The sequence below is a fragment of the Pezoporus occidentalis genome, unplaced genomic scaffold, assembly GCF_034315485.1.
Source record: "Pezoporus occidentalis ecotype Australia unplaced genomic scaffold, CSIRO_AGI_Poc_V1 ctg147, whole genome shotgun sequence".
NCBI classification, from domain to species: domain Eukaryota; kingdom Metazoa; phylum Chordata; class Aves; order Psittaciformes; family Psittacidae; genus Pezoporus; species Pezoporus occidentalis.
In genome coordinates, this window is record NW_026913284.1 from 116284 (window position 1) to 243821 (window position 127538).

The following is a 127538-nucleotide window of genomic DNA, read 5'->3' on the forward strand; positions in this document are numbered from 1 at the left end:
TGAAAATATTCTTTAGGGCCAAAGAACCCATCCCAAAATGACTTCTATTAAATTTCTTTTACAGTGCAGGACACAAGAGAAATAAGAGATGTCAGTTTGAACAAGGAATTAAAAATATGCTTGTGTTTAATGGATCCCTATGACAAGGACACACACTCTCAAAAGGCAGCAACAGCCCTCCTTGGTCTCTCTTTAAACTGCGTAAAAAGTCTGGCTTTTAAACTTTGTTGCAACTTTAAGATGTAACAAGGTTTCTGGGAAAAAAAGTTAGCTGAATCAGTTAAATTGTTCATGAGTTAGTTTAAGCCTTTTCCTTTGGAAACGTAAATCTTTCTACTCTTTGCCTTTGATTATTGAATGCTATTTCGTAAGTGGAGAGAGGCTTTCCCTTTCAGTGATCTCTTCATTCACAATTCCTCTTTATAGTCTATCTCTGTTATGGACGTTTGTCCCTTATTTTTGGCCACAGTACATTTGTATTTTCTACTTCTCATATGCCTTCATACTCTTTGGCAATCTTACTTTCAGTGATCTTCCACGTGCATTGAAACTTGGCCCAAATGTGAAGAGTACACTACTACTAACAAGCTCAGTTTATCCCTCGAAGCAGCAATTCGTATTTGATACTTTAACAACGCAAGAATTTAATTGTAGTGATTTTCAGCTCTTGTTTTGAGCCTGTGAAAACCCATGAACCAATGTAATCCATGTGTAATGTTCTGAACGCTTTAATTGCTGCCATCTTTCACAGATAGCCCTGCATGTTGCATCTATGCAGCTCATCAGTTTCAGGACCACAACCCCCTAGGCGAGGACCTATGTTCTACGATGGGCCATCAGCTACCCCTGACAGCGCCATTAATGGCCATTGGAGCACACGCACCGGGGGGCGGTGGAAGCACAAACCCATTGAAAGTCATCGATGGCGGATGCGGCGACGCTGTACCTGTGGCCCTGCCATGTGGCCCCGGCCCGGCGGAAGGCTCTTCGCCGGGCAATAGGCCTTAGCCAGCGTCAGGCCGTGGCAGCCCCGGGGAAGGGGGGCGGGAGGCCTCGGCCCAGCATCGTGCCCTCCTCCCACCCGCAGCCCCGCGACCACATCCAAGTGGCGCAAGGAGGAGAAGGAGAAAAAGAACCGAGGCGGCTGCGGAGTCTTCCACGCACCGCCGCCTCGCTACCCCTGGGCCGGGCCGGGCCGGGCCGGGCCCGCCCTGCCCTCCTCCCAACCCGAGCACTCCCCTGCCCTGGACCTCGTCGGCCGCCGTCCGTCTCCCCAGGTGAAGGCATATCCCTCCGCCGCGGCCGCCCTGCTGCTGGGCTCGCAGCCCCACAGTCCCCGGATGGGAGCTGTTATGGCCGCCAACAGCGACTCGACGGCCTGTGGCGAGGGGCGAGGTAACTCTGCCAAGCGGCGCCGGCTGGGGAAGGGGGATTTCCGCGGGGTGCGGGAGCGGGGGGCCCGAAGCCAGCTGCGGCCAAGAGGAGCGGCAAGAAGAGCCACCCGCGGCGGGGCAGGAAGTCGCCCCGTGGTAGCGCTGAGCTGTTAAGTAGTCCGTGCCCGCCGCGTCGCAAGTTCGTGGGGCGGCTGGGTCCGGCGGGGCGGCGGCCGGGGACGGCGGGCAGCGCCCGGCCGCGGCGGGGAGTGGGTGACAGTGCCTCGTGCCCGGCGCCGGGCTGCCTGTGGTGCCGTATTTCTCCGCCGGGCTACGGGCGGACGGGCGAGGTGTTGCGGCCCCCCCGGCGCCCTGTGGGCGACCCGCGACGGGCAGCCGCTGCCCGAGGAGCCGGGTGCATTCTGCGGAGCAGTTGGGGAGGGCAGGCGCCCCGCTCGCCCCCACCCTAAATTTTGGGGAGTGCCTGGTGCTGCCGGCGAGGTCGGCTGGAGCCTGCGACACCGCCCTGAGGCGGTGGCAGCCCCGGGGGCTCCCCGCCGTTCAGGCGTCACCGGCCGTTTCGCTTTTTGTCCCTGCTCTTCCCTGCTTCCACATCGCGGGGGACGGGGGCACAGGCCGCTCTCTGGTCCGGCCCCTCGGCAAGACCCGGCAGCGCCTGTGGGACGGGGCTCGTTAGCGGCGGGGCCGGGAGCCCCCTTTGGGTAGCCGGCCAGCGCGCTCGGCATCGCAGGTGTGGGCTTGAGGAAGCGGCTGTCTGTAGGTAGGTTGTAGCAGTGACCGTGAGTCACTGAAGCCTTGAGCTGCCGTCCTTGTAAATGGCAAGTTGTCTGTATGGCACGGGTGCCTGTGTTCGTTAGCTTTGAGAGGGATCTGGTACTTTGTTTTTACTTTATGTTTTATTTTTACAAAAGCAGCGTTTTGCTGCGTCAGATATTCTATCTGAGCGCCAGAAGCGCCGGCTCTGTGGGTTTCTGACAATCGAGTTCTGTAAGTTCCTGCATGTGTCCGTGGCTTTGTAGAGATGCAAACCACTCTAGATTTGCAGACACGTAGGATGAGACGAGCATGGGTAATAATTTAGCATAGTTTGGTTTGGCTTGTTTGCTTTTTTTTAGTAAAAATTAAATAAGTGTAGACAATTTTTATAGAAATTTCCAAAATGCTGCCTGCCTGGGCATGTCTATGGAATTAATTTTTTTTTTGTTTGTTTTGTTTTGTTTTTTTTCCCCTGTTCTAAGTGAGGAAAAAAAAAAGAAGTAAAAGGTAACTAACTTAAGAGTGTCTTACTCCTATCTATCATTTCTCACTAAAGTATATAGCAAAACCTTTTTCCTCCATGTGTACTTTTTTTAAACATATTGGACATACTGGAGCACTTTTGGGGAAGAAAATTAAGGCTTAGAGCCTCGAGTGGTTATGTATGCTTGTGCTTAGTGTTTTGGTCTGTCTTTTGTGTTTTATTTTTTTGTTGTTTTTTGTGTGTGTTAACTCTTTTGAGTTTTAACTGTGGTGCATGCTTGTGTATTTCCAGGGTTTGTATTCACCTTGTCTGCTTTGTAATCTGCTTACTCTTTTCAAATATTTATTTTGATGTAACATTCTATCTCCCAAATTTCTGCAGAACTTTCTAGAAAATTATAATTAGGTCTTTGCTATAGAAGTTATTACAATTTTTAGTTAAGTGTTACTTTGAGTCCAAGTACCATTTTGAGGTACCAGTTACTACTTTCTGTCTTGGTTTTAAGTTATCATATGTTTATGCCTACCAGTTATGAATGCCTGAGATGTAGTGACAAAGCTAAGGTTAAAATAGGAGTTTTCTAGTGATTTTTAATCCTACCCATTAATTTAGACTCTTTATTGTTTTTGGTGGAGTCCTCTGGGAGAGAACATAACATGTATTTACAGTTTTTCTGTCTTCAGTGTATTAAAAATGTGCATACTATAAAAATGCAAAGGATTTCTATTTTTCAGCTTATTATTTCCTTTTGTTTCCAGACCTTTTTTCAGTATTTCTCCCGACTGTGGCCTTTTCTGAGCCTTACATATTTACCTCTTCTATGTATGTGGAAAAATGTTAAAAAGGCTGAAGAATTGAAGTCTTTTCTTAATGTGTAAGTTTGGTTTCTTCTTTGATAATGTACATTTAAAGATTCCTATGATTTTTTTTTTTTTGCTAGTTGTTTGTTTCTATTAACTATTTTAATTTATTGTGCTGCAGGTGCTTGTTGATAGTTGCAAGCTACCCAGTAATAATAGAGATATATTGCGTGGTTAAAGGAGATCTCTAATCAGATTTGAATATACCCAACTGAGACTCGTTGCCAAACATAAATGGTTTAGTGAAATATTGTCCAGTTGGACCACATTGGCCTCATGTTAAAAGTCTGAGGCTTGTTCACTCTAACACTTGATCCACTTCTGTTTTTTATAGTGTTAACTGCATACATATTTTAGGTTTCAGTATTTAACATTATGACATTTTAACCTGCATGATAGACAGCTACCTTAAATTCTATGGTTCTGTGATGTATTGCATCATGCAACCTGTAATATTCATGCGTTGCATCTGTATTGAAGAAGTTCTTCAAGCAAACAGATTCTAGTTACTTATTCTGTTATGTGGGGATTCAGCTTGCTCCTGTTCAAATAAGAGATTTGCTGTTGACAAGAGAACGTGTTACAATATAGTATTTTTGGTGAAAATGGAATATAACATAGAGTTGTGCCCTTCTGAAGTGTTTTAGCTTGGAAAGATTCCCAAGGAGTGAGTGTGTGCGTTTATGTGTCTGTGGTTTGTGGTGGTGTTGGTTTGTTTTGATTGCTTAGTTTTCTGGGGCCAGGGTTGAATGTCAGATGTCTTGCATGTCTCATAGCTGGAGCACACAGTTCATAGAATCATCATCGAATCAGAGAATACTAGATTGGAAGGGACCTTAGGAATCATGTGGTCCAACCTTTCTTGGCAAAGCATGGTACAAACTAGATGGCCCAGCACCCTGCCCAGCTGAATCCAGTGCTGGGGAGTCCACCATTTTGCTGAAGGAGTTAACTGAATGTATTTGATATTGGAGTCTGTATAAAATGTCAAAATCTGTTTTGACTTGTGCAGAAATGCTAATATATTTTCCAAAGGAATGCAGTAAAGCATAAAAGGAACATGCTTTTCTTGCTGTGTGACACATGAACAAGGCCTATTCAGTCTCCATTTTCTTTGTCCGGTGTTTACATGTCTAGTGTTAGATACTTCCTTCTCACAGGACTATGTGAAAATATTTGGAAGACTTTAGTGGTGGTGCTTATGATGGCCTGGAGCTCCAGAAGCAACTCTTGCACCTCATCACAATGAGGGAGAGGATATGGTAATTTTTTCAGTTTGAATGTCAATAGGATGATCTAATGAGTTCCCAGTCTGTGTTGCTTCAGGGTGGGCAGGAGGATAGTAGACAGCTGCTGATCAGATTTCAGCTAATACTTTACTAACTTGCTATAAAGGAGAAAGTGACACTGATTTCTACTATGGAAAAGCTTTTTAGTGTAAAGTGTTATGTAGTAGTATAGAAAGAGTTCTTCCTTTTCAGTGTCACTTTTCAAAATCCAAGTTATTTTCACTGCTATTCCATTTCTGTTGATTTTATGTTGACATGTGGGAGTGTTGTTTAAGCATAGACTTGAGCTGCTATAAATTATTAGTGTAGCCTGTTATGGAAGCACTGACATTAAGTCTGTAGCAAGACAGTAATACTGACCATACTTACTTGAGCCTCTTAATCCGTAGAGGAGTACTGTTGTCAGCCATGCGCTTGTTCTGAAAAGATTAACCTATACCCAGGAACATATGGTGAGAAACAAGAGTTAACGTGTATCTGGTTACCACCTCAGACTCATGTGATACTAAAGGTAGGCATGTGGAAAATTTATTGTAGAAGAGTGTGGTGGGTTTCCTGGTGTTGATAATGTCACATTAGTGAAGTAGATATTTTGTCAGATTGTTTTTTTTTCTTATTAAACACAATAAAATAGCAAACATGAGTAATAAAAATATCAGCTCCTGCTGAATTTGGCTTGTTTTTAGTATTTCATCTAGGTTCAGTTAGTGGTCCATGTCGCAGAGGAGGTACAGTATTTATATTTGCTTGAGATCCTGAATAAGTAATAAATGCTAGCTTAATTTTTAAAAAGCAGCTTTTGTGATTTCTTAAGCTTACAGGATGTCGTGGTGTGGGAGAAACCCCAAATTTGATGACCTACAATTTCAGTGTTTTAATCTTTCAGTAGATGTTGTTCTTTAAAGCTTGTTTTTTCAAGATTTATGTATATTTTGTGGACACTCTCCAAGCAACAAACCAATAAACAACCCCACTCCAAACACAAACGTAGGTTACAGTGTAATGTCTCTTTTTTGCCTCATCCTTTTTTATCTCAAATGCTATTACAAAAATCAACAACTTCCAAGATTGGCATGTATTTACTAATGAATTGTAATGGGCATTCTAATTGCATTAGTTTAAAAAGTAATACTTTGTTTTCTAATTTCAGGAGAATGAAATGGGGAAGTTCTAGAACCTTGAGAGTAACTCGGCACAGTAGTCTTTTTTGCTGCAGGAACTAAGTCTAATCTCAAGAAATCATTTAAAGAAAAGGAAAACCTAAAATCATGCCATCTGAAAAGGAACAGTTTCTTTGTGATAAAAAGCAAATTATTTTGTTAAAACCTAATGCTGCGAAGAATTTTTCTACAGATACTACTTTGGGAAAAACAGATCCTTTGAAAAAAAAGGATCATTTGGTGAATGATCCTTTAAGTATGGTAACTCAACCAGCAATTTTAGATGTCAGTGTTGCTTATGAACTAAAAAATGTGAAAATTGATTTACCCAAGGTGAACATTCCAAATGAAGTATTACTGAAACATGAAGTTGATAGATTTAGAAGACTCTTTCAGTGTAAGCAGCAAACTGCAAGAAAGTCCCTAAGTCTAGAGAAAATAAATGGAAGCAGTCCCAGTTGTTCAGAGGGAAACCACTTGCAAAATAAACCAGAAGTGCCATTTGAAGAAGGATTGAAAACTGCAGCAAAAATACTGAATTTCACTTGTACGAAGTGCAAGGATAACATCAGATACAGCCCAAATGATCTGCACAAACATTTTCAGCTGTTACACTATGGCGAGTTGCCTTTGTATCCTTGTGAGATGTGTAACTTCTCGGCCAATGACTTCCAGTCACTTAAACAGCATAGGCTCACCCATCGTAGCACTTTAGTAAAATGTGAGCTCTGTAATGATGAGCGTATTTACACTTTGTTAGATTTGACAAAACACTTCAAATCAAAGCATTGTGCAAATGGTCACTTCCAATGTGAAAAATGTGGGTTTTCTACCCGGGATGTGGGCACATTTGTTCAGCACATTCATAGACATAATGAGATTCCATATAAATGTGGAGAATGTCATCACATAAGCTTTACAAAAGAGGAGTTCCAGGAACATCATCTTGGTCATACCAGAATGTTTCCATTTGGTTGTCAATATTGCAGTTACAGGACACCTCGGAAAGATTGTCTTTTAAAACACATCATAGCTTTGCACAGAGACCACTTATATGCAAAAGAAAAACTGGAAAAGGAGAAATGTGAAAAAAAAATAGTGAAGACTCCAGAAGGACTGAAGCTTGTGTTAAGAAGGTATAAAATGGGAGCATCAAAAAAACCACTCTGGAGACGGAAAGAAATAAACAGTGAAAGTGACAAAATTGGAGAAAACAATGCACAAGTGCTAACAAGTGTGAATAAAACACAAACAAAAGATGAGGAGCTGAACCAATGTATGAGAAGTGTGGAAACAAATGAACAAAAAGATCAAATTATGTATACAGGAAAGCATAATTTCACGGGTGGAATGCTCTCTGCTACTACTGCACAACATAATAAAGCAGGTGATGGAACAAGTTACGGCCTGGGATTATTGAAAAATGCTGTTCATGGGCCAACAGTACTGATGGTAAAAAACAATAAAATATCTGTTCCAGCAAATTACAGTGCTAAATTTATGGGATTTAAAATGGTAGATGGAAAACAACATATTGTTATAAAGTTGTTACCTACGAATAAGCAAAATGTACATTTGTTGGGTCAGAAAGCTGATCCTGTTAAAGATGGATCTACAACTCCTTTGCTACAGACTGCTGATCCCTGTGGCTTGTCTTCAGGTGCTGTACCACATGTAACTGATCAGTCAACCTTAAAGAACAGTTCTCTTCACCCAGTAGCCCCCCCTCCATTTTCTTGTTCTACTTCTCATTCGGGAAAAGCAAAAGTGGGAAAACAAAGTAACTCCTTATTGTATGATAGGAGTGTTTCTGAAGCTGTAGCACCTTCTAATGTAGCTGTAGGAAAAAGTATGAATTATTTGCCAATGAAGCTGGGCTCAACTGTACCTCCATGTGGTGAGGTGACAAAAGTTGGAACTCGAAGTAATATCTCATGGGGAAGCTATAATCCTCCAAATCACCCTCAGGTATTGCCACCCCCTATTACAAATATGCTTCACTATGACCCTATGAAAATGCCCTTCTTTCCTAACCTGAAAATACAAAATGGTGGCCTGAATAATAGTAATGGAACTAACAATCTCTATTACTCAAATTCAGTGGATTCTTCTAATGAAAGATTGCTATCTTTTCACAACTATTCCAAAATGGACACTTCAGATGATCCATGTAGCATTTGGATGTCAGCAGAAGACAGGTACAAAGAATTTATATATAGCAAAACGCTTCCTTTTCAGGAGAGTAGAAGTAAATCTGCGTCTTCATATTCAGAGTCAGTGAGCGTCTTAAAACCAGAGAAAGCTGTATCAATCCAATCAAATATTAATAAAACTTATGGGCACATAAACACTAAGAATAACTCTGTGTCTTCTAAAAACCAGTCTAAATGTGTTGTTGACAGCGAGTGTTTTATGGAGAGCGAACATAATGGCCAGCAGTATTTGGACGCTAGCAACCATCAAGGCTTTGAGAATGTAGCTGAAAAATTCCAAGAAAATGCCTCTGATTGTGTTAACTCGGTCTTAATGCCTAAAATCACATCTGTTTTCTCACTGCAGAGTGAACAGGCAGCTAATTATTTATCGCCTGAAATAAACCAGTTACTTCAAGATGTTTTAAAAGTGAAAGCAACTACTCAGCAAGAATCCCACAGCAAATCAAATAACTGCATAAAACTTCATTCTGACAAGCTGCTTTCTGGTCATGAGACAGGGAATAAAACCTTTATGCATTTAAAAAGCTCTGCAACTTCATGTGTTTTTCAGAGGCCCCCTCCTAATGTAGACTTTCATTTATGTAAGAGAGAGTTGAACACAAGATGTAGCACAAATGAAGGTACCCATTGTGGGAGAGAAAAACAGACACCCAGGACATCATATGCTTCACAGGGAATGGATAAATTACCCAGAACTCCAGGTGCTGGTACATTGCTAAAGACTCCTACAGATACAGTTGTAACACAGCAATTAGGAAAAGATAAAATACTGTCTACAACCCCAAATCCTCGCAGCTTGTCACCAGTTCTTCAGGAGCAGAAGAAACCCCTTTTAGTTCAGTCCCCTTCATCAAGATTTTTTGTTCCTTTGCACCTTGCTAACCAGCCTGGACTACGGGTGGTTTCAGGAAAATCTCTTCCATCAACCAGTCCGTCAGATGGGCATGTGACTAAAGGTGTTCCAGCATCTTTTGTTTTAAATAAGGGACCTGGAATGATTTTGACTTTTAGCAGGGCAATTGGAACAGTTGCAAATGTACCTAGTGATAGTTCTCAGGTTTTAGGGAGAGTTGCATCTGGAGAATATGGTAAAATAACCATGCCAGCTTCAAAAGTGGAGGCGAAAAATGACAGTTTCAGAAGCATGAGAAGCTCCTGTAATGGGAGAGCATGTAGTACAGCAAATGACTCGTTCAGTAGCATGCCATTCAAAGGACCTCTTGTAATTACAGACTCATCAGAGTCGACTCTGAGAGGAATTTCTTCTGTGAAGGTGTTACCAGAGCATCAGGATGCTGTCAACTGTTCCTTGGAGTCAGTAAACCAACAGGAAATTAAACAGAAACAACATGTTTATGCACTTTTGCCTGATGTACAGCAGGCAGTTCTTCTGAAATGTGTGACACCAAACAAGCCTGTAGTTCATAAACATAGTGTTTTTCAGGACAATGCTCATTATCAAAATTGTCAACCAAAGAAAACTGGAGCCATGCAACAAAAGCTTTTTCTGAAAATTAAGACTTCAGATACACTGGCTGGTACAACTCAGTCAGTTAGCAACTCAGTGCCCTCACTGCCTTTGGATAACTTGCAGTCCCTTACTCCTGCACTAGCACAGAAACAAACTAATCTTACTTCTAATGATGCCTTAATCTTACCGGGTAGGTTAATGCCAGCAGATGCCTATTTGGCAAGCTGTAATCCAGCATGTTGTGTACCTCCTGTAGAACCTGTTTGTTCTACTAAGTCTGCAGGGACATGGTTGCAAAATGGTTCTATTGAGAGTACTGCTAACAACAGGAATAACTTTGGTAGTCAGAAGTCCACATGGAGCACCCGAAACAGAACTGCAAAAGTAAAACCTCATTTAAAACAAACTGGGTCTAAAAGTTCCAAAACTGTGGGTGTGCAAAGAAAAAAGAATTTCAAACGGAAAAGTAAGGATAATTGCCCAGAACCTCCAAGAAAGAAAATAATGTTGCACAGAAAGCGTAAAGAAAAGAATCAGGCGGAAGTTATTAGTGAATCAGGTGTCCCTTACAAACTGAGGGCATCAAAAGAAACTGTGAGGACTTTGAAATTACTTCCTTTTAACTCTAAACAGCTTGTAAAATGCCCCCGGAGAAATCAACCAGTTGTTGTGCTTAACCATCCTGATGCAGATGTTCCTGAAGTTGTAAATGTAATGAAAACCGTTGCTAAATTTAAGGGACATGTTCTTAAGGTTTCATTGTCAAAAAGAACTATTGAAGCGCTTTTGCAGCCAGCTTTCTGCAATCCTTTGGACAGAACTACTGATGATCTTTCTCAAAAGAGGCACAGGACAATAAAACCTATTAGCCCTGTAAAAGAAAGGTTTGTCTTAAAATTGACACTGAAAAAGACTAGCAAAAACAATTACCAGATTGTAAAAACTACCTCTGATAATACCTTGAAAGCTAAGTTTAGCTGCTGGTTTTGTGGTAGAATATTTGACAATCAGGATAATTGGGTAGGACATGGACAGAGGCATTTGATGGAGGCTACTCGAGACTGGAATTCATTAATGTAATGATGACCAGTGAAGAAAATCTAAATATCATACATTACAGATTTTTTTTCAAAGAGAATCAACTGAACTAGGATACATAAGTAATTTTGTTTTGTATTTCAGTATTGTAACTGAGGTTTAGAAAAGATGCAGAGTGCTTGTTTTTTAAAAGGAAGAGCAGATTCTCTGTAGCCATCAAGCTTTGAGACAGATCAAGGAGATTTGTGGTTTAGATAACTTGTAACTAACTGCAAATACAATTCCATAAAAATATATTATTTTTTGTTACTACTATCATGTCCTATATTTTTATTCTATAGAATGAGTTTTCAGGGCTTTTATTCTGTATATATTTAAAAAAATCTAAACATGTAAATATTTTTATACCTTTCAGTTATTTGTTATAATTCTTGCACAGAAATTGCCCCTCCCCCCAGTTTTTCAATTCTGTGCATGCACTACTAAAAACAATTTTTAAAATCTTCTCAACTACACACAGCTGTTATCCTGGGATTTTTGTTATTTTCACTTGTTAACTTTTGATTTTGCTTTTCAGGGATTGAACACTATTGTTAGCAAGTGCCTAAAAGATGTGAAGCAGTTTACATTATGTCAGTTGTGTAACCATAGGTCTATATAGGCCCATTTCCCCAATAGTTTCATTTAAACAAAGCCATATGTGAATGCTTTAAGCTATGCACATGACACTTGTACTATTTCTGTGCAGTTTGTCTACTTTCTTAGTGAAGTATTTTTCATATAAATTAATAAAATGTTACGATTGTGGTAATATGGTGAGCCTGAGAATGGATTCAGTTGAAAAGATACAGTATATATATTCATAATGTATATGGTGTTTAAGAATGGTGAACATTCCTAATCTGTATTGACTCTGTCACTATTAAATTTGTTATAACTTGTGTTTACAGATTATGACTGTGAGCATTTGTAGAAAATACCTTTGTACCATGTCTGCCACAAACTACAGGAAGGCCAGGATATGGTGAAGTGCAAAGCACCATTTTAGACCTCTAACTGCATTGCAGTTTTATTCTAGCTGGTTGTAATTTGTTCCCATAATGACTAAATAGTATTTTCTGCTATTTAAATCTCTGAGGTTTAGGTTGTGTGCAAGCCTAGGGATAGTTCCCTGTGACTGTTTCTACAAGATGAAAGTGAAGATTGACTTACTACCAATGAAACAATTGGAAGTCTTTCATGGATGTCACAGGGATATCACCAATAACAGAATTTGACTTATGTTACATTTTAAAGGGTGTTACAATGAAAATGATTTAAAAAAAAATCTTAAGTATCTTCAGTACCTACCTATGTTTTTCTTTCTTGATGTGTCTGTTGGCAAGAAGATGCACACTAGCCTTGTAGCTGGTGAGTTATGCATGGGAGCCAGCTGAAGTACCTGAGACAATCAAGGCAGCATAGTTTGGATGAATTAATATACAGTTGGTGTGTGTTCTGTATCAAAATAATATAATTTTGTGCTGTACAGTGGGCTTGAGTTCTGACATTACTTTGGCTAGGAGCTTTGAAGAAGACAGTGTGGTGGTGAGGAAGTGTGTTGGAATGAAACAGCAATAGGAAAGCACAAAAATGTTTTAAGCTTTTTGACTAGAGGGATTTGTTGCCTCATCTTGCTCTCTAAACCCTGACATTATTCTGGACATTGCCATTGTCTTCTTTGGCATAAATACCTGTGAAGTTTGTTGATAAAAACTACTTGATGCAACTACAGCAAAAATGACCAATTTTTGTTCAGTTTACTTAGACCTGAGGTGGAAGTTCTGTGTAGGACTAGGGGGTTTCTCTGTATTAGTGAATCGTGAGAGTGACAGCTGTCACTGGAATTTTTTTCCCCTCCAGCTTGTTTTCCAATGAATTGGGTAACCTTAAACAATACTGTGAAAATGATCATTTTAAAGCTAGGAAATTTTGAAATAAGGTTGCTTTATATAATCTTAATGCATTCTCATGTGTCACTTTTCTGTGACCATCCATATCATTCAGTGCAGAGAATTGTTGTTCCCTTCTGACCAGTGATTTGAGTATTTTGTTTCCCCACCCTTCATTATGTCCTTGCATTATTTACCACATATTGTTCAAGCACTGTTCTGAATATATAATACCTTTTTTCTTACGAGTTTTTCCAGAATGCTTTGTTTGAGATCCTAAGAGTTTGGCACTTAATACAGATCAGATTTCAAAGAATTTTAAGTGACACTGCAATGAAATTGAGATCACAATTAATGATTGTCAGGAGAAAGTCTGATTTCAGCAGTCTGACCAGCATTGCAGTGGGTGGTACAGGGACAATATACAGTTCTTCAATAAAATGTTCAACTGCTTTAACAATATGAGGCTACCTTTTCACATTCTGACTCCTGCAATATTTGTTTGCACATTTCTCGGCATCTTTTATGAATGGGAAAGGTGTATCTTACAAAATACCATACAAACCATTCTTTCATTACACAGCTGTCATTTATCCCTGAAGTATCGTGTCAACCAAGTGAAATACATAAACCCATATTGAAAAAGTCAATGATCATATGTTTAATACTTGTATTATAATGAATATATTTGATGTGACAAATTAAGTTTGCACAGGTAACCTGATTTGAAGAGTGTTTTGAATGCTTGACTTTGCAACCATTGACATTTTAAGATTGCTTGTAACATTGTGTGTATAGCAAGAAAACCTTAACTTGGTTATAGACCTTAACTTGGTTATCATATTTGGGGACAGACAGAAATAGGTGCAAGTGGAGGGTCAAAAAGTGTTTGTTTGTGCAGTATTCATGTGTTTGTGTAAAGTGGCCTTAAAGGGACCTGAAACCTAGTCCACTGTATATTCTTTGCAAGATGCGTAGTCATCAGTAAGTCATGGTTTCTCTTCCTGAGCAACTCCAGTGTTTTAACAAAAAACTTGTGTTCAGTATTTGTTCCAGAGCTGTTGTCATGAGACATGTTTTTTTTACATTTCCTAAGAATCTCTGCCTGCTGCTGGTGGTTTAGATTGAAGGAGGAATGTAGTTTTGTAACTTGGACGTGTGAACGCTTGGTCTTTGAGAATGCAAGTTCTTGCGCCTTTCATGGAGTAACATTGTCAGGAATGATGTGCAGTATTCATTGTACTCTCCTTTCTGCATCAGGTAGGCCGGCAACACTCCTCCTTTGTACATTAGTAAATACGATACTTTGCCCTGTGTTCTCAGGCAAAAAATACACTTCATTTTAAAGCTAACTTTTTAGTTCTGTTTCCCCTTCCTCCCCCATTCAGTTACTGACAATTATATGGAAGAGACATTAGCTGACAATATCAAAGAAATGTGGAAGGAGAGATGGGTTGCTGTGTCTGTCAGAGGTCAGATTTGCTACCTGGTGGGAACACTGGACAGCACTAACTGGTGGCAGCTGCTGGAACTGCAACAGTTGTAAGATAAAGTTTCAGGGATAGGATTGCACCGAGTTACCATTTCCTAGATTCTGTGGTGGCTGCTGAATCAATAGTGTTAGGATTTTTAATGCTTTCAACAATTCATTTTATATCCTTGCAAAATGCAAAATTAGCACTTGGGGATGGAGCATGCTGTGTTAAAAGTGGTAACTTGGTGCAGTCCTATACCTGAAGCTTGCTCAAGCCTTTCTCCAGCTTAAACTGTGTTTCAAAGTATGTCTACACCACAGCCTGTCCAAGCTATAAAAAAATCTATCTTAGGTATGGAAAGCAGTGTAACTAGTCTGCTTCTTTTCTTCCTGTATAAAACTGAGAATAGGAAAATAGGTGATCACATACTGGTGGGCTTGGTGTCATCCCCCTGAACTTTGTGTCTAGAATGTTCTCAGGATGAATGGATTATTTTGTGAAAGGTGGTGTTGCCTATCAAATCCCTGCCTTATTCTGTCAAAACTATGAGGTACCCCTGTAATGATGTAGAATGTGGCTAAAAAGAAGGATTTGAGGATGAAAGTGGCTGAATGTTTATATAGAGCGTATTTGTAAATCAGCCACAAATTTACACGTGGTGCTGAGCACATAGTGCTGAGGGGCAGGAGCAGCAGTGAATGCTTTGAGTAGAGAAAGGGCTCAATATTGCTAACTACCTTAAATACCTGATACTTTGACTGTCATCTGGAAGTCTATAGGTACACTTTTTCATGCTTTTCCCCCCCCACAGCTTTAGAGTGATGTTGATATTACACATTTAACTCTGAAAGCAGTGCTTTAAGAATCTAGACACTTTTGTGAGGAGCAACATACAAAGGTTAACAAGAAACAGTTTTGTTAAGAAAGTTTAAATATGATGCAGCATGTCAGTGAATAAGGTGAGGACTACATGAATGCAAAAAAAAAAGCTAAATATTGAGTGGCTGCTTTTTCATGGGAGTATTATTTTCTACTGTATTGCTCAAGTCAGTAACCTAAAATGATGTTTCATGTAACTAAATATCAAGAGTACACATAGAGAAGTAAATTAACCTTGCAGAGACCAAGAACTTGTGTTAATTTTGAGGCCTTGATTTGACAATCTTGATGGTCTAAACATTAGTACTGAAGTGTAGGATTAGTATAATACCAGTTAATTCTAACTGACCAATATACTAAACACAGCATTTATATAGTCCTGTGAGCAGCCTGTCACAGGCAGGCTTGTGTAAAGTGTGTATACATTGTTTCTGACTTGCCAGTGTCTCATTTGCTTCACCTCTGGGGTATTACCTGTGTTGTAGAGGGAAGAAACTGAGATGCAGCAAGGTAGGTAGCATTTGCTGAACATTATCATCATATCAGTAAGCAGCTCCTTCTAGAAGACAGGGGCATTATGTGTAGAAGTAACTAATCAAAACCGCAAAGAAGTAGTGGCAGAATACAGCTACACCATAGTTCTAAGTGACTGGCTGAGACTTCTCAAGGCTTGGCTCAATTTTGCCTTAAATGCCTTGCAGATAGTCTTAGAGAACACTGCCTAATCTGGAACAGAACAAAGCAGGTGTCTTTGGAGACAGAAAAATACCTTTAAGACAGATGAATTTTCAGGTCCAGGGAAATCAAACACCTCTAGAACTAACTAACAGTTGTTCTCATAAGTTTTTCATTGCTGCCATTTATATATTCAAATTTAATTTTAGCCACTTCAACCTTTGTGAAAATTTGTTTACAGTAATACAATAAGTAAACCACTGTGATAGAACAGGCTTGTGTGTCTGTAAACCCATTCTGCAAGAACTGGGTGGGTACATTGGTTTATCAACTGGTCACCAGCAGTAGGCAAGCTGAAGACAAAAGCTTTGAGAGCTGTTAAGCTAAGTATATGTGCTAAAGCTGTAAAAAGTGATAAGTTTTCATAACAACAGCTTGCAAAGGAGCACATACAAATATATAGGTTAAAACCACAATGGCAGTAAAGCAATGCTTTCTTACTGGAAGAATGCTGAGAAATGTCAGCAATGCCTCTTACTTTTATTTAGACATTTGAAAATACAAATATTAATGAAACAGATTAAAGCTGAGAAAAAGGACAACACATGTCAATCTAAAACATTCAGACAGCTTTATTGCCACTAATCACTTGAAGTACAGTCCTATTTTCAGTTTTTACACAGTAGTACATTAGGCTGAGTTGCTCTTCTGGGGCTGTGCACTTTACAAAGTCATTGCTACAAGCAGTGATCTGTGGTAAACACAATGAAGAGCAGATCACTGTGGATATTCTTACTTTTAAAGTGAAAATGTCCTAGATGAAATCTATCTTTAAATAGCAGTCAAAGGCTGTGGTATACAGTTGTTCACAGATGGAAATCACAGATGAGAGCATATCTGCTTTGGCTTCTTGTGTTAAATGTGAGTACTTTTCCAATAGAAGTGACACGGGGTTGAACTTTATGAACTCCATCTCTTATTCAGTAGGTGATCTTAAAGAGTATTTCCATCAGTTTTGATTTTCTTCTTTTAATACCCAATCCATATGTTTTCGGTTGTTGAAGTAAATGATTACAAGTCTTCGTTTTAGCAGTTCAGTTTGATTAAGAAACTCTTACAATGTGTTTCAGTTTCGTACGGTCTTTTGTGTTGTTTTGGCTGTCAATTAGAACCAGGGAGGTGTGCTGATGATTCTCTACTATTTCAGCAACACTGTCAAAGCGCTGGATAGAGAAAACAAAAATTAGTGCTGGCTTCCTTTAATGCTCTAGTACTAACAGTGATCCCTGCATCACTTTTTGCTTCTCCCAACACTGAAGAGAGTGGAGCTGTAACTGTTACCAAGTGAGATGCTCTGCCTTTTAGTAAGAGCACTGATCCTGCTCTTACTAGTCCTGATTCTAGTAATAAACAGATTAAATTTGGACAATGGAAGATAACTAGCTATCTCTCATCTCATGCTCCTTTCCATTTGTGATTGCTACCTGTACAAACTGAAGCACAGAGGTTGTTACATGGCATATTGAACTGCCATAACTTTTAGTTTACCTTAATATATATTAGGCTGCAAACTGCCAGTTTGGAAGCTGTTTCATCTGCTGTCCAGCTATCTCAGAGGGAAGGTCATCTCCAGGAGTAATATGGTAAGGCCAGCCATCAATGAGAACTTTAGTTATGCAGTTTTAATGTAAATTAATATCGAGAATATGCTACATCTGTTGTTTTTCCTTTTGTTCTTCGGTCAAATACAGATTTTGGACTTCCTTTCCCTTTTTCTCTGGAGGTCATTTTTTGACCACTTGTTGAAGGCCAGATGAGTTATTATTAATTCTGTAACCTCAAAAGCATTGCAGGGGAAACAGATAATTAGGCTAAAGCAAGCCTACTGTCAGTCCCTGAAAAGCCTACTCTGCAGCGATAACAGTTTTTTATTGGTATTTAGGTTCAAAGTTTCTGTTTTGCTGTATATGATAATAGCCAATCAGTGATTTCTGCACTCTAGAACTTGAGTTCTGCAGTGTTTTCTTTATGTGAAAATGGGATTAGAAGTATTCATTTTATAGATATTTTGTTGTTGTTGTCTGGTTGGGTTCTTTTTTGAACATGGCTCTTCCTTCATGGTTTTCCAAGAAACTTTAAACTAGAGTCTTAGGTAGAAGACTGTAAACAGCTGGAGAATTTATCTAGCCACTGCAGCTCTGGTTCTGACAACTTTTCAAAAGTTCTATGAGTATGTTTTAAACGTGATCTTATTACTCACAGTTCTTATTACAGTATGCAGGAGCTGGTATTACACTGGGTTCTCTAGATTGACAGATCAGTCATTATACAGGGTGTACTTTTATCTTGATATAAGAAGAATCCTCTTGGCCATAGTGTAATACAGTTAATCCTTGCTTATTAAAATTATATAGCTGAAAACTGTTTGGAACTGCCCCTCCCCATCCTCTCACCTCTTCACCACTTTTTTCTCTGCCCAGTGCATATTGTCTTGTTGATTCAATAAATCTTATAGGGATGTTGTACACTCTTCTGTTGTAAAACACCACCAGTGTGTATGGTTGCCGTGAATCCTGTCCAGAACTCTTTCTTACTAAAAAAGATCCATCCTAAAGAGAAGAGTAGTAAGTGTATTCAGCTTATTTTTTTCCAACAACTTCACTTCATTTTTAGCTTAACATTTTCATCTCTATCAATATTAAACCCTTTTCTCGCGTCAGAAAAACTGTACAGCAGATGAGAAATAGAATACATTCCTGCTGTCCAGGAGTAGCTTACAAAGGTGTCATTTAAGAGTTAGCTTTTCTGCTACCTGGTTTCTCTCAATCAGAGAAAGAATAAATGAAGATACAGTGGTAGCAGTTGGGGTCTACAGATATTAGGAAATTAAGTTATTCAGTGGCAATAGGTAGGCAAGGAAGCAGTGAGAGGTGGAGATACTGTTTGTCCAGATCTGTAAAATGCAGTCCGATAAAGTCTACACCTACAGCTGACACTGTAGCCCAGTACGCTGCTGCTAACCCCAATGCTCTGCCCCTTTATCCTGCTGTGTGGAGTTAGGCAAAAGTGGAAATGTACCTGATGCTGAGGATGCAACTCTGCATGTTACTATTCCCTTCTGTGACACTAGTTTTTGTACACAGAATAGTTGAGGCAACTCAAATTCTCCAAATACCTAAATGCGCAGTGTTGCTCTTTCAAAATACATAGCAGCATCAGCCTTTCAGAATAGTAGCTGATTTTACATGAGCCACTGGACAGTGGTGGAGACCATGTAAAAGTTGCAGGGCTTTGCGTTTGTTAATGGATGCATGTGAGCTGTCACATCTTCCTCAGCTTTCTAGTCTGTAACAGCTTTCTCTGCAGTGCACCAGTCCAAGTTACACTAATGCAACTTTGGCTTGGGATGGAAACCATAGTTAGTTTGACCACAGTAATTTCATGCTTGACAGTATTTGCATGGCACAGTATTCTGACCTGTTCAGAATACAGCTGGTGTTCTTAGAATATTTCTGGTTGTCTTTTATTTTTTTTTATTTGAAGTTGGGTTGTTGTTGTTTTTTTCCCCCATAAAATACTATAAAGTGACCTACCTTATTCGATTGGTACAGTGCATCTTCTGCAGTTTTCCTATCACATGTAGCAGCATACCATGCTTTACTATGAACACCAGCATCCTAGAAAGAGAGAAACAGTGTTTCACCAGTCAAAAATGATAATAAAGAATATGGCCTGTATGGGAGTTATTTAAAAATAATGATAGCTGTGAAAAACTCAAATGCAGAACACTTTAGAAAACAAAATTCTTAGAAAATTTTTACTGAGAGCTCATGGGTTTTGCTGGACAGAAAACCAATCTAGTGTGTCAAAACTGGTAACACGTGTGATAGAAGACTGATACTTGACAGACGAGAGAAAGATACTTTAAGGAGAGTAGTCAGATTCAACTGGAGGATAGTTTGGTATTTTTAAAGCAGGAAGCTGTGCTAGTATAACTTGAAGAGGGTATCCAGGAAATACTAAGGAATAAATTGACCATTAACAGTAAGTGCTGCTCAGCTGTGCGCTAGTCAATGGAGTGTCTAGGTAGGCGTCTAAACTTCGTGAATGAAGTTTCCTGTATATGTCATTCTCTTTGTGAACATGATCGTGACTGCTTCCATCTGGATAACATGGAGGTTGGGTTAAGTACATCTTTTGCTCTTTTTGTTGTTGTTAAATAAAGACAACTGGATAGAATCCTACAAGACAGGAATAATTAATTTATTTTCTCTATTAATACAGCAGTTCAGCTCTCAGTGCTTTTAACCAAGATGCGAGACACGGTTTCATTTCCACTATTCTGTTGGATTGAGTCTGTATATATCCTTATGTTTGAAACAGTGCTCTTATCTAAAGGCATAAAATCATGTTTACTATGGAGAAGGATTACATCAGTAAGAGAATACAAGAGTGGGTTGTATTTTATATTGTATCTCCTGGGTGCCTCATTTCTGCCTGTTATCTCTGGTGAACACCTCACCAAGGTCATCCTTCTCTCCATGTCATTAAATGCTGGCAGTGTTCTGTACAGTAAATGAACTTAACCTGGTCTTCCAGTGGAAAACATAGGGCAAAGTGCTTTATGGATGGGGAAGTACATAGTAGATACAGGGTAGAAGGATTGGCACCCTAAAGATAGGTGGATTCTGTTTAAAAGATGAAAGATCTCATAACACAGGAAGTGCAACGATAAAAAGCTGTAAGGAGGTGATAGCAGTTGGGAGTGAGTGGCAAGAGATGATCATTTGAGTAAGACAAGTAGTGGTAGAAAAATCGCAGGACTGAGTGGACATTAAGGAACAGGAGTGGAGTTTAGGGGAAGGGAATGGGTGATTTTAGAGAAGTATGAAAAGATACTCAAGGGAAGGACAGGATGAGCGATTGGAAGCAGCATATCCAAATGAATACTTCTGGGTGTTAACCTTCCTGGTCATTTGAACAGTTTTGCTCCAACTCTATAGTAACAAGCTTAATAATAAAATTCATTGGTCCTTTCCAACCCTAACCATTCTATGATTCTATGAGCTTTGTCACCTCTGTACAAAACAGATTAAAAATGAAGTTGTTCATTTTGGTTGGGCTTGTCTAGCTGGCTTATTTCTCACTGCCAAAAAGGGAATGTCTTGGCTTCCCCCTTGCATTCATTTTGTTGCTAATCTGATCCTACCATGAGATAATTCACTTTAGTAATCTCACAGAAAAAAAGAAATAATTATATCCTTTTTTTGTTTATCTTGTTTTGTGTTTGCCTTCTAGGTTGTTTTTTTTTGTCAATTTAATGAGTTGGCTCAGCCCATTGCAGGATCAGAGAAACACCAGAAAAGCCTATGGCAGGGAAGGGAGTTTACAGTGAGAAAAGAGCAAAGCCTCCATTTTGGGGGGCATTACCCTAAATTCTTAAATTGGCTCAAGCCATAACATGTAACTTTACTTCCAAAGTTCTTCCATTTATTTCTCCAGTCACACTATTCATTGGAAAAAGGATGGGAGGAATTGCAGGTATGCAGATATTTGGCCACTATGAGAATGAGTCCAGTAAACCAATCCTTGTTCAACAGAACAAGGAATCAACTACCTCCAAACTTTTATTCTAGCATTATCTGTGGTTTATAATCTGGAAGCAGAGAGCTGCTGCCAAAGTTTGGATGGGAACCAAGCAAATAATGAACCTTATGGGTATGAATCATGTCTGCAATCACCAATATTGTGCAAGAATTTGCAGCAAATGATACCACTGTATGTAATAGGTGGGAAAATGACACTAACAGTGAATGTATTTTCTTTCCTTAAAAAAAAAAAAACAAAACAGAAAACCAACATCATCAACACTTCCCCCCCCCCCCCAACAACCAACCAAAAAAGGCCCCAAACAAAACAAAATGGACGTTTTATTAAGTTCTGGTTTTGCCCATGGCTGTTACATAAAAGCTGCAAATGTAATTGCTACAAGCTGTTTGTTTAGTGTCTGCTGGATTGTTTATTTGAAAGCAATTTTTATAATAAATATCCAGTATGACATACTGTTAAATTTTTTCCAGAACTTCAAGTTCTTTGTGTTCTTTATGTTGTATTATCTTTGTCATGTCAGGCTTTAGAACATTCAGTGTTATTGGCTATGTATAACAGCCTTTGTTTTGCACTCAACAGAACTATTTTTACCTTGTTTGTGACTACTAGGCTTATAAGAATGGCTTCCTGTATTTTGTAGTCTCCATCCAAAATTTAAGGGGAATAGCACTGAAATGAAAATAACTTTGCATTTCAAAGCTTCATGTTGCAATGAAACACAAAAAAGAACTGGCCGTAAAACTGACAGTATTAACCGTAATGAGGTCTGTTTAAAGGAACAGAAAGGAGTAAGACTAAAACATATAAAGGGAGGCATCACAGCGTCCTCTGAGAGGGGCAGCAGTGACTTTCTTTGCTGGCACCCCAAACCACAATAAATAGGGAAATGTTCATAAAAGTGATTCTACCCTCTGCATCCTGCTGTGTTGGGCTAATGAGCAGAGCATCCCTGTTTCCTTCTACAAATTTCTGGAATTTATCATATCACATCAGTGCAGGCTAATGCTAATAGCTGCAGATGGCTTCATTGTGTCTGCATGGTGCATACTATCTTTTTTTCAGGACACAGTGTGTACAGCTATAAGTTAGAAAAAAGGCAATTAAAAAACTCTACAGCCATCTATATCGAAGACTAGATTTCCTTGTTCAAATCATGTTGAGGTATTATGAACTGGGGAGTCGGGAGGACCTGAAACTAAGAAGCTTTTCTAGCTTTTGTTTAAAGTGACTGGTAGAATGCCAAGGTTTGGTATAATGCTATCTACATCTTTTTCTACAGCTTGTTAAAGCTCCTGTGCTTTATGTTCCAAGCATATTTTTTGTATGAAAGTTAACATTCAGATTAATTGTGCAAAAGGGGACATGCATGTTCTCTACAAAGGGAGAATGTTTTTTATTTAGAAAGGGGTAAAGGTGAAAAACTAGACTAAGGGGTAAGATTTCTGTAATGCAAATTTACGAATGTTATACCTGATCTGCAGTACTTGAAATAGATGAAATACTGCTGTGAGAGGGAGTACCCAGAGAACGGTTTGCAGCTTCTGGCACTTCTAGAAAAGAGAAAGAACAACATGTAGAAGTTTTCAGTTATATTATGCTGTAAGAAAATGATTTATTACTGAAAGATCTGGAAATGCTTGACCTTTGGTGTGACTCAGGAAAGTTATCTACTGTAAATGGGATGGGCTGTATATAAGTGCCTCAGACACTTGCCTGCACAAAAGAGGAGTCTTGCTTATAAAAGAAAGAAATGGTTTGGTTAATAACAGTTTGAGTAACAACTTGGTTAATAGCCAGAGCTAGACTTCAAATGCAACACACACACCCCCCTCCACACCACCCCCAAGTGAATCAGTGTAGCAATGGATAAGGAAAATGCAGGAACACGATGCAAAAAGCACTCAGTCCAGTGTGAGTAGCTGTCATAAGTGAGGGTGTCAGGAGAATTTATCTAGCTCAGAGATATTTTTTCACTAATTTAGTCCAATTGAAATGTTTCTATGTGTGTGCAAGAAGTCTAGGTAGCTCAATGGAGAAACAGAAACAGTAGGAAAGATTTATGAAGCTTAAAGTTATAATTGTTACAACAATGCACAGTAGAAAATACCTATTAGCGCAGAAATACAGATGTCAAAATAAGAAATTAGAAGGGAAATGGTTGAGTAGCATTGCATAATAATGATATGGTAGAAATATGGGAAATAAGTATAGATAATTGTTTTCTGGTAAAAAAGAATCTTGGTCAAAGGTAGTACAGCTGCCTGCCATAAGTACTTGTGATCAGAGTTGGATAAAGATCAGTATCATTATGCTAAAGAAGATAACTGTATGAAGCTGAGAGGAGACATTGTAAGGGGCAGTTTCAGCTCTCAATGAATAAATAATCATGAAGAAGGCTACTCAATATGAAGAATTTTGTTGTTTTTTTCCTATCAAATTTTGACTGATGAGCTGCCAAAGCTACAGCTGAGAAGAATGTTGTATAAATAAAGAATTATCAGAAGTCAGATGAAATTAGACTTCACAAAAGGAAATTAAAATAAGGAATAAGAGATTCCTTAGCTTTGTAGAAAGAGAAATTTGGCTGTCTGCAGAAAGACTTTTATAGATTTTAAAGATAATCTAGGTAACTAAACCAATAGTAGTTCTGGTACAGAAATGGAAATTTCCACAACCAAAGTGGAAGCAAAACTCATATAGCTTGGTACAGTTGAACTGCTGGGCCCAGATAATCCTTAGCACAAATTTTAAAACTGGGCACATAAAATTACAGAGCTGGCAACAATTATTTTAAATAGATTTCAAGTCAGGGTGGTACCATGTGATTAAAGCATACCAAACAATTGCTATAATTAGAGTGGAAAGAGTGACCTGAGCAACTACAGGCCTTTTTGTCCTGCTCCACAGAACACAAGGCCCTAGGAGATAACTCGGGAAGAATATGAAGGTTTGGAGGTAAAGGTACAACTAGCAAGAGAAGAATCTAAAATTTAAAAATGTTATAGCTCTTTCATAAAACAACAGAGTTCTACAAAGAGAATACTGTACTTACTCTACTTTAGTAGAGCATTTGATACTGTGCCATATTGGAGATTAGTATTTTTTATGAAGAAGATGAAAGTTATCACTATGCTTGCATGGTGACAAGGAAGAAATGGCAGGTTATGTTGAAGCGACATTACTGATAGGGACCAACTGTATATGTGATGAAGTTGTTATTGCACCTGGCACAGAGTAAAAGTGTGTTAACAAATTACTAATCAGAGCATGATTTAGCACCCAATGACCTTAAGGAATAGTTAATACTGTAGGGTAAGAATTTATGCTACAAGTTAAAGCACATCTGTTGTGTCACAGAAGCAGACAAATGTTAAGAGCGTCAGCCTATTGCATGAATATGAACCGTTATACTTCCACACCATAGGAGATACAATTGCAACATAAATCAAGCAAACATTTCCAGGGAATAGAGATAAGTACTAGTAACAGCATGTAAGTTTAAGCTACACCACATGCAGATTTCTAAATGAAATTCTCATAATCCATCTACAGTGTGAAAGGTAGGTTCAGACTGAAGTATGTGTAGAAAAGGGCTGGTAGGAAGGTCAGGCAAATGTCTGTTTACGAGAGAACAGAAAAATACTAGATCTGATTTAGACTTCTTTGCAAAGAGAGTTCATATACGTATCACCTAATCTGTCTTGAACTGTAAACTGAAACAAAGACCCTCTTTAAAAATATTACTTACAGAAGAGCTTTGGCATTTGCAATTATGAAAATACCTTCTTCCCCACCCCCTCTCCAGAAAGAAAGAATAAATTTCTGGATGCAATAATGATCTGTCTGGCTTCTAGGCAACAGAAGCCTGGAACAGCCCAGAAATGTCATATTTAGTGTTCTTCTGGGGCAAGGAAGATTGATGGAATCTTTATTATTATGGCAACTGACCCAAACTGTCTTTGGTAGCAATTTCCAATGGTCACAAATAGGAATGAAGTATCCAATTTCCATCAATTTATCCAATAACCCAGACATACTCCATTTTACTAGCTGAGCTAAGCCCTGGGATACTTGATCTCCTCTTTGTGTGCCTTAAGAGAGACAAATGTTAATTCCAAGCTAATGAATATGCACGGTATTTTGAAATAGTCTTAATTCAGAGATTAATTTGAAATTACAAGTTTATCACATTTTAACTCAAAATCTAAATTATACTTACTTGGCAGAATTGAGGACTTTGGGAGCAAAGGCCTGAAATAAATTTGAAGAGATTACAGAAAGGTCTGAGGAGCTCTACCCAGTTCTGAAAACATTAAATTTGTGTATTTGAAGCATGCAGCGGTAGGATGTGTTCCATCTCACCCATCTGTTCATTGAGAAATAAGGGCCATATACAGGTATTAAAAAAAAATCATATCCCACTAGTGACAATTAGGAATTTAAACATATGGTTTAAATCTCCATCACCTAATTAAAGGTTATATCCTCCCATGCTTTTTGGTGGTGTTCATAGTATTTGGATACATTTGCCATGTTTTATATTTTTTACTGTGAGGCTTCAAGAAACATGAATTTCAAAAAACAACAGAAAGCTACAGAGAAAATAGTGCTCCCCTTTGAACTGCTCACAGCTGTGTTCACACTGAGCAGTAGGAGCTGGTGCATTGAAATATTCAAAAGATAATGAAAAGGGATTTTACTTTTGGACACCACTTGGAAAAGGTGGAAGCAGAAGCTCTTGGCTGGAACCTCGTCGTTGTTCTGCTGCTGTGGGTCTTTCTGTAGTTTGGGAAACAAATTGTAGAGTCAAGATTTCCTCAGAAATATATTGTCCCAGATAAGACTGTCCGAGTAGCTGAAAGAGGTTTTCTTTTATTACTGTAACTTTTGGGGTTTTCCCTTACATGGCAGCTTGCCACCCTGCTGCTTGCTTTATTAACTAGTGGTATACCACCAAATTTCTAGGCAAATAGCTGCGCTGTGAATGCCTGCAGGAGGTCAGTGGGAGATGTGCCTTCCGCGAGGCGAGCTGCATGACATAGTGGAGGATGCTGGGGCAGGCTGTCTGCAAGAGCTCAGCCAGAGGAGGTGCAGCTGGCTGCCTGCATCTTACCCTTGTGTTAGACGGCAGCTCCTGCTGAGCTTGTGCCTGGAGGAACTGCCGACTTGCACAGAGGCGAGATGCATTTTCTGCCTGTGCAAGGGACTGGCTTTTGCCAGGAGTTGGCTCTGTGTGAGCTGGTTCTGGCTGAATTTAGAATGATGTGCTCAAACCTCGCCTACCTTTCCCCTACTTTAAGGACTGTATGGCATATTGCTGGTCCATTATGTCCTACATTACCCTGCCAGTAACCTCAACTGTTTTACTGTGACTGCTTTTAGAGGACAGTGATATTCAGTGCAACTAAGGCTGGCCAGATCCAGTTTGAGACTGCTAAAACCAAACCTCACTCAAAAACCTTGACTAAATTTAATGTGGTGGTGTTTCATGTTTTTAATAAAAAGAAAACAAAATTCTGATAAACAGCTTTTTTTTTTGCAGTAGTGGAGATAATTTACCTTCATTTGCAGTTAAGGTGTCTCTGGGAGGTAGACATGGTTTCTGCAATAAACCAGAAGAAAACCAAATATTAAATGGCACGTCGCTTGTACAGCAAATATTTATTTTTTTTATACTTGATGTGAACTAGTTTACATTTAGAATTGACAGCATCCTGGAGGGATTAGGAGGCAGGGACATGGCCATTTTGTGAAGAGCCTCTAATTCTATGACCTTGAAGTTTGGGATTTTATAAAGTGGATTTGGAAAGAATCCCAGTTTGTATATATAAATAGATGGGCAGAATTAAAATCTAGAGATGCATGCCTTTTCTTTTCAATGTAAGCTTATGGTGTAACAAATGGCTCATTCTTCTCTCAAAATATCAAAAATGAAGTCTATCCTAAATACTTGAGATTCAAAATTATAGTATTTTAATCTTTGTCAAGCTATTTTGACAAATGTCTGAACAAACTTCTTTTTACTGAGAATTAAACTTTTTTTTTAAGTTTTCAGTAAAAACTTGCCCAATTTTCCAATTTCTTTTTTCTCCCCCCCCATCTTGAAACACCGATAGTAAGATGTCAGGTTCAAAGCATTTTCCAAATTAATTTGACAATTTCAACCAGTTCTCTCACTTTCTCCCACAAGAAGTTTTGGAGTATTTTTCTAATGATGAAATACTTACTGAAAATACTCTGACAAATTCTGGTAAAATCCTGCATCTTCCTTGAGCTATCATTCTTACAGTAAATCCATGTTCCCCATATGCAGCCCTGTATATTTCAGGGAATACTTCCGAATGGTCTGTGTTCCCAGTTGTTTCTCATTCTATTCATCTCTTGCACTGTTTTTATTGTTACATCCTAGAGTACTGAATCCAAACATCCCTTTAATCAAAATATTTTTCTACTTGAGCTTTCTCACTGCTGCAGTGTTCATATAACAGTACCCAAATATTTCCTTTCCCTATAGCTCTGTTTCCCCTATTGTCTTTATGCATTTATGTCATACCCAAACTCATGATAAAATTAAGTTTTATAGTAAATTAAAAATCACCTGTAAAATTATTGTTTGATTACACAACTACAAGTCAACTTACTGGTGAATTTATTACATTAGAAGTTTTCTTTCTGCAGATTGAAGGAAAAAGAGTATGGTTACTTAGCAGATACATCAATTCATTTAGCGAGTAAACATCAGGTTCATTGATTCCCAAGATATTTCTGGCCAAGATGGGATGCATCTCCATAATGCATAGCTGTAGCACATGGGGAATGTGGGAGAAAAATAAAAAAATAATAAGGGTGCCAGCTGTAATGTAGGTACTTATGATACCAGTACTTAAGATGACAACTTGGCTGGGGCAGAAGAGTTTTAATGAAAAACACACCTTCCCACATTTATAGGCATGCATGTGCTATTGCTGCACTGTGGGACTAAATTAAGCAAGCCAGCCAGCATCTGCCATCAGTGGCAGAGAGTGGAGGACAGTGCAACTGGCATAGAAATGCTGTTCTTCCAGAAATAACAAAATTAATAGCTTGCCTTTACCTACTCAGGCTATCTTTAATGAAAGGCAATGAAAATTACTCCTAAATTCTGACTGACATAGGCAAGGGGAGAATTTAGCTCCTAATACACCTACTAACCCACCCCCGTCAAAGAAGTATTTATTATTTTTTACTCACAGGCCCCTTGGCAACGGAGATGGAGCTGGTCCAGTGGGAAATCTGGATTCCCGTGTGTTATTGAAGCTATGATCTAGAGATGCAAATGACATATTTAGTATGCAGTATTAGCTGCAACTGGATAGTGGATTTTCCTCACTGCCATTTCAGTGTTCATGTAATAAAAGTAAAAAATATCCATTAGTTTAATTTTTGTCTTAACATGTTTTCACACTCATTATACTTGAAAACAGTTCAGCAATATTTCTTGCTTATTGCTGACATTACAGATAAAATTTACACTGACACACTCCGCTACATGCTATAATTAAGGTCACCAGTGACATATTGAAAACAAATCCCACTCATATTGCCATGTTTTCAGTGCAGAATACTTACTTTCATGATTATTGTTTGCTTCATGTTCCTGTAATGGAAAAATGTGTTAGATTTGGTAAGAAACTATTAAAAAGGGAATTATTAAATGGGAAGTGCATAAATAAATAATCTGGTCCTGGTAATCTGCAGTGATAGTTAAAGAAATATTTGCATAGAATATATAGAATACCCCAAATACTTTTCACTGACTTTTATGATGACATTTGAAAAATTTTAGCAAAGGTCAATCTAATTTTGAACATTCTAATAACCTTGAGATTGCCTGTAGTATTGAGAAAACTTTACCCTGAAATTCACAGCAAGACCTTTTGGTTCATGTTTCATGACTGGGCTGGAAAGCAGAAATTTTGCAGCAGATTTGAATATACTAAGAACGTATATGACAGTGAATAAATGATACAGAGGAAACTTTTCGCCATGCTAGAACCAAAGTGATCCAGCTCATTCCCTGCCTTCTTTTGAGATGCTTTCTTTTGACTCCCACTTCTTGTATTTTAGGGAATCGGACTCCCATTTGATAAGTACCTTTCAAAGATGCACCAGTTATTAATTTGTCCCTCTTCATCCACCAGGCTAATGGCTTTTCACTAACACTGGTCACAAATGCATCCATTCTCTGGTTGGAGAGGTATAATCCATCATCCAATAGTTGAAAGAGTGAGATGGAGAAATTTTTCTCCCAGTCAGCCCTGGCCTTTGAGATGAACAAGGGTTACAGTTCTGTTAACATGATCATTGCTGGTTACTGTTGAGAATGGATTGAATGGGAACAGTTAACAGATGTTTTGGTTATTGTTCTGTTTTGTCAGTATGCATAGTCAGGGATGGAAAGGCATTGCATTGAAAAATGTTACATTCATTTGCATGTTTTTGTTTAAAACTGTAAGGGCTGGCCATTTACACAACAAGCAAAGACCCAAATTTTGTACTACACTGGGTAATTCCTTCCAAGGCTGACTCTTGTGCCAAACTGGGTAACTGCAAGTACCCAGGAGCTGAATACACCCACTGTATGGATGAGTGTTTGTTTGGGAGATCCATGCTTGGTGCTGTAACTAACTCAGTCTGTGGCCCACGCAAAACAATAGTGTCTCTTGATTGTCTGCAAAGCTAAGATGATACCATATCCATGACAGCCATCCACCAGGTAAGCTCTGAGAATGTTAATGGAGAGGTTCCAGCTGCAATATGGCACTTGAGCCTGTTCTGAAGCAGTATTCTTTTTTTAGTTCTGATCACAGAGTAGAACTTCTGTCCAACATTCTTCCTTCAGAAGGATCTCCTCCCCCTCCCTATCCTCGTTGTGATGTGATGAGGTGAAAGGGAAACTAAAATGCTGCTCTAGTTGTATGCAGACCCCCATCCCCCCATATACTTGGTATAATTGGAAATTTAAGGACTGAAAGCAGACTATAAGATGTTCTTACACCACCTGCATTATGTTACCATAATGTCTAATGCTATGATATGACCCCGATTTCCTGATTTTAAGTGTCTAATTTCTCTATGTAGTTAGTAGTAGACTGTTTATTTCTTAAGGACAATTCATAGCATTGGGCTGGGATAGAGTTTAAGGCACACAGCTTTTGGCACAGATACTGATGAAGCTACTGTCACCCTATTTCTTGGTAGGTAGCTCCTCATGCACACCTGCCCTTGTGGTGGCACTACTATTAGCAGAGCTCTGGTGCAGAACAATTTATGGAATTAATCTGGCTGATAAAAGAACCTTCTATGCATTTGCTTTTGCCCTTTTGCTGTGGATTAGCAAGTTTCCAAGTAGTTTGCTTCAGAAAACCTTTTTGCCAGCACAGTGGACAGACTGGGGACAAAAGTAGAGGAAGAAGAATGACTCAAACACAGCCTTAGGAGCCCAGATCTTGTAATTACTCCGTGGACTGCATTTTCTACTGATACTGGTTACTCAGACTACACATTCTAAAAGGATTTCATTTTCAGAAAGTATTAATCATTCATCATTCGAGAGGAATGAAGCTCAAGGAAGATGCTTCAGAGTGGACAAAATCACCCATTGCTACTGAAAGTATGGTTCCTGGAGTTCAACTGGTGGTTTTTAGTACAAGAAATTATTTTTGTGGACTGAAACATACATCCCTTAAAATATTTGAATTTTTTCTTGGATCAGTACAGATATTCAGTGCTTTTTAGTCCAATAGATCAATACCCACAGTTACAATATTGGATCAATCTGATATTCAGTCATCTGTTTCTGTTACTTAATCCAGATAATAAAAAGCATCCATCTGTTTATATACATAAAACACAGAACAGCCTAAATTTAATACATTCTTTTAAAGTAGCACATTAATTACTCACTGGTTTTGGATGAAGACGATTTCTGGGAAGAGGCAAAATATTTCTGGAAAATATAGTAAAAAAAAAAAACAGTAAGTTGAGTAGGATTTACTTATTTAATTGCTTGGCTTAGATATGTGTTTCAAGATCTTTAGAGGAATTCTGCAGTGAATGGATTTACCTGCAGCTATCCACCACTGTAGTGGCTGTGGTGATGTTGTGTCATTAGTGTGGAACTACTCTAGAAGAGCTTTGGTTCTGGACCTCAGGTCCCCTGCAGCTGTGCACAGGACCTCAAACACTGTAACACACACAGTGTTCTGGATGCCACCTGCTCTTCCTGGGGTATATGGCCTGTTTTGTAAAATGATGTTCTAGAGATGAAGCAGTGGTTATGAAGCAGCTCCCTGTGCTTCTGAGGACTTCTGGAATGAAACAGGCTGCATACTCAAGTTTCCTTTACCTCTTTTCCTCCAGAGGCTTGGAATATAAATTATTGATTTACTTTACCCAGTTTCTTTACAAGCAAACCTCTGCCCCATCCTCTGCAACACATTTCATTTGCAAGAGTGCAAAGATGGATAATAGGACTTTAAAGAGGTTTGCAGGGATATTTTATGCCTGCACTGGCTCCCTAAAGGGATATGCAAGAAGATGGAACCCATTTGGCAATCTGGCTTGAATACAGAATTTTACAAGGAAATGAGAACTTTCAATTCTTACCTTGTTCCTACATCCCTAGATATTTGTATGTCCTGACAATTACTTATTGTCTGAGGACTACACAATAGAGAGGAAAAAATTTTGTTTCCTATTGATAGAAGCTGCTGTTGATTCACCTGGAAGTATCCAGCTTAGGTGACTCTCTGTGCATGTGGGAGTGCTCCGTATTCTGAGCAGGCACTGATGGAAGTGGCTTAGCAAACCTAGTAAAATATGAATTAAGAAAGAAAATTGTATATAACAGCAGTGAAAATAAAAGTAACCTCTCTTTCTCCTCCCCTTCCCTCTCAAAATTCTGTAAAGTACCTTTAAGAACTATTTCTCTTTAATATGTGTTACTTTTGGGTTATTGAAATTAACACAGAAATAGATTATAATCTTTGTGTAGATAATCTAAAGAGAGAATTACTGTATCTTCTAGAGAGAATTATCAAACTTACAGTATCTAGATGAGAAAATCTATTTTCTGACAAGTTTTAAATAATGCACAAACATTCACAGCAGTTAGGTTACCTGGCTACCGGTGGTGGTACTGGTTTTTCCTGTAAGAGGAAATGCACTGAATTATTTGTTGCTTTCTGATTTCATAAAACACATTATTCTATTTATGTTACTTGTATCTTATTTTCACATTGTGGTATAGATCTCTACTAGAACTCTGGTAATCTGCACTAGGATGGGAGATGCAAGAAGTCACCACCAGTAAATCTGTGAAGCCCTGATCCTGTGTTGGCCATATGTTATGTCAGTACTAGCAAGCAGGAAGAAAATGACTGTGTCAGAACTGTCGTTGCTACTTTGCTCCAGTTCTGCTTCTGGAAAGCATTGCCTTAGGCTGCTGCTTCCCAGACTGGATCACTGTCACACAGGACTGGGACACTTCAGCCCCTTCCCATTTACTCTGTTCTGCAGACCTTTTGAACTGGTTTGCCAGCTTTTCTGTGAATTATGTGTCAGAAAGTTTTAAGTGGAGACAGAGATTAATTCCCATTTTTTCCCCTTTGAAAGACTGACTTTTTATATTTTTCTTTTTTTACAGTCGTATTTGTGCCCTGCCTGAGGGCAATGTGAGTCATAAACTATCAAAAGGCCTTACCTCTTCTTCAGGGACCTCATAGACTTCTATAGGACAGAGAGAAAAAAAACAAACATGTTCTTTGGTTAACAAAAGCACACTGCTTGTTACCAAAAAAAAGAATAAAAAAATAATCAGAATTTGTATCACTTCTTCTGCCTCTGGAAAAATATCTTGGAGAATCCGCTCAGAGCATGATTCCGTCTCCAATACTCTGGGGTAGTCTCACCCCTGGCCTTATAGTGGAGATTTCAGCAAAAGTCCCAGGAAGCCTGATAAAGTTACCTGTGTATGAATCTTCACCACACCCCACAACTTTTTTTTTTCTCCCTCTCCCCCAGCAAGGTGAATGCTTTTGTTCTGCAAACCTGGGACAGTTTGGAAAAGATGTGTTATTGCACACGTGGTAGCATTCAGCCTTTTCGTGACTCTCTGGGAGGAAGAGCACTGGTGAATCTTAAATACAAGCTGGCTCATTTGCATGGCCAGCAACCATCCCTGCGCTGTCCCACGTGTGTATTTTAATTCACAGATATCGAAAACCAAAACCACCAGCATCCTTATCTATGTCCATTGTTTTCAACGAAAATTGAACCGTATTTCAACACTTATGTCCCGCTTCACCGCTTTTATTGGGCTGAAAAGTATCCGAGTTCCCACCAGGGGGAGATGTTTCATTTTGTACTAACATCGGTGAGGAGCCGGTTGTTGCTCGACACTGGTTTACAGAAGGGCTAAGACGGAAAAAGGTATTTTAAAATGTCTGAAAAGTAACACAAATCTTACGTCATCCAGAAAAAAAAGAAACACTTCTGTAGTTTACGACTTGAAAGCTAAGCACACTGCTAATGAATATACAGAGACTTTTAAAGAACTGTGTGATCAGGCTGTAAAGGTTACTTTCCAAGCAACTAATGAGTGACGAGGATATGCAAAACAACCTGGAGTTAGCACAGCTAAGGGAGATGAACAAAGTATATCTGCGCTTACAAAAGGAAATACGATTCCCCTTATTCTGCTTTTGTTTCATTTTCCAAATAAATTGGTCTTTATAGAACATAAATGGGAACATCTATCACAGGACATGGAAAACATCAGCCTAGACAGTATTTCTTCAAAGTTGAATCCTGATATGGTTTTAAGGTATTGAGTCTTGATTCCTACTGTGAAATGGGATTACTAACATACAAAGTCCTGTAACTGTCTTTGCTGTATTGATCCATTTGCATTCCATTTGATAGAGCAAAAGACTAAAAATAAATTACTTAGGGGCAAATGACTTTTTCTAGCTTTATTCATTCTTAAAACAGATTTACCATTCAAGCTAGGCAAAACAACTACTACAACACAGAAAAACCTAAAGGGGAACATATTTTTGTTTTACTGAAGATGTCATGGTTTGTGTTGTGAATACATCAAGTATAATTTAGTAATCCTCAGTCTCCAATTGTTTTAACAGTGATACAAACTCCACATACCTTGCATATCAGAAGCAAGAGGCGGCTTTGGAGAAGTAGGGGGGGCTGACTTTGTTGTCTTCATAAATGCCTTCACAGGAGCTAAAAGATTTTATTCATATACATATATACTTATGCATGTGTGTATAAATATGTATATATAAAAATACACATATGTACTAAGAACTAACAAGGCAACATTTATAAAATAAGAGTAAATATTAAGTAGGTCTAAGTGACAGCCTTTTCGTGGGACCCTGAAAAAATCAACTGGGGCAAAAAGCAACTCTCATTTTAAAAGGGAAACATTATTTAGTGTTCATGCCTTGCTGAACAGATTTGATATTGTCAGTAATGTCAGAGAGCAGGACTACACACTCGCTGTTTACTTTTCACCTTTGGTCTGTAGTAGTTTCACTCTCCAGCTGAATATACTTCAAATAGTGAGGTAAAAAAGTAATGAATCAAAGTCTGTCTTTATCTACTGAAAATCTGAAAACGCTTGTTCTTCTCTTGAGGCAAACAGAGAATTTTAATGCTGTGGCTCCCTTGGATGAGGAGGGAGATAACATAACATGAAAATCTTCCTTGTTGTACAAGGGCTGGACTATGAAACAGCTGAGCAAGAGAGGCAGGAATTAAACAGGGCTTCCAATAAAGTTAAAAATACATTTTGTTGGCTTTGTCATGGACCAAAGGAGCCAAATGCCTTTTTTGCAGGCTGCATTCTCTTTAATAGCTGCACCTCCACTCTTTGAACTGTAGAAATAGACATTAATTTGACCCTGATCAATATTTTCCACTGTTGCCCCTAAAAAGGCGGTAACCATTAGCTTAAATGACTACAACTCACATTTTGTAGGTAGTGACATGCTGCTTTCTGTGGGTTCAATATAGTTATCGTCATCATTGTCCACTGGCACAATGTAATTATCCTATGAGAAATGCATGACAAAAATCTACCAGTTAAACCTCCATTGTATCAACAAACTGTTGGGATTGAAGCCCTGGCAGCATTTTACAATAGTTGCCATTTCACAGTGACTGCCATTTCAGGCATTTATCATCCTGCGTGGATGGGATTCCCCAAGACTGAAACCCCTTTACCAAAGTACTTCAATTCTAGACTAGTGGGTAAAAACCCTCTCTTCCCTTTGGTCCTTGGGTAACCTTTGAGGTTGCTCTCTCCCCATTGCCTGCATCTTGTTATGTCTAAAGAGCCTTCTTCATATTTGATATCCCCTAGATATGAATCTAGTATGAATTATCATTTGATATTCATGCTAGATATCCCCTAGGAATCAGCATGGTACTTGCAGGTCACTGTTTGTGATGTACAAAATTATTTGCACCCCAGAAGCTAAGAAAGAGACCAGGCCACAACATTGCTGTGTAGTCTATCTTATGACTGGTGACATTTAAACTGTCAGAACAAGTTTATAGATAAACATTACCTCATCATCACTACACTCCTTAGGCTTTGGTGGTACTTTTGGTTTTGCAGCAGGAGACGGCACTGGCAGGGATGGCACAGATGGTTTCTTTGGTCTAGATGTGGCTGGACTGGGTGTACTTGGGAGAGCTTTGCTGATGGGAGGGAGCTGTTGGTGACTGGTGCGATTGTCTTTTAATACGGAAGAAAACAACAATTTCAGTTAAAATTATGGATTAGCCTCTGGACTATCTGCTACTACCTGCAAACAAGTCTTCACTGCTGCTACAGATCAGGTCAAAAGGCAGACATGAGCATGTGCTGGTCCTAATGTTGAGACTTGTGTGAAAAACAACTGTTACACAGCACAACGGGGGGGGACTGAAACACAAATTATGCCAGATCCTCTGGGGTGTCATTTTAAAAATTACTCCCCTTCTCAAAGAACACATAGGTGAAGTGCTGATAAACTTTTACGTGTACATATGTGTCATTTTAGCACTTCGATGTCCCTGCCCATGGCAAGATGATCTTAAGGTCCTTTCCAACCCTAACTATTCTATGATTATATAACCAGTAACAGTCTTGTGTCACATCAAAATGGAAGCAGGCATCAAGCCTATGTTTCTTTTCCCCATGGCTCAAATCTTCATCTAACTGAAGCTAACTTTTGTTCACTTCAGTGCTGTCTGCCCATGGCTGAAAAGAATAAAAACAGGAAAACCCCACATCTTTATGCTGAACTGATGTAAATAAAATACTGATCCTGTCCTGTTTTTCTGGATATTTATCCTCCTCAGTACCAATCTCAGAGGACAACATGAAGTGAATATTTAGGTTCCTTTGTCCTCTCTTTTACTGCTTTTGGAATAATGATCTGAGATACAGAAAACATTAAGAAGGGACCTGTCCAGTCTTACGTGCTTGATCTTCAATATGAATTACTACATTAAAATATGCAGATGAATCTGGAGCCAGGGTAGTGATACCTCCTACACTGCTGCTGGAATTCTGTAGGTAGTAGATGTCTAGGACACATATCAAAATTCTAAACATTGCTACTAGCAATACCAACTCTTGTTTCATTCTGTAATAACAAATCATACCCCTGAAAACTGAAGGCCTGTCAGAATTAAAAGCAAACTCTTGAGAAAAGGACATTTAGTCTATTTGAGGCCAATTTTCTTCTGGTACTGATAAATAAGCAATTATGAAGCTGACATAGCTGAATATTTTATAACTACCTGCATATTCACCCCTAGAAATAGGGAATGCAGACGGAATCTTCTTTTTCTCCTGCTCACTTGGAGGCGGCTCATAGCTGTCATCAGGATTCTCTTCACTGGGGACTACATACATCTCAGAGTCAGAGTGGTCATCTGGATTTTCATAATCACTGTCCTAGAAAGACAGAACTTCCCATTTCTCTTCTCATCACATACTTACAGCTTCATAGCAGTGTATGACAGAGAGTCTTGCAGGATTAACTAAAAGGACATGTTACACTCCTTTTTAGTGCTCCCTCTCTAAATAGTCAATTCCACCCGGCTTCCCTTCGGCTCATCCCAGAACGTTCCTCCTCCTGTGTCCTTGCTATCTCCAAGGACTCTTTTTACACCAAGAGCTCAGCCTTCAAATTACAGACCAACAGCTCTTCTCCCTTCACAGAACAGTTTCTTCCTAGTTCCAGATGTGACTCTTGATGTGTCCTGTTACTTCTTCTCCCTTTCCTAATTAATAGGATACTCAGCATCTAACTTCCAAAGGAAACTAGCCACTTCAGGCTGATGGTTGTATCATTATGTTATGTGGCTTATGACCATGACTTGTTTCCTTCTAATGTTCTCTAAAATCTTACCAGAAGTTCTTCATTTTTACGAAAAAGTGGCTTTTCCCTCCTCAGCCCTCCCACCCTCTCTCCCCAAAGTAGAACATCTTATTAGTTTCTGAAATCATTATTTAGTTTGAGAAGTCCCTCAAACTGATGCCATGGGCTTACTTATGCCAAAAGCTTAGCATCCTTAGCTACCACTAACAGTGTTTCACAGTATACTTCCAAGTTGCATGTAAAAAAAAAAATGGAGGTAGCTAAAAATCAGTGGCTACCTCTGAATAATGCTGATTTAAGAAATAACATTTCAGTAGTATTAAGGTCAACCACAAGTAAATGATTTAAAAATAGACTTTTATTATTATTGCTTGGCCTAACTTGTTGCTACAGTAACCTCCTACTACCCCAAAATATGTACTTACAAAATCATCTGACCATTGTTCATCTTCATTGTCTGCATGTTCTAAACCAAACATCAGAGTTATTTAAGGAGACAGAATAGTGAACATAAAAGTTTATCGTTCTTTCAATCTATACTTATCATATTCAGTTAAAAAAGAATAGTCAAAATCTCTTAAACAGTTCGGGGCAATACACCTGGTTTGGATTGAACAGTAAATTAAATGCCTGTTTGCTTGTTTTTGTAAATTGTTTCAGAGCTGTTGGAAAAGCATTAGAAAATGGCAAACTGCACATGGTCTGAACATGGTCTGAATAGCAGAGCATGTGCTTTATATAGAGCATCCCGCTAATGAATCTCATTTTCAAGTAGGAATAACATTTGCTACATAATGGAACTATTGGTGACCTCTGGGCCTTGCACTTTCTTGTTTCTGAGTTAAAGCTCCAAGACAGCACACTAATTACAAGTATTTACGTTAAACATGGAACTAACTTCCAAACTCTGTTCTCTGCTTCAGTTTTTGTATCACTGTTTCCTTGACAAGACAGTAAAAATGGGCATTAACTAGCTTGTCAGAAATGCTGTATGATAAGCAAATATATAAGCAAACTCCACCTCTAAGATGATGATAATAATAATATTAATATTAATGCCGTTTAAGTTTATGTTAATGCAGCCTTACCTGCAGCATAATCCCTTCGTGGAAGACTTGGTGGCGGTTTTTTTTTTAGCCTGTAAGCAATAATTACATTTATGATATAAGTAACATTCAGTAGAAGGCAGCATTAGTCAGACACATAAAAAAAGCTGATAACAAAAGGTACCTGCAGCTGAAGAAATATAGATTACCATCACAGATGCTTAGCAAATAGCTGAAGGAGAAAAGCTAGAAACGTAAGAAATTAGAATCTAACCTGAGATTTTAATTTCTGTTTTCCTTAGAACATATTTTGAAGGAACAGCTTCCTTGACCACCCACCTTCCTCTTAATTTTCAGTGCAGAAACAGATAAGATAGAGAGCAAAGATAAATGCACGCCTATCTGAACATGAAAATCTGTCCAGGCTCACAGAGGCTTTGCTAAGATTATGGCATAAGAAAGTGATGCAGCACTCTCCCATTGTATTTTTATAACTGTCATTTTGCATGCACTTTCTCAGGGCCAGATTCCGTTTCCACTTACTATTATTTTATGGCATTATGCCCCTTCTTTGGTAAATGCTGTTGTAATGACATTTGTTGTACCAAGTGAATTGAAAGGTAGTTTTTTTAAATACTGAAAGGATCTTTGTGGCTTTGATAAATATCTATACATATATATATATTTAGCAAACAGGAGACACTGAATTACAGTCAGTTGGTATTTATTTATGTAAAAAAAAAAAAAACTGTGTTTGAACTCAAAATTTAAGGTGCATGTGTCCATCAGAGACCTTTGCTTTTTGTAGCCATATAAAACATTAGCACAATTTTCATTAAAATTATTCTTCAAAGTGACTCTTGAACATTAAAAATTTCTTTACTGTGAGAGTGACAGAGCACTGGAACAGGTTGCCCAGGGGGGTTGTGGAGTCTCCTACATTGGAGATATTCAAAGCCCGCCTGGACAAGTGCCTGTGTGATGTACTCTAGGTCACCCTGCTCTTGCAGGAGGGTTGGACTAGATGATCTTTTGAGGTCCCTTCCAACCCTTAGGATTCTGTGATTGTCTGACACCTTCTCTGCATCACTGATGGGACCTCACCATGGACCTGAACCTTTATCCACTGAATTGATGACTTCATTCATTCTTCTATCAGGTTCTAACAAAGTAATTTGCAAAAATAAGCAAATTATTTACAAAAAAAATTGTCCAGAAAAAATGAAAATATTTTCTTGTGATCTCTAAGAGAGAGACACTCAGTATTTAGGTCCCGAGATGTTGCTTAAATATCATTGTTCAGGTACCAACGTAACTCAGGGTGGTGGCATGCTGGCACTAACATATCAATTGACAAACTTTTTCTGTCTGTTTTGAGAAATACTTCGGCTACTTTTGAGTTGAATTAATACAATTCTGTTGCTCAGACAGTCACACACAAATTGCATGTTCATGAATCAACGAATAAATGGTGCAGGCATTTTTAAAGCTCAAGACTCCCTTCCCCCACCAATCTAGGCACATAATTTTTGAAGTGCTTACCTGCTTTGTTCGTTATTAACAACACTAACAAATAGATAGCTGCCTCCTCCAAGTCTTAAACTTCCTGCAGCACAACATAACTTAGTGTGCAAACAGTAAATTAAAAGGCATTCTCAACAGCCCTGCAGTTATCTTATGTCCAGGTTAGCACAGGCATGTTAGAAAGAGAAATTCAGGGCCACTGCCAGGGCAGATCTCAGGTCTTGGGGAGGCTAGACCAAAATCTGTTCATGCACTTTGCAGCATGGCTATCATGAGTTGTTCAGAGACAGTGAATAGTGAAACTGAGGAAATAGTAAGTGGCTATCTGGGTCACAGGGTAAAGTATGTGGCTTTAGCCACACTTACATTTGCAAGCTGCTAAGCAGAAGACTTCAACACTTTGTCCCAGGCCCTGTAAATCCTGGCAATGGCCCCGACAGAAAATGTAAATATGTTATAATGAAAGCATATGAAGCACAGAACAGAGGTCTGTGTCTAAGGAGCCTATCATGCCATTGTGCAGCTCTGAAATAGCATACCGATCCCAAGTATCTTTCCCAGTTTTGCAAATTAAGGCCACTTGTTCATTTTGGAACCTGAATATCAATAGAAAAGAAATAATATTTCTGTCACAGACCTGAAACAATTCACAGCCACATCTGTATTTGCTAGAATCTCTTCAAATATGTTACTGATGCTAAAATTCAAATCTCCTTTAAAAAAACATATTTCTTACTGTACTGGTGTGACTTACTTGGTGCCACAACTGAAATAGGAGCTATTCTGAAGTGAACTAGAGCTTCACTCTGCAAGAGCCAGAACTTTACCCAATGTGCAAATCACAGTGCTTGCTCAAAAGACATAATCCCTATGCCAAGGCGTGGTTACCTAGCTATTTCAGATTTTGACATCCACATAGATGCTTAGAGAGTGACAGTGGACTCCATCCTGTTCCCCTGAAGTTAGTAAGAAAGGACTGAGAGAATCAAATGCCATCCAAATGAGCAAGTAATTTGCAAGTAAAATATTCTAGTGCTACTCCGATCTAGACTCAGGTTACAGGTGGCAGGAACTCTTTCTATGATAGAACACAATCAAATATTTAAAGTTTCCAGCTATTTTAAAGGGATTAGTATTTTTCTAAATTTTAATGCAAAATAAGTAATTTTCTGGAGATTTTGAAATATCCCTGAAAAATTTCAGCTCTAAAGGACTCCATAAAATCCAAGCACACTTTTGAGAGTACGTTTACAGGTTTTAAAAGTGACATAACACATCCTACTATGTACAGAGCAGAATGCACTGTAAAGAAATTCATAATAAATTTTAGGAAAGCCAGCTATTTCAATTTAAAATACAATGTATTCCAAGATTCCTCTTCTACAGGATGCTGAGGCTGATCCAACAGAACATTTAGGCTACTAAAATACTAATTTACCTACTAACATATCTTTACTGAGTTGAGTATTTATAGTTTCTATTAGTCCTAAGGTCACTAGATCATTACACTTGTGATTAAAAGATAAATTGAACTTTGCAATAAACTTTTTCAGGGGTCCAAACAGGTGCAATCCAGATGACAGATAAAACTCTTCCTGAGCTGTATTCTCATGACCTAGCGGAATAGTTCGTTACAGCTTTGGCAGTATCTGGCAGGTATTCAAAATAAAATTAATCTGAAGCTTTTAAAAAACCCTGTCATTACTACTCTTTCACAGATTTTCTTTGCAATGTGCTGTGGCAGTGAAATGGCATATAGCTGTCATTTATTTATCGTCACTTTGATAAAATATTGCTACATTAATAAAAATCCTGGCGCTCAAAGTATTTATTCAGCTACATACTGAAATTTGTGTTTCTTAAGCGCACAGTTAAAATTAGGTATACTTTTCCCTGGCTTCTTTTTCTGAATGTGATACATCTTGATTTTAGTACTTTTCTCTCATTGTTTGGTCCATAAAACACCACTTTTCCCTTTGCCAAGGGTTTGATCATGGATGTCTTCAAGTTGAAGCTATGCAGATTGAAGGGACATTTAGTGACATAACTCCATTTTTCTGTCTGAAGTTATAAATGGTTTAGAAAAATGGACCAGACAACTCTGAAGTAAAAACTTACCCAACTCAAAAGCTGAATATAAAGCAGATGAGATGGAGATGGACTTACTAGCATTTTTCAGGTCAGGTGACAAATGTGATTCAAGAAATGGACATATTTGGATTGTGTTCAGTTAGATAAATACTTGCAAGTGTATGATTTAACTTCTAGTTTCTTACTCAACACAGCAGGGCAACATTTAGGGTGATATCCTGACTTTGCTAAAAGTCCTACTGCATATACAGCATTGACTTCAATACAGCTAGGATTCCACTGAATCAAGCCTAGAGGTTTAAAGGTTATGAATGCTATGTCTGTATTTCCAGTGTGTTTCAAGCATATGCAACTGTCCTGCAGTGTGAAACTTCCGATTTCCCTCTTACCTCCCTGTTCTGTATTATCAATACAGAAAAAAAATGCCCCCAGCTCTCGCTGTTTATACAACTTTGGCTATACCTATTGCCTCTACACCTGTGCAATGTCCTCTTTGACATCATGATGTGCACAGCAGCTGGGATTACAGTACTATAAACAGTTTTGCATGTGATTAAGAGCAAGCAGATGAATGCTTTCCAGCACTGGGCAGTATTTTTAGTGTCAGAAAATTTTGAGTCAGGATGGGGCATAAACAACAGGGACTTTTAAAGCAATGAAGGCACAATCTGCGGTTTTCTGTTACCACCACTGTTCAGGCTGCCTTCCTTAGACTTACAAGACAGATATATATAGTAGATTTATCCCTCCCCACCTGCACATGAATTAAATTGGAGAGCAAGACACCTGATCCAAGAGCTTAGTTTTCTGCAATCAAGAGCCAATACAGGTTAGAGAAGCATTTTAAGAAATATTGGTGACAAGTCAGATGTATTTCATGAGTATTTGATCACTTTCAATTTCAGTAGCAGAAGCTTACAGTATACATCTGTGTGATGACTTTAGGTTTGGGATAAGCATGTACATTATTTGACTTCTCTGAAATGGTTTCTATTTATACCCAAGTTTGAACTTGAGTCAAAATGATGTTTTTCCATCATACAGATAAATTCAAAATCTGTGCTACATAATGCCAATTTTTTTATACATTTTTTCTTGTTTCACTCATGTTTACATTGTTGATATTTAATAAAATAATCTTGTAACTGAAATGGAGGAAGTCATCAACTGGAAAACAGTCTTTTTTAGAAAAGCATCTAAAAATCAAAGAAAAAAAAATACAAAACAAACCAAAAGGCACATTCAGAGGAACACAGCTAGCTCTAACTCTGCAAAGCCTGGCATCTCTTGTACATATCCTTATCAGTGTTGTCAACTCCGGCTTTTATTGTAAGTCCTATTATGTGCTGGGTTCAAGATCAGAGTTCTGAAGCCATGTGCAAATGTGAGAATTTTTTCTTCATTTTTTAAAAAACTTTCTGATCTTCATAACTGCAGAAGAGATGAATATAACCGAGATGAACCATACAAGTATCAGAAAGTTAATTATATATACATTTATTTTTTTTACATCTCCATTTGTATTCTTATCTCTGGGGGAGCTGAAATGTGAGCTTTGTGCTGCAGTGATATTATGAGAGTTTTTATGAGCCTGCTCTTTTTTGTAGATTTTCTTTTTAATCTTTAGAGAATCAAAGAATTGCAGTGTTATAGCAGCAATCTTGTATGTGACATTTAATGATGGCACCTCTGACCTTTCCAGCTTTAGCTACATTTAGTTCTTGTTATTTCTCCCTTGTCTGTCCTTCCCCTCTCACTCTCAGGAAAGGACACACAGTCACAGCAATACCGATTAATAGCAGAATTCAAGTCCACACAATTATGTGAGACAATGTGTTGCCTTAAATTACACATTTCAGATGCTTCTATTGTTTCTGCCATCTGCTTTCCCCTCTGAGGCATTTGAACTGGACACACTGCAGCATTATCAACACTAACTACACTTAAACTACTACTGTGAAGTAGGAAGCCACCTTTTATTAAAAGGCAGTAACAAAAAAATCCAACCCTCCCTCCTCTCCAAAACCCCACCAAAAGTATTGAAGGCCCAGAAGGTCTTCCCTGTGAGCAGGTCCCAGGTGAAACTATGAGATTTTGCAGATGGATCTCTGACCATAGTGGTCTGTTTACATACACACTGTGTTAAATACAAAACCACACTTAGATTTAATTTATAAGATGCAAATAGTTGAAAGAAGGTAATTTTAATTTAAATTTTGCTTTTGTGCTTGTGTGGAAATAACACATACATATACCATGTGACTATGATTTACTGCAACTTGCAGTAGTGCTAGAATGAAAGAGAATGAGTAAAGGAAAAGAAGTGATCTCAACATTATAATACATCAGCTGTCACCATCAGAGCCTGCTCAAGGTTTGTGGACAGAAACACAGCTGTGATAAAGGGGCCACAAAAGAGGGCTTGTAAGCTCAGGTTACTACTCCTGCATAGGGAATAGGAGAACCAGGTGATTGCTGCTGCTCCTAGAAGTGTGTCCCCCTCCTCTGCCAAGAATAGGGGCCTGGGCTGGCAGCAGGGGCAGTAGCTGAGCCAGCACGACTTTCCAGAGCTCCTGAATAGCCAAGCCAGGCAGGGCCCTACTGCTTTTCCCACCAACCTACTGGTCACTTCGTATATACCTAGAATTGGCTCTTAAAATTATGTTTTCTTTGCCTTGAACTGAGCCTATCATGGTCACTCTTAAAGAGCAATTTTAAACAGTATTTGTTTGTGCCTTTTATGTACTACAGCTCTTATCTCTGGATTTTAATATGGTGAGCCTAGAAACACTGCAGATACAACTGTACTAATTAACTTGCAAAGTACTCAGTACTTTTGTCGTCAATGACCCATGTAAAGACAGACATCTGAATGACAAAATAGCACCCAAATGGAAGTTCAATGCAAATGAGCTATTACATTAAGAAAAAGTGTAGTAAATAGCTAATTGGTTTAAATAGATGTTTGACTGGAAACAGTGAATAGTGTATTCATTTGACAAGGACGCAGAATTACAGGGATTTCTTTCCATGTATAAATACACATGAATATTTTATGATACTCATATGCACGTGACATCAATATGCATGCTCTGCAGCACTTCTTACTGGAATAAGGATATTAGGTAATGCTGGGACTGAAACACAGGAGGACTTAACGTTTTTATGGGAATTCTAACTATGATGTCCGACCAGTTTGTTCAAGGTGGAGCTCAAATGAGTTTAGTTGCAGCAAGCAGCCTCAGCAGTGGCCTGAGGAGAAAGGCACACACCCAAACAAGTGATGATCATTCCCAAAGAATAAAAATGCATTTTACCCAAATGCTGTTTTTCAGGGCTCCTAACAACCTCCCAGTTGAGGCCAGTTCTGCACCTACTTTGTGAAAATCTTAATGATGACAATTCTGTATGTTGCAGTCTGGACTGAAGCTCTTCACAAATGCTGAACTACATTCCCCTAGAATAACATGGTCCCATCACTAAAGTACTATACACTATACTAGCAATCTGAACTTCCTCTAGCAAACTAGGATTGGCATTTCAAAACTTACTTTTTGAACTTGTTTATTATCCCACTTTCATTTTTCTTCATGTCATGCACCATCTTTTGAAGCTTCCTGTAAGACAGTAAAGAAAACAAGCATTAAAATTAGCATGTGGTTGAACACATTTATATAAATTAAGATAAATATAGAATCATAGAATAGTTAGGGTTGGAAAGGACCTTAAGATCATCTAGTTCCAACCCCCCTGCCATGGGCAGGGACGCCTCACACTAAACCATATCACCCAGGGCCTCGTCCAACCTCGTCTTGAACACAGCCAGGAATGGAGCATTCACAGCTTCCCCGGGCAACCTATTCCAGTGCCTCACCACCCTAACAGGAAAGAATTTCCTCCTTATATCCAATCTAAACTTCCCCTGTTTACGTTTTAACCCGTTACGCCTTGTCCTATCACTACAGTCCTTAATGAAGAGTCCCTCCCTGGCATCCCTATAGGCCCCCTGCACATACTGGAAGGCTGCTATGAGGTCTCCACGCAGCCTTCTCTTCTCCAGGCTGAACAGCCCCAACTTCCTCAATCTGTCTTCATACAGGAGGTGCTCCAGTCCCCTGATCATCCTCATGGCCCTCCTCTGGACTTGTTCCAACAGTTCCATGTCCTTTTTATGTTGAGGACACCAGAACTGCACACAATACTCCAGGTGAGGTCTCACAAGAGCAGAGTAGAGGGGCAGGATCACATCCTTCAACCTGCTGGTCACACTCCTTTTGATGCAGCCCAGGATACGGTTGGCTTTCTGGGCTGTGAGAACACACTGCTGGCTCATGTTCATTTTCTCATCAACCAACACCCCCAAGTCCTTCTCTGCAGGGCTGCTCTGAATCTCTTCTCTGCCCAACCTGTCGCTGTGACTGGGATTGCTCTGACCCAGGTGTAGGACCTTGCACTTGGCATGGTTAAACTTCATGAGGTTGGCATCAGCCCACCTCACAAGCGTGTCAAGGTCCCTCTGGATGGCATTCCTTCCCTCCAGGGTATCAACCGAACCACACAGCTTGGTGTCATCGGCAAACCTGCTGAGGGTGCACTGAGTCCCACTGTCCATGTCAGTGACAAAGATGTTGAACAAGACCGGTCCCAACACTGATCCCTGAGGGACGCCACTCGTTATTGGTCTCCAGCTGGGCATTGAGCCATTGACCACAACCCTTTGCGTGTGGCCATCCAGCCAGTTCTTTATCCACCGAGTGGTCCATCCATCAAATTGATGTCTCTCCAATTCAGAGACAAGGATGTCGTGCGGGACAGTGTCAAACACTTTGCACAAGTCCAGGTAGATGACATCAACTGCTCTACCCCTGTCCATCAGTTCCACAGCCCCATCATAGAAGGCCACCAAATTGGTCAGGCAGGATTTCCCCTTAGTGAAGCCATGCTGGCTGTCACCAAGCACCTTGTTGACTTTCATATGCCTTAGCATGCCTTCCAGGAGAATCTGCTCCAAGATTTTGCCAGACACAGAGGTGAGACTGACTGGTCTGTAATTCCCTGGGTCATCCATTTTCCCCTTCTTGAAAATGGGGGTTATATTTCCCTTTTTCCAGTCATCGGGAACTTCACCTGACTGCCATGATTTCTCAAATATGATAGCCAGTGGTTTAGCAACTTCCTTTGCCAGCTCCTTCAGGATCCACGGATGGATTTCATCAGGACCCATGGACTTGTGCATGTTCAGATTTTTAAGATGGCCTTGAACCAGATCCTCTCCTACAGTGGGCCCAAGGTCTTCATTCTCACAGTCCCTGCATCTGCCTTGCAAGACTTGCCAGTGAAGACCGAGGCAAAGAAGTCATTCAGAACCTCAGCGTTCTCCAAATCCTGTGTAGCCAGTTCTCCTGAGAGCTTCCTGAGGGGGCCTGCGTTCTCCCTAGTCTGTTTTTTATTTGCTATGTACCTGTAGAATCCCTTCCTGTTATCCTTAATACCCCTAGGCAAGTTTAATTCTAACTGGGCCTTAGCTTTCCTAACCTAAGCTGAATGTATGTTCAGTAAGTAGTTTACTTGCTAAATTCTTTCTATATGAAGTTTTCCTTCCTTTTTAACAGAGCTCCTTGGCATGATTTGTTATCCTTCTTGATACAATTAAGCACAGTTTAAACACTCGAGTAAGTGCATCAAGAAATAACATCATTGGCCGAATTAATAGCTTAGCGTATTTCACAGCTATAATAGGAATACTCTCTGATTTCTCACTGTACGCGAGTCATTTTATCAGTAGTCGGTTTACCTCATTCTCCTAGTGTTTGTAGTTATAATAGGAGGGGGGAACTGGTACATTCCCAGGCCCAGGCCATCTGAGAAACCGTTAGAGTACCTGTAACTCTGAGCTGTGAAAATTCGCTATCTTAAGATTCCAGCTACATGGACTGATATCCGGAATCACAGATTGTTTTCATTCATCGCCTGCACTGACCTCATTGCATTTTTACTTGTAATCAAGGCAGTGAATCTCATTTTTCACTCAGTAAGTATAATTTAGAATCCCACCTCCCTTTTCATTTAAAACCCCACACCACTAAAATCATGTCAATGTCAGGAACACAGACATAACTTTCTGCAAAAGACTGATTTTACATTGAAACATGTTGGAAGTCTGGCTATACTAGAAAATGCCACAGAATGCATACTTTTTTAAGTTTTTTTTTCACACAGGATATGTTCTTCCCATTCACCCAAACTAATAATTTTTTTTATTAGACCTGAGCTGAAGATTTTATCATAATAAAAGAAAGCAATCATTTTCTTCAAAAAGGGTTTAAAAGAATTTTTGCTATCCATTCTTCATAACAAGTTGTCTATGTCATTCCACATTTTAGTCTTGACTACCTCATCTCTGATGCACAATAAGGCTACCAAATGACTTGGAAGCTTGGCTTACAAAGAGAAGTACAAGCATCAAAGTAGTCTTTCTCTTTTTTAAAGCTTGCTTTAAACTTGAAACCTTATTATTCAGAAAGCTGAGTAATGCATACAGCTGCGCTAAAAAAAAGCTATCTTGCAGCTTCATCATTAGTAATTATGGTTGTCTCTTAAAAAAAAGTAAAATAGCTTTTTCAAAGGAAATGGGAATTAGATAGGAATTAGCTAAACAAAACTGGGAAATAACTGAACTAATGTGATTATCTGTCTGCAGTCCCTGGTTCAGGCTGAATAGACATGTAGCCAACAAAGGCATCAGGTAGCAGTTGAGTATTAGGCTTAGGCTGAAAGGAACCTTCCTACCTCTGCTACTGATTTTAGGGCAATTGTGGTAGTTAGTCACGTTTAATCTCACTTTATGAGATTTGCTTAAAAAGAACAGTTAAATAACTGAGTACTTGTAAGTTGTTGGAGTCCTGAATTAAATAATAAAGCTTAATTTTAGTCTTAATACAGTTTATTAACACAACAAACTGCTCCTTTCATTATGTTGGCTGGATTGAAAACTATTCCACATTTTCAGCAGCCCTGTAATACAACATGGAATATCCTGCTCTGACAGGCTATGTCAAAAGTCTGATATTTAAAGACTATTCCTAGAGCCTAAATCGCTGCTCAATTTTACTTAAAAAAACCAATGTCAACCTATTCTTTTGTCAACTCAAAAAAATCAAATTATAAGTGACAAATAACTCACAAGCATGTCTTTAGCTCAAAACTCCCACTATTAGTTTACAGCAAAAGGATATAGTGTTACCTGCTAATATAGGGGAAAAAAATACTGATACTTATAGGTATCAGAAACAGCTGCATAGCAAAATGTTTTGAGATTTCCTGCAACAATGCACTACCTCCGTAAGAAGCTAGGATTATTATCTACACTAAACAGATACATTAAATATGCAAATCTGGGGTGAAGATCTCAGAAGTACTTGTTTTCCATGGGGTTTGGTTGTTTGGGTTTGGTTGTTGTTTTTTTTTTTCCCTAAATAGAGCCAACTTCTGGTTATGCTTGAAACATCACAAATACCCACCCTTCTGCAGTTTGCTCTTTCTGTCTCGTACACCAGTTGGTGCCTGGCAATGTCTATAAATGCAAAGTAATCAGTAATGAAAAGAATAAGAGGAGGTTTAAATGGTTTAGTTCTAGTTTGTGGAGAACGGTTGTCTGCAAGTGTTTGTGTCCTTTTCAGAAAAGCTTGCCAGCCTTAAACTAGAAATGCATGCAAGTGTAAGTCATTTTTCTTCCTGTGTTTGTTGTTTGTTAGAGATAGGACCCAAGGTGTTTGATTTTTCACGTGACTGATTTTATTTTACATTTGCACTTTGGTCTCTAAGAAAATCCACACACACACAAATAAAATCCACCCCCAAATTTACAACTACAAGTACCCAGAACAGTTTTCATTTCATCATATTTAGGTGAATTGATCAGACTATCGTGGGTGTCCCCTATGTACTGAATAAAGCTATAGTCTAAAAGAACATTTTAATACTTATTTCTATTAAAAAAAAAAGCAGCATTTAAATTAAAGGTAATTGCACATCCTGCTGGACTGAAATCAAAACATTCTCATTTTTGCATAATGAGATTTCCTCAAAGTCTCTGCCTTGTATTTCTCATTCTTTTTCTGGAGCCATTTAATTTTCTAATTACATGTTGCAATAAATTAGGGAGTACCTAACATGTATTTGTGTGAATTTTTTCAATTTTTTAAGTTATGTAGCGCTTGTAGGAGTTGCTAGAATACTTAGCTTGTTACCTCTGGACAACTTAACCTGTGAGAGTAAGCAGATAACCAGGGCACTTTAGAGCTGTAAGTGTAGGAAGTCATCATGAATGGATGATCTCCAGTTCAAGTGGAATCTCCTTTGACCCATGAAGTTGAACAAGCTGCAAAACCAGTCTGTGCAGTTATCCAGAGGCTGAGATTTCTTGAGGTGCCAGCTGGTACAATAGGCTAAAACTGACAAGTTTTACAAAGAGCTGTCTGACTTGTGATTTCAGACAGTAGAAATGAGAGGCAGACAGCAAACCCTGTAGCAAAAGGAGTCTCCAAATCTTACGGGTCTCAAACCCAAGCCCAAAGGCCATTCCAGAGAAATGAGGAAAGTGAAGCACAGCAGGGAATTTACTTACTTAACACTTTGCCTGGATCTGCATATCTGATTAGCTCTCAAATACTTCTCTTTACTTAAGACAATGCTCCAAGGAAAGAGGTTCATTGTGGGAAGAATTTATCAGAGCAGCAGCACTGAGAGTACCTAGGAAATGGAGGCTACTGTGGCCCAATGTAGACATCCCTTGCTTCAGATACATAACCACAACCTTTTTTTTTTTCCACAACACATCTGAGTCAGGACCTCATTTACCAACTAATGTTTATTCTCTAGTTGTTCTCTTGGGATGAACAGATACTAGAGATATTCAAGAACCTCAACTGGCTAGTACCGTAAATGAAAATAATAAGTAATGCTAGTTTTACCATACATTATGTGTAATTAAAGATAATTAAAGAGGTCAAACTCGAGTTTTTTCTTAACTACAAGCACTAACTTCATTCAGCTTGGTTGAGAGCTTTTTCTGTAAAATCACACTTGCAGATAAAGGTCTGGTATGTGTCACTGCTGATCTCTGAAAGCACGTTTCAGCAATAGATAGCTATTCTGAGATCTAGTTTAATTGTGACATGTATAGACTGAATGGACCATTTAATCAGGAACTCACTGCACACAGAACGGATTTTCAAACTTCTGCAGATAAGAAAATCGGAAGTCTTGACTCTAGGGGCTTCTAAAAACTTTTAGGTTTCTAATAAATACATTAGAAATTCTGTATGTTGGAGGGAATCACAAAAAAAGACTTTCCAATGACTCTTAAAAGGAAGCACTTTTTCGCCCTGTGTTGCTATTTTTCATATCTTAACCAATTTTGACCTCCAGCAATTCAGGACCATCAGATGTACTGACAAAGGGATCACTAGCTGTGATACATATGTAAATGCAGGTGGAAAAGTTTACCATTGCAGATACAACATACCCTGAAAGAATGATTTGCTGTGTCACAAAATGCCTAGCTGTGCTCAAGGACTGGCAGAGATGCCCTGAGATAAAACAAAATGAAACAAAACCACCTTCTCTTTGATCTGGTCACAGCTCAGCGTATGAGGAATGTATGTCAAGTGAAGGGCAATGGGTGGGCCTGGCCTCTGACACATCCCCACTTTCAAACATTAGCTGGAAGCTTTTGCCTTTTTTGCGTAGCAGCTATCCTACAAAAGCTTTCCAAAGTCAAAATAATAATTAAAAAAAAAAAGAAAAGAAAAAGAGAGAGAGAAATATAAGTAACACAAACAATAACGTGTAGTAAGCTTTCAACTCAGATCTGAGATGAAGTACAGAATTCCCAGACTTGAGAAATAGGAGCCTGTCTTCAGACAGATCTGTGTAACAAGGAATTCTCCTACAATTTAGGCAATTTTTTGAGAAATTGTATTTATCAGTATTACAAATCTATGAAGACATTTAAAAATATATATTATGCACATATGTACAGTATGGCTCAGAGCAGTCAGCACGAACGGCTCCTCAGTGGCCGTGCCATTCCCCTGTTTCTGGGAACAGAGAGGGATCCCTGGTGTGCATGAACTGCTTGGTTCACCTACTTGTGCTAAATGAAAGTACATTGGACCTTCAGGACACACACACTGGTTGTCAGTATTTTAGCTGTGCATCTGCCTACGTCACTTCGTGAGTGACAGCCCATAGCAACTAATACCCCTCTGCTCTAGGAATACATTACATGGTCTGGGGTGGGAATACTGGGCACAGTTGTTTCAGTGCATCTGGCTGTGAGCACAGCTGTGTGTGCTTGCAGTTGGGAGTGGTCCTGATCATGTTTTTGGAAACAGGGCGGACTGCAACATCAGTAGGGAGTGGTGGCAAAACAAAAACCAGTTTCAAATGAATCACAGGAAGTTCTGGGTATTACAAGTATGCTTATTTCTGTTTATCTGGAGGTTCAGAATTATACCTTCAGTTTCTGGTGCTTACAGGGATGTCTGAATTATCTGGTTTGCCTGTTGGAAAATCTCCATCTGCACCCACAGACCTGCTTCTTTGGTTAAAAAGGGGCAGAATTTTGAATAGCATCTATTCAGACAGGTATACAAGGGGAGCTTTGTAAGCAATATTGATACATTCAGTACTAAGTGACCTGCATATTCCTTCTCCTCATTCTAACATCAGTTAGGTCTTTAACTGATGAAGTTGAATTGCTTTCATAATCATAATTAAAAAAAAATTTAAAAAATCACACTGTAAATCAGTCACTTTGCACCCCAGTTTTAGTTCTTACACCTTTTGGGTACATCTCTTTCTTACTGATAGGGTACCCCTACAGTTCTGTCTCTAGAAAGTCCCATTTTCTGAAAATCATTACTACCTGCATTCAGTTAGACTGTAGGTAGGTGTACCCCTCATTTTTCGCTTGAGAAAAGCATCGTAATAAATGATGTAAAAACATGAAGTAGTTATTTCTTGGTTTTCAGGCAAATTCAAATGCTTCTCATTGGAAACCTAGAATGGGATTTAGTAAGTGCAAATCTAGACTTAAAACCAAAACAATCCCCCAAGACCCCACCTATGTCAGCTACAGAATTTTAGAGAAAATAACCACAAAAAAAGAAAACAGAAAGCAACGAAGTGTATAGTGGAATTTGGAGAATAAAAGCTAAGTTTCTAGAAGACAAAAAAAAAATTAAAGAGCAGAAAATTAAAAATGAGTACAGCTACCTCTGTTATTTAAAAAAACCCACATTAAAACATGAAACTAAAGAAGGAACAGCATGCCCAGCCCCCTCCTTTACTGTTTATCACAGCACAGTAATTCCACCACCTGGTCTTTATTTTGTGTTTCTATTAGCCTTCAGTTTTATATACAGGTGTGCAGGTGACCAAATTAAGAAAGTAATTGTTTCTGGACAAAGGGGAAGACTCCTGCTTGGTGGGGTAGGGGATGGACAGATGGACATGGTCAGGCCTGGTCACCTAGAAGGGGATTTGTGAAAGTACCAAAGAAAGAAACCAAATTAACGAACAGGAAAAGACTACCTTTGCTTCCAATTGGCTTCTGTTAACATAATGCTCCTGACAAAATCCTCGTGGAAGAAAACTTATCACAGTGAACTGGGTGAGTGTCTCCATAAGATGTATTTTCATATTACTTGCCAATTTTGCTTTATGTAATTAATTGGGTTGCTTCAGATGCAAAACTCCATCCCCTTCCATTCCACCTTCCAATTGCTCAGTAGAAAGGAAAAGGATGTTCCCAAATATAGAATGCAACTAATTCCTCTTAATAGGTCTCCTTCATGCGCTTCAGACCTCCATATACATGCATGCACTCCTATATCATATGCTAACTGGAACAACAAGAGCGGAATTCCTTTGCGAGGAAATAAATGAGGCTGGCATCAGCTGGCTGGGTTGAAGCTAGTGTTTTCAATGGCTATTACATGTGTATGATGCATAAAGACACAGCTGAATTCTTGAGGTGCAATCAGATAAACTGCTTCAGTTGCTGCTGGTCTAAGATAGAGGTTATTGCCCACCATCCACTCTGGGGCTTTTCACAGCTCTCTCCCTGCAATGCCTTTTGTGGCTGGAGAGGAGGAAGTTTGGAGCTGGAGGTGGTAACCTGTGACATCAAATCATCAGTTCAAGGCACCCAGCCTTTGATCTTTATCTATAAGGCTATCTCAAAGCTCTGAATAAAAGCTGAAAGAGGTTTGCTTATGGGGAAAAGTCAGTTGCAGACACCTATATGAGAGGAAGAAGGAGCAATAGTCTTCTGCTGTGTTCATGAGAGGCACAAGAGGAAATGACTATAAATAGTTTAGCTGTGTTTGAGTAACATCCTATTCTGCTTGCTTTTCAATCATCCACTATTTTGTCAAAAGGCAAACCCCATAATTAGAGCAGGTGTGTGTTTAAATGCTACACACAGAAGGGCAGAAAGGCTAAATATTGGCTTTTAAATATAAATAAATAAAGGCTAAATATTATACTATTCATCCACATATGCCCTCTATGATATCTTCACAAAGAAGCTGTTAACCTCTCTTGTAGCAGCAAGTACTAACATAAACTGAGTAAATGAAAATATGTAGCATGTAAAGGCATAATACATCTTTGGCACAAATCAGTCCTAAAATGAAATTAAATAGTGTAATTACTTTGAGGTGATTGAGAATTCTGTGGTGAAATAAAAAACCTATGCAGATTTACTGGTGGGACCGAGACAAGTGGGACAAGAAAAGACCATGCTCCCCTCTCCCATCCTCCACCCCCCCAGAAGCTACACTCAACAAGGCCTACTCCATTTTTCTGAAACATTTGCAAGTAGCAGAAGGAAGCTAAATGCATTAAGTTACTCTAAAATGAAGTTCCCATTAAAACTGAGTGCTGTACCTCCCCAGAGGACTAGTACCCTACAGCCTGGTAGGTGAAGTTTAAGAGCATAAAGAGGTTTTTATATTTCACCAAAAAGAGGAAGCACAAAGACAGGATTTGGTACGGACCCAGAAAATTACCACCTGTCAATGGTAACATTAATTACAGCCACAATTCTACAAGCATTTTTAAAAGGCAAGACAACATTTCTGTCATTTCTGCAGGCATGGAGATTTAGACTACTACAGGGACATGGAAGACATGAAAATGTAAGAAAACGGAGTGAATTGAACACAGAAAAATAAAGGCTTAACTTTGATTTGGTGTTCCAACAGAGTGAGTTCCTCAGTTTTTCCTCCTCTTTCACCTCTTCCACAAATTTCAAATCTGCCATTTTTAGTCTTGATTACCAACTGAAAGACATCTAAAAAGTCTGTCTAACTACATAAAGGCTTGACAAAGATTTAGCCAGATGTTTAAGCACATGTCTAACTTCAACTACCTTCAAGTTAGGCAAGCACTTAGGTTTTGTGTTAAGGTCTTGCTAATGTGGGCACATAAGCGCTGACACAAGATGAATGAATTTAATTCATGATCTGCGTGTTCAGTGTCTTTGTGTCATTTAAGATTGCCAGTAAAATACATTCCTTATGTGATTCTAATCCAGTAAATTCACAGACTGTGGAAGGGTAAGAAAAATGGCGTGCTTTTTCAGTGGGCTGAAAAACTTCATGGACTTAGTAGTTTGATGGCAAGGTGCTGTGTGCACTAGAGAAAAGAAGGGCTTTTCTAAACAACCTTTTAACTCCTCCCTAAACCAAAAGTGCATTTATATGTATAATGGTCTGCATTTGCTCTACCAAATAGTGTTCTGACCACCAAATAAAACAGGGCAGAGCTTCTTAATATTCCATTAAACTTTGAACACTCCCTTAGGCTACTCCTAGAGACAGAATAACCACAGATATCTTAATGCTCCCCAGTATTCACAAGTCACTAAGACTGGTTCCAAGACAGTATTTCTGTATATAGTTGGTCAATGAGAAATTGAACATGAGCTGGCAGTGTGCGCTCATGTTTATGGCCTAGTACTTCCTTTTCCATTCTCTGGTAAGATTTCTCCATCTCCCAGGCAGTTCATCCAGAGGAATGCCCGATTTGGAGGGAGACAAGAACTTTCTCTTGTTCCTCTCTAATGCATACCTTTTTTTTTACTTCCATTTTTTTCTCACCCATTGGCAACTGAAGCATAGCAACTTCCTGTGTGTATTTTTCCTAAGGTCATATAATGCTTAAAGCAACAATTGTGGTTGTTGTATTTTATGCCTTTAGCATTGTTATTATTATACTGAATGCCTTTAGCATTAAACCCCCTTTAGCTGAAGTGATTTTACCACCTCACCAGAATCCAACTGACAGGAGCGCAGGATAATGGATACATTTTTAACACATCTGATGAAGACTAACAAACACTGCTGTAACTGGGCTGAAAGTGTTTTTGCTCAGGCTTACAGAAGCATTGTATCCACCAGAGGTGTGGGGTGGTGCTGGCAGGGATCTCCTAGAGGCTCCTGATGGATCTGTTTGCTTTTTTGTGGTTTGGGGTTTTTTGTTTGTTTGTTTGTTGGTGTTTTTTTTTTTTTAATTTTGCACTAAGATCTATCAAATTTTATCTGAACTTTGGAGAAGTATTTTAGCCCCTAGGGTTATACAGTCACTTTAATGGAGCCCACGTGGTTTGTCATTGAAAGGGGAAATTCTGTTCTTTTCTGCCCTCGGTGCTTACCCAGCTATGATGAATCATGGAACTTCCAGCTGGGAACTAACTTCTTTTTTCTTTTGCCAGTGTAGCTTGCAGCAGGATCCAGCCTCATCACATGATCATGGGAACTAGGGTGAGCCAGGGTGAGGGTGGAGATAGGTGGCAGGGAGAGCAGGGCATTGGGAGGGTGGAAGAAAGGGACCTACTCTTTTGGCCGCAGCTCAGACTTATCCCAAGTTAAATTGGCCACATAACTACAGTTCCAGTGACACTTAGCTGCCTATGTGCTTCTTGCAGAGATGCCTATAGCGTTTGTATTTTAAGACATGAACGAATCATTTAGCCACATAGTGTAGCCTCTTGTATGAATATCCTCCTTCACCTAGTTGCCCTTGCATTAGGCTTGAAAAATATATACTCATGTTTTCCATATTATTGCCTCAGGATGCGTTATTTTAATTCATTCTAAAGTATTTACTGTGTAGTACATAACTTATGTTCAGGTCATAAACCTGTAGCATTAGACATCTGCTCTGCTTACATCTGGAAAATTAACCTGTCCAAAATATATATACTAACAGATTAGGATACAGATCCTAAGAAAATCTCCAAGCTTTTTACCCCTCAAGTCATTTGCTATAGCTGCCATGATCCAAACTTATTTACACAGTATGTAAAGTCCTTTTACAGTCTACCAAAAATCTAAGATGGTTCCCTACAGCGAAATGAGCAAATACTGTCACTTTCAGCCACTGTTTTCCATCAGTTTTCCGATTCTTTTGACTGCTGAGCACATAAAACCAGTGATATTTGCTTTTTAAAAGAAATATTTGCTTATCTATCATCTTGTAACATGCTTTAGGGTACTTAGGCTATAGAAGATGTTATATAAACTAAACTCAGTCTTCTGATGCAGCAATCATTTTTAAAACCACATAAAACATAAGAAAAAAAAATACCAGCAGATGTGTTCTTTCTTTTCTAATGATCAGGGATATATAAATTATCCGCAATAGGCAATTTAGCCATCTGAAGATGCGTTTCTGTTAAATACATCAAAGAGAACAGGTCACAGATTTTCATTACTGCAGTGTGCATACAGCAATATGCTACAATGGAGAAGCACAGTTGAATCCTGAACTACACTGGTCCAACAAACTAAAAGGAAATATTCAAATTTTTTACATGTCAAAATTTTCAGTTACATTGTGAATGGTAAGTAAAAATGGTCTAAACTCTAAAAGCTGTCATTTTTTCAGTTTCTGTTCTGCAGATAATTGAAATCTTATATTTTCCCCTAGGCTTGGTCACAATGCTGAAACTACCAGCAGTGTTGAAACCTGAGATTTCACTCATCATTTAAGAAAAAAAAAAAGCAAAACCAATGGAATTCTTAGGACATTTAAAAATGTTCCAGTTTTATCTTGTATGGCCTGTTATGAATGTGAAGAGGGTTAGTCAGGATTTTTGATAAGGGTAAACAGTTTAGCAAAACTAAATTCACCAAAAGCAGAACTAAAACTTGATTACATTACTCTTAATTTTTTCAACTGTTGACTTACACAAGCTTTGCTTCCAAAGACTATTGGACAGCTCAGAGAGATAATCAAATAACAGAGGAATTTCCCAAAGTAAGCCACTAAAAACAATCCTTATTTTCAAGTAAAGAGGTATTTATAGCAATTTCTGCCAATGCGGGAACACTTTTTCCTCCCTCTTGGTAATGTAATTTTGCCTTCCAACACTGTTACAGCTGACAAAGGCCATTAACAGTGTGAAGGACTTTTTTGCAACATTTTATGATTGTCAGGCACAGCTACGGGTTGGGCAGAGAAGAGATTCAGAGCAGCCCTGAGGAGAAGGACTTGGGGGTGCTGGCTGATGAGAAAATGAACATGAGCCGGCTCCAGTGTGCTCCAGAGAAGGGCCATGAGGATGATCAGGGGACTGGAGTACCTCCTGTATGAAGATAGGCTGAGAAAGTTGGGGCTGTTCAGCCTGGAGAAGAGAAAGCTGCGTGGAGACCTCATAGCAGCCTTCCAGTATCTGAAGGGGGGCTATAGGGATGCTAGGGAGGGACTCTTCATTAGGAACTTAGTGATAGGACAAGAGGTAATGGGTTAAAACTTAAACAGGGGAAGTTTAGATTGGATATAAGGAAGAAGTTCTTTCCTGTTAGGGTGGTGAGGCACTGGAATAGGTTGCTCAGGGAAGCTGTGAATGCTCCATACCTGGCAGTGTTCAAGGCCAGGTTGGACGAATCCCTGGGTGACATGGTTTAGTGTGAGGTGTCCCTGCCCATGGCAGAGGGGTTGGAACTAGACAATCTTAAGGTCCTTTCCAACCCTAACGATTCTATGATTCTATATTTGCCTTCCAAAAGAAAAGCATCTATCACACTATAATGTAGTGTGCAGTATGTGTGCAGGTTTTGACTGATTCTGTAAAATACAAACCTATTTTGTTCTGGTATCAACGTATCACTGGGTATCTGCAATGTCATATTATGATTTAATATCTAGCACTCTGCACAGCTGTATGGGATATAGTTTTAAACTAATGGTGAAAAAAGGTTATGTCCAGTTTGCTAGAATATTTTATGTCTTCCATGGCCAAGAATATTAATTTATTGGTTTATTTGCCTGGCTATTGATCATTTATTGTTTCACTTAATAAAAAAAAAAAGGCAGGTCTTTAGACCCACTCTATATTACTATCCTTTGCTGTAAAACTGATGGGCACAGGCCTAAAATGATGTCATTTGAGATTATATAGTTGGCAAATGTTCCTACCGTAGACAGTTATTTTGACAAAGCTACAATGTCATTAGAAGATCTAATTTTGTTTGGAAGAGTGTGCATATAAGCGGCTGGTGGAATAAACTATGCCAGTGACTGAACAATTTTATCAGCACAAGTAGAATGTAGGTACTGCATAAGTGTACCTTACCTTTGATCAGATTATACTCTCATACTACCAACAGGCAGAGATTAAACCAGGGATTTTCACCAAAGTTTCAATATTAGACTTCAATGTAGACTATTTTGTCTACATTGCCATATTTTCATTTAAAACATAGATCACAGTCACACTTAAACACATTTTTCTATAGCCAGCATTGGCTTTTTAGGTTAAAAAAGCCAACAAAACCCAAAAAAATGTTAATGCGTTTACGTTGGGTTTTTTTTTTCTTCCCTTTTTTTCCTAGGGCAGCTTGGACATTGGTTGAGGCAGGATGACATAGCTGAAAGAAGGATGATAAGCAAGAAAAAGAAAGAAACTTTAAAAGGCTTGTTAGAATGAAATGCTTATGCAGAGAGAAAGGAAAAAGGAGAACAAATATAGATGGGGTGGAGGCTATGCTACGCTGAAGCAAGGTCAGAGAGAAACAACAGGAGGAGTTGGCTAGAGAAGTCACACTGGGGGTGAAAGGGGGTTTCACAGTGGTATTTGGGGAAGTTTGCATTTCATATCTCATTCCATTCCAAAGTCCAGAGGTGAGAGAGATTAATGAACTGTCTAAACTGACAGAAAGCTAGAGGAAATAGAGATTATACAGCTTTATCATTTACTCAAAATCCCATGCTTTTAATGGCAAACTGGACCGAACAATCCTACAGAAAGAACTTTCATTTTTACTCACCAGCATGGGCAAACATAGCTGGTGGCCTCCTTTCCCTCCATGCCTGTGAAAGCCAACTTTAAAGACTGCATGCCACTGGCACCGATTTCATGTGACCTTACATTGTCTACATTTTGTTGGGCTAAAATGTAGCCACAAAAGCTGCTGCTGTGACAAAGGGTTACTGCACAGTGGAAAGTTGACAGGAGAAACTGGAAGCTGAGACAGAAGGCTGCTGGAGGTAGCGGTGGGTCGTATCCCAGAAGACCCTCATGGCTGTTATGTTCTGTGGAGGCAGATTAGACTTTTGCTAGAAAGAGAACAGAGCAGGTAGAAGAGCAGAATTAAGGGGGCCATGACTTGTGAAGAAGAGATAGCAACTAGAAGAGGTTAGTCTGGAAAAATCTTGTATGTGGAATAGTTCTGATGTAAGTGTTTAGGCTACTGAGCAGTGTTCAAGTAACTGGGCATTTGATTAACCTTTCCTCTGAAGTCTATATAACTAAAAAGGGGAAAAGATGTTAAAGTCGGATGTGGACTTTGGTGCCCAGTTGTGTCACTGGGAGCATTCTCTAGCTTACTTTGAAACTCCAGTTTCTTTCCTGCTTGAGTTTATTTTGGTTCTTTTATCTTGTTCAAGTCCCTTGATAACACTAAATGATGTTAAAATCTGACTTGAAAAAAGATTCAGTTTCTAAGTTTGCTTGCTACAATTAACTATTAATAGGGATTAGTCAAACTACTGTAATACTAATATAATACTGTAAATTTTCTCGCAGTGGAAAACTAATGCTCAGTTATTCCCCATTCATTTTCTCTAAATTAAACATTCACTATGCTAAAACATCCTGTACATAGGAGATGTCAATTTACAGTTAAATATAATTTGATTACCAAATGAATTCATTTTCTGCTAATACACTTTCAAGATGAAATGGTACCAGAAAATCTGGTAAAGACCTAGCAGTTACAGTCAAGCCCTCTGTCAGTAGAAAATTAGTGAAGACCATAACTATCTTCAGATTTGATGGACAACTAACAGGTATTCAGGCCTTAAAGAAACTCCTCTTGATTTTAATAGAATTAGGACTTAATCCTCCTATTTAGCAAAGGATGTAAAAATAAAATATTGCAAATTAACTGTCACACTTGTCCAACCTGATCAAAAAAAGTCAGTTGCTTTCCCCCCGCTGCTTGCTTTTTATTTGGGAGTTAAGGTTGGAAACAGTGACTTTAATGGTCTGCGTTATTTTTGGGGTGAAGCGAGAGAGAAGGAAGAACTATGGCAGATTAATGAAGCCATGTGAAATGAACATGAAACTGTCCTCTTCGGCAAGTCTGTTTGCAATGTGGAAGTTGTTGGCTGCATGACCTTGGGCAAGTGAAAACATGTGGTAGACTTATGCTTCATGCCATGGTTTGCCCATCACAGTAGTGACAATGGTAATGATGCCTTTGAAATGAGATGCTGTAACAATAGAGTAGTATATAGTAGCTAGAAATTATTTGAAGACCAAGAATTATAGGCTCATAGTCCAAGAAGCTGAACTGCAAATGTTTAATGCTGATTGTTTTGAGTTGCTAACTCCTGTTTCTGCTGAAATCAAGGCACATGAGAGCCTGCCATGGCAGCATGGCTATTGCTCATATATTCACTCCACACTTTAGAAAACCATTCAAAATATGGAATTACTTGCATGCATCACAGATTAATTTCTTATGATAAATAAACAACCTTTGGAATTCATTTTTTCCTGACTGTATGGAAGCAATTAGAACACACAATGTACTCTGAGGAAAACTTCTATAATACTGTGCATACCTTATAATAAACACTATATAAAAATAATACTAGAATTCCAAGAAGTTCCAACATTCCTATCTAACTGATGTTAAAGTTAATTGAGTAACTTAACTGCAGTAAACACACCACAACATGGTAGGTACAGGGGTGCATAAAAACACTGAACAGTTGTTATTGTTGCAATAACAAACAAACAGAGTATGTTAAGAATTCAGATCTGACATAAGAATGGCTAATGCAACAAAAAGCTAGATCTGGTAGGCTCAAATATAACCATGGAGAACAGCTGAGCATAGCAAAACCACATAATATCTAGCTTTTCAGGTCTACACTTAAAAAAATCAAAAGCTTTGCGCTCAGACACTGACTCAAGAGCAGTGCTACTTTAATTTTTTGCTGCTATAAAGCGGAAATTTTAAGAAAGCTGTCTTTAGAAAAAAGTGAACTATAATTACACCAATTGAAACTATGCTTGGTAGGAATATTTCTTGGCATTGCATCTTAGCATATGGAGGAAGGTAGGTTTTTAATGCAGCCATTTTGTTTGTGTAACATTCAGGACAAACTCTGAACCATCTATGTGTCTTCCATGCAGACAGGAGGCTATATTAGGAAGTCAACTGCACTGTCAATAAGTCATGTAGCACAATGGGGTATTCAGCTATTTCAAAGAAGAAAAGGCTGCCGCCACGTTATGCTGATTTCTTCCTAAATTTGCACATCTCTCCTAAATGTATGCTATGAATATGTACTCACAGACACTTCTGCTTTAAGTTTCTTAAAGCCTGATGCTGTAATAAGACTGTGTAGCCAAACACCCAAGTTTCTGTCTAAGGAGGTGTTTCGATGTGCTAAAATAGAAGCATACATGCATTTCCACCATACGTAGTGAGAACAGTCACACTTAAGAAATGCTCATATGTTCCTTGCACAACTAGGGTGAATTGGCCTTGAGGAAGAGAGAAAACGTACCTTTTAATACTTCAAGGTAACAGAAAAAAGCCGAGCTACCTCTTCCTCATTTTACAACAATATTAAAACCTCAAGACAAGATGAAGGGTGTCAGCCAGAGTAAAGATGCAGCAGGGGTGTGATGGCTGCCTTTCTGGTTTAGGGCTTCTGAATCAGTTCACAAGTTTTGGAGTATTACAACCCTCACATGTAGATCATCTTCTGTATACTTGAAAGTAATCCTGCTTTAATAATTTGCAAAGGCACAAAAGATGCAGCTACAATTTTATCACAGACGAAAGTGGTTTATTTCTTTATGCACCAGTAACTGTCTAGGTAGCATCAAGCTTTCCACCATATCACTCAGCTTATTATCCTGAGATCGACAGTTCAGACCAGCCCTGAACACTATTTTAGGTATTTTTAGACTATTTAAGGAGGTAAATTGCAGACAGTGCGGAAATTCACTGTGTTCTTCCCTCTGTCCATTGAGCCTTCCACAGAGTTCTTTTATGGGCTGTAGGATGCAGTCTGATAGGGTTTTATTATGTGTGCCTGGCTAAGGAATATGATATGAGGGTCATTGCTGCTCCTCAGCTATCCCCTCCATTCCCTGCCAGTATTTCAACAGAATGGAAAGAGTAGATATCACAAAATGCTTTTCCATCAGAATTAGCTTTACAAGGGATTATTCTGATTTGCAGAAGGCTTCTGGGGAGAGGGAGAGAGACTTGAGAATGGCTTATAAATTTGTATCAAGTACTTAAGTATGAGGGTTTTTTTAGAAAAACTTTTTCTTCAGTATTTCATTCTTATTTTCCAGCAGAAGAAGAAGTTTGGATGCTGCTTCAGTCTGAAACAGGGCTTATTTTAACTATTCAGAAAAAATCACCATGATGAAAGATCCTTGAGGTGCCAACTCCAGCAGCACACCAATCAAGTCACACTAAAAATACTTCAGTAATGGTGAGCTTCTGCTTTTTTCCTCTCAAACCCTGTATTTAACATTGTTCACTTAGGAACATTTCCCGTTTTCCAGTTCCCTCTATTCCACCAGTTCTTTCGAAGATTAGAAAATATCATGCAACTTAACTGCAAAATCCATCTTCACAGGCCACTCTGATTAAACCATCAAGCAATTAATTAAATTTTTCTAATCTGCATGAGGCTCATACATTTTAGTCAGCCAAAGACTGTCTTCTCACAGCTTCGAAGACAGACACTTTAAAACTATTCACCTTTTCCCTGCAGATGAAGCAGAGAGTGTTGGCTTTGAAAGCCGTGTCCGATTAATGGCTCCAGACCTGTATTTACCTTCCACGCTTCCCTATACCACCCTAGCAACCAGAAGTAACTCCGTTTTCCTCTAAGACTTCTACCAGCTTCCTCGTGCCTCTGAGCCTCCCTATCCCCGCTACCCCGGTGCAGAACAAGGTTCCCCGTCACCCCGAAGCCCCAAGCCCAGCTCCAAGCCCCCGCTCGCTACTCATGGAAGAGACCAAGGCTGACCGGACCCTACCTGAGCTTCTCCCCGGCCGGCACAGTCAGCTTGTTGAGCTTGTCCATGCTCCGCGCTACTCCGGCACCCGCCGGGACACGCTGTATCGCCCCAACCCGGCACCTGCCGGCGCGGCCGCCCCCTCTGGCAGGCTCGACTCGGCTTCCTCCTACCGCCGTGCTCGGGCGCGGCGGAAACTTGTCCGATTACTGCCTCGGCGGGGTTAAGCGGCGGCCGCCGTCGTACCGGGCTGCCGAAGCCTCTCCCCGTCCTACCCGCAGGCGCTGATAGAGGAGGGACCCGGGGATCGGGGCGCCCAGGCCAGCCCCTCCCGGCCCCGACGCCCGCCCCCTGTCCGGCGGCGCGCACAGGTGGCTGCAGTACCGGGAGCCAAGGTGGAGTCTTTGGAAATGGGAACGCGAGGCCTCTGCTCCGCTCCTCCCTCTAGACCTGTTGCTGTGCCTTAGGGAAGCGCTGCCTCTGCCTCAGGGAAAGATGTGCCGGCCGCTCGGCTGCCCTGGTGTGCAGCTGGTTGCGTTTAGCTCAGCTTCAGCGGGTTGTGGCCGGGCAGGCTAACCCCCTCCTCGCCGCGCCTCCAGCCCCAGGTGACTCTGCAGGCTGCGGGGGACAATGCAGGCTTCCCTCTCCTACTCGCTCTGCGCTTCCTGGTGAAGATGTGCGACAGGTAGGAACATGCTGCCGTGGGAACTTCTCCCTTCCCAGGGGCTTTCTAGCAAAGCTAGAGAAAACCATCCTGTTACCCCCATCTTTCTGAATATACCTGTAAGAGGAAAAAAGTTTCCTCACCTTTAAACTTTTAAACTTCTAAACTTTAAACCTTTAAACTAAGGCAGGAGTAAACGATGATCCTCCAAGGACACTGGACCAGGCTGTTCTCACCCAAAATATAGGCAGCTGATCTGTGTTTTATGGCTCTGGTATCTCAGTCTTGGGATTTTTTTGCGTATTTTTTTCCTTTTTAAATCATGAGCTTTATAGGCAACTGGTTGATTTTGAGGGGCTGTGTAAGCAGAAAATAATGTTTAGCCTTTATCCTGAAGCGCTGATTAATTTGGATTCTGCACCTTTAGCTGATGAGTCTTGTCACTTTCCTTCTCTATCTTCGGCCTGTCTGTAGCTTAGTTTATAAGCCAAAGTGCTCTAGGCAGGAAACCTATTGTTTTATTTAAGAATGTACATTTGTGTCATGTTAATATATTCTGATAAGTGCAATATGTTTTCAGCACACCCAAAGTTACTTCTTAGGGAGATTCTCATTGCCACTTAGGCTAGATTTTCAGATGCATGTGCTTCCTCCCAAGATTGTACTATTTTTCTTTTTCTTGTGAAATTCTAACAGTAAACCAAACTTTCCTGGTTAGTGCAGATGGCTATGGGGAAACAGCCTGCCACAAGAGTTGTGTCTTTGATAATAGTATTGCTCTGACCTTGGCAGGGCTGACATTTTTGGTGTCTGAGCTTTTAGCATGGAAGTCATTCGATACCTGCATACAGTATTTCTCTAGGGAAATCCCATAGTGAAGAAATGGCCATTTTTGGGGTATCTCATGAAGTTTGTGGGCTTTAAGGAATAATGTAGTTTTGCTTGTATAGTCTTTCTGCTATATCTAAAACACATATCAGAATATGGGATTTGCTCAGAGGGCTCATGCAGTGATTTCTCTTACACAATAACCTCCTGACTGTTGCAGAAATTCCAGACGGCTTCCCTTTGAGATCTTTGGAGGCAGCCTGTCATTTGCACTGCCATGCTGGTTTTGCCTGATTTCTTCCTGACCCAACAGTTCACAGGTTTAGTTTTAATGCTCTGCAGTGCCCAGTGGGGAGGGCTTTCACTCCTGTCTCTGTAGTGCTGTCACTTTGCTGCTCCCAGGAAGGGGCTGCTGCTGGTGCCTCATGCTCAGCGCAGTCCCCAAGTCCCTTGTGCTAAGGGCTTGATTTGATTCAGTGCACAGATGTTTGTTAGGGTGCAGCATGGGGTGGGAGGAATAGGATGTGTGACTGCTTAGACTGGTACTGCTGCCAAGAAGTTACTCCTAAGAAAGTCTCCATTGCATAAGAATTGCTCATGAGAATTTGTGGTACCTGCTGTGGGGCCTGTCCACTGGTCATACTTCAGCCTGCTTGCTTCTGCCATGCACACACATGGCCCAGTGCACAGTCCTGCTTCACTTTAATATCTATAAACAGTTTGTAGGAAAAAAAAACACCAACCCCTATCCTACAACTCCATCAGGGCTTGGTTTTACTTGTCTGGAAAGCAGTACAGGCAAAGGAGGTAAATGCTTGTCCTCACAGCCAAGGCATATCTTGCCTTCCTTTATATTCACACATAGCAAGACACACTGAAAGGGTTTTTTTTTCTTGAGGATAAAAGAGTCCTGGCCTAGAATTAGCAGTTACTAGTAGCAGGGGATGTGGCCTAGGCAGTCTCTCTTTACTCATTCAGAACATGGGCAAAGAATAAATTAGGCCCTTTCCCCCCAAAGAGCATATACAGGACCCAGTGTCCCACAGTTATCTTAAACGCAAGGCATCTGAGAGAGTAATTTCTCGTGGCTGCCTTGGAATATGATGTTCCTAGGAAACCAATGGAGAGTCAAGTGCAGGCAAAGTCCTGAAATTAAGAGAAGGAAGCCATTGTCCCCCAAATGCCAAACAAAGCCCCTCTAGTTACAGTGAAATTCCTCTTTTTCCCCATTTAAAATATGTATGTGCATCAAAACCATCCAGATCTAATTTGGATCTAAGTGTAACCTCACCAGAAAATTACTCAGATACAAATTACATTTGGATCTGAGTGTAGCCTCACTAGAACATTACTACAGCCTGCTTAGCTCTTTCTGGTCTGCCACCAAATCAGTCTATCTGACCATCTGCCATAGTGTTGAGAAAACTTGGATCAACAAGATTGGAAAACCACTAGAGAAAAACCTTACATAAAAAGAACATGTCCAAGCCCCTCCACACAGCCCTCTGCCTCTTCTTCTGCCCAGATGGTGGTTTCAGAGTCCAAACTTCTGGTCCTGCCTGTGGTTTTTATATAGTCTGTACTGAGAGGAACAAGCCACCACATGCAGCTGGCAAGAAGGGCCCTGCAGACCTGCACCAGAGATGGGACAGGTGAGTGGCAGCAGTTCCTCCATCCCTCCAGCGTTACTCATCACCCCAAAACGGTGCCTCAGGAGATCCTGTGAGGTAGGGTCTTACTAATCCCCTCTTGGGGAAATACCCTGTCTTCCTCTTCAGGAACCCTGGGAGCGTGGAGGCAGTGGCAGGTTTGAGCCATGCAGCAGACATAATGTCATGCTATTTTTGTAATTGCTGCCTCAGCAACTGTCCCTCTTTGACCTAATATGTTTGTTTGGAAAATGCCAAAGAGGAACTGGGATTTGTTTTACCGTGTGAGTGACATCTTGACCATAGTGATGGTTAACGCAAAAACCTTCTCCCCAGCCACGGGAGCTGGTCTTGGTAGAGGGGACCTGTTTTGAGGAATGCCTGCGCCACCTCCATGGTCCCTGGCACATCTGGGGCCAATGGGGCCAGTGTGAAACACAATGGTCACTGGCTGGCAAATGCTGCTGCCCACTGAGACATGGCCTGGCAGCCTGAACCAGCCTGAGGGACATGTCCCAGGGGTGTGGGGCATGCTGGTGTCCTGGGAGAATATATCTTGATGTCTTAAATAAGGTGTTTTGCAGATGTGCTCCTACCTGGGAAGATCACTTGGAAGACCACTCTGCAGTGGTCTTCTGGAGCATCATCATTCAAGCCCTTTACCTAACTGGTGTTTTCTTATCTAATGTTTTAAGAACCACATTCACACAGACTGCTGGTTTTGTGATAGCCACCGAGTTTGTTTTCCTGTATACGCCTACAGGAGATACAGGATAAATTCCTGCTGCCATTACCTTTCACAGGTAATGCAGGATTTGCCAGTAAATTCCCTTGGCAGGATGGTTATCAGAACATGCATGCTTTCTTATTTTTCTTTTTGATGCTCAAAATGTCATTGGAATTTTGGAAAAGCCTTCTAAATGCTTGGACAGATTTCCTAAATGCCACTGACTGTTGTAACATTATTTCCTCATCACCGCAAGTGTTGTGGCTTAGTCTGGGTTTGTCTCTCTGATCCTCAACCAGTATGACTGTAATTCTCTATTTATTCTCATAAATAAAAAAGATTTTTAAAAGCAACTTTTATGTTGTATGTTCAGAAACTATAATTATTTTTTAACCCCCTGTGCTATTTTCTGCTGTTTACTTCCCACTGGATCATTCCTTGTACATGCTGCCTCACTCTGGTGGCATGTTCCGTTTTCTATTTAAGAGCTGTGAGGTCATCGAGGCATGGTCAAAGCAAAACTGGGTGGAACAAACTCTGTCCAAGACAGTGAGTATTGTACCTTCATTTGGTCAAAATTTGCTGTGAATTCCCAGATATTTCCTGTTTATTCAGGGCTCCAGTTTTCTGTACCCTGTTGTTAAGATAATTTATAGCTTGACTTTCCATCTCTAAGTAGACCAAAAACTCCTGTAGCACAGAAACAAGGGATCGGAAGACTTGTCTGAAACATTTTGGTCATTGGTAAGTGTTGTACCTAGATCAGAACATGCATCTTCATACAGAGCAAACTGTTGTAGAGAAATCTTTAGGCAAAATCCAGAGTTTGATATGGCTGGTGGTTTCTCCTGGCTGAAGGTTTCTCCCTTGACACTTTTTATGACTTCTTTTTGTGATTTCCACTAAAATTAATGCTCTCTAGTTTAATAGCTTCCAGTACATGGCTTGTATGATCATTTTAGGTTTGTCAGGGATTCCTGCTCAATATTCGTATTACAGTGTTAATATATCAGATATCAGCTGTGCGTATCTTTATTTTAAATTCATAAGATTTGAATAACACCTTTTTATGGAGACTGTTCATGCCATTGTCTTAATTTGGATTACAGATTGTGACTATGTTAAATCTAGGGAACCTAAGGGCCTGTTTAAAAACTCTTTTGGAGTTCCTGATCTGGGTTGGCAGCCGAAGCCACATCCTGACTGCAAAGCAGGGTGAGGCTCAGTGATGCAACCGCATTTGCCCATAGTTTCTTCTGCATGACAAGAAACTCTAGGAATGTGTTCCAGGCAGGAGCTGTGGCACACAGGACAGATGGGCAGTCAAGCTGCAGGAATGAGTGTGAAAAGTCCAAGCCAGTGCACAGGTACAGCCTTGGCTCTCAGTTGCCCTTTCTGAACTTCTAGGATTTCACATAATTGAAATAAAAAGCAGATATTTGTAAACTATATCATGTGGCATAAAAATTTAACAATGAGAAGGTGAATAAAAGAAATTTTGCAGATTTCTGCAATAGATTAGTTTAAAATATCAGTTTACACTAAATCTTTTTAATGTTTATTTTTAATGCTTTGAGGAGACAGTGCTGCATCAGATGATCTCACTGAACTATGCATGACTATTTCAAGAAGCTATTTTTTACAGAATACATTAATGCTCATAGATTCAGTCTAGTGCATTCAATGTATATAAAACAGCTGAGAAACATGGTTTGAAGTAAGCAATTGCTTTGATAATGAGGTTTCAATAAGACTTACTTTTTCTCTCAGTCATGCTAGAAAACGTTTCTTAACCCCTTCTCCATTAGCAAAAAATGTCTCCAACATTAATAGAGAGGATTGTGCCAAAAGTTTTTTCTTAGAACTACTCAGAAGGCAAGGATGCAACTGTTCTGCATAGGAAAGAATTCTTCAAGTGGATTTTATGTACAACCTCTCTTGCCAAGTGGTTAGCGTATCTTTTCATTTTGACATCCCCACTTCTGGGGAGTGTGGGGAACCACAGGATGTTGCAGGTTTTACTCTATGAGACAGCTTTGTGAGCTTTTGCTTGGCTTTTCCTTGAAGAAAAAAGGGCAGCAATGTAGGCTTTCCTGAGCATATGCAAAACGATTGAAAATTCACTTCAAAATATCTGTCTGATTTTACTTGAGGTCTTAGTATTTCATCTCGATCAGAGGTCCTTCTCCCTGCCTATATCTACATGCTGTCTTAAATCTCTCTCAGCCTCTGATAATTGCTTCTATTTATTCTCTATTTAAAGGATTTCTATTTAAAATTTGTGTCTACTGCTTGAGCTCTGACTTCATGCTACTACTGGGATAGCACTAAAGGTGAGAACTCCAACCTTGGAAGCAGTGTAATGTGAAGGTAAATGTAGTTGGTCAGTAACAGGAATTTGGCTTGATCAGTCTGTGTTCACATGAAAGTCAGTAAATGATTGCTACAGTTCTGGTTTTTGAGGCTATGGAAATGTAGTGAAAATAGCCCAAATGGATACCACCCACATCTAAATTGGAAAACAGCCCAAATTCATACCACTTGAATCTGAACTGTAACCATGTTGGAGGCATGAATTTTTCCTAAAACCTGCTATTTTAAAGTATTTTGTATGTATTTGATCTCTTCTGCTTTCAGAATGTCTGTAGGAAGACATGCCAGCAATATGCTGTGCAGATGAAGAGCAGAGGGGAAATGGAGAGTTAGCAGTAGACTGTCACATGTTGCTCGGGAGGATTTTGTGCTTGATCATATGGGTCTGAATGCAAATTTGCAGGCCAAAAGAGCACTCAAAACTATTGTTTAAAACTATGCCAATTTAGACATAGTTTTGTTTCCCCTTGATTTCTATTTTGGCTGATAACACTGCCTACTTAACTTACCATTCAGCATCCCATGGCTGCTATTCAGAAACCATGAGGTTATGGAACATGATTTGTCAAGACATTATCTCTATTTACTACTTACGAATGGCTGTAAACAGGGGAACACTGCTGCTTCATGTTTAATATATTGCATCTCTGTTTTTTCCAAGCATTGCTCTCAGACTCTCATTAACTAGTCTATTTAAATGGATTTTTTTCAATTTCAGGATGCATAGAAGCTATTTTAAACTAGAAAACACTACTTTTACAGGAAAAATTACATGCGGGCATTTATGTGTGTCTTAGCAGATGAGAGGGAGGTACTTCTCTGTCCTAAGTACTTTTAAATAATACTAATTTTCAGTTTTAGTCTCCTCACTGTGAGTCAAATGGTTCACTGCCACAGTATTAATTTTGGAAGTTTCCTAGCAACTGCCCTAGAACTCTTAAAGCCTTAATCTGTTATCACTTTGGACACTAAATGGCATGTTAAAAGTTTTTCATATAGCACTAGCAGTAGGAGATGCATTTGAAAATTCAATTCAATTGTTAGGGATTTAGGTTTGTCTGTAGTCTTACTGGAGGAAACAGGCTGTATGTGTAGGCATGTACTGTGGGGTAGGCAAAGATGTGAAAACAGTGAATTTAACAGGATTTTCTCATGAAGGGGCTTCTGAGCAAATTCATTTTAACACCTGCTGAGAAAATGTGTTTTATTTCTCTGGGGACAAACCCACTGTGTAAAAAGCTGCACTTCTGCTTTTCGATTTTACAGTCATCTGTTCCACATGCACACAGAAACACAAAATTTGCTCTTTCAGACAGATTAATTATTTAATGTTAAACTGAAAGTGTTTGAGGTCAGATTGCCTTGGAGGCAATGACCTGTGTTGGTGCCAGCCAACAGCTACAGTGAATCTGAAGAATGGTGCTGATGCTCAGTCTACAAATAGCCCCTTCCAGCAATCAGGAGTGACTGGAATGAACATACTTGTAGCTGGCCAGGTTTAATCTAGCTCTGATCCTTACCATAGCAGGCAGGTGTAGGGGCACAGGCTTTTTTTCAGACTGGCAAGCCTCTCTTGTTTCTGACTTTTCTCCAGGACTTGTATACCCTGCTCTCCTGCCTCCTGCTGCAACTGGATTAAACCTTGGACAAATTTGTTTTTCCCTCTGTCCTCCTGTTTGGGGTGTGGATTTACCGTGGAGAGTACCCAAGGAGCCTTAGTGGGAGTGTTTAGCAGAGTGGGTTATTTAGCCCTGGCACTGAGAATGAGACTTGCATGGGGCAGAGGAGCACTGGGAAGAAGTGTTTTGTGTCCCTCTTTTCTGCATGTGAAAACTGAGCATCAGTCAAAATTTAGACACTGATAGTGAATGGTCTAAATATGATTTTGTCCCTCATAAAATCACTGTGTATACACTCACACAAACAAAAGATTGTAGAATGTTTTCAAACTTAAAATGAAAGGGATATTTTAAAATGAGGTTACTTCTGTATAGTGCTGATACTGTTTAGACATATCGTGATGTCTTCAGTACTTGGAAAATGCTGAAAACCCAATAGTTTTTAAACCCCTTCTTTCCTGTCTTGCACTGGCCTGTAATACGCAGAGCCAAGATGCAGTACATACAGCCAAGTTGTATGTATGTATGTATGTGTTGGTGCATCTTTTGTCTGGTACAATTTGGTAATCTGCACTGCTTCACTGACCACAATAATTGCTGTCTGAGCATTTTCCTGTTGCCGCTTAGGAACAGGAAAAAATACTTTTGTCTGTAGTCTTTTTTGTTTTCATATGTTTCCATCTTCTAAAGACTGCTCTCCTGTTTCTTGGATAACTGGAATTGCCTACCACTATGTTCTGGGAACAGAAATATCGCCAAAGTCCTTCTCACCCACAAGTATAGTGCATTTGAAATACCACCTTGAAAAAAAGACAGTGAAGTGATCAAGGAGATGGGGGACTTTCTAAATAGAGAAATTATCATCTTATTAATTAAGTAGCAAACTACTATTTGAAATAATAAGATAACATTTCATGACCAAAGATAAAGAGTTTCATGGAATACTCTGTGGAGAAAAATTACTCAGATTTGTAACTATAGCCATGATTTTTTCTGTTGTCTAACACTGCAAATTTTTTGAATTGTTGCAAAGAATATATTTACACAGTTGGTAACTTTAATTGCATGAAACCAACAAAACTGTAGCTGATGAATAGGAGTGTCATGATATATTAGTGGATTATTATTTTTATATGTACTATTTCAAAGCATTTATTGCTTTGTGATCATAAAAGCCTGTGTCTTTCTACTCCCAGAATATGTTGAAAAAAAATCTACATTTAGTATCAAACACTGGGTTTCAGAATAACTATTTCTACTTTTTTTGTCATCCCTTCAGATTTATAATATAGAGGGAACTAGGGGAGAAGTGAAAGTAGAAGGAAAATTTGATAGAAATCTACATAGAAAGAAATGCATATATGTAAATTTGAATATTTATTGTATTGCAGTAGTACATAGCAGTCTGCTTTATAAAGTGTTATCCCTTTTCATTGTACATTGCTATAATAAAGAACAAGAAGAAGGTCACTGCACTGAGGAAATCACAATCTAAAATGTTTGGGATTAGAGAAAGTTTTTGATGGTTAGTTTAGAAATGATATGCATAGATGATAGTTTTATGAGATTTTAATTTCTGAAAGCTAGTAGATTTTTGCCAGCATCTACAGGATGGACTTGGACTTGGGTACTTAAACCTTCTCTGTGTCGCAGAGATCTGCCTGGGGTTCTGATTGCTTTCAAGCTTAAGCCTTTCTCGAGCTTGGTTAACTTTCATAATTGTGTTCACAGGAGAATTTCCCCTTTTATGAAAAAGACTCCTCAAAGTATCATGAGCCTCTAAAGAAATTAGAGATTGCTATTATTATTCTTATTCCTGGTGGAACTGACACCACCAACCCATTCCTGAATCAGAGTTCACAGAGCAAATTTATTAAGAGTGGTGCATTGGAGTGTTTTACCAGCTCAGCAAGTGATGTACTCTTCACACGTCTGCAGGTGGAGGCACCCACTCACACCCATTTGCTTGCCTTTATCTTCTTTAAGGCACCTGATGCAGGCTAGTGTTACAAATGTCACATGAATTAGACCTTTGATCTGACCCAGGCTTGCTTTACTTTAAGCCACCCAATACTCTATAATATTGGAATAGAAAAAAATGCCATAATAAAGAAGCAAAATTTTGAGCTTAGTGTAAAAAAAAAAAATAAAATAAATGCTCAGGTATCTGCTGGAGCTATGCCATGGGGCTGAGTTTCAAAACATTCTTGATGCATTTGTTGTGAATGAGCAGTACTTCAAATCTACACAGAAAGTGGGGCTTTCCCAGAAACTGGTGTTCTATCCTGTAGACTCTGCAAGATACATTGTAGGTATAGATATATACTGATATGTTGGTTTTTATTTAGGCTGGTTCTGGACCATTTGCATCTTTAATCCTGAAGAATCTATTCCCATTATTCATTGTGATTAACAGAGGATATGATACCGTATTCACTTTGATGATGGTAGAGAAGTGTTGCTGGAAAGACATAATCTGTAAGGCTCTTTCTTGTCTGTGATCTGAATTAGCTATACTTGCTATTTATTTGTCAGTGTTTTCTTAGAGCTGCCTGGTGATGGAGGTATATCACACATGCTTAGTGCTGCTTTTGGTTACAAGCCAAAATTGTTGAAATTTTGGTTTTATCTGTAATTTTCAGTAAATCCCTGGAAAAATATTACATAGTAGAGGATACCTGTAATACTGTACATGTGAATTACATTTCTATTTCTTTAAAAAGAGAAAATAATGACAGGTAATATTTGCCTTTGAAATTTTTTACAGGGTATATTTAAATCTGTTTGTGGGCTACATGTGGACAGAAAACACCTAGTTGTGAATAATGTCTAAAACATTGTTTGTGCCAGTGATACAAAAGGAATATAGGTGGTAGTTCATGCTGACATTTCAAGCAATACAAACAGTCCTTTCCTGTCTGTCATCTTGAACTCTAATATTTATTCATTAAAGTAAGAGCATGTGTATGTATGCCTTATATTCCTGTGTATTTCTTCAGAATATTATTGCTTCAGCCCGCAGAATGAGATAAGGAAGATATACACTGATAAAGGTAATTAATTATATCAGCCAGATCAGCGATTTAGAAAAGGATCTGATTACTTTTATGAAATGTATCATAAGGCAAATGAACTGAAATGGTAATGTATTTTTAAGTTATTGTCTGTATTCTGAGAGCTCCGTAAAATAATAAGCCATGAAACTGAGCAGTGAGGAACTAAATAGGAGAAATGACAGAGCTGTGGTAGCAGGTGTCTGGGGAAACTGAAGTGCCAGAATTGTGAAGAAGAAACTGAGACTTCATGCTCTGTCAAGGATGTCATTGGAGGGTACCTAAAATATGCAAAGGCAGTGGGTGGAAGACAATGGAAAACAGGAGAACCAGTATAAGAACTGTAAAATACATAAACTTTTTTTCCCCTCAGAACTCTTGACTCTTGGGAACAGAAGGAGAATGTCAGGCATGAGTTGTGGAAGAGTAAAATAAACTATTATTTAAAACAGACCAGGCAATACTGTTCCATCAGAATTTTTAGCTGCAGTCTCAGCCCCGACCAAGACAGATTTGGCCAGGAGGCTGAACAGCCTCCCTACTCTGGAGAATGCCCTTTCATCCCTCTGTATGAAGAGAGGGACTCTTCATAAGGGACTGTAGCAATAGGAAAGGGATAATGGATTCAATCTTAAACAGGGAAGCTCAGGTTAGATATAAGGAAGAAGTTCTTTACTGTGAGGGTGGTGAGGCACTGGAATGGGTTGCCCAAAGAACTGGTAAATGCTCCATCCCTGGAAGTGTTCAAGGCCAGGTTGGAAGGAGTCTCGGGTGACCTGGTCTATTGTGAGGTGTCCCTGCCCATGGGTGAGTGGTTGGAACTAGATGATCTTAAGGTCCTTTCCAACCTTAACTATTCTATGATTCTATGATTTATTTGCATACTTAATGCAATGTCTGCATTTGTTTAGGCCAAGTCTTTGAGATGCATTTTTTTTTCCATATTTATGAATTCTATAGGTTGTCACCTGTAGCTATACAGGCTGTTGGGTTTCAGGTCTTGAATTCTGTTGCACAAAGGGATGCTGTGGCATTCCTACCAACTGTACTTCATCTTTTGCCAGGCCAGCTGTGCTGAGCAGCCTCTCCTGAAGCTGTTTCAAGTAGCTGGTTGTTACAGCACCAACTGTCTGGCTTGCAGCTGCAACAGGCCTCCCTGCCACAGTCCCTTAACTTCTTGCAGCTCAGCTTCTCTACCATCCTTGCCTAGCTGACCCCATTTTTAAGCACTGCAGTTTTCATGGCTGAGTATCTTACCTTGACCATTTACCTGTTTTCTTATCATTTCTGAATTAAAGAAAGTCTGAATGAAAGGGTTTAATACTTTCCTTCATTATCTTAGAAATACTGCATCTGCCATCACAGCACAAATGTATGAACTAATGAATGAAGTTCTGCATGCTTATATGAAAGTAAAATAAGGTTATGTTTTTCACTCATTTTTACAGAGGCTAGTCTAAAGTGAGAAGAATGAAATGTCTCTCCTGCAGAGAACATTAATGTGTGTCGACAACATGCTCTAAATTAAATATTGTATTCCTTTAAAAAACTGAGAGGACTCCAGTTTGGAGATTTGGAACAAAATGAGCCAGGACATTTGCTCTGTTTTGTGCCCAGTATGTACCTGAGCTGGGGCATATATGGAATTCTGCTAAAATGAGATTATAAATTAATAGTCTTTCACACTTCATTGCTTGAATGAGCCAGAAGTTATTTTCTTCTGAGTTGGAGTCCCAGGTGCAGCTCTTTCCAACTACCAAATATGATTTTCTAAAAGGGAAGAAAGACCAGTGAATTGAAACTACAACAACCTCTTCTCTGTGGTCTCAGTACAGCCATGTAATAAAGAAAAGGAAAGCACATCAACTGACAGGGTGAAAGAAGAAGATTCTGTCCATATATACAATGATGGTGATGAACCAGTTTGGGCTACAGCTTCCATTTCTGGTTCTCCTTCTGGCTTTGTGCACAAACTTCAGCTGGTCTGTGATTTAAAAAGATGACTTGTTTCTATTTTTTTTTTTTTTGGTACCAACTTGAGATGCTGTGCAACTCCTATTACTATTTAGGCTGGTCTAGAGTCATACTAACAAAGATAAATATTTCTACTTTCACTAAAACTTAATGAGGTGAAGCTATTGCAGACCTGGCTCTCTCTACAGATGGATCAGCCCATGCTTTTTTTCTCAGAGGCTGATCTACTCTTTCTCTTCAAAGAGTTAAAAGACATCTAGTATTATTTAACAGTAGTTTGTTACACTTATCAAAAGTGTCAGTGATTTATCTTGCTTAACATTTCTAAAAATGAGCATAGTGTTTCCAATATCAAAGAAACACTTCTATAATTATACTGTTAACTCACCCCCAAGTGCCATTCTGTAGATGCCTAAGCATAGTAGGGTACCATGAAAGAAAACTGGGCAAGACTGAATAATCTGAAAATTTTCTAGTTTAGAAGTTGTTCTGAACAGGCTCTATAACAGAGTGTGGTGGAATATCCTGGGGCTGAAGAAGAGGAGGAGGCTCTGGAGGTGGTTCAGGCTTGTATTGATTTATATTTTATATATACAGACATAAGCCAGTTAAAACTGCAAACTCTGTGTGCCTCTCTGTGTTTTCCTTACTGGGATAGTGAGGGTAGGGAAGATACTCAGACAACTTGGAAACTGGTTTCCATCACAGGTGTTGGTAAGAAAAATAGGGATTTCTTCTGATATCTTCATATCCTATCAGTTCTCTTTTGACATCTGGATAATATCGATTGGTATTTTACTGTTTGAGAGCAGGATTATATTCAGTAAGAAAAGATGGGAGAAAGGACAAAATTATTTTATTTTATTGGAGTTTGTGGGTGTAATATTCATTAAAATGGAAAAAAACCTCCAACTCTGACAATGTATCTGTAACCCTGAGTTGCCCTTCAGCTGAACATGTTGCTAGCTTGAATAGCTTCTATATTGGGTTTGCTTTTCATCCCACCTAGAACGCCATTAATGTAACTCCACCCTGCATCTCCATGTCGAGTTTTGAATGATAGTTTGTTTGAAAATGCCTTCTGTGTGGTTGCAGTTGTAGGAGAATATGATGTACAGAAATAGTTTCTACTTTGTACTATTTTCTTTATGTGTTATTGTTGATAAAAAGCAATGCATAAAATACAAATTCACTGTTTCTCTATGGAATTGTATTAAAGGTTATTTGACTTAAATAGTGGACAGCATATTTTGCCAAAATAGAATATAATACATTTTGGGCAAATCCCAAAAATATGACAAAGCTTGATAAAATTGTATTCCCTTAGTACTAAGAAATGCCCAGTTACAGATTTATAGTATTGGAATGTGTCTGTCTGTATTCACCTGACTAGGTAGTTTTTTTGACACGGAGCTGAGATGGGAGAAGTGCTATGATAAAACTGTGGTCTCAGGTTCAGATCCACGTGGTGTATGGTAGTGCCACAAGGCATCTAAAGCTGTGATCTTTCCATTCTTTCATTGTTAAGCTTTCACAAAACATTTCAATATAGAATACCAGTTTGGCCTGGCTTTAGATCCAAGATAGCATGGTGAACAGTTACAAGAGCAGAAGTGAGCTTCCTAAAAGGTCTTGGAACACAGTATGCTCCTGAGCTGTGAGGGATTTTCCTCCTCAAGTAACTGGTGTAATTGCAAAAGTCTCAATTGCTTATGGCAGAAGGAAATAAAACTGCCATAATGCAAGTGTCTGTTGCCCTCTTTCTGCTGCAGGGGTGTAATAATCTGTTGCCGTAAAAGAAAGCAAGATGGTGCTGCTTTGCTGAGCAAATATTTCCTAGGTCCTCCTGTAAACAGGAGACTATCCAGAATTAATTCTAATCAGCAGGCAGTGGCTGCCTCTAAATGTTTGATGCCTGAGTAGACTTTTGTTATAGCCTTTCTATGCTAAAAATGAGTATATAATATATAAAATATTATTTAAAGTCAAATGCAGGTTGGTGGGTTTCCTTTTTCATCCTTTGGAGTGTATATAACTACCAAGGAAGTGCCCTGTATTATGTTTTTATGACACTAGAGTGCTTATGTACTGGAAACCTCTTCAGATCTCTTTTAGGTTTGGGTCATCGCTGTGTGAAGAGGTATCTATCTTTTGAATTTGCAGCCCTGGCCTTTTCCAGTTTTCGGAATAAGTGGAGGTTTTTAAAATGACATTTAAGCTACAGCAAAAACTAAGGAAAGCAAGGAACTAAATCTACACACTTAGGCATAAAACTTTCAACCTGATTCAGCACTGGTATTTGAAGGATATAGGGTAATTAAAAATCCATTATAGTATATCCCAAGGAGAGGGGAAAACCATTCCTGCTTACTAAGTGTTGGGATAGCAGTCATCTATCACCTTTGCTTTTTCAGCTTGGAGCTTTCTCTGGAGTGGGACAAGTCCAAATGCAAATTGTGACAAGATTTCTGTACTGCTGTACTTGCTTAAAGAGACAGTAAAAGCTCTTTCTCTTTATTGTTTCTTAAGGAAACAGTGTAATTCTCATAGAAATCTCATTGGGTTTATTATTTTTTTTATTAGGATTTGTCTTTGGTTGAAATAAAAATGCAGGAGCAGGAAATCAAAATATTTCTAAGTGAAACTGAAAGTAGAATGTTGCACACCCTGCATTTATTAGCTAAGAATAAATTTAATAATAATGACTATGTAATCTCCCCTCCAAACAGGATTAGAAATTTTCTACATATGCAATTTGAATGTCATTGTAGCCTGTTAGAATTCTACCGATTTATTTCTTGACTCCACTTTTATTTTATTCTTAATTTTAATTATTGTCATCCTGTTTATGCCTTTAATTATCCTAGCCTTTTAATAAGAATTAAAAACGTAACAGCAGAAAATGCATTATGCATGCAAGTGTTTGAGACAAAGCTTATTGCTTGAAGCACAGACAGTGAGTTAAAATGCATTGAAGTGTCTGACTAAAGTGTGGAGAAAAGATGGATGTAAATCTCTGTCATGAGTAGAGTACAATTCATTTTACCAGCAGAGGCCTGTTTGCCCTTTGAACCATCACTCTCTTTAGTTGCCTGCAAGCCTGGGGTGGTCCCTGACAACACAAGAGGTCTGTTCAGCAGCTGCAGTGATAGTAGCATTGGTCACTGCCTGGCCAGAAATATCTGCAGTATTCACATGTCCCCAGTGCATTTATCTCCTGTAGGCCTGTGGCATCACAGCTGGGGAATGGGAACTTGGGAAGCAAGTTACAGTTTTCACTTGCAGTGCAGTTGTACAGTTTTCCTTACTATTTTAAGACATCCAAATTCCTGATGCTTTTCCATTATAGCACCCCTGTGAGATAGGGAAATACTATGCTTTTCACACTGCTGGTGGGAAAGAAAGCAGGGAATGCTAAAATAATATTGCTGAGTTTACTTAGGCAAAGTAAGGTCTCAAATCCACATTTATGAAATCCAGGTTTAGTGATTATTGGATGTTATTGCTACAAAATACTGTGCCTTATGAAAACTCCCCTACCCAGCTGCAAAGGTGTTCAGAGGAGATCCAAGCCTTTGCATGTGTGAAGAACTTGTCCATGGATTTAAATTCTAATAGCTGTGAAAAAGCTAAAAAGTTAATTTTCCACATTAGGTTGTTTGAGAATTTATTCATATGTCTCAGGAAAAGACATCTCTTGCTTAGAAGGCAAGGATGATAAATTTCCATTGAGAGTTATTAAAAATTGTGAACAAATGAAAAAAAAAATGTTAGAAACTAGTCTAGAAATCAATCTTAATTAGAACACTTGATTTATAAATAGTAAACTTTCCTGCATATACTATAAAATTCTGGTAAAATAAGCCAGTAACATTTTTCACAGCAGTGAAAATTGGTAGATGTTTATTTCAAGAAAAGGAGGTCAAATGCTGCCCACACCATAATTAAGCAAAGTTTGTAATTATGTGTTCCTTATCATAGCTCACTTATTATCCGGGATCTTCCATAACTGCATGTTGTTATACACAAATGGTAAACTCAAGGCTTAACATCTCATGCCTGATTTGCAGGTGAAGATTTCTCATTTACTTAGCAATCCAATACAGCCAGAACAGACTTCTAAATTTGCATGTGACAAAGAGCACTGATTTTGATGAAAGATTTCAGTCCTGATTTTGTAAAACAGTCCCTAGAGCTCATGAGCTGAGAACAGAATTTATTCTGAGTTTGATTTTGGAGTGAATTTCTAATCACATTAGCTATAAAGAAGGCCTTTTAATTTCACAGTCCCTGGGAAAGTGAAACTTGAGTAAGCCGAAAGCATTGTGAAACAACTTCTGGTAAACATCTGGTGTAGATAGTCTTGGACTATCTACACTGAGGTGGTTGAGCTGTAATTATATCTCTTTCTTAAGATGTGCTTCCAAAGATGGCTGCTCATAATTGAGATACAGTTTATATGCCAGTTTTGCTGAACACAGATACGAATACCAGTCTTATTTGCACTGCTTCTTAAAATGTTAAGTAGAGATAGCAAGACAGACTGTTTGGAAAGCAGTTAAGTTCCAGTATTATGAAAGATCTGTGGTATGAGGTTGATTCTGCTGTGCTCTCTTAAAGAGTGCTACTCAATGTAGTGTCGTGTTCTACATAGTGCTCTTCCTGGTATGTATTTTAACACTGAGTAAGTGAGTCCATGACTGTAGTTTGTGATATGTTTGAGACTTCTCCAATGGGAAGTATCTGGAAAGTGCTGTTGTACAGCCATTCTTGACAGTAAACTGGTTCAGTGTTTTGGGTGAACCTAGGCTGTCAGGATGAGAGTGTATCAACTGAGTCTGCAGTGTGGAGTGAAAAATACAACTGGTGTTTCTGCAGGAAGAAGGGCTTTAAGCAAAGCTCAAGATTTCAACATGATGTCAGGACTGTTGAAAACATACAAACCTGTGAGAGCAGTTCGTTGCACAGCCCTGGCAGCCAGATTCAGAGAGGTTTGGACTAGCTGTCCCTTGTTTGAAATCAGAACCTCTCTTATGTTATTGTTTTTGGAAGTGGGGAAGGAAATCTTTCGTTACTGCATTTCAAGGATAAGATAGGACACTAGCAGACATTGCACCTTGATAATTTCTCTACTATATTCAGTAGCTTCTCCGAAGAAATCTGGGTAGACCTGTGGCTTTATGTGTTGATGGGAAGTAGTTTACATCAGGTTGTCATTAGGCTGTGAAAATCTATTAATTTTGAAATAACAGAACTAAAACAGAAGTAGTTAAAAAAGAGTTTATTTCAGAGTACCAAACCAGAATTGCTACGATAAACTCTTCCCAGAGAAAACATCTTGTATTTTTTGCCCCTGTAATCTTTTCTCCCCTAAAGAACAGGTATAGTATTGACTAGAGGGAAAAGAACCTTCCATTGAGTTAGCAGAGGTATTTGGTGCAGAAGTCAGGAAAGCATATCCATGCATGGCTGCATCTGCAGCCATGCTCCTGGTACGCCTGTGATGGGATTTCTTAGGAGAATATAGAATAACTGCATGTTTTGATTCACTGAGCATTTATAGCCTTCTAGACTCAAAATCTTTCTTAAGTAAAAGAAGAACATCAAGTGTTGTGCTAGTGAGAATTAGAATGGGAAAGGCAAAGAGCTTTTGACAGTGACATGTCAAGGGACCTTCTGTCTAATGAAGTCTTAAAGAAACTTTCACAACAGGCAGAGACCTGAAGCACTGGCCACTGCCAGGAGAAACACAGGATTTTGGTCTCACCTTGTAATTACTACTTTCTTTTTTTTTTTTGTCTATAGTGTTTTGGTCCATTGGATTAGCTGCTGTATTAACACCTTGAACAGGCCTGTTCATCTGACTTAGGTGGATCAATGTAGACTTTTTCCAGTTAAAACATGCAAACTGTTTGAGTGCTAGAAACTCAGGCAATTTTTGCAATAACAGGTAGTGAGATGTGAGAGCAACAGATTTTAGACTGAAAGTTTATGCTAGGGATATAGCATAAGGAGTTTTATTCTATTCGTGTATATCATAGAAACAGAGGTCACACCCTTAGTTAACTTCATACTCATACTCTCCACCTTTTCTCTCAAAATGTCCCATTAAGCTTAACTGCTTTGCAAGAACATCCTTTGATCCTTACTTATCTATTAAAACAAACCCAAAACAGTTTTTTGAATCCCACTCTATTGGTAAGAAACTGGAGGAACTTGGAAGCACTTTTACGCATTAAAATCCTATTCTTACATCTATATAGATAAATATAAAACTTTCCCAGCTAGGAGCCACCCCCTCCTCCCCCCAGAAAAACCCAAAAACAAAACAACAAAACACTACCAACAACTACATGGAAATAATAACAACCATTATGTGAAACAGGGCAGTTCACTCCATATTGAACCGAACTCTTTCATTGCTCATAGATAAAACTCCCAAACATTATTTCTGTGAAGTAACACAGGATAAATAATATACCTGAACATTAAGGATATCCTTCTAAATTAACTTGATTTGTCACCAACTACATGAAGGAGTTTTGTAACTGTTATGCCTGTATTTGCTTATTCAGTATTCTATTTAAATTGTTTAAATTGTTAAACTACTTTCAATATAACACTTTGTTAATTTGATCACTTAAATTGATCCCTAAGCAGCAGATGATCTTCTGAAAATTTGGCTTTATACAGTATACAAGCAAAGAGCTTTTGTATTCTGTAAGAACTTGAACTTGTACTTTTCCCTACTATAAAGGTTGTCCCTGTCTGTTTTGAGGAAAAATATCACACAGCAGCTGATGCAGAAGAGATTTTCATGTCAGCTGATCTGAACCAGAGTTATTGTGAACCTCCTATGATCCTAAACCTGAGGAAGTTCTACCCACATCAATTAATGCCATTTACATGAGCAGGTTTCAATTCTCATTTTCCTTATTTATTAACAGAGAAACTGTCAGAGTACAACAGAGTATTGGTCATTTAATGGGGAACCAGAAAATAATGAGAAACTTACGGCTGGTGCATTATTTTGAACCGGCTCAGCTCATAATCTGATATATTCTAAAAAGAGAGAAAATAGGTTTTGTATTTTAAATCAATATAATCAAGACAAATTAAGTGAATTTCATGACATTTTTAATAGGGAACTAAGCAAAAACCTAAAAAATAGTTTTTAGTTTTGAAGCTACATGGTTGTCTCATCTTGGTTAATGCTTAACTTTTTATTACTGGCCTGTTGTAACATTTCTGGAAGGCTGGTAGCACACACTACATTGTTAAACTGGAATGCAACTGGGCATGAGGCCGATTAAATTACACTGGTTAATGAATCATTCAAAAAAGTGATAAGCAAGCCATTTTACACGGTCTCTTTCCAGCTCCACCACAGAATTTCTTCGGGTTTTTTTACTGAAGTCAGCAGACCAGTATAACAATGGGCGAGTAGAAGATTACTTTAACAATGGTTTGGAGACTATTAACTCCCAGTTAGGTTTGTGTAGCTCCATATACCTTTCACTCAACGTGCGAAAGTCCACGCATCACACTAAAGCAGTAGAAGTACTTCCAATGACCAAGCTAGTGCACAGCTTGCAGCTGAACTTCTTAAGTCAGGGTTTTAAGCTGGTCTAAATGAAACCTTTTCTGCATCTATGTATTTTCCTTTAGTGCAAAATTTCCAGCAAAATCTCTGGATTGTACTCAGAGCAAGTGTGTGATTGCATGGTTTCAGTCCAGAAACCTGCTAATACTACAATCCCCTCTTTCTCAGCATAGATTTCAACAGGAGATAGGGCAGGCTGAAAATACATCCATTTAATCGATACAATTCTAACCCTCCTTCTGGTTTTGACAGGAAGAGGAAATTAATTTGCCTTTCCCCCCCACAAAACTTCCTAAGCACACCTATAATAGATGTGAAAACTCTGAAACAAATACTTTCCAGTGACTTTAGTGCTGCTGAGTTTATCGTAATATGACTGATGTTTGGCCAGCCCTAGCTGTTTTTCTGAATAATCCCCCAGCTATCAGACCCATTCCAAACTGTTTTGCCTTTTCTCTCATCACCTCATCAGCATGATAGATGAGTTTTTTATCAGGTATACAAAAGGAGACACTAATAACAAGCCAATGAGACAAGGAGATCAAGTGGAGTACATGCAAGATCTCAGAGAAAGCAGATTTCCTCGGTCTGTATTTAAGTTCAGATGAATCTGTGCATACTTTGTTACATTTGTTGGGAAAATATGCCATTTCAGACAGCAGAGAACCCCCTACATTTAATACTTAGCCTGTAATTATACTGGAACAAAAAGCAGCTGCATATCTTCATCCAGTGGGTATGGTAATTAGCAGGTGATTGAGCAGATCTAGAAATCACCAAATTCCTGAGGAAATCTAAAAGTATATTGAGCTGTCTGATTGACATAGGCCATCTGGGCTGTTCAGACTTTGTCAACTGTAATGATGACTCACCAAAAATGCCTCTGCAGGTCAATGATCAGAAATATTCCGGCCATTTCCTCCCCTGTTTCTGCACCTTTTAAGTAAGAGGAGGAGGCACTTAAGCTCTTTGTTGTAAGGATTCGACTCTTATTTGTTCCTTTTTCTGTGTAAAATAGAATATTGAAACCTTAACTAGCCTGTATTAAAGTTGCTGAGGTATAATTGCTTGGTGATTGCAGCCAAATAGCTTGTGTAATTCTCTCTGCCTTTCAAGCTGATGTTCGCCGGAATGTTCTGCTTAAGCAGCACTCTGCCGTAAGCAGCTATTTCCACACAGGCAAATGCTGTGTTGCATGGTCAGATCAAGCACTTTTTAAAATAGCAATTGAGCTTGGTAGAGGAGGAAGCTAAGGATCTAAGCACTTCTTGTACTTGTGAATGTTTTATAGAGAGAGTTTTAATTTGATTCTTTCTTTTTTTTTTTTCTTCTCCAAAACTGTCCTCAGTAAGGGGATTAAGCTACAAGCTTCCCTGAGGTTCGAGGAGATTGCCGTCTATGGGTCCAGCTGAAAGCTCTCTTTCCGTATTTTTATGTTTTTTTGTTGTTGTTGTTGTTGTTGTTTGTTTTCCTTTTATTTTTATTTTGCTTTCCAGTAAATTGAACCATTGATTGCAACTAGGAGTTGCTGTTGCATTTTATCAACAAAGTTCTGGCCTAAGGAAAGAATACAGAAATATCCTGCAAACTCAACGCCTTTAAAATTACATGGCAGCTTCTGTAACATGACTAATTTTTCCAGGTTCTAATTATCCATTGCTCCTGTTGTTGCTTTTGATGTATGTTGTTAGTGATTCATATTGGTGTGAATGGAATATATTGCAAATTAATATGCGTGATAAAGAAGCTACAGTATTTTTTTTTTTTTCTGAAGGGATTTGAGCTGCTAAATACGCAATGGGGGACTAAGGGGACATACTGCGTTTCTTGTTTTTTTCTTTTTTTTCTTTATATTTACAGTTTCAGGTTAGAGTGTGATTTAGAAAGCATATAAAAATTATGTTCTCTTCAAACCTGCTATTGATTTTTTCTTTTCTACTGGCTGCTTCATTCACCTGACATCAGTGTTTTCAGTAGCTCACTTAGCTCAGTAGCTAAGAGTAATCAAAACTCCTAGCTTGCAGATCAAACCAGCCACCTTCATTCTGCAGATAGCATCATGGAAGGGAAGAAACGCTGCAGTACTGCAAATGTTTGAGGTGTGTCTCTTGCTCCTTTACTCACAGAAGCGTGTCTTGGATCTGAGCCTATCCTGCTGTAGCTGCTTGCCAACATTGGTGCTGACAAAGGGGAAGCCTTACATCAAAAGCAAAGAGAAGCCAAATTTCTGTACGAGCTGGAGCTGCAGACCTGTAAGTAGGTTTTATGCACTTTTGACTGGAAGAGTTTAGACTGACTCATGCACGTGGACTGTGAAGTAGACACACAGTGAACTGGCATGTCTGAGGTGCTCTAGTTCTGTGCACATGATTCACAGGCGGTCAGCACATGTGCAAGTGGCTTACATGCCTTAGCTGGGTGGGATTTATGGCATCTTGCAGATCTGGGGACATATAGAAGATGACTGGTAGGTTGATAAGGGATAAATAGCATGTAAGTGACTCCTGGTTTGAGAAAACAACAAATATGGTAGGAAGGTAAAGAGAAATTGGCTCTGACATGGGATAAAATATTATAACATTGTGAAGCATATATGGCATGTTCACCTGCCCCAGTCTTAGCACTTCTCTAAGGAAGGTTTCTATATCATAAACATGGCTGTCAGAAGGCATGGGGTTTGGCCATATAGATTTGCTTTAGAGATTTTTTTGCCATGTTTTCACAGTTCCTAGCTGAGGTTGTGCTAAGGGGTATTTTTAACAGTTATTGCCTCAAAAAAGATTTCATATGTCTTTGAAGAAGGTTGTTGGTACAGTTGATCATATGATACAGTCTTTTCAGCCATATTTTGTAGCTCACAGAAGCACATCTGTTTCTTCCTTACTTTTCAGCCCCTTCTTGTAGGTAAGCACCTGTACAAAATGGTTATGGCTGCCAGATGCAAATAATACCCTAAACAATCCAGGAACGCTGTGAAGGATCAGTAGGAGCTTGAAGAGGTCAAATTTTGGTGTGAAAGAGGATGAGAGGATTCATTTAAATTTATGATAAATATACGGTGTTGCTAGGTAAGCTATCAATATCTGGGCAGTAAAGGTGCATGTAAGATGACGGTATTATTACTTCACAATAATGCTGAGTTATATTCTGTAGCACAGCCAGTTCTGAGATTTGACCAGTTTCGAGATGTCTGGGGAGGGGGGCAGAATAAAGACCCAATTTTACTTGATATAAAACAATTTAAAGGTTGTTATGTGAAAATAAATGCATAATAGAAAAGCTCTGTATTCAGTATGACCAAGTTTGTTAAGACCTGTTATGTTCATGGAACCTGGTATTGACAAAGAAGCCAGGATCAGGAGGAACCTACAGCTATGTTTTTTGCTTCCAAAAGACAGAAATTTGGAGTGTAAATAAGAATGGTCTACAGTTAGGCAGTCGATAGGAATAAAAATCTGAAAAATCATAGAATTGTACTAAGCCATGTTAATGATATGTTTTATTAAGTGGCATAGTAGACTGTCTGTATTTAGGAGAAGATACAGCATTTCTTAGTAAAAATGTCCTTACGGAATATAAAAATATCTGTGTGGAATAAGAATAAGATCTCAATGCTGGCCTCTAGAAATACAGCGCAAGCTATAGACTTGTGATATCTGGCAGATAGTGTCAGAGTGTCCCAGACTGAGTAAATAATGGAATTAATGCATAGTGGAAAATTTTATGTGTTTTTTTTGTTTGTTCGATTGATTTTTGTATAAAGCAGAACTCTGCCCCATGGGGGTTGGAAAAAAAAGCAGGTGACAAGAAGGTAAATAATGTGTGGAATGCTTAAAATTAAAAGTTGGAGCAGCAGAAATGGAATAAAAAAGAAATATGTTTCTACTGTGAGCAGAGATTACTATTTTTAGGATATTTATCCATTTTGAAGTGTATCAAACTGACATCTAGTGGTAGCAAGAGCACTTTTTGTGCAAAACAGTTTTATAGTGAGACCAGTTTGCATAGCAGATTAACAGGTTATAACTGCATTATATATTAGATTTTTGATTCTCTGTACTTTACCCTAACTCAAATCCAATTTCTTTGTTTTACAGAGCCTTTCAATTACACCTTTCTCCTTTTACTAATACCTGATTGATATAATTCAAGTTGGTGGTGTCTGTTCATCTTTACAAATGCATGGACTCCTGCTAAAGAAGTGTCATTCTGATGAATAGTTTCATTAGAGAGGAAAAGGTTGGAAGGAGCATTAGGAATAAAATATTCCCATCCAGAAAGCTGAGCGTAAGGGTTAAAGAATCTCTGCAGGGTCACCAATAAAATTGTTCAGCAGTGAATTTTAGACCTGTTATGAATAAACAGAAGTCAGACTTCAGAGCTGTGATGCATGTCTCAGGTGTGGCATTATTCACAAGTGTAAGCTTCTCTGGGAGAGGAAGCAGGACTTTATGACCAAAACTGAAATCTCATGTGACCTGAGGCAAGATGTGTGGGATCTGTATCAATGGAGCATACAGGCATGTACTTAAGTCATTCCCAGTGAAAGCAAGAAGGGTTCATTTGCTGGGGTCTGTGCTTAACTGGTTTTCTGAGTCATGGGTGGTATCCTCATTTTTCATCCATATTATTATTCAAATAGTATTTTGAAAAATATTTTTCTTACCTATATTCTTCCACATTTTTTCTATCTTATTCTGGTTTTGGTGTCTTTGAAGAAAAAGCCCTTGCTAAAACTCTGCATGATAACTACCCCAATGAGACTTTAATTTAGCTTTGCCTCCAGTACCATTATATACACAATAGGCTAATTGCTAATAAAGAGGAGAAAAAGAACAAAGCTGCTAAAAAAAGAAATATTATTTAAAAATAAAATATAGCTCAGGGGTACCGTATCTATGGTCAAAGGATGCAACTTAAAATGAACATAGAAATATTTAAAAGCACTATTCAAATCTGTATTCCAGATAATAAGTGAAAGAGATCGGCAACAGAAGGATGGGTGAAGACAAAGGCAAATCTGAAGGAAGAAGGAAAGGAAATATGCTTCAATGAAAGTCTGATTAAGAGTGGGCAAAAATAAAAATCAGTTAATTTTTTTTTTTTTTTCAGGGTTGGCAGTTTGTGGTGGGAATTGTCAACCTATTTTGGTCATTTTTTTGCTTGTAAATGTTTATTTTACAGTCTTCTTGGTTCATAATAACTGTTTCAGATATCTCAGAGGTAACAAATGTTGGTAAAATAATTCTAGTGAAACATAGCTCTCTGCAGTTTCAAGGCTGAGGTGAATCATGCTATGCTGCCTCTGTCATTATGTCTCTGTTACTTTCAAAACCTGGTGAATCATATTTGTTGAACACAAATGTTGATATTCTGCAATGAAACTAAAGCCATAGTAACAGAAGTGGCATAAGAAACAGCTGCTGTCATTTCAGATAGGTGAGCCTACTGCTTTAACCTGAAAGCAGAGATGAGCAGAAATCCTGTTTGTCACAGAGCTGCTCTGTAAGGACTAGATTAAGAGTTGCACCAGCCAGAACTAGATGATACAGTTTTATCTAACCTGAAGCTGATAATCCAGTGCCGGTGCTTAACAATTCTAATACACTTCTGACCTTTTGGGACTGAATGTGAGAGCGGTTGCAATGACACGAGGCCAATTGTTGTGTGCAGAGTCACTCTGGCTTTGCACTTACTGAGGCTTTTCCTTACTGCTTGGACCCCTATGCTTTTCCAGAGTAGTGAAAACATTAAGGATAAGTCATGCTAGTAGTGCCAGAATTGTTGATACAAATATCAATAAAACCTCACAAAGTACAAATGAATTTGTGTTGGGAGCAGTGTTGGTAGTTAGAGGAATACATGTGGGAATTGCTTGTAAATAGAACTGTGGGGATGAGATTCTTTGTCAGCCGTCAGGAAGTGCTGCTGGTATTTGTCCTCAGACATGGTTTAGTTAAACAAAACTGCTTGTCTAATGTGTTACTAAGAGCTGTGTTCATGTTACAGGGGTTTGAAATCCAGATGTCCATCATGCTGGAAAGAACAGTAGAGTATTTTACATTTTTTAGGACAATTAAGTTTATTTTAGTACTGTTGATGGACATCTCTTTGTTGTGTTGAGTGAAAAACAGTATTTTAATGCATGATTTGATTAGGTTTGCACTACATTGTACTACTTTATGGTTTTGAGAGAACTCCAAGGCTGAGGAGCCTGTGCTGCTTATTCTTCCACATTTATTTAACTGCTGAGATGTCAGAAAGTTGACTTTTTTTTTTTTTTTAAGAAAGATATTTTCCTGCAGCAGTAGCTCAGTGAGTCCTTGTGGTTTATCTTGAGGAAGCTGCCTTTTGCAATAGTGCACACATTTAAGGTTAACCAGTTTTTGCTTTGAAAGAGCTCCAATGCAAGATTAAACTAGTTGATCTTTTGTTCTCATATATGCTATGAGTGGGTTTGCCTATGATTTATTTGTTTATGACCTAGGATGTCCAGCCCATTCTATACCCCAGGAGCTAATCTTTCACACTTGGATAGCCAAGACTTTTTTGGAACATGTTGTATTCAATCTTGAATGCTGAAAGAAAGCTGTCTGTAGAAATAGTCTTGATTTAAGACAGTAAAGCTTGATCTGCAACATAAATCTTTTTAGTGCACACAATGGGAAAATTCATGTTGTTTTTCCTAGAACATGAGTGTCCCAATTAGTCTTAGGTTAACCTGATGAAGAGATGAGAGGTTTCCAGGGTTCTTTCAAAAACTATATTGTCTTTCTCAATAACAGTGTAACGATCTGTGGGCTGACCTCTATGTTTTCATGTAGTTGCAAGGACATTTACTGGAACACAGAAAATAAAACCATGTCCCATATTTTTATAGTAATGCACTGCTATATGCTTAGGCAAATTAAAATGGGTTTTAGTGTTTGAAAAAGGAAGCAAGTCACCATAGACAGAAATAATAACTATGACTACTAGAAATTTAGCCTCAGCAAAAAATAGCAGAGCCTGCTGATGATGTGGGCTGCAAGATTAGGAAGTCTTATTTCTTTTTTTGAGAAAATAGAATTCATAAGAGCCAGCTGAAAGTCTTCTAGCAGAACCATCTATCTCTAAAAATGCTTCAGCAATTAAAACATTGTTTTGCAGGACTGCTTTCACTTCATCATGATTAAGAGTCTATAAAACATTTTGGGAAAGTTTAATCAATTTATTTTGATGTTTTTAATATAAAGTAAAAGGCCCAAATGAGGCATGTTGGTGGTACTGCTTTAGGGGTTCCAAAGCATTTTATTTTTACTTTTATGGGAAACTTGCAACTGTTCATTCTGATTCAGAACAAAGGGCAATATTGAAGTGTCAGAAGTTCCAGTTTTGGCCACATTGAAGAATTAATGGCTTGGAAAATATTTCTACTCTGTAGTCAAGATACCAGTGACCCAAGATCTCCAAGAAATAGGACATTCTGCAGAAGTGTCTTCAGCATGGGGCTCTGCTGGAAGCAAAACGGATGCTTTAGGAGCTGACCTTTCCCCAGGACTCAGCCCAAGGTGGGAATGCACTATGCTGTTGACCAGTTTTGGACCCAGTTTAATAGTGACATCTAAAAGGATTTACTCTGTCAGCTGCTTCTAATAACCTTGCCCTTTGTCTGAGTCAGCTGCTGCTTCTAGCTACCTGAATCCTTTTCCAATAACTGCATGCAGGTGAATTGGGTCAAGTGGTGCCCTTCTGTGTCTAGCTTATTAAAACAATACTGTTGTGAAAACAAAGACTCTTCCTTGGCCATGTGGTTGTGTGCAGTTTCTTTCTAGCTCATCTTCTCCTACTACATCTGTTTTTGCTACCTGGTATTACCTTAAGTGAACAGACCTCTCCACCATGGATGGTCTTCCAGGCTCTTACTGAGGTGAGAGAAGGGGGGCTCCTCCAGGATCCTCTCTACCTCTTACAGCATCTCTTGCCTCTAGATAACCTAAGCAAGTTTTATGGTAATTACCTCGTATCTTATTTCTAAGGGGGGTGTGTGTTTGATAAGACACAGCTAGCAGGGAGCCCTTCTGGTGCTCGCTTTCTGATGCCAGCAAGGTGTCACCAGGCAGGGCTGGGGGGAAGGAGCATGAGGCACCTGAACATCACAGTGGTTGTAGCTACTAAAAGGGCCGTACCTGCTCTTTCGCTTCTCCCTCCACTCCTGCCTTGGAGGAGTCTCTCCCATTCCTGTGCTTCTCTGATGCTTCTGTGAATTGAACCATCTGTAAATTAAACAAGGGAGTTCCCTTGAACCAAGGGTAGCTTCTGGTGAGAAAGAGAGGGATGGGAGGAAGAAAATTATTGGTGAGGAGACCCACCACCATCCCTGGCAGCATATTTTTCAGTTGTCTGGGTTTCTGTGAAATCTTATACTGAAGCTGTATTCCACAGCTGCTTTAAACCTCCTGGAAAGGTGTATGCTCTGGGCACTGTGCCTCCTCTACCTTCTCCTCGCTGTCACCAGCAGTTTTATGAGAAGCTGGATTAAAGACAAGGTATGTCTGAAAAATCACCGTACTAAAAATACCCTGAAGTTTTGATGTTCATAGAAGCTTGACACTCTGTCTTTGTGCCCAAATCACAACCAGTGCTAGCAAAAGAGCGTGTCTAATGGGAACATGGAAGGGGAAACATTTCCGCTTTGCCCAGGTATGAAATGGTGCCTTCAGTTAATCTAATTTTCTTACTGGGGGAGCAGAGGGAGGCAAGGATTAAAATGGTATTGGTGGCGGTATTTTCAGTATTTGAATATTGACTTAGTAGGAAGATTATTGTCTTGGCATGATGGAAGAGGCTGTCTCTGTGGACGATGCTCTGTGCACTGCACTGAAAAACAAAAGTCCTCTCTATTTTCTGCGAATTAAGAGTTTCCGTCCTCCTCTCATGAGGGAGGCTGAAAATGACAACAGGAAATAGTACAGCAGGAGTCAAATCTCAGGTCACTAACAGGCAAGTCTAGCAAGGACCCTTGTTACTTGGGGAAAGTAACCATCATCCTAGTTAAATGCTGCTATCCAGGACAAATAATTGAATACAGAGGCTCCACAGGTCTCTCAGACTATTGGGAGCAATGAAAGCAATCTTGGAGAATCCCAGAAAGTGAGGGACTTCAGGCCTTCAGCTCTCTCCTGCTGGCCAGGGGCCTGGGAACTGTGCAGAAGTGCTCCCTGCTGACACTTCCTGCAGAAGCAGCTGCCTTCTGCTTTCCTGCATCTGGACAAAACCAATAATTATAACAAGGGCTGGGAAACAGCTGAACCTGAAAAGACTGTACAGAAGGGATGTGAGAATTGTTTCTCCACTCAGAACAAATACTATGGCAGAAGCATAGTATTAGCAATCTTAAAACTGCAACAGCAGTCTTAAAACTAAAGCCTATGTGTGAGAGTATTCTTGAAATATTAAGAAGGATCATATGCATAGTTATAAGTACATTAAATTTCATCACAGGAATGAGAAGTAGCTAATCTTAATGTTAAGAATAAATGCCCTTGTGGAATTATAAAACAAGTGTGACTGTACATGCCTGGCAGCTCCAAATGCTGTGATAGCTGGCCACATTCTATTTGGAAATAAACCTCATTCATAAGCTCCTTGCACATTTACATTGAAGTAACAATATTGTATGCCCATGCAGAAATCTGCTGAGCTACTTAACTTTTGAAAGTATCCCCCGGATAGTGGGATAGATTTGATGTACCTTCCTTGATATTGCTCTATATTTTTGAAGTAGTGATTTAGTTCCACTGTTCAGCTTCATTTTAATAACAACAGTGGTTATAGCTATCTGGTGTAGATACTCTTTATAAAGTCACAAAAGTGTGGTGTATGTATAACTGTAGGCATCTTGAAAATGAGTAGTTGGTTAGCTTGAATCATATTAACTCTGCCACAGTAAGCAACAACACTAATAGTGAGTAATCACTGAGTTCATCAGCAAGAGCATGGCTGCTGCCTTTCAGTGGCCAAAATAACTTTGTGAAAAGATAGACCTTAAGGTGTTGTCAGGTCACTACAAATAAGAGAAGGAACACCATATACAGCTGTAGTGATTTAGGTAAGCAGCAGTGTTATCAAGGTTCAATACAATGAAGATGCCTTACTGTAAAACACATATGCTAGATCTAAGTTGTTTTAAGAACTCGGCTTTCATGACTGTTGCATGTTGAAGAGACCAGTTGCTGATACTGCTGACTGAAACAAAAGAAACTATTACAGCCACCAGAGAAAGGCACATGTCAGTAGATGTCTCCATTCAAAGCATAAACCTCATCCATGTTGGGGCCACAGCATTGTAAGTGTGGATGAGGACTTCCAAGAAGGGGTGGGAGACGTGTAGCATAGAGTGTTAACCTCTCTCGTACTTTGTGATGCTATGTAGAGTGCTGCTTAGTGGTTTATGGCTGGGGCAGCCCCAAATCTTGAGAGCCACCTCTTAATGGGGCAAAGTCAAAGACTAGTAGAGTATTAATCAATGCTTATCAGTGACACAAAGAGCTCCAGAAATTTTCTTGGTAAGTACTTGGCTACAAAGAGGTTAAAGATGTTTGATATAAACTTCTGCTTTAATTGTTCCAATTTGGAAATTAGAAAGCCTGTAAATGTAACACTCCCCCCCCCCCCCCCCCCAACATCCCCTGCCTTCTGGGATGTCATTAGATCTGTTAGTGTGCATAAATGGTTTAATTAAAATCTTTTCTGGTCCAGTGCAATAAACAATATCTTCTGTCAGTGCAACATGTCTGATGCTAATGATGCTTCTGGATGATAGATTGTCGTGGGGATAGCTACAAAGGTAAAGAGTAACTTAATTTGAGAGATTTGATTTCCTTTTACTTTAGCTATCATGAGCGGAACAGATAATGCCAGTTAGAAAGAAGCAAAGGAAAATGTGCTTTGAATGTTTTAATCTCCTTTGTTCTTATATGGAAATTTAACAGTATTGTGACCCATTTGTCAAGTGATGTCTATCAATCTATTGCATGTTGCATTTCAGTAGGAAAAAGGAGATCTCATTAGGTTAAATTAGTTGCTAGTGTTTATGTGCATGTGTGTTTCTCTGCAGAAAATTGGTACGTAAATGAATACAGTATTTCTGGTTTTCCTACTTCTGTGTTGCTGCTTGGTTTTTATACTCAGATGCTCATTTATTTGAATTTCATGCTGGATCTGAGTACTTATTCAAGGTCCTGAGACACACAGTTTGTACCTCATTCTTTTCCCTCTCAGCACTTTGAATCTTCAAGTGTGTAAGTATCAGTCCTTTAACACTTGGCATTAGCAAGTGAAGTTCATATCTGTATGGGAAGTTCTCAAATCTTCTAAATATTCCAACTGTATAATCCTGCTCTTAGTATGTTCTGCATTAATTTTATAGCATTAGATACTGTTCAGGAGTGGATATGAAAAAGATTTCCTTTTGGCTCTTTCTTTAAGTGACCAGAATTACTTTTGAATAGGCAATTAAAAACCAGGTTATAGAAATGATGCCAAGTGTCACTGAAATTACTCTTCCACTATATAAAAGCATACATTAACTTCTTTCAGAAAAACCTGTTTCTGTCAGGTTTTTGAATCTAAATTACAATATTTAGCATGTGGGGTTCTTGCAGTGAAAGCAGTAGTAGAGTATCTATTTAAAATGTCTAAAAAGAAGTGTCTTTGTTCAAGCCTTTCAAGTCAATGACCCAACATGTTGACAACCAAGGTTAAATGTTTACAAGAAATCCTAAATTTCCACTGAGATACAGACACTGTTTCCTTTCCTGGCAGTTCATGAAACATTCACATCTGAATTTCAGTCCAATACCATCTGACCATCTTTAAATTTCTAAGCAAGTTTGTGAAGAGTTCAGAGTGGGAGGAGAAAGGAAAAGCAGCATCTTTTCTTTGAGAAAAGTTAAGCTTTGAAAGCTGCTGAAAGTTTTGGAATGTTAGAAGACTAGCTAGCTGAGATACATTAATGGGCAAAGAGCAAGAGAAGAGGTCAAAACTGTACATGCAAATATGCTTTCACATCCTAGTAATTTCAAAAGGTTCACATGGCTTCAAAAATAAGCTCATTCCAGGGATGCAATATACATTTGCAGCCAGTTCTAATGTTAGTCTATCATTATAATGGTTTCTGAAAGCCAGTGGTATTTATTCTAGCACAAAAGAGATGAATACATTATTTTTAAATTAGTCTCCCAACCCCAGTTGCCTTGTGTGTGGGAGTAAGTTTCTTTTTGGGAAAAAGTCACTGTTGGCTGACACTTTCTCTCCCTTTCTCACCCTCCAACCATTGACTAACACTGAAATCTAACTTACTGTTAATATTTCCATTTTTGCTTACATGCCATTTAAAATGTTTAATCACCGTTTTAAACCCATTTGTACTGCAGAGTGACTGTCATGTACTATTATCTACATGCAGAAGCAAACTAGAAATTGAATGAACATTGAGCACTAATATAAAAATATTATGCTGCTCTCTAAATGATGGAAAATGTGAAAGTTAAGAGGCAATCATGGACAATGGGGCATACACTTGTAAAACAGAACGAGAACACAAAGAGAAAAACATTTGAATTTTTATATGGGTCAATTAATTAATATAAAATGCTGATAAATTTTGCAAAGGTATTAGGAGCTAATCCGCTTCCGTATTAAAAGCTTCATAAAGAGTTCCATATGAATGTGAGTTCAGTCCTAATTTTATTGACCACAAGCAAAATAAAGTAACTTTCATGGATAAAATCAGTCAATTTTTATTACATATTTTTTCTTCATATTTCAATAAATATAGTATTATTTTTCAGCATGGCTTTCCACATTCACTTTAGTGACTAATGCTTTACTGACAATGGTCATATCATTTCAATTACAGGATACAACCACTTGTAGCTATTTCTGGTGCAATTAAAACATAAAAATGTAAAAAACCATCTCTCCTTAAGATGGCCATAAAATGGTTGTTGTTGCTAAATCTATAGTTTATCTTCACTTATTTTTCTCAGTATTAGAGAGGAAGGAAGAAGAGTTTTTAAACTTCAGACATGCAGACTTAGAAAATAAATCCATTTAGAAATTTTTCCTTATAAGTTAATAACCCATAATAATGTGCCCCTCCTACAGAAACCTAAATGAAAGTATTATATTTCTACTCCAGAAAAATAAAGCATTAATTAGTAAAAGTTCGTTTACCTTTCCTTAAGTAGTCTCTCATTCTACTGATTTTTACCTGACTGGAATTACTGAGCCATGGTCCTTTCCAACCCAAACTATTCTATGATTCTGTATAATACACCTGTGTAGTACGACCAGTTGTCTTCTAAAGTACTTAAAAGCATTATTTGTTTCTAAACATCTTTTTTGTACTGCACCACCTGCCAAGTAAAGATCCTGACATTTCCTGTTTTAACATGTTTGTAAAATTAATATTCCTTTCCACTATTATATGTATGTGAAAGAGTGAATCTACAGCTCATTCACATGTGTATGTGAGCTCACACACTTTCATATGATGGATGCTGGGGTAGTTGTTGACTGATGGCCATGCTTATATGGAGTGTCTGTGGATCTGGGTATCATTTAGCATGATGAAAGTGACTGTTTGGCTTTAGTTGATTAAAATTCATGGATATGTGTTATTTCAAATTGAAGCTCAACAAAGGCAAAATCATATTCAAGAAATTCTTGGCTTTGGAGCCATATTTAATGTTATGTTGTAGAAATCCAGCTATTGTCTACAAATGTCAGATTATACCCATTTTATCTGTGCTGCCCAAATGGATTTTTCTCCTGTTTGGAACCAATGTGGTGGTTTGTGTTAGGATGAAAAATAGAAAAAGCATAAAAGAAAAGAAATGTCTTATGACCTAATTGTTGAGTTCCTCATTTTCTTATGTTCCTGAATTTACTCAGGAACAGAGCCACAAAAATCCTGCAAGACCCAACAAAAAAATGTGGTGTTACACTGTAAAGTTCAAGAATACTTAATTGGACAGGGAAAAGGAAGAAATAACACCATACATAATGCATGGTACAGTCTAAAAAAGACTGCAATTTTGTTGATAGAGGACTTTCTGTTGGGAATGTTCATGTGCTATGACCAAATATAGCCCAAGGCCTTGGGGATGATACCCTCATTCTAACAGATTTTATTTGCTTTTCTTCCTATTGCCTCTTTAAGATTCAGTGTTCTGTTTGTACAGATGTGTTTCAGATACTCCATGAGCCACCTGAATCAAAATAATTCAGTTAAGAGGGTGAGTTTTAAGGCTTTTTATTTGCTTCAGTGAGGAATCTCCTTCACTGAAAACATGATGCTGGTACATACAGACTTCTCTCTAATCTGCTTTTTATATACTACAGGATCCAGACAATCTAATGCACAAGCGAAATATTTCATTTCCTCCCTCACAGCAAACTAGGGATTCAGGCTAAATGTCAACATTTTCCTTGGATAGTTCTGAACAAGTAAAATACGTTGTCAGCTATAAATATCAAATAAACATATATAATTTAGTGTCTATTTTTTAATAATAAAAAATTTGTACAACATATATAGTTATTTGTTTTTATCTTGCCAGATGGTTAAGCACCCTGCCTACTCATGCTGATCAGATGTTTTAGTATACTGGGACTTTTAAATAAGTTTAATGGAAAATCAAGTTTTTACTCTATCAGACATGAGAAATCAATCCTGGGCACTTGTAAGTTTCTAATAGTTCTCAATCTTATTTTTTTCAAGGACTGTGTTGCAATGAATGCAGACAATAAGACTTCTAAAAAATGTAGATGACGTTCAAGTGGCGAGGGCCAAGATAGTTCCACTGTTAAGTGAAGTAGCCCAGCTGCACAGGAACAATGGAGAAAATAAAAAGAAATGCACAGGACAAAATGAAAACATTCTACAGCAGGTCTCAAGAATATCAATTACTCGTTTAAAATACCTTTCACAGGAATTTTGTGCCTATTTTATTTGATTATTAACGTTTAGTGGTAACTCAAATACAGTACCCTACAAGTAAAAGCTGTGTTTCCGCATTTGCCACACTAATGTGAATTGTGGATGGATTTTACCCTTTGGTATTTCAGAGGCCTAAAATACATGAAATGACTGAAATTCTGAACTCTTCTAAGCACTGGTTTTGTGAGACCTCTGGGATTTCTAAATTCTTTCCAGCACGCCTCCTTCTCAGCACAGTGTGTGATGTGGTTTTCCAGCAATGCAACACAAACTTCCGAGCCAGATTCCCTAATCCTAAATTCTTTGCTTATACACAGAATTGGCACCAGGAAAACTCCCTAATGAAGAATCTCTGCAATTGCATTTGTTTGTTGTAGTGGATTTTTTTTGTGTTTTTTTTTTGTGTGTGTTTTTTTTTGTTTGTTTTATTTTTTGCGTGGTTTGTTGTTGTTGTGGGGGTTTTTATTTATTTTTCTCTTTTTATTTTTTTCCTTAATGTGGGCAAATTCTATGAGTTTTTAGATATGGGAAGATTGATAAATATTTAATAGCGTCCACTGAGCTATTCTAGGAATGGCTGCCAGCTTTCATTACTCCTAACAGTATGTTATCTGACAGGTTGTGCAAGCCATCTGCTGATAATTTTAAATTAAAGGCAATACTACATTGAAATTTAGCAGTCACTACATTTGTAGCAATCTACAGGTTTGCTGTTCCTGTTTTGCCTGCTCTCCCTCTGGGTCCCCCAGCAGCATGCTTAATCAGAGCAGATGGCATCAACTAAAAGAAACAGGCTGGCTTCATTTTACTAAGGGAAACCTGACACTTGGTAAATTGGTCTTTGTCTGCCTCTGGGTTTCTTGTTTCTATAAATTTCATTGAAGACTTCATGGATTTTCATTTTAGCTGTGTTAAGCCTTTGAATACAGCCGTAACAGCTCAGTCAGCGTTAGCAAAATGCACTCAGGTTATTGCGGGTTATATCTAGCTCTTAAGTTACAACATCATCTATATGAAAATCTACCAGCAGAACAGTCCTGGCATAATCATCCTCATGTAACACCATTGTGAATGTCTTCTTGGGAATAACTGTGTACTTCTGTGCTTCAGTTGATGTCACTTTATATTTGATAGCTTTATAGTAGCAATATGCAGACAGGTTTAGAAGTTGTTTCAACAAAGTATACTTCTCTGCTTTTTTTTTTTTTGAAATCAAAGTTACTTTATTTTTTAATAATTATTTATCTTTCATTTCTGCAATCAGGATTTCAATTAGTTATACATTGATTTCATCAGCTTGAAATGTATCTCCTTAGAAATTTATCTTATTTTGTCACTAGCATCACTCACTGGCCCAAGTAGTTAATAACTGGGACCTTTCCAGGTTCCCTTTGTTTGCAATAGAAACTTATGCTAAAGCCAGCTATATTTAATGTAAAACTGTATTTACATAGAAAGTTAATGAAATCTTCCCTTTCTGAACCTGGAGGAAATAAACAACTTCAAACTTCAGACTCCTCCTGGCATGTTCCCAAGGAGCCCTTTCTCTCTGCTGTATTGTCTTTCTCACAGGATTTCCTTGTTTTCAGTGGAATTGTATATATTCAGCTTTCCAAACCAGCAGACTCGTAAGAGTTGTCCCTTTCTTAAAAAAATCCTTTACAGTGTTGATTTTTAACCTCGTTCATGCTTTCTCATGAGAATCAATAATATTCTGCTAGTTTTAGTCTTTGCTGCAGAAAGATGTATTTTCCCCAAAACTTCCATAAATATCTTCCAGGCTAAAAGCACTATGGTTCATATCATCAACAGGACAGTTAAATCAGTGTGGAATTCCTGGTTTAGTTAGATTTGGATTGTTTCTACTTTGAATTTACTGTCAACTTCTTTTCATTTTCATAATGTTAAGGAATAATAGAGTTACGAGTTTATTCTGGTCAGTGAGGACCAGACATGTATGACATGTCTGGTCCTCTCTGCTGCATTTCTGTCACGATTACTAAAAGCAATACTACACAGGGTAAGTCTATGGCCATTATAAATTCATGTTGTATGAGTAAGTTTTCTTATAAATCAAAATCTATAAAAAACCCCTATAATAATAAAAAATTCCTGAAAAATAAACTGGACCTAAAATTGAATGTAAGTCTTTTACTGTTTCTCTCATTATATTAAATATATAATAGCAGGAGCAAAAGAGGTATGTGGGGTTTTTTTTGTTTGGTTTTTTTTTGTTTGTTTGTTTGTTTGTTTGTTTTTTAATTCTTTAATCTTTTTCAGTCATTTTGGGTTCATGGGAAGCAGTATTTACAGAAGAAAATGCTACTTGAAAATTGATTAGTGTTCCCACCAGTTAATTCAGGTCTTTCTTATTCTGTGAAAACAGTCTTTAAGTTTTAGAAGTGCTCCTGCAAAGCTTGCATTGCTGAGCTTTGTTCTCTTCCACTCTGCCAGAAATGTAGAGTAGCCATTTTATAAATGTGGCCTTGTCTAAATCTGACTCTCTGGGAAATTCTCATTGATTATTCCAGTTTAGTTCTTCGTTAATAGAAAAGCACAACGTATGACTTCATCAAATGCTCTACAACCCACAATCAGCTGATGTTTTTTAACTGCTATGTATCTTGTGTGACAGCTGGGCAAACACAGGTGAAACTGGCTATAATTGTCTAGTTTGGTAACTTTGCATTGCTAGAGCTGCAGCTATCAGTATGTAATGACACATTTGGTCCACTCTTACATATGTGTATATATGTATAAGTAATTTTAATATGCAAAGTATGTACTGGGAGAAGAGAAAACTTGCTGTCTTCCCTGTTTGAGATATTTTGCTGACTTCCTGTGGGACGTGGTCACCCAAACTTATAATTACTTTGTTAAATAATCTTTATGTAACTTACAGTATTTAGCCCTGTATTTGAAGCAGCTAATATGAAAGCAGAAGGACTAAATAGTGACAATTTAGGGACTCTAGAAGATTTCTGGGATGGTTAGCAGCTGGTATTTAACAATGGGAGAGTGATTATAGTTTCTGGCTAGGTTTTAAAAAAGTGACTGATGATTCTAGGCATTAGTGTTGTGAAATTCCAACTTGCACACGTTGTAAAAAATCATGATTTTTCAGGAAGGAAAGAGTACAAAAGAACCCAAAATGAAGATTCTTCAAATCACAAATTGTGTTTAAAGAGGGGGTGCATTTATATAACTAGGATTTTTGAATAAAGCAAAACCTAGGGAGGAAGTTCAAAATTGGAAAGCCTGTGACTGTGTGGAATTTTCTTATTTTTCAGACTAAGGCTTACAAAGTCACCATTGGAAACTATGACACAATGGCATAAAATTTTCCACAACTTTTCACATTCTTTTTCATGTTCCTTGAATTTGAAAGGTCCACAAAACTTCAAGGATATTTTTAATAATATTTTAAATTATCAGTAAACTTTATGAACAAAGAATTCTGCATCAAAATATATTCCTTTAATCTATATTTAATGTAATTATGACTAATTTGACGTTTAGAATTTGATTGGATTGTTGTGTGCCAGAGCTTAGAGATTGGAAAGCAGACAAACACTTCCCATCATTTGCAGCTACTGCATTAAACAAATTTATGTTCAAATAATTTCTGGCAGCACCATTTGGAATATGAATAGAAATGTTCTGTTACAGAAAAAATTAGGGGGGCACTCCTGCAATGAATACTTTTGCACTGTCTTGGGATTTCTTACTACAGTATTACATTGCTAGATTATGACATTAGACTTTTATTAAATTGTTTTTGAGATATTTGAAAAAACTTAGCAGGAAATTAATTCGGAATGATTGGATACAAATTCAGTTTCTAAGCTAACGTTCGTGGGAATCTGGTGATGATGTTTGACTTTGCATTTTAGTCTGATTTTCCTTTGAATGTTTACTAATATTAATATATTTTGAAGTTAATAAATTGATCGCTAAAGTCACTTTTCTTATGTGTCAGATAATGATGCATTACTTTACAGTGCCTGGATTTCAGAAACATCTACATTCAGTAACCTGTCTTCATATTTATCTTTTGGTGTTTTTTGAAGAATAAGGATAAATTTGCAAATTTTGCTTTACTTTACAGATGACTTACGCTTTGGTGAAGATATAAGAATATGTAACGCCCTTGTACCTTACTACTTAATTGAAGATGACTGATAAGCAGCAGATATATGAAGCTGTAAAATATTTCCCTTTTAGCCTGGTCTGGCGGTGTTCAAGGTCAGGCTGGACAGAGCCTTCGGTGACATGGTTTAGTGTGAGGTATCCTTGCCCATGGCAGGGGGGCTGGAACTAGATGATCTTAAGGTCTTTTCCAACCCTAACTATTCTATGATTCTATATTTGAGCCTGCTCAGCTGCTTCTGATGGAGAACCTCTACAGCTGAGAAGGATGGAAATGAGGAAAGCCCGTCGGACTGCAAATCAATGAGAAGTGTCAACAGGAGAAATTTACTTTCATAGAATCATAGAATAGTTAGGGTTGGAAAGGACCTTAAAATCATGTAGTTCCAACCCCCCACCCATGGGCAGAGCCACCCCACACTAAATCATGTCACCCAAGACTCTGTCCAACTCTGTCCTGAACAGTAAGACCTGATTAAGGAGAAAAGAGAAGGAGGACCCTGACTAAAAGCCAAGCAGAAGCAGAGCACCAGGTGTTGGAGGCAAGGATGTGTAAAGCAGAGGGGAAAAGTAGTTCTCAGCCCTGGCAGAGTGTGCTGGGAAGAGTGTGCTATGTATCAGATGCTAGATAATGGGAATAGGAGAAAAGAATGTCAGAGGAGTAGAAACAGTACAAAAAGGCAATTAAATTAATGCATTTACATGGTCTATTAATGTTTGGCAGCTGAAAATATGTATTTCTGTAATATCACTTTCCCTGGAACTACTCCACGCCCCTTCTTCCCCCCTCCCCAATCTCCCTTCCCTTCTGGGAACTCAAGGTGTTCATGGTCTGCATTTTATTTGTGAAACTAAGTATACAGGATGGATGGATGGATGGATGGATGGATGGATGGATGGATGGATGGATGGATGGCAGATCAGACTAAACAAAACCTGGTGCTGGTTAGCTCCTTCTTAACAGATATCCAAGCAGGCCAAAACAATTTTAGTCTGTTCTTCTACTGATTCCCCTACCTGATGCTGCTAAAATACCACTGGCAGTATTGGGAAACACTCTTTTAGCTGAAAGTGGGGAAGTGATTAAGGTATTGTGGGACTCTGCAGCATTAACATAGCAACATAGGAGCCTCTAGGCATGGTGTGTTCTGTCATTGTGGTCACTAGAGAAAGCAAATGTGGTTCCTGTCTTTTCCCATCTGCTGCTTCTGCATTGCAGGGATGGGAAGGAGCATCGAAGTGAGACGATGGTTGCTTTATCTCAGTACAGTGCTGTCATAAATGGATGTTAAAGTACAGCCTCAGTGAGTTGAACCTGGCAGGCTCTGGCAGTGTTTTGCACTGGCAGGGAGGTATGAGTCTCCCACAGGAGGGCACAGGTTTCATTCTCTAAATGTTATTCAAAAATCCCCAATAGTGTATTGGTAAAGAAAATGGGTCTAGTTTTCTCCAAGGCACCCGTATTCCAGCTGTGTGATTCAAAACACATTTTGAAATAACAAGAGGAGAAATATACAAAAGTTGATCAGAATCAATGTCTGACTATTTTGCTATGTTCAATAATTCTTTAATTCTACCTACAAATACAATGAGAAAGTCTACCTTTTTTCAGTTCTGAAGTTTAAGTCAAAATTCGTTGGCTTTTTACATCTTTTTCAATCTGTCTCGGAATTAAACACAATTAAAAAACTCCATCATACAAGTAACCTACTCTTAGAGGGAACTGAAAAGCAGAGTACAGTGTAGCAAGTTCAGACATTAAAAAGTAAGAGAGACTATAATATTCTCTTTGCAATGCAGCTGCGGCTAAATGCTGATTCGCACGTTAGGACTCAATTAGAACCATTCAGATGTGACCTGCATATTGAATAAGGATCACCGGTATAGTACTATTGCTAAAAAATGAAATTGCACAGTGCACTTCAGATCTAACATACCACACCTCTGCAATTTTAGATTCTACAGATGTTATAGAAGAGCTATTACATCTAAATTTTTATAAAATGCCTGTAATTTTGTTTCCTATAGAAGATCAGTTTGATACTCAGTATGTTTATGAAGCATAATATAATATTGCTATAAAAGCAATTGTCTTTTAGCCACTCAAAGGCAAGAAATATTCAGAGAAATTTCTATATAAATGTTGATTATTTCTGTTCTGAAACCAGTAAAAATTGATTTAAGATACTGTGGCCACCTTATCACAGATTATGTGGATACAGTGCCTGCATGAGTCAACTTCGAACATTTTAAACTTCAAAAAGACCTTAGTATTGATAAATCCAGCCGATTCACTTTCAAATAAAATGCAATTTGCATTTGACACAAAGGATGGGTTGTGCAGGAAAGGCCCCTAAGAAGTTTTGTGTTAGTGAAGTGGTGAACTCTAGGATAGTTACTTTGTGCAGCATTTCCTCACCTTTTGGCAACATTCTTTCTATGGAAAAATAAAAAAGATGAGTGTCCTCACTGATACCACACAGCAAACAGAGACACATCTGGTGTGCTGGCGGTTATGTCCTGAGGTAAATGTGCAGCCCGCTGGTGGCATGTGTTGCTTCCCAGGTAATGTCCCATCCAGTGAGGCCCACCAGTTGGCCAGCATGCTGCCTGCCCAGAGGAGTGTTGCCTCTCTGGTTCTTGGCATGTCTCACTAATACAAAAAGCCTGTGCTGCATGTGATCAAGGTGTCAGTGCCATGGCAGAGGCTTGGGCTGGCTGCAGAAGTTTTACGGTAAGAAGAGCATGTCTGAGAATTGTGAAGGGCTCCTGGGAGGCATTGAGTCGGCTCCACTCAGGCTGTGCTCTCAGCCCTCATGGACACTCTGACATGTTTCCCACCCATGGGTACTGCTGCAGAAACAGTTTTTTCTGACCCTGCAAAGGTAAAACAGAAAACTGTGCCTCTGACTGTGTGAAAAGTTCACTACTTTGGCATGGAAGACACCACAGAATTGCTTTCTTCTTTATGTGCCAGACTAGAAGGAATTTTCTGTCCAGTGCTACCTGACAGATACCTGATTATCTGTCCAGTGCTACAGATCTGCATCTAAATATCCATCTAACATCAGGTAGACACGTAAAAATGCTGTGCAGATACTGTGACATTACACACGTGCATAGTGTCTCTGTGCACACTTGTGTAGGTGCAAGCTTGTATTTGATTTTTAATAATTATTAATGCGTGAAGGTAAACCTGCCAGTCCTATTGAGTAGATGGTATTAGGCTTGTTCAAGTTGTTTTGTTTTATGATTTGTGTTGTGTAGTGTTTTTTTCGGAGGGGGGGGTGGTGGTGACAGGGGGAAGGCTGTTTTTTTTTCTGTTGTTCACCGCTGTCTAGTGATAGATGGGCAGCTTTTCCCCAGAGTGTAGTGAAATAAATCATACATCCCTTATAACTAGATGATAAACTGAGGTGCAAAACCTAAGGTTCTTGCCAAGGATAATAAACAGACACAATAAGAGAATCAGGATTTTTGAATTTTGGATTTCCAGACACCTCTATGCAAAAAAGTTGGTCTGCTTAGTGTATGGTGCTTTAAGTGGTGTAGACAGAAACTCAGATTTTCTGAGTAGAAGTGTGTACCTTAGCCACTTGGTTACTCTCTCGTATTGTTAAGGTGGATCTACTAAGGGTGCTCTTTTGAAATTTACACCTCCTAACAGTGAAGGAACTTTTCATTCTTGGAATAGTGCAGGTTCCTTGTATACCAGGCTAGGAGCTTGGAATAAAAAATCTGGAATATTGATTGAATTACTTACAAGTTAATATACATGTTCACTTGTACATAGAACAGTATCTTGTAGTTTTTTAGATATTGCTGTTAATGATAGCATAATATAGGTTCTTGAATCATTATTTTTTCAGTATTTTCATAATTCTGTTTCAAGTATACTGATTTATCATATTGACAATGCTAGTGAAAAAATCAATTAACACATGAAAGCTGTAAGAAGGTTGCTGCCATGTACAAGACCTGTCTCACTTTTTCTACAATGCTATCAAAAATGGATGCTGCTCATTGCATCACACATACACTGACATGTTTTCTGCAGTGCAAAATAATCTTTAAAGATGTGTTAAAGAGAATGCATATTAGGAGAACATACTGGCAGACACTTTCATTTTTAATCATGCTGCTTTTGTATCCCAGACCATCGCCAGAGACCATTCATTGTTCCCCTTGCTTTTTTCACTTGTGTTTTGATTAGGTTACCACTCATATCTGAAAATATTTGTCAGATTCTTTTCCACTGCATTTGCTTGCAGCAGGCACAAGAAGCCAACACATTCACTCTTAGCTTTAATTTCACTCCCTGGCAATGGGGATTACAGCACCTTTAGCGATTCAACGTATAGTGTGTGAACAGGACAGGAATCAGTCTGTATTTGGCTTTGTTAGCCCTACTATGCTAGCATGAACTGTTAGTAAAACCCAGGTTTAGTCTGTGACCATGCAGTTTTAAACAAAGTGAACCTGTGTGCACCTGAGTAGCTGTGCTCTAATAACTGCTTTGTAGAATTGAAGCCCTTGTTAATGTAATCAGCAAATATAACTCCTGATACATCCAGGAAACAGTTTTGTTGAGCCAAGCAAGCATGATTTCTCTGCAGTGCATAAATATAACAATTATTTTACCTTTCAAATAGATCTTGAAGGTATTTTACTTCAGCACCTACGCAAATGGAATTAGAAGTAGAGGACTCACCCCAGTTCATTATTCTATTCCTCTCTTCTAATTAGTTGCAATCAGTTAACCACAGTCTTATGCAAAAAATTCTTCAAAGGTCAATACAGGAAGTTATCAGATTTTTTTTTTTTCAGACATTGTTCCTGGTATCTGTAAACTTCTATTGTAAGATTCATGTAGAATTCTGTACTGATAAATGTTCTTAATCATGCAAGTTTTATGACAAAGCTATTACATAAACGATGGCTTTAAAAAATATATATTTTCTTTAAAAAGCCCTGAATCCCTCGAAGTCATACTTCATGAGACATTCCCTGTTATAGCTCTGTGCTAATGGCTGATTCTATATATCTGCACACTCTCTGATGGGGCTGGCTGGGTTTCTGTTGTGTAGGGTGTTCCTTGAGTCAGAGATGTAAATCAACCCACTAAAGCGGAAAATCAGAGCAACTGATGAAGTGTGTATGAGGAAGAAAAATATTATATTATTTCCTGGCACTGTAAGGAATACAAGCCTCATGCTGAAATATGCTTGAATGATAGCTCTTCTGAAATATTTGCTTACCAAGAAATGAGATCCATTCATGCCCAGTTTTTCTATAACCACAGCAGATTCAGGCATTCCAAACTGAGGTGAGAAAAAGTAGAATTATTACAAAAGTATAAAACTTGACATTTGTAAACAAACTAATTAATATTTCCATGCTCAAATACTTGAGGTTGTGGAAATTTTTATACTATTTGACATGGATAATTAGAAAAAGAGTATTGGAGAGAATAACTGTAATTATTAGAAATAGGTAGTGACTCCCACATCAGAGATAAGATACAATATTACTTCTTAACAAGAATATCATGAATGAAGTAGACAAGATGGAATTATAAAGCAGCAAATGTAACTCAAATGGAACAATGAGCCCAACAGAAATACACTGTGGAACTTTAATTGCTATGGAGTAAGAGGAGGCCAGCATCAGAAACAGGTTAAAATGTAGCTTGTGACAAAAGTCCATCAGTAGCTGTGTAATCAGTTCAGAAAGTGGTTATATCACTGACTGCTGGAAAATTAAGGCTATCTAAGAGAAAGGTCTGTTACATGTCTGTTTACCAACCTCTCTATGCTCTGGCTGGTAGCTTGGTTTCAGCACCAGATGACTGGGCTAAGTGTGTTTTGCAATTCCCATGATAGATGGGCATTGCTGGAAATAATTCAGGTTCAGAAACAGGATTTCTTTTCTGTAACATGGTTGTGGTGTTTTTTTAAGAAAGTTGATGTTGATTATAAATTGAAGTGAAACAGGAATGTCTGGAAGTAGTGTCTATGACGGAAAGCTTAATAGTAATTTGGAAAAAAAATGCACACACTGGATTTCCTTTTTTTAAAAGTAGCAAGGAATGGAGCAGGGCTGAAGATGTCCCAACAATCTCACTGCATGTTAGATGGTTTAGCCTGGCTTTTCAAAGAAATTACAGTGTTATGCATAGAAAGGGGAGATTTAGATTAGACATTAGCTAGAAATTTTTTGATTCGAGGGTGGTGAGACACTGGGACAGATTGCCCAGAGAAATTGTGGATGCCCCATCCCTGTCAGCATTCGAGGCCAGGCTGGATGGGGTTTTGAATACCCTTTGGACACCTTTGGGGGATTGAAACTAGATATCTTTAAGGTCCCTTCCAGCCTAAACCATTTTATGATTCTGTGAAAGTGGTAAAAAAATTACAACTCTATTATTTAAAATGTAGCACATTTGAAATGAGCTTTAGTATTTGTAATGCTTAGCGGTAAATTTCTGTAGCAGTAATTACCAACTACTAACACAGAAATATTAGTGAAAATAAATTCTTCTTATATAAATATTCCTATATGGCTTTTCTAATATTATTCTTTATTTTTACAATACTTAAAACTGATCCCACTTAAAAACAAAGTGTATTTTATTTACTTTTTTGATATGAAAATTTCGTATTCAGAATTTCAGATAATTTGTTTTGCCTATAAGCCAATATGCTTGAGTTTATAAATTGTTCTTTTGTATGAGTAAGAGAGTTTTGCTCATTCGCAATACAGATTAGATCACAATTCAGAGGAGAGGGTTACTGTGGGTGTTGGACCAATGGTTGGTTGTGGGATGTGTTAATTTACCATCAGTTGCACTGATGTTGGAGGATAGGAAAAGAATCAATGTAATGCACACGTTCTGCTCTTGGCTGTTGCCCATCTATTTCTAGTTATTTGCTTTATCTTCAATTATTGACCATGATGGTTTGCTTTTGTGTTTTGTCTTATGCTGTTAATCAAGCATGTAACCTTTGTGTAAAGTAAAATTAGATTTTTACTCTATTTGTTCTATGTTGTTAGCTTGTCAGACAAGCAGATGTGTCACTCCTGTGTTTAATAATGACCACAGAACTTTTCATTTTCTAACGAATAGATTAACTCCACAGCATTAAGATCAGTGCTAGGGACTAGACTACATGTCAAACAGAGGAAGCAGATAAACTGAATGCAACATGGAATATCTCAGTGTAATTGCAATTATAGCATAGAAGCAAGATAACAGGGAAATACATGCACATGGCTAACAGGTTTCCATTATTATGTTCACTTACTTTTGAGGAAAAAAGTAAAAATTATTTGATTATTTTTTTAGTAGTGAAGTTGTTAATTTTATGCAAATGCCTTTCATGAGGCTGGAAATGGCTAGTTAATAACTTTTGTAGTTATGACACACAAAAATCTGTCTTGGAAACATCATTAAGACAAAGTTAAGGACATGCTAAAATTGCACTGCACATATGCCTTGTACATGTATGTTATGGCACCAACCTCAGTATACCTGCTCTAGAAGACCCAGCCTCAATCACAGCATGAGAAGCTGATGTGACTTTCCTGAACCGCCCTTTGATATATTGTGTTCTGTTTAGTGCTCACTGCTTGTCTTCTATCTTGTATACCTGTACTGTACAGTATTCAAACCTTCTTTGAATTCAGAATTGTATTTTTCTTTGTTCTGAACTGTTCCACAACACCCATTTTATTGTCCAGTTGCTTCAGAGACATTAAGTAACTGGGTTTTCTGTGGGTTTTTTGTTGGTTTTTTTTTGTTTTGTTTTGTTTTGTTTTTTGTGAGATTAAAACTATTAGTAAGGGGGATTGAGGGGCATGATAAAACTCATACAGTATTCAGTGGTTTTGTATGCCTAATTATAGTTATTTAGGATCTGTGAGCTATACATGTATATTTGCATATTCAATATTTTGGCATTTTTATCTTCTGAGCAGAGCTGCCACTGTGGTTGCAAATCTCACCTCTCACCACTTCTGCAAATTGGAGCCTGAAATTTCAAGTCAAGCTCTCAGAATTATCATGTGTTTTCTGGTTGACTTTCATGGCTTCAGGTTAAAATGCTGGGGTACTGACGGAATCTGATATTTCAAGGCAGAATTAATCAATGTCACCATGAGTTCATTCTCTTTTTCAGCAAGCACTGGCGTTGCACACCTTACAATTTCTGTAATGGTCCAAAGTACTGCCCAAACATACCAGTTTCTCTGTATCGAAAGAGGAAGGCTTTTGCGAATGGAAAAGGTAGTACATGAAGAAGCAATTACAGACTATCATGGTACGTATGTAAAAGAGGGTAAATTCAGGTTATAGAGGTAATCCCAGCTCTGTCACATTTAAGTGCTTGTTTCTGCAACCTTAACAGCATTATTTTAGGGTTCATGCACATGTATGGCCAGTCTTGGAGCAGGGGAGATCTAGCGCAGGCCCCGGCATGTTGGCTGACTGTGGAAATGATGGTAATGTCTGGTGCTGCGGCCCTCTGGAGAGCTGGTAGCAGGAACTGAACAGCTCTGTACATGGTGGCTGCAGGCAAATGGCTGCTACTTCACAGTGCTACTCTTTGATATGCAGAATGGCCAAGTACTTAATGTTGGTTATACTGTAGTAATTAGATCACTTAGCTTATTTAATCAGTGATGCAAATGTAAGCATAGGCTTTAACAGCTTTTTATAAAGTTGGAAGATTCTCTCTTAGCAAGTATGAAGCCAGTAGTTATGGTGTGCCTGCTGAAATTTCCCTGGAAGCCTCTGAGTTGTTGAACAATTGTGATTAATTTTCTGCCTTGTATTCTGCTGTAGAATTGCAGGGTACTTTAAAATCATTATATCTTCTGTTAATTAGTCTGATTTCCTTTAAGCTGAAAGGCTTTGAGCTAATTAATCCTCTGAGTAGCTGTTCACAGTAATACGTTCACAGTTTAGCTGATACATTATCATTATGGTATGAATTAATTCTATAGAACAGATCAGCTTTCTCAGTGTGGGGATAGTGACCCACCTGTGATACATCTGGATTGTAAAACTCTGGGGTTGGTTTGTTTGTTGGTTGGTTTTGCTTTTTTTTTTTTTTTTTTTAGTCTGTACATGAACAAGCATATTTATTTCTGCACAAGGCAAAATGGAGAAATAAAAATATATCATGGACATTCTAAACTTTGGCTTATTTTTTACATGACTACAAACTGGAATCTTGTAGAAACACTTCATTACACTGCATTATTTTCCTTGATAAAGAGTGTATGCTCCATCAGTTGAAAAGGGTGAGAAAACTTAATGACACATTCTCACTGTTGGTGTAAAGCAGTTAATGGATCAGTGCTACGTTTAGAAGTAGGATGAACACAAGACAGATAAATCCTATATATAAAAATTGTATAGACAAATTTGCATTAAAAAGACCCAAACCAAACAAAACCCCAAAAGGAATGTAAAATGAGACCACATATCAAAATGAATGGAGTTTATTGTGTAAGTTAACACAGGTAGAAGTCTAAAACCTGAGTCACAGTATTCAGTACTTACAAGGAAAAAATCTGATACTAAAAAAGAATGTATCACAGAGGATATATTTTATGTATCTTGGAGGAGATTATCCAAATAGTAAAAGGATGACTATTTTGTGCAATTCAGGTTATTTTACTTATGCTAAAAATGACACTGCAGAACTAGGAAATGTACAGACAAAGGAATGATTTAACACCCCTCTGCCCAAAAAAAAAAACCCAAACCAAAAACCACCAAAACACCACCAATAAAAAAAATCTCAATTTAAATCTTAAATTTAAACAATATCTATCAACTACTATTGGTATATATGCATTGGAAAGAAAAGATGAACAGTAGATTCTTATTGACAAGCTATAAATTCTAAAGCAATAATCAAATATAAAATCTAGACCCACTTTCAGTGAAACATTTATGTCTTCCCAGCAGGAAATAAATTGGGGCATTAAATACTTTTTCTATTATAAGAAATATCACTGTAAGTGAACATTTTTATATGATTTGTCATGTAGAAGATTTTAGCTAGCAGCTCCTACTATGAATTAGATTTCTATAAAAAACAGGAGAGCACCAGGAAATACGTAAAATTAATAAGTTCTTGGGGATGACAATTGCTGACTAATCTGTTTTCAGTACTTTGGAATATCTGTGCTAGTTTTAAGGTAAGATACCTGTTTTTCAAAGATAAATCCAGTAAGAGCTTCTGCTAGCTAGACTGGGCTGTCTAAAGTGTTACCTATACATTCAGTACCTGTCTTAGGAGATCTGCAACTTGAAAAGCTGTCCAGTTCTCAAATTCCTCTTGAGATGGTAGTTTTGTGGCCATGTTGCTATCCAGTGAGAAAGACTTGATCTATGAGTAACACTGAACTGTTGCTTCACTGGTTTTTACTGAGCTGTTTTAGAAACCCTAGGAGGAAGTCCTTTTTGCAATTTTTTTCCTGTTTGCTCACTTAAAGTGAACGCCTATAAAAGATGATTTAGGAAGTACCAGTAATCTTCTGTGACTCTTTCCAGTATAAGGAAACTGTAAATTATTATATCAACATATACAAATATCTGTCATCACTGAAATTAGTTAAATTCTGCTGAAATTGGTTATAAAACATTTCTGCCATCACCATCTTAGAGGTTTAAATATGGCAACTCTTTCGTCAGGAATGCCATCCAGAGGGACCTTGACACGCTTGTGAGGTGGGCTGATGCCAACCTCATGAAGTTTAACCATGCCAAGTGCAAGGTCCTACACCTGGGTCAGAGCAATCCCAGGCACAGCTACAGGTTGGGCAGAGAAGAGATTCAGAGCAGCCCTGCAGAGAAGGACTTGGGGGTGTTGGTTGATGAGAAAGTGAACGTGAGCCGGCAGTGTGCGCTTGCAGCCCAGAAAGCCAACCGTATCCTGGGCTGCATCAAAAGGAGCATGACCAGCAGGTAGAAGGAGGTGATCCTGCCCCTTTACTCTGCTCTCATGAGACCTCACCTGGAGTATTGTGTGCAGTTCTGATGTCCTCAACATAAAAAGGACATGGAACTGTTGGAACAAGTCCAGAGAAGGGCCATGAGGATGATCAGGGGACTGGAGCACCTCCCGTATGAAGACAGGCTGAGGAAGTTGGGGCTGTTCAGCCTGGAGAAGAGAAGGCTGCGTGGAGACCTCATAGCAGCCTTCCAGTGTCTGAAGGGGGGTCTATAGGGATGCTGGAGAGGGACTTCATTAGAGACTGTAGTGATAAGACAAGGGGTAACAGGTTAAAACTTAAACAGGGGAAGTTTAGATTGGATATAAGAAGGAAATTCTTTCCTGTTAGGGTGGTGAGGCACTGGAATAGGTTGCCAAGGGAGGTTGTGGGTGCTCCATCCCTGGCGGTGTTCAAGACCAGGTTGGACGAGGCCTTGGGTGATATGATTTAGCATAAGGTGTCCCTGCCTATGGCAGGGGGGTTGGAACTAGATGATCTTAAGGTCCTTTCCAACCCTAACTATTCTATGATTCTATGATTCTATATCTATACAAAACCAGTTAGTAATAGCTGTCTCTCCCCTAAGCTGAACTCCTTGATCCAGCTGCCTGGATTTGCCTTCAGATTGTATTTGTTTTGCTTGTGGGTTTTGACATATTGTGCAGTGGTGTTTAGACATTAAAAACAGAGCTCAGTTGCAGAAATTTTACTTCCATATTGTCACATCAAAGAATCACATTCTTTATTCCCTTGATTATAATTGCTGCTAAAAACAAATTCTCAATAAATTCATTCCAGTGCTACATTATCTTTTCAAAAGGTAGGGCTAGCATAAAATGCTTGTACAGAATCAGACCACAAGTTCATCCAGCCTGGCATCTTATTTCTGACTGTGGTCAGAAGTGAGGTACCTAGGAAGCTGTATAGAAACAGGGCAAGCATGTAAGAATTCCATAGTATTCTCCCAGTTGACAACCATTTTGAACTCAGGGACTTGCTGGTTTGGGTGTAGTTTCTACATATGCTGCATGCATACTTATGATATATGCTACACCAATGATTCCTAATTTGGATCCATGCCTGTTGTCCTTTAGTGAGGGAGATGTGCAGTGGTCTGGGCAGGCACAGCCAGGAATCACTCCTGGGCTGCAGGAGGAGAAAGACAAATGTTTTTATGGGAGGCTGGGGCTCAGATGGAGTTAAGAGGGCGGAGAGCAGATGAGGCTCAGGATGGGAACTTCTGCCCTTTCCCACCCCTGTCCCTCCAGCCATCTCCTCTGAGCTGCATGCCTGCCCCACTCACTGCCCTTCTCTGCCTCTTCAGCTTTAACACAGAATGAAGTTTGGGGGAGCAGCATATACAATTCTTAAATTGGAGAGGGGGGGCAGGGTGCATCTTCTAAAATGGAGCAAGGGGGAAATGCTTGAGACATTGCTTTATAGAATGGGCAATAAAATTGCAAAGATGCAGCTGCAGCTGCTGAAACAAACCCAGATTATTTTGCTCAGCAGTTCTGAGTCACCACAACAGGACAAACATAAAAGCTTCCATAAAAGGCTGGAGACGAAGGAATGTTATATTCTGCTTTCCAGTTACTCTTCCTGTTTTATTTCCCAGTGCAAAATGGATTTGGGGCACATGTTCAAAGATTAAAGTGTATTTCAGCTAAGTTGAAATGTCTCATGTGCTATCCTTCAGATTTTCTTGCATGGCTTTTTTGCTGTTAGAGTGACTGACAGGTCAATTGCTGCCAGTTTGCTGTCTTGTGACTGCAGAATATCGAATCTGGCAAAACTCAACTCCTGGAATTTCAGAAATGCAGAATTGAGATAGAAGCTCTTGCAACTGAAACTTGGCTGCCTCGGGATAATCTCCAAGTGCCTGGTGGCACACTGTAAGAAAAATGATATGGAATTCCGTAGTGTTTCATAGTGGTTAATGTTTCATAGTGTTGGCTGAGTTGTTCCGAGGGGGAGGGGAGGGGGTAACATCTCCCTGGATGACAGGAGGGAGTGATACTCTTTTACTGTGTGCAAGGACCAGTGGAAAGAGGTGCAAGTATTCCTCAGTAGATTTTGTTTGCCTAGTTTGAGAGCAGGAGTAATTAGTTGTGTCAGCTTATACACCAGGGTCTTCATGTATGGTGGAGGTGGGAAGCAGCTGTGTGGGAGATACATCAGTTGTAGGCTTAATGGCTGCAGTGGGGAAGCAACAAAATAACAGATGGCATCAGGTGTGAAACGTGAATTAAGGTGAAGCACAGCAAAGCTGCTATTTATGCAGTGCAGGCTGGGTTTGGTCATGGAGTAGGTGTAAGCAGTTCAGAACATCTCAAAGGCCAATTAAAAATAGTGTGCTAAGGATTTTGCAATTCAGTGCATGCTGCCAGCAGTACCTGCACCTCCTCTTCCTACGATTGCCCATTAGGCCACTAGCATTTGCAGAAATACTGGCATGCCAGGAGCTGCTCCTTGCTGCCTGCTGCCCTCCACTGTCACATTCCTGCACTGCCTGGTCGTCTGCAGTGTGAGCTGAAGCTCTGCCCTGCCAGCTCACCCACCTCCTGTGCCCAGGCCTCCCTCTTACCCACCTGGCTTACCTCTGATTGCTCTGCCCCAGCACTACCTTCTGTCTAATTCTTCTTTTGTTGCCTGTGCTGACATTGCCTTAATTTGTATTCTGGCTTGTAAGGAGGGTGTTCTCAAGAGGCCAATGCTTATGGAGTTCACCTCTTCACTGGGAGAGAGAGAGATCTATTTGGAAAGGTTATATTCAGTTTTGGGTTCTGAAAGGGGCTGTAGCAGAAGTGATTGAACCACGGGGACTGTAGCTCACAAGAAATATTTCGCCATTTGTGTTTTAGATTAAAAATGATGACGACAACAACAAAACCCAGCAGGCATGTGGGGAGGCTCATCTGAAATCCTGTAGCTAGTCTCTTGATGCTCATGTTGATCAATGCTGTAGTTTTGTTTCCTTAAGTGTGTGCAACAAAAATGGAGAAAATTATCATGCACTTACACTTGCTTTACACTGCCCTCAAGGGGATTATTTCAAGAATTGTTGGCTAGAAGGACCCCGGATTTGATTACCGATTCTACTTATTTACCTCATATTTCTAGTTACTCTGTGCAGTATATCACTTACATGGAATCCAAGTAAATATATGTGCACTTGAACACATGTTGGCTGTGGGGGAAATCTTGAGCAGAATATCCAGGCTTCAAGTCCACCAAGTGAAGACAGGCCACAGATTGTTTTCTTCAAATGTCCAGGTGCCTACACATAACTTTCAAGCAGATTGTAGAGACTTGAATAACAAGCACTAGCCCTGGGCAGATCATGCTCATTTGCTACTGAATATTCTCTGGAGCATCTTGATCTGGCATGGGTACTGGCAGAGTCAAAAATTTGTTTGAGTAGAGTCAAAAATGTGTTTGGGTACATGTGCAGAGTGTAATGTGTCATTTTAAACTTATATCTAACTGGACATATTAATATTTTCATCCTTACTGTTTAGTTTCACTTCTCAAAAAAAAAGGACAGAAATCTGATTCTGTACATTGAGAAATTTAATTTTTTTTTTCTGGAGCCCTAAGTAAAAATGATGTCTAGTACATGAGAACTACCAAATTTCAGAAGAGTCGTAGTTCTTGTGTGCATTTTATACACCACATAATTTGACCTGAACAGAAATTCACTCTCATGCATAACTTGTATATAAAGCAGAGTTAACACACCTTTAAAATATATATTTCAATGTTTTTATCTTTTTTTTTTCTACTTTTTAAAACATGCAAGCCACATAAAATACATGTTTTTACAGGCTACCGCTTCTTGGAGTTTCATAAAGTAAGTTCTCAGTTTGTGGTTTCATAGAAACAGTTAATAAGCAATATAAAACCTGATTCCTAGATCATACCACTGTCATCTCTTACTAAACACTAAATACAGCTATGTATTTTCATGAACATAAGCGCTAAATGTGTTAAACTTATTTCAAAACTTTCAAAATCAAGTTCTGCTTTGCAAAAACCCATAGCAGCTGCAAGCAACTTATTTTACTGGATGTAACGCTGGAATACTGCTCCTGGGGAAAATATACTTGAACAAAATAACTCAGTGAACTCAGTGAAGCGTTACTGTATATAAAATATGAATCATTGTCACTGCCTTTTTTGCCCATTTTGTAAAAAAATAATGAAAGCAACATGACCTACCATATACTCATTTTTCTTCTCCCAGGCACGCGTGCTGGAGTTGGTTCCAAATAAGTTAAAGGAGCAGTTTCTCATGTCTGTTCTTCTTCCTTAAACTGTCCCATATGGATTTTGTTGTTGTTAGCGTGATTGACAGGCTTGGCATTCATAGTGGGTGGGAAGAAAACATTCTTAAAGTAAAAAGCTAGAATAATCTCATAGTCTGAATAAGTCTAAAGAGAATGTCAGAAAATGAAGGCTTACTTACAGCTATCTGTGTAGAAGTTTGATAAAGTTTTGCTAATTGGTTATGTCTTTTTTTTTTTTTTTTCATTTAACAGGAAATAAAAATAACACAATCAACAGAAATCTGGTCTGGAAGGGACCTCAGGCAGGGCTTCAGCAGAGGGGCAGGATCACATACAACTAGACCAAAATGGCTCAGTCTTGGAAACCAGTTTGGTAGCCTGTTTTTCTAACTGGGGATTCAGGTTCACCATGTCCATGGGTGGCACAGCAGGAGGAAGAACTCTAATATCTGTGCTCTACTGCTGGAGGGTGCAAGAGAAAGTGTCTGTTTATAAGGATAATTGCTGTCTAAACTCCATATGGGCGGGACCTGGACATCTCTTCGCTGAAGAAGCAAACCAAGTTTCATTAGCATTTGTCCATATGTAGAAATTTAGGAAACTTGTTCAGTCTTTTCATTCTCAGCACACTCCAGTTTGGATCCATCTTAATTTAAAAATAGGGTGGCCAAACCTATCTCAGTATGCTGTTCTTTGTCCTGTAGTAGCCACTTCTGTCTCTACAATATTCCCATGTACTTTTGAAGTATTCTTGCTGTTCAACATCCATGTTACTAACAAAATGAATATGATTAACGCCAAAACAAATCCCAGTGCGACCCTACTTGAAACATGCATTGAGTATGAAAGTGATTTGCAGATATTTTCTCAGTGTGAATCAGATGTTCATTTTGATTCGGAGAAAACTCCAGGAACAAACTTGCCAACAGAGTTTCAAGTTGACAAGCAGGTACTCTTTATTGCAGAGCCGGGAGACACGGGGAATAGCTCCTCCTAACGTGTGTCGCTGTATTGCCATGCAGGCCATCCTTATATGGCCACTGGGCATATTGCATCATTTTCCAGAAAGTTTCCCGCCTGCATACAAAAATGTGATGGTGGTCTTTAAGGGTCATTTACTTTTCCCAACAATCTTCATAACCAGCTTAATTAACATTACAGACATAGCAATCATCCTGTCCTACTTCTCAGCTAGTTTAACTGCTCCCATCCTGGACATCAGCTAGTCCAGGATACTCCCCAGTAGGTATTTTCACCAGCTTAGTGGGTTTATTAACGCCACAAACATAGCAATCATCCTGCCCTTCTACTTATCAGTTAGTTTAACTGTGCCCATCCTGGACATCTGCTAGTCCTGAGGCAAAGAAGTCATTCAGAACCTCAGCCTTCTCCAAATCCTGTGTAGCCAGTTCTCCCGAGAGCTTCCTGAGGAGGCCTGTGTTCTCCCTAGTCTGTTTTTTATTTGCTATGTACTTGTAGAATCCCTTCCTGTTATCCTTAATATCCCTAGCCAAGTTTAATTCTAACTGGGCCTTAGCTTTCCTAACCTGGTCCCTAGCTTCCCGGACAACATCCCTGTACTCTTCCCATGTCACCTGTCCTTGCTTCCACTTATTATAAGCCTCTTTTTTCATTTGAATTTTCCTCAGGAGCTCCTTGTCCATCCAAGGAGGTCTCCTGGCCCTCCTGCTGCACTTCCTTCTGGTTGGGATGCAACACTCCTGAGTTTGTAGCAGGTGATCCTTGAATATCAACCAACAGTCTTGGGCCCCCCTGCCCTCTAGGGCTGTATCCCATGGAACCTTCCTAAGCAGGTTCCTGAAGAGGCCAAAGTCTGCTCTCTTGAAGTCCAGGGCAGGTAGCTTGCTGCACGCTCTTCTCACTGTCCTGAGGATCTCAAATTCGAGCATCTCGTGATCGCTGCATCCAAGGCTGCCCTGGAGTGTCACATTTCCAAGGAGCCCTTCCCTGTTGGTGAGCACGAGGTCAAGCATGGCACCTCTCCTTGTCGGCTCCTCTATTACTTGCAGAAGGAAGTTGTCTTGTACACAATCGAGGAACCTCCTGGATTGCTTGTGCCGGGCTGTACCGTCCTTCCAACAGATGTCAGGGTGGTTGAAGTCACCCATGAGAACAAGGGCCTGTGAGCGTGAGGCTTTTCCTTTCTGTCTATGGAGTGCTTCATCCGCAGGTTCTCCTTGATCAGGCGGTCTGTAACAGATCCCCACAGTAATGTCTCCCATAGCTACATTCCCTTTAACCCTGACCCACAAACTCTCTGTTAACTGCTCACCTGTCCCCAGACAGTTCCATACTCTCCAGCCTATCCCTAACATAAAGGGCAACTCCCCCTCCCTGCCTGCCAGGCCTGTCTTTTCTAAGGAGCCTGTAACCTTCCATTCCAACACTCCAGTCATAGGAGCCATCCCACCATGTTTCTGTGATGCCTATTATATCATACCCCCGTAGACGTGCACACATCTCTAATTCCTCTTATTTGTTCCACGCATCTCTTAATTCCTCGTTTGTTCCTTCCTTCCCCCTCAGTGGTGCAGGGAGACGGGGACTACGTGGTGTTAAGTTCTCCACACATTTGTCTCTGCTGTTGCTTCCTCCTCAGGGGAGGACTGCAGTGTGGGGTCCCTCACATGGGACACAGTTCTCCATGAACTTCTCCAATGTGAGTCCTTCCCACAGGCTGCAGTTCTTCACAAACTGCTCCAGTGTGAGTCCCTTCCATGGGTCGCAAGTCCTGCAGCAAACCTGCTCCAGCGCAGGCTCCTCTCTCCATGGGGCCACAGGTACTGCCAGGAGCCTGCTCCAGCGTGGGCTGCCCATGGGGTCACAGCCTCCTTTGAGCATCCACCTGCTCCAGTCTGTGATCTTCCATGAGCTGCAGGTGGATGTCTGCCCCACTGTGGACCTCCATGGGCTGTAGGGGACAGTCTGCACCACGGGCTGCAGGGGAATCTCTGCTAAAGTGCCTGGTGCACCTCCTCCCCCTGCTTCTTCACTGACCCTGGTGTCTGCAGGGCTGCTTCCCTCACATGTTCTCACTCCTCTGTCTGGTGCTACCACTGATGGTCTCGGCCTTGGCCAGTGGTGGGTCCGTCTTAGAGCTGCCTGGAACTGACCCTATTGGTCATGGGGGAAGCTTCTAGCAACTTCTCAAAGAAGCCACCCTTATAGTCCCTGCCTCACCTCCCCCTCGACCTTGACACACAAATGCAGTACAGCCCCTCACCTTAAAAGATGGATGTTTGCCCTTCTTTAGTTATTGTCACTTTATTGACCTACATTATGTGCTGAATGCATACTGCTCAGAGTTCAAGGAAAATGCTTTGGCTAGTTCTCTACATAATCGGTATCAAGAATTTTATTATACCATTCTTATTTAAATTTCTAACCCAGCTTAATATCAGTAATAAGTATTCTGATCCTGCTGTGCCTGCTATCAAAATTAAGCATCTGGTTGCAATCTTTTCCACTGAAGATTAATTAAATACTTCCATTTACTCTCATATTTGTTATATATTCCTTTTTTTTCTTCTCCTGCCAAATTGCGGATCTTTAAGTCCCTTCTGGTTTTCTCTTACTAATGTTTCAGGAGCCACAATGACTTTGGTGGACTTTGGATGAACCTATGAGTGAGGGAAGTGTCACAGTCTTTTTGTATGGTGCCACAGGTAAGTGCTGACACTTACAAAATTCTTACAAAAATATTTCTGCAGAGAGTAGTTGTGTACTTAAGATGGTTTAATTTCATTGCATTCTGCCATGCGCTTTTGTAATTTAGTTTTCAGCATTTGTTTTTTGGAAGTTCTTTTTGAATTTCTGGAAGTTATGCAGCAAGAAGGTGTTCAGAATCATTTCTTCATATGCAGCAGTGCTGTATTGCTTAAAATGGACATCTGTTCTTACAATAATAAAACTGCAATGCCGAATCCATAACAACTTTTGTAATGGTGTGACCTATCTCAGAGCTTGATTTGAAACATGTCAGACTCAACAAAATTTTCCTGGTTTTGCAGGAATAGAAGGGATTAATAGCTGTACATGATTCCATATGACAAAACATACTGCAGTGTTGGCAACATATACTATTGTTTTTTGAGTTCTAGTTGCATAGGGGTTTTTTTTCCTGCTATATTGTCCGGTTACATGAGGCATGAAAATGGAATTCAAGAGTCTTGGGTTCCATTTATGATTGAAGTAGACTTTTATTTATTTATTTAAAAAAATGGTGATTTATATAAGGAAGTCAATTAGGGAGTTTTTCAGAGGCCAAAGGGAACTCTACCTGCGTCAGTACTTAATGGATCTTTGCAAATCTTATCTTCTGTCCTGGTGTTTTCCTCCCCTTATAGCAGAGAAAACCATAAGAAGCCTTAATATATCAATGACAGCCCAAATGTTATGAAGGCTTTCGTGTTATAAAATGATAAAATGAGCATATGAGCTTTGTAGATGTCTGTTGTTCTGGTTTTGGTGTGGGTGTTTTGTTTTGGTTTTTCTTTTTTTTTTTTTGGGTGTGTATGTCATGTTGTTTCAGATGAATTTTAATTGTTGCCAAACACTAGGTTTTCTGTTTTGCTTGCTTTGTTACAGAGGGTAGGTACATGGCATAAAAACTATTCTTAGGGACAGTTGCTTTTTGTTATCACTCAGCCTTCTAAAATCTATTTATGTGTTTGCTAGCTTGACCTTCTCTTTGAATCTAGCAACAGATTCTGCCAGTGAGATTTTCCCACATCTAACCATGCATCAAAAATGTACTTATTCTCATAGGTATTTGTTTGTAACCTGAATTTTATACCTACTTTTCTTTACCCTTTTCAAAAATTCATGTTTTTAACTAGTACAATGAAATACAACAGTAATAAAACCCCAACATGCTACAAAGGTGACATTGTTCATTAGAAATTCTCTTTGATTTGTTTTTTTGTTTTTTTTTTTTTTTGCAAGCTGTAGTGCTTGGTTGTGATACTTTTCACAAGTACTCAGTATTCTTTGCAGTTTAACTGAGCTACTTTTTGATTTTTATTCTTTTGAACACCTTGGCAGAACTTGCTGTCTATTTCTCTTGATTCATATACTGGCTTGTATCATTTATAGAATCATAGAATAGTTAGTGTTGGAAAGGACCTTAAGATCATCTAGTTCCAACCCCCCTGCCATGGGCAGGGACACCTCACATTAAACCATGCCACCCAAGGCTCTGTCCAACCTGGCCTTGAACACTGCTGGGGATGGAGCATTCACAGCTTTCCTGGGCAACCCATTCCAGTGCCTCACCACCCTTACAGTAAAGAACTTCTTCCTTATATCCAATCTAAACTTCCCCTGTTTAAGTTTTAACCCCTTACTCCTTGTCCTGTCACTACAGTCCCTAATGAAGAGTCCCTCCCAGGCATCCCTATAGGCCCCCTTCAGATACAGGAAGGCTGCTATGAGGTCTCCACGCAGCCTTCTCTTCTCCAGGCTGAACAGCCCCAACTTCCTCAGCCTGTCTTCATACGGGAGGTGCTCCAGTCCCCTGATCATCCTTGGGGCCTCCTCTGGACTTGCTCGAATAGTTCCATGTTCTGTTTATGTTGAGGACACCAGAACTGCGCACAACACTCCAGGTGAGGTCTCACAAAAGCAGAGTAGAGGGGCAGGATCACCTCCTTCGACCTGCTGGTCACGCTCCTTTTGATGCAGCCCAGGATATGGTTGGCTTTCTGGGCTGCAAGCACACACTGAAGCCAGCTCATGTTCATTTTCTCATCGACCAACACCCCCAGGTTCTTCTCTGCAGGGCTGCTCTGAATCTCTTCTCTGCCCAACCTGTAGCTGTGCCTGGGATTGCTGTGACCCAGGTGTAGGACCTTGCACTGGGCATGGTTAAACTTCATGAGGTTGGCATCAGCCCACCTCACAAGCGTGTCAAGGTCCCTCTGGATGGCATTCCTTCCCTCCAGGGTATCAACCAAACCACACAGCTTGCTGTCATCGGCAAACTTGCTGTGGGCGCACTCAATCCCACTGTCCATGTCAGTGGCAAAGATGTTGAACTAGACTGGTCCCGACACTGATCCCTGAGGGACACCACTCGTTACTGGTCTCCAGCCGGACATTGAGCCATTGACCACAACTCTTTGCATGTGCCCATCCAGCCAGTTCTTTATCCACCAAGCGGTCCGTCTATTAAATTGATGTCTCTCCAATTCAGAGACAAGGATGTCGTGTGGGACAATGTGAACACTTTGCACAAGTCCAGGTAGATGACATCAACTGCTCTACCCCTGTCCATCAGTTCTGTAGCCCCATCATAGAAGGCCACCAAATTGGTCAGGCAGGATTTCCCCTTAGTGAAGCCGCGCTGGCTGTCAGCAAGCACCTTGTTGATTTTCATGTGCCTTAGCATGCCTTCCAGGAGAATCTGCTCCAAGATTTTGCCAGGCATTTTTGCAGTTACATTTTATATAGTTTCTTTATAGAACTTCTCCTTCTTTGAAATTCATCTGTGTGTTGACTATTCTGATAAAATACAGGAAAACGTGTATGAGCAGGTTTCTGTCTGGCAACATTCATATGCATTAAAGTCTAGTGAGTAAATTTCAAAACAAAACCAATATTATTTCAGTGTCTCAACTTATAATTTAAATAGTATTCCTAGGCAGCTTGAATTTGAAAAGCTGTGGCTGCTGCTTGTTTTAAATTATTTTGTTTATGTTTTTTTTTTGATGGATTTTGTTAGTATAATGAATTCTTAGTTAAACAGTATTGATTTCTTTGAGGTTTGCACATTGATATGTGTAAAAGGTCTTTTACCATGCACATAACTCTTGATATGAGATAAATGGAAAAATGTCAAATTGATACTTCAACTCCCAGTGGGCATACTAATGCATCATCGCATCAACAAAAGCTGCCCCTGTAGGTGTTGGACTCTGCCATGAAGTTATCCTAAGAACCAGAGTGGTGGTTTTGTTTTTTTGGCTGCATCTGATTCCCAGTCCAGAGTTCTCCATCATTGCAATGAGTTTGGCCAACTCCAGCTAAATGTAGTTAGAGAAAATTCCAAATGATGTTTCTAAGAAATCTGCTTTAGTATGACTTCCAAAAGAAAGCTAGAATTAAATAAAAATGCACAAAGATGTGCCTTTATTTCAAGTGTCATGTATATGTGGCATGTTTCTTTGAAGTATAGGCACAGAGGTATGTCTCCATTTCCCACTTGCCCCATACTTCCACTGTGCTCTGTACAGCCCTCATAACCTTTGGAACAGCCTTTGATATTACAGTACAACCAGGTACCAAGAAGCGCTTATGCTAATTTCCACAATGAATTATTACTACTCAATTCACTGAGATAGTGCGTTGAACCAGAAAACTTCAGTCACAACAGACTTCAGAGTCATAATTGACGTATTTGTTGTTAGGATGCATTGTTAACAGGATATGTAAAATATATAATGAGAAACAGTTGCATCTGATTTTAAGAGGTATTTCTTCCTACTTAACATACAGGTTTGGAGAAGGATAGCTATTTCTTCCATGTTCTTCCTGAGCTGGGGAACTTAAAATATCAAAACAATAGTGAAGCACTAGTGTACCCTTATTGTAGTATCATCAGTATTAGAGTGTTTGCATAGTCTATAGTGTGTACAGTGCATATATACTATATATTATAGTACTATAACATAGCATTATAGCAC

The 127538-nt window shown here is 39.0% G+C and overlaps 2 protein-coding genes and 2 long non-coding RNA genes across 6 annotated transcripts; 3 read left to right on the forward strand and 1 right to left on the reverse strand.

Annotated features, from left to right (window-relative positions):
- Window positions 1–1237: 1237 nt before the first annotated feature.
- ZNF518A (zinc finger protein 518A) lies at window positions 1238–11608 on the forward strand. 3 transcript variants are annotated; one of them, XM_062610351.1, is made up of 3 exons: window positions 1238–1395; window positions 3393–3508; window positions 5934–11608. In XM_062610351.1, the coding sequence occupies exon 3, from the start codon at window positions 6052–6054 to the stop codon at window positions 10708–10710; it is 4659 nt and encodes a 1552-aa protein (XP_062466335.1). In that variant the 5' UTR covers window positions 1238–1395; window positions 3393–3508; window positions 5934–6051; the 3' UTR covers window positions 10711–11608. The 3 variants fall into 3 exon arrangements, with proteins under 3 accessions (XP_062466335.1, XP_062466337.1, XP_062466336.1); XM_062610352.1 differs by lacking the exon at window positions 1238–1395 and adding an exon at window positions 1960–2154; XM_062610353.1 differs by lacking the exon at window positions 3393–3508.
- A 3269-nt stretch (window positions 11609–14877) lies between these two features.
- On the reverse strand, window positions 14878–120576 carry BLNK (B cell linker). The gene is given in 27 exon segments (XM_062610489.1): window positions 14878–16851; window positions 18082–18237; window positions 19222–19305; window positions 22709–22788; window positions 25458–25489; window positions 25939–26017; window positions 26798–26840; window positions 27880–27910; window positions 28469–28541; window positions 28847–28874; window positions 31184–31226; window positions 32002–32088; window positions 32399–32427; window positions 32982–33007; window positions 34439–34519; window positions 35271–35352; window positions 35872–36041; window positions 37094–37250; window positions 38103–38143; window positions 38766–38815; window positions 40787–40843; window positions 45890–45955; window positions 84817–84863; window positions 109798–109860; window positions 114838–114939; window positions 116393–116465; window positions 119797–120576. Coding segments are annotated over 27 exon segments (2016 nt in total). The 5' UTR covers window positions 119913–120576; the 3' UTR covers window positions 14878–16731.
- LOC134159439 (uncharacterized) lies at window positions 64944–80663 on the forward strand. Its single transcript, XR_009963154.1, has 7 exons — window positions 64944–65599; window positions 67932–68058; window positions 68640–68725; window positions 69269–69331; window positions 69459–69526; window positions 69892–70149; window positions 77276–80663. It is a non-coding gene; the product is annotated as an uncharacterized LOC134159439 (long non-coding RNA).
- Window positions 87015–91985, forward strand: LOC134159440 (uncharacterized). Its single transcript, XR_009963155.1, has 3 exons — window positions 87015–87083; window positions 87531–87656; window positions 90372–91985. It is a non-coding gene; the product is annotated as an uncharacterized LOC134159440 (long non-coding RNA).
- Window positions 120577–127538: the final 6962 nt, after the last annotated feature.

Excerpts from the sequence above, each read along its gene's own strand:
- ZNF518A (XM_062610351.1), top strand. The coding sequence starts at position 6,052 with ATGCCATCTGAAAAGGAACAGTTTCTTTGTGATAAAAAGCAAATTATT.